Source organism: Mustela erminea, chromosome 2 (genome assembly GCF_009829155.1).
Source record: "Mustela erminea isolate mMusErm1 chromosome 2, mMusErm1.Pri, whole genome shotgun sequence".
Taxonomy (NCBI): Eukaryota; Metazoa; Chordata; class Mammalia; order Carnivora; family Mustelidae; genus Mustela; species Mustela erminea.
The window spans coordinates 4,349,390-4,472,217 of record NC_045615.1 but is presented as its reverse complement, the minus strand read 5'-3'; the positions used below and the strand labels follow the sequence as shown (position 1 = coordinate 4,472,217).

General features: G+C 36.5%; 1 protein-coding gene across 3 annotated transcripts; it reads right to left on the bottom strand.

Annotated features, from left to right (window-relative positions):
- Positions 1-30,680: 30,680 nt before the first annotated feature.
- ADAM28 (ADAM metallopeptidase domain 28) lies at positions 30,681-107,613 on the bottom strand. 3 transcript variants are annotated; one of them, XM_032332187.1, is made up of 24 exons: positions 107,407-107,613; positions 100,237-100,340; positions 93,570-93,646; positions 91,955-92,033; positions 90,223-90,299; positions 88,426-88,615; positions 85,351-85,422; positions 78,502-78,573; positions 73,736-73,905; positions 70,886-70,970; positions 63,569-63,699; positions 62,393-62,570; positions 60,756-60,845; positions 58,064-58,259; positions 52,246-52,348; positions 50,068-50,227; positions 49,289-49,369; positions 48,905-48,983; positions 35,688-35,796; positions 34,657-34,735; positions 33,803-33,868; positions 32,757-32,819; positions 31,847-31,909; positions 30,681-31,367 (listed from the first exon to the last, which is right to left on the bottom strand). In XM_032332187.1, exons 1-24 carry the CDS (start codon positions 107,456-107,458, stop codon positions 31,347-31,349), a joined length of 2,397 nt encoding a protein of 798 aa, XP_032188078.1. In that variant the 5' UTR covers positions 107,459-107,613; the 3' UTR covers positions 30,681-31,346. The 3 variants fall into 3 exon arrangements, with proteins under 3 accessions (XP_032188078.1, XP_032188077.1, XP_032188079.1); XM_032332186.1 differs by lacking the exon at positions 30,681-31,367 and having other exon boundaries at positions 31,396-31,909; XM_032332188.1 differs by lacking the exons at positions 30,681-31,367; positions 31,847-31,909 and having other exon boundaries at positions 48,901-48,983.
- Positions 107,614-122,828: the final 15,215 nt, after the last annotated feature.

Below are 122,828 nucleotides of genomic sequence, written 5' to 3'. Positions count from 1 at the left end.
TCAATTGCCACTTCTAGTTACCTCTTATGGATAAATTACTAGGTGTTAGAAACGGTATTAACTTAGTTTAAAATGGTAAATTGATGTGAGATTCTTCATATACATTGACACAATACTTCTCTGAGAGTTATCACCAAGTTACATTTCACTTTATAGTTCTCCCAATCTAGAATCTATGCTCTTGAACTGCTGAGGCTACTTTTCCCAATATATTTGGGGACTTACTGGGACATCATTGTACGTTTTATAGTTACTTCTCTATGTCTAGCCTGTTTTCTGTCCTCCTAGATTCTTTTAAATCATTTAAGTTTTCTTTGTAATTTTATATTTATTTTGCTGATCCAGAAAGTCAACATTCTATAGGGGCTGCCATTAAAATTTAACAGAATATAATATTAATAAACATCTCTAGTATCAAATAATAAAGGCTTTGGCACAGTTTAACTTTTACCATAACCCACTCCTTGCCACCTTACATGTTGTTGTCAGATATTTTTTTCTATCATGATTCTTATGACCAAGTTAGTCATTATCATTTGTTGTGTGTTTTATACAGATGAGGCTAATTGAAATCACTACATATATACCACCTTCCTTGCTCACAGGTTCTTTTAACATCAGTTCTTTTTAAAAAAACAAATTCCTAGTGAATTTTTAAAAAACTAGAAATTCCTAGTGAAGCATATAGTTGACTCTTGAACAATGTGGTGATTAGGGTGCTGACCCTCTGTGCAGTTGAAAATCTGGGTAAAACTTTTGAATTTAGTCTACTGTTGACCAGAAACCTACCAATAGCATAGTCAATTAACGCTTATACATATAGATATGATATACATATACACATGATATTTTGTATATTATGTAGTATGTACTGTATACTTAAAGTAAGACAAAGAAAAGAAAGTGTTAAGAAAATCATAAGGAAGAGAAAATAGATCTACAGTATTATACTATGTTATTCTCCAAAAAAAAAAAAATAATCTAGTTATAAGTGGAATTTATACCTGTGCAATTTAAACCTGTGTCATTCTGGGTTAACTGTGTTCTTTGATAAACACTTCATTAAAATTTTCTTAGATAAGCACTTTTATGTTTTTTTTTTTAATTTTTGCTGATAGTATTTTACCTTATTCTTTAGTGGTAGTTTAGCTAGAAATAGTTTCAGAATTATAAGTTATGTCTTTCAGTATTTGGGAGCTGTTTTATTACATTTTGGCAACTATTGTTGCAGTTGAAAATTCTACTTTCACTCTATTAAGTGGAATTTCATTTTGCTTATTAATTATCCAACAGTATTGCAAGGTAAGTTATCTTAACTTTGAGTTTATACTAAGTTAATACTACATTTCTGGGCATTCCAAGATGACCCTGATACTATCCTTACTATTGAGGTATTCCTGCAACAAGATCTAATTAAGGTAAATCTATAAACAGATAAAATTTATATAAATGCTACACATGACAATTGAAGTTTGTACATTGTGTTGGAGTAGATTTTAGAAGCCCATCATTTGGTGAGTAGAGAGAACTAGATAATATTAGATGAAATCAAATAGGAAGGAGGAGTTAAGATGGTGGAGTAAGGGGACCCAAAGCTTGCCTCATCCCTTGAACACAGCCAGATAACTATCAAAGAGAGAGAGAAGGAGGGAGAGAAAACACATGGAAGGAATTGCATAAGAGAAACTTTTACAAAACCATTGACTGGGAAAAGGGGAGGAGCCAATAACCACAAGTTTTTTGGTTTTGTTTTTAAATTTTATTGAATTATTTTAGAGTGAAGGAGAGCATGAATGGGGAAGGGCAGAGGGAGAGGGTGAGAATCCCACGTAGGCTCCCTACAGAACATGGAGCCTAAGTCAGGGCTTGTTCCCATGATCCTGAGATAATGACCTGATTTGAAATCAAGAGTCAGATGCCTAATGAAGGAGACACCCAGGCACCCCTAAATACTATAAGTTTTATAAACAGAGCACAGAGTCTGAAGTTTTGGAGGTCTGCATAATGGCCAGGGTTGTGCCTGGCTGAATCAGTGGTACACCAGTGGGGAAGGAGAGTGGAGACCCAGGAGTGGGCAGTGTGGTCTGAGGATCCCCTGGGTCACAGGGAAGCTCCTTGGAGTATATTTGGGAGTGGTGGCACAGGCTCTCCATGGGCAAAAGAACCAGTAGCACCAGCATGCTTCCCTATGCCCTTACATAGGAACAAAGACACCACCTGAGGGCAGCAGACTTTCATGTCAGCTTTTAGCTGCACTTTATCATAAATTCTGAATTGCTTCATGGTTGTACAACTGATTTCTGAGACAAGAAGCCACTGGTAACAGTACAATAAGACCCTTCCCCCAAATGATCAACATAGGTCCAGACCATTTGGGTCTCTAATATTTGGAGTTTTGAAACCTATCCACTTGTGCCTGAAATAAAACAAATAGTATGCCTCCTGGCAGGTAGATAGCTCAGAAACAGGCAAGGTGAAGGCAGGAATGTGGCAGAAGCCCAGGACACAAGAGAGCTAATTGTTTGCTCTTCTGAGAGGGCTTCCTGAAGAGCAGTGGGAATGAGGTCCCTGCTCTAGGGATGAGAAAGTGTGGCAATGCCATTCTCTACACCCATCAGCACCGATTGACTTAGGGAGCAAAACAGCATCACACAGTTGAGGCCAGATCTGTTTTCATGAAGTCCTACATGCTCTCCCCTCCCCATGCCCTGCAGGTGCATCCTCATTAGGGCAAATTCATCTGAGAATCAGAGCAGCAGTTCCCTTCCCCAGGAAGCTAGCACAAATTCCTTACACACACTGTCTACTGATCATAGAGTGCCACAAAGCTTCAACTCTAGGGGAAATAGGATCTAGCTCCCCCTTCTCTTTTTTTAATCTAACTTCTTTTAATGAATAGACCAACACACACCTAGAATCTAGCATACTTTTTGAAAGAATTTCTTTTTAGTATTTTAAAATTTATTATTTCCTCCCCCCTCCGCCCTGTGTCTATCTTCTTTTAACAAGCAAGCCAAAACACACCTAGGATCTAGCTTCTTTTTTGTTTGTTTGTTTTTGCCTTGTTTTGTTTTGGACCTCTTCATAACATAGTCATTACTCTCAGGAGCAGGAATAAAACAGGCTTTCCTAACAATTCCACACACCCAAAAACAGTGACCCAGACAAGGTGATAAGATGGGGGAATTCTCCCAAAAGAAAGAATAGGAAGAAGTCTTGGCCAGGAATTTAATCACTACAAATACAAGTAAGATGTGCGAACCAGAATTTTAAAAAATAATTATAAGTGTACTAGCTTTGCTTGAGAAAAGCATAGAAGACACTAGAGAATCCCTTACTGCAGCGATAAAAGAACAAAAAACTAGTCACGCTGAAATTAAAAATGCTATAACCAAGATGCAAAAGCAAATGGATGCAAAGACAAAGAGGATGGATGAAGCAAAGAAACAAATCAGTGGTATAGAAGACACAATTATGGAAAATAATGAAGCTGAAAAAACGAGGTCAAGAAAGGTATTGGATCCCAAAATGTAGACTTGGGGAAATCAGCAACTCAATAAAGCATAATAACATTTGTAAGAAAGGAATCCCAGAAGAAGATAAAGAAAAAGGAGCAGAAGGATTATTTGAGCAAATTATACTGGAAAACTTCCCTTATCTGGGGGAGGATACAGGTATTGAAAAGAATGTTTATTCTACTACTATAAGATGAAATCTTCTGAATATACCTGTTAAGTCCATCTAGTCTAGTGTGTCATTCAAAACCATTGTTTCTTTGTTGATTTTCTGCTTAGATGATCTGAGCATTGCTGTAAGTGGTGTTAAATTCCCCTACTATTGTAAAGTCCCCTATTATTGTATTATTATCAATGTGCATTTTATGCTTATTATTAATTGATTTATATATTTAGGTGCTCCCAAGTTTGGGGCATAAATATTTATATAGAAGCAAATGAAAATGAAAACACAACAGTCCAAAATCTTTGGGCTACAGCAAATGTGGTCCTAAGAGGAAAGCATATTGCAATACAGGCCTACCTGAAGAAGCAAGAAAAGTTTCAAATACACAACCTAACCTTACACCATAAGTACCTAGAAAAGTAATAGGAAATAAAGCCTAAAGCCTGCACAAGAAGAGAAATAATAAAGATTAGAGCAGAAATAAATCATATAGAAACAAACAAAAAAGAACCAATAGAACAGATCAACAAAACAAGGAGTTGGTTCTTTGAAAGAATTAAAAAAATTGATAAACCCTTAGCCAGACTTACCAAAAAGAAAAGAGAAAGGACCCAAATAAGTAAAATTACAAATGAAAGGGGAGCAATCACTACCTACACCACAGAAATACAATTATAAGAGAATATTACGAAAAATTACGTCAACAAACTGGGCAATCTGGAAGAAATGGATAAATTCCTAAAAACATGCAAGCTACCAAAACTGAAACAAGAAGAAATAGAAAATTGAACAGACCTATAATCAGCAAAGCAATTGAATCAGTAATCAAAAATCTCTCAACAAACTGAAGTCCAGGATGAGACGGCGTCCCAGGGAAGTTCTATCAGACATTTAAAGAAGAGCTAATACCTATTCTTCTCAAACTGTTCCAAAAACTGTAAGTGGAAGGAAAACTACCAGACTCACTCTACGGGCTTGCATTACTTTATTCCAAAACCAGACAAAACCACACTAAAAAGAATTAGAAGTCATTATCTCTGGTGAACATGAATGCAGAAATTCTCAAGAAGATGCTAGAAAATCAAATACAACAGTACTTTAAAGGAATTATTTATCATTATCAAGTGGGATTTATTCCTGGGATGCAGGGTGGTTCAACATTCACAAAGCAATCAACATGATACACCACATTAATAAAAGAAAGGATAAGAACCTTATAGTCCCCTCAATAGATACAGAAAAATTACTTGAAAAAATACAGCATCCATTCTTTTTTTTTTTTTTTAAGAATTTATTTATTTATTTGAGAGAGAGAGATCACAAGTAGGCAGAGAGAGAGAGGAGGAAGCAGACTCCCTGATGCGCAGAGAACCTGATGTGGGACTGGATCCCAGGATCCTGGGATCATGACCTGAGCTGAAGGTGGAGGCTTAACCCGCTGAGCCACCCAGGAATGCCTACAGCGTCCATTCTTGATAAAAACCCTCAACGAAGTAGGGATAGATGGAAGATATTTCAACCTCATAAATGCCACGAATGAAAAACGCACAGCTAGTATCATTCATTCTCAGTAGAAAAAAACTGAGAACATTTCCCCTATGGTGAGAAACAAGATAGGGATGTTCATTATCACCACTGTTTTTTTAATATAGTATGGGAAGTCCTAGCCTCAGCAATCAGGCAAAGAAAAGAAGTAGGAAACATTGAAACTGATAAGGAAAAAATCATCCTTTCTCTATTCTCAGATGACATGATACTCTATGTAGAAATCCCAAAAGACTCCACCAAAAAATTACTAAGTACTCATACATGAATTTAGCAAAGCTTCAGAATATAGAACTAGTGTAAGGAAATCTGTTACATTTCTATTCACCAATAATGAAGCAGCAGAAAGAGAAATCAAGGAATCAATCCCATTTACAATTGTACCAAAAGCCATAAGATACCTAGGAGTAAACCTAACAGAGAGGTAAAAGATCCGTACTCTGAAAACTACAGAAAACTTATGAAAGAAATTGAAGAGGATGCAAAGAAATGGGAAAAAATTCTATGTTCATGTATTGGAAGAACAAATATTTTGAAATGTTTATACTACCCAACACAGCCTACACATTTTATGCAATCCCTATCAAAATAGCAACAGCATTTTTTGCAGAGTTGGAACAAAAAGTCCCGAAATTTTTGTGGAACCACAAAATACCCCAAATAATGAAAGCAATCCCAAAATAGAAAAGCAAAGTGGGTGGCATCACAATTCCGGACTTCAAAATACATTATAAAGCTGTAGTCATCAAGACAATATGGTAATACCACAAAAACAGACACATAGATCAATGGAACAGAATACAAAACCCAGAAATGGGTGTGCAACACTATGGTCAACTAATCTTCAACAAAGCAGGAAAGAATATCCAATGAGAAAAAACACAGTCCCTTCAAAACATGGTGTTGGGAAAACTGGACAACATGCAGAAAAATGACACTGGACCACTTTCTTATACTGTACACAAAAATAAACTCAAAATGGATGAAAGACCTAAATGTGAGACCGGAAACTATCAAAATCCTAGAGGAGAACATAGGCTGAAACCTCTTTGACCTTGGCCATATCAAATTCTTACTAGACACATCACTGGAGGAAACAGAAACAAACACAAAAATGAACTATTAGGGCTTCATTAAGATAAAAAGATTCTGTACAGGAAAGGAAACAATCAACAAAACTAAAAGGCAGCTTACAGAATGGGAGAAGACATTTGCAAATGACATATCTGATGAAGGATTAGTATTCACAATCTATAAAGAACTTAACAAACTCGACACTCAAAAAACAAATAATCTAGTTAAGAAATGGACAGAAGACATGAATAGACATTTTTCCAGAGAAGAGATCCAGATGGCTGACAGATGTATGAAAAGATGCTCAACGTCGCTAATCACCAAAGAAATACAAATCAAAACCATGATGAGATAACAAGACACACCTGCCTGAATGGCTGAAATTAACAACACAAGAAACAACTAATTTTGGCAAGGGTGCAGAGAAAGGGGAACCCTCTTGCGCAGTTGATTGAATGCAAACTGGTTCAGCCATCATGAAAAACAGTACAGAGTTTCCTCAAAAAGTTAAAAATAGAAATACCCTATGATCCAGCAATTGCACTACTAGGTATTTACACAAATAATACAAAAATACATATTTAAAAGGGTCCATGCACCTTAATGTCATAGCATCATCATAAACAATTGCCAATCTATGGAGAGAGCCCAGGTGTCTATCAACTGATGCATGGATAAAGAAGAAGTGGTATAGATGTACCATATAGGAATATTATTAAGCCATCAAAAACAACGAAATCTTTTGATTTGTAATGATGTGGATGGAGCTAGAGTGTATTATGCTAAGTGAAATTAGTCAGGCAATCAGTCGGTCGATATGATTTCATGAATATGTGGGATTTAGGAAACAAAACAGATGTGGGAAGGGGAAAAAAGAGAGAAGGAGTGAGAGGGAAGCCAAGAGACACTTAATGATAGGGAACAAACTGGGGGTTATAGGAGGGAGGTGGGTGGGGGGTGGGGGAGAAGAGATGGGCATTCAGGAGGGCAGTTGTTATCATGAGCACTGGTTGTTATATGTAAGTGATGAATTACTTAGTTCTACTCCTGAAACCAATATTACACTATATATCAATAACTAAAATTTAAACAAAAAGTTGGAAGGAAAAAAAAAAAGAAAAACAAGAGAATGGGCATTCTGGTGAGAGAAAACCATGTGAGTACCACCATGGAAATGTAGAAAATCATAATACATTTGTAGAACTATAACATGTTCTCCATGACTTTAATATAATGTTAAAAGTCATGGTTAAATGACATAAAACTTATGATATATGCAGGGTCAAGTTATGTAAAGACAAATGCTAGAGACCTTAAAGAAGAAGGCACACCTCTGAGAAATATTTATCTCATGAAATTGTCAGAGTTGCTAACTGATTGGATGTAGCAGCTGAGGGAGATAGAGAAATCTGGAATGAGTTCTAAGGTGCAGCTGGAGAAACTGTATGAATCTTATAGATGGCATCTTCCAATTTGGTCAGTTGATGGGAGTTGCATTTTAGTTAATCCTCCTAAAATCAGGAGATATATTTAGGAGATATATCTCCTGATATATCCTTCAGAGGGACAGCTCCTTGAAGATAATAGATATTCAAACACGTTCATTGAACATACACACTATGAAAGAAGTTGTCAACTGAATTATCTGGTAGGGTTATAAATGATATTTATTAGATAGTTTAATTTCAGCCTATAAATTAAAACTGTGGAAATAACACTGAAGAAATTGTTTATTTGCTGCATCTGGAGGCAATGAGGAAGGACATATATGTGTACCCTTATGAACACAATATCCAAGGAATGACTAAACATAGGACTTAATTTATGATGATAAAACTAAGAAATAATGACCAACATCCTGACCACAGAGAATTTTGTTCCCATAAAACTTACAACTTAACATTTTGGAATTTTACATAATAAACCATATTTGATGATTGGGGATGTGTGTTTAAACAGTGCCTAACTAGAAATGGGAAAATAGTACAGCATCATGGATAAAAATTGCAATAATCCCTTAAAAAGTAAAGATTGTGTTATATATATATATATATATATATATATATATATATATATATATACATACTTTATTTGGCCATCATAATAGATCTAAGTAGTCAGTTCAAAGACTTTAATTCCCATTTTACAGATAAAGAGTTTAAATGACTTAAGTCAAATGATCTTCAGGTTCTGCAATGTATTCCCTAAGTCACTGAGGTAGAAGAGGGTTTGGTATGAGAAATAAAATAATTCAAATATTTTATTGTGGGAGAAATCTATGATGGCTTCAACTGTCTCAAAGAAGAAGCCTATTCTAAAAATATGAGAGGATAGGAATTAGGTCCCAGGCAAGGGATGCTTCCAGTTTTGGTGGATGAGCATGTAGCAGACCACTCCTCCACTAGTGATATCTTAATAAGCTAAAGAGGGAAAAATAAAAAAACCCACAAAACAAAGCAAACAAACAAACAAACAAAAAAATCTATACTAAAAATATGAGAGGAAAAGTCTGAGGTGAGAGGAGAGGACTCAGAATAATTATGGAAAACAATAGAAGGAGAGTTAAGGACAGGTTAAAAGATTGGTTGGAGGGCACATATTGCTTGAAGCACTGGGTGTGGTGCATAAACAATGAATTTTGGAACACTGAAAAAAATAAAATTAAAAAAATTAATAAAAATAGCTAAGGTTACAAATTATAGAAATAATTAGATGTACAACAGCTTCATATTACAGAATGTGTTAGGTTTTCTAGTTTTCTGAAATGGAAGTAAAGTTTATTACCATTACCATGCTATCTCATGATAAAGTCCAAGAACTATGATACTAGTATACTTTTTGGTCTTAAAGTCCTAAAATTTCTAGAATTATAGCAGAATTTATCAATATGGAGATGTAGCATGGTGCTTTACCAAAGGTAATTCTAAGGGTAGTAACATGTCAATTTCAAATCTCAGAGGTTACAAACATATTGTAGTTTATTTGAAATCCAATCAGCAACAAGGGGCTCTGCTCCACACAGCCATTCAGAGACACAAGATGAAGGGGGGGGGGTCTGCCATTTTCTATATTAAGTTGCAGTGTTACTACGGAAACCAACATCCTGCTGGAAGAGGGAGGAAGAGAAACAGTGGAGAATTTATGGGGCCAAACTGGAAATGATAACATCACATCCTTGGAACTCCATTGGCCAAATTCAGTCACATGGACCCATGTAGCAGTAAGGGGGGCTGGGACAAGAATCTAGCTATAAGACCCAGACAAAAGGAAAATGGGTTTGAGGAAGATCTATGCTATGCAGCTTTAACGTGTTTGTTAGATCAAAAGTCATTAGATATCAAAGATGAGTAAGACCAAAAGGTGATAGCTGAGCAGCAATGAAGTCAAAAGAAATAGAAGTGAAAAAAGCAATAGTTTTAAAACCATCTTTGGTGAACTAGCAGTTTTCTCACTTATGAAATACATGGAGTATATGAAACATATCCTTGAAATAGGTGGAAGGTAACAAGGTCATTTCATAGAGAGTGAGATTTCAGGTACTATAGATGGTTAAGAGATTGAAGATGCCCGGTGAGTGCAGTGAACAAAGGTTTCTTGATATTTCAGTAAAAGGAGTGAGAGAGGGTTCAGGAGAATTTGCCCGTTTATTCAACAAATATTTAGAATCGTTTGTGCTCCAGGCTTTGTACAACTTCTCGGGGGATGGGAAATTGACTAGTAGAATTGTGGAGAAAATTACTCTGAACATTAAGTGGAACAACGCAAAAGGGGAGAATATAGAGTTAGGTATTATATGTATATATACACATGGAAATAATATACACATATAGTATATACACATAATGTATACACAAATAGCATGCACACATACATATATACGTATATAATAGATGCTATTCTATTTTCATCATATATGTCTATTTAAATATGATCTCCCTGATATGAGGAAGTGGAGATGCAACATGCGGAGTTAAGGGGTAGGAGAAGAATAAATGAAACAAGATGGAATTGGGAGGGAGACAAACCATAAGTGACTCTTAATCTCACAAAACAAACTGAGGGTTACTGGAGGGAGGGGGTGGGGTTATGGACATTGGGGAGGGTATATGCTATGGTGAGTGCTATGAAGTGTATAAATCTGGCGATTCACAGACCTGTACCCCTAGGGATAAAAATATATTATATGTTTATAAAAAATAAAAAAAACTTTTTTTAAAGTAAAAAAGAATATGATCTATTAAAGGGTTTTGAGAATAGCTGAAGCAACAAGAACTAGAGTAGAGGTCCAGCATCCCAGAGAGAAAGGGATGACACAGAGGGGAGCTTGGCATTTCCCTCAACATTCTCCTCCAGGCACTTGGCAATTCTTAGGTTTCAACGGACTTTAAGAAGCTGAGCAGAGGTCTCAGTAGTTTCACAAGTACTAAAGGCAAAAATTGGAATTAAGTGTCCCCCAAGAAGGAGGGGAGTCTAATAAACTCCCAAGTATTATTTGGGACCTGTGTAAGAATGCCCTGTGTTAGGAGAAGCAAACAAAAAATACTTCAGCCTTTACAGAGATTGAAAACTAGCTTCTGATCGACTTAGTCCCAGATTGTTCAAAGATGATCTACTTTGATACTAACTACCTGCCAGAAGAAAAGGTGCAGTTTGATATGTCCACTCAGTGAAATACTAGACAGCAATGAAAGGGTACCATCCGCCACATGCAGATTCATGCAAAAGTATCACCAACATATTTTGAAAAAAAGTCAGGCTCTATGATTCTACTGAAATGCATTCCCAAACATGCAAAACTCAGCTATGCTTTTAGATATCATATAATGGTTTCCTTTGGGAAGGAAGAAATTTGTAAGGACCTATGACTGAGTCTTCCAGAGTAATGTTAGTGTTACATTTCTTAATGGAGATGGTATTGTAAGGCATATATGCCTTGAGTATGTGTATTGGGGATAGTATTCTGTGGGATATATGCTTATGCATATTATACTGCTATAAAATTTTAAAGTATGTATTTAAAAATACACAAAAATATCAACAATTTAAAACGGTTTGTTGGAAGCTTTCTTAAGTTTTTTTTTTAAAACTGTTACTGCTACAGTCTTATTTATACAATAAAAGCTGCATTTGAAAAATAGGCTGTTATGAAATCTACATTCTTTAAAAAAAAAACATTTCTAGGAACCACTACACAATTTAGTCTGTTATGATAAAGGTTTTCACTAAAGTAAATTATTATAAGTATATGTCACTGGAAATTTGTGTACTTCATCTGGATTTATTCCTGGAAGGAACTTAATGATTTAACCTGTCCTTAAGATTAACATCTCTATAAAACAAATAATAACTACAAGAAAGAGTTATATTAAATTCTGTCAACATTTTCCATCTGTTGAAATTCCTATAAATCATTTTGCAACTGCAGTATAAGGAAATTAAATGTGTATTTTATTTTTCTTGGAAAAGCACTTTTAACCCTGAAGCAAGGTAATAAAAGACAAGAGAAAGAGTAAGAAAAAAAAAGACTAAAAATTCTAGCAGCTCATAATAATATTTGAGATTTGAAATTTTATAAAATGTACTATACTATTTCCATAGATAGTAATTTTTTTATTGGATACCATGGGATGAAAACTGGAATAATTACAATAATTGGTTTATAACACATTCTTATTAGCCCACACATAACACAATTAAAATAAATGAAGGTTAAGATTTAGTTAGTTAATTATTCACTTTTAATAATTTGTCAGTACTTGAAAAACCACTACCCAAAACAAAATCTACAACCTTTAATAATAATTTGTATCTCACTAGTATCCAACTAATGGGCACATCTGCCATGCTGCCCAATCTAAATTGAGCTTTGTCTTGAATTCTGTGTTCGTCATTACTTACCTTTTCTTTTTGTAATAATCCTACTGTATTTTCATATGTTTCTATGTACATATTGTTATATAACAAACTACCCTAAAACCTTAATGATTTAAAACAGCAATAATAATAATAATAGTGGTGCCTGAGTGGCTCAGTGGATTAAAGCCTCTGCTTCCGGCTCGGGTCATGATCCCAGGATTCTGGGATCAAGCCCCACATTAGGCTCTCTCCTCCACGGGCAGCCTGCTTCCTCCTCTCTCTCTCTGCCTGCCTCTCTGCCTACTTGTGATCACTGTCAAATAAATAAATAAAATCTTTAAAAATAATAATAATAACAATAACTATTAATAATAATAATAACAACTATTATTATTATTATTGATTATTTCTCACCACTCTGTAGGTTAAAAATTTAGACAGGGTACAGTTGGCCTCTATCCCTTGATGTCTCTGGAGTTTCTGCTGAACTAACTCAAATGGTTAGGGGCTGACCAGAAGTAATCGAGTAATATCTGCCTGTCTGCCTCTCTCTCTCTCTCTCATTAGTTTCGCCTTCTTCACAGCATGGGAGACTTAGCGTGCGCAGACTTCTATCATGGTGGCTCTGAATTCCAGGGGGCCAGCCCAAATGCTCTGAGTTCTCTTAAAGGCTAGGCCTACAAACTGCTTAACATCAGTCCATTGGCCAGGCCACCAAAATACAAGAGAAAGGGAAATAGGTCTCCCTCTTGATCGAAAGAGTGTATACAATTTTGTATCACTCTTACTGTGCTGCACATTTCCACACATATTCTAGAATCATTTCAAAATTACAAAAGAACTCTAGGGATTTTATTGAAACTTTACAGATCAATTTTTGGATAACTGATATGTTTAAAATATTGTTTTCCTACCTAAGGTTTCATCTATCTCTTAATTTGTTTAGTAATTATTTTATTATATCTAAAAAATATACTTTTTTCTGTAGACATTTCCCATATCTTTTGGATTCATTGCTAATTTCTTGGCACTGTTGTAAATTACCCTATTTTAAGTATTTTAGTTACTTTTTTCATTATTTCTTGCCTTTTCTAAATGTTTATGCAGTTGTTTCAGCAACATTATTATTTTTCTTTAATTTTATTTTGTTATGTTAGTCACCATAAAACACATCATTAGTTTTTGACAGCATTAAATATACTTTTAAAATCTGGCTTTGAATGATATTGTAATGAATTTTTTTTTCATTTTCTCTTTGTTAATTTTTCATATCTGCCCTCTCTCTCCTCACTTTCCGGAATGCCAATGAAGTGGATGTTACTATTTTTCTCTTTTTGTTATACTCCCACAGGGGCTGAGGTTCTACGTGTTAGTGTATTTTCTTAGGATTATTTTGCCTGAATAATTTCAATGATCTGTCTTCAAATGTATGGGCTCTTTCCTCTGTTTTCTTCATTCCACTCTTCCAAAGAGCTTCTGCTCTTCATCTTTTAGGTTTTTTTTTCTTTTTTAATTTCAGTTACCATATTTTTCAGTTCTAAAATTGCCATTTGTTACTTCTTTGTGTCTTCTATTTCTTTACTGGGACTTGCTTCTATTGCTGCGAATCTATTTTTGTTTGTTTGTTGATTTGTTTCCGGCTTGTTAATAATTGCTTGTTTATGCATTTTTTTAAGATGTTATTTATTTATTTGACAGACAGAGATCTCAAGTAGGCAGAGAGGCAGGCAGAGAGAGAGGAGGAAGCAGGCTTCCTGCCGAGCAGAGAGCCGGATGTGGGGCTCGATCCCAGGACCCTGGGATCACGACCCGAACACTAGGCAGAGGCCCCTAACCCACTGAGCCACCCAGGTGCCCCTGTTTATACATCTTTATAATGACTGTTTTAAAAAATTTGTCAGATAATTCTATAATCCCTGTCATCTTAATGCTGTCATCAATACTGTGGTTTGTTTTTATATGTTTGTTTTTTGGCTTGGGGGGTTTTGTTTTGTTTTGTTTATTCAGCTCAAGATATCCCTCATTCTTGGTATGATAGGTGATTTCTTATTAAAACTTGGGCTTTGGGATATTTTTTTGTTTGTTTGTTTGCTTCTTTTTTTTTTATTGTGTTATGTTAGTCACCATAAAATACATCATTAGTTTTTGATGCAGTGTTCCAAGATTCATTGTTTATGTACCAGACCCAGTGCTCCATGCAATAGGCGCCCTCCATAATACCCACCACCAGGCTCACATAACCCCCAACTCTCCTCTCCTCGAAAACCCTGATTGTTTTTCAGAGTCCACAGTCTCTCATGGTTCACCTTATTCTCCAATTTGCCCCAATTCACTTTTCCTTTCCTTCTCCTTATGTCTTCCCTGTTATTCCTCATGTTGCACAATTGAGTGAAATCATATAATTGACTTTCTCTGCTTGACTTATTTTGAAGCAACATATTACTTAAGCTTTCTGTTTTAGCTGGCTTCTTCTGATACCACCCAGACAGTGGAAGGGGGACATTACCTCATTACCTCTTAGCGCAGGCAGAAATCTACATTCTCTACTCAGTCTTCACTGACTCCTAAAAGTCAGCCTGTTTCACTGACACCTAAAGGTCCTAGAAGTTGTGTTTTCTTTCCATCATTCAGACTTTTATTGTATTTATTACATATATTCCATATAGAGTTTTTAGTTGTATTTCATGAGGGGAATTGGGGAAAGTACATCCATTCCATTTTCCTGATTAAATTGCTTTTAAAAGTTTTTTTTTTCTATTTTATCTAAGCTATTGATTTTTTTAAAAAGATTTTGTTTATTTATTTGACACAGAGAGAAAGCACAAGCAGGGGAAGCAGTGGGCAGAGGGAGAAGCAGGTTCCCTTGCTCAGCAGGGAGCTCCATGCTGGGCTCCATCTCAGGACTCTGGGAAGGCCTGTTGAATATTTTGAAATAATGTTTTTCTACTACTTTACTATTATCCTTTTAATAGTCCAATGATCTGCTGTGATGTCATTTCTCTCATTTCTAATATTGGCAATTTCTACTTTCTTGTTACACTTGATGTATTTTGGTGAACTTTTATCATTTTAATTTTTCCTTTCAAATAATCAAATTATGGCTTTGTTAATTCCTTCATTGGTTTTCTATGTGTCACTTTATTTTTCCTTATATTTACAAATTTAAATTTAATTTATTTTTTAAATTTAAATCATTAATTTTTCATTAGTCAAATAAATCATTGATTTCAAACTTCTAACATAAACATTGGGAAGCTGTATATTTCCTAGTCCTGTCCAACAAATTTTTATCTCTTGTATTTATTTATCCTTCAGTTAAAAATATCTCCAAATTTCAAGGCTGCTTTCATTAATTCATGAGATTTTGAATTTTGCTCCTTAATTTCCAAATATTTCAAGCTTTCCAAGATATTAAATTTTTTAAAGATTTTATTTATTTATTTAAGAAAAAGAGTGAGAGCATGAGCAGAAGAGGCAGGCAGAGGGAGTGGGAGAAGCAGATTCCCTGCTGAGCATGGAGCTAGATGCAGGGTTAGATTCCAGGATCCTGAGATCATGCCCTAAGCTAAAGGCAGATGCTTAACTGAGCCATGCAGTTGCCCCAAGAGATCACATTTTTTTTTTTTTTAGTGGATTTATTTATTTATTTATTTATTTATTTTAAATTTTTTAATTTTTATAAACATATATTTTTATCCCCAGGGGTACAGGTCTGTGAGTCACCAGGTTTAAACACTTCACAGCACTCACCAAAGCACATACCCTCCCCAATGTCCATAATCCCACCCCCTTCTTCCAAACCCCCTCCCCCCAGCAACCCTCAGTTTGTTTTGTGAGATTAAGAGTCACTTATGGTTTGTCTCCCTCCCAATCCCATCTTGTTTCATTGATTCTTCTCCTACCCACTTATGCCCCCATGTTGCATCACCACTTCCTCATATCAGGGAGATCATATGATAGTTGTCTTTCTCTGCTTGACTTATTTCGCTAAGCATGATACGATCACATTTTAATGCAATTTTAATATCTTTCTGCTGTGTGCTGGGAAATATTTTGTAATATTTCAACCTTTTGAAATATATGAAACACATTGATTAGCATATTATCCACCTTGGTGAAAGATCCAAGTACTCTTAAAAATGATATCTTTTCTGTGGTTATGAACATAGTATTCTTTATCAATTAGGCCACACCAGCTGTCTTGTTGATAGTGTTGTTAAATCTTCTGTAACTATACTGTTAACCTTTTTCTTGGTTATTCTATCAATGACTGTGTATTTACCTATGTCTCCCTTAATGTATATCAGTCTCTGTTTCAAATTGTATTACTAGGTGTGTAACATTTGAGATGATTATGTCTTCAGGATGAATATCCCTCTTTATTTCCAGCTGTATATCCCACTGTAAAAAAATCAACTTTTCTCAGATATTTATACAGCCATGTTAACTTTTTTTTTATTGATCTTAAAACATTTTTTTTAATTTTTTAATTTTTATAAACATATATTTTTATCCCCAGGGGTACAGGTCTGTGAATCACCAGGTTTACACACTTCACAGCACTCACCAAAGCACATACCCTCCCCAATGTCCATAATCCCACCCCCTTCTTCCAAACCCCCTCCCCCCAGCAACCCTCAGTTTGTTTTGTGAGATTAAGAGTCACTTATGGTTTGTCTCCCTCCCAATCCCATCTTGTTTCATTGATTCTTCTCCTACCCACTTATGCCCCCATGTTGCATCACCACTTCCTCATATCAGGGAGATCATATGATAGTTGTCTTTCTCTGCTTGACTTATTTCGCTAAGCATGATATGCTCTAGTTCCATCCATGTTGTCGCAAATGGCAAGATTTCATTTCTTTTGATGGCTGCATAGTATTCCATTGTGTATATATACCACATCTTCTTGATCCATTCATCTGTTGATGGACATCTAGGTTCTTTCCATAGTTTGGCTATTGTGGACATTGCTGCTATAAACATTCGGGTGCACGTGCCCCTTTGGATCACTACGTTTGTATCTTTAGGGTAAATACCCAATAGTGCAATTGCTGGGTCATAGGGCAGTTCTATTTTCAACACTTTGAGGAACCTCCATGCTGTTTTCCAGAGTGGCTGCACCAGCTTGCATTCCCACCAACAGTGTAGGAGGGTTCCCCTTTCTCCGCATCCTCGCCAGCATCTGTCATTTCCTGACTTGTTTATTTTAGCCATTCTGACTGGTGTGAGGTGATATCTCATTGTGGTTTTGATTTGTATTTCCCTGATGCCGAGTGATATGGAGCACTTTTTCATGTGTCTGTTGGCCATCTGGATGTCTTCTTTGCAGAAATGTCTGTTCATGTCCTCTGCCCATGTTAACTTTTTAAATAAAGAACATTTATGTAGTGTGTCTTTTTACATTCATTTTTATCTTTAAAGTAACATTTAACATACATTTTGAAGGATATAAACTGGATTTTTCAGAATCCTTCTGGAAAGTTTTCTCTATTTGATCTTTGCAATTTATGGATTTGCTTTTCAATTCATTCCTCATGGGGCACCTGGTTGGCTCAGCTGGGTCCTGGGATCAAGCCCCGCATAGGGATCCCTGTTCAGGGATGGTTGCTTCTCCCTCACCCTCAATTGCCACTCCCCATGCTTGTGTTATTTCTTTTTCTCTGTCAAATAAATAAATAAATTAAATCTTAAAAAAAAATGTTTTGTTCCTTAATACTATTCACCATATTTTATTTTATATTTCAACTATCATATTTTTTAATACTTAGTATTTTCTTGGTTCCTATTTTTTTTTAATTCTATTTATTTATTTGACAGACAGAGATCACAAGTAGGCAGAGAGGCAGGCGGGGTGGGGGGGAACAGGCTCCCCGATGAGCAGAGAGCCCGATGTAGGGCCAGATCTCAGGACCCTGAGATCATGACCTGAGCTGAAGGCAGAGGCTTTAACCCAATGAGCCACCCAGGTGCCCGGCTTGGTTCCTATTTTTAAACATTTCCTTGTTCTGGTTTCATATTTGGAATATCTTCCCTTATACCATGAGTTTATTTGTAACTATTAATATTATTATGTTTAGCCCCTCTTTTCTAATATTTCTGCCTAGGTTGGAAACTGTAATCCAGTATATTGGTTTTATTTGGAAATATTTGTGTTCCCTAATGTGCTGTTTTTGGTCTCATTTTTACATAACACAATGGTTTACACTATTAAATAATGCATATGGAGAAGGGCAGCGCTATGTTGTCAGCTGGAAAAAGTTAGGGGGTGGGGAGTTGATGAATATTCCACCAGGTGAGAAATGGAAGATACCAGAAAACCAGTCAGTTAGTCCCACCCACAGACAGCTCTCGGGTCACATCTTCACCTTTTGCCCCCAGAAAAGCTATATTAGAAAGATAAACTTCTTAGATGCTGCTTCCTTTGTGGGTTTCAAGGGGAGAGCATGAAATAGCCACAGCCAGAGAGTAGTCATATTGATATGAATACATTAATAGTAGGAGATCTTAACATGTCTCTCTCAGAAATAGACAAATCACCCAAGCAGAAAATCAATAAAAGAAAACAAGAGCATTGAATGACACATTGGACCAGATGGACCTCATAGAAATATACAGAACATTCCACCCTAAAACAACAGAATACTCATTCTTCTCAAGTACACATGGAACCTTCTCCAGAATAGACCACATACTGGGTCACAACCGATCAGGGCGCAACCGATACCAAAAGGCTGAGATTATTCCCTGCATCTTCTCAGATCTTTATCTTGATTAATAGTTTTCTTATATAATTGGCTGCTCCCATATTGGGGGCCTAGATATTTACAATTGTTAGGTCATCTTGGTGGATAGTACCTTTAAGAATTATGTAGTGTCCTTCTGTATCTCTGACTACAGTCTTTAGTTTAAAATCTATCTGATATGATAGATTTTATCTGATATGAGAATCGCTACCCTGGTCTTCTTTTGAGGCCCATTGGCATGAAAGATGCTTCTCCATCCCTTCACTTTCAGTCTGGGTGTATCCTCAGGTTCAAAATGGGTCTCTTGTAGACAACATATGGATGAGTCCTGTTGTTTTACAAAATAAATAAATAAATAAATAAAAATCACTGATCTCCAGGGAAATGCAAATCAAAATGACAATGAGACAAAACCTTACAGCTGTCACAATGGTTATTATCAAAAACAAGAAACAACAAGGGTCTGCAAGGGTGTGGAGAAGAGTGCACTGGTTCTGGGAATGCGAACCAGTGCAGCCACTGTGGAAACAGTATGAAGCTTCTTCAAAAAGTTAAAGAGAGAACTAACAAACTGAGGGTTTTGGAGGGGTCAGGGGTGAGGGGTTGGTTGAGACTGGTGGTGGGTAGTGTGAAGGTCATGTATTGCATGGAGCGCTGGGTGTGGTGCATAAACCATGAATGCTGATTTCATTCATCGAAAATAAATAAAATAAATTGGAAAAAAAAGAGAGAGAGAGAGAGAGAGAAAGAGAACTATCCTACAACCCAGCAATTCCACTTTAAGATATTTATCTGAGAAATGAAAACACAAATTTGAAAAGATATGTGTATCCCTGTATTCATTACAGCGTTCTTTACCACTGCCAAGATATGGAAGCAACCTAAATGTTCACCAGTAGATGGATAGATACAGATGTGATATACATCAGTGCTACTCAACCATTCAAAGAAAGAAGAATGCCGTCTAACATTTGTGTCAACATGGGTGACCTGAAGGGTATATGCCAAGAAATGTAAGTCAGACAAAAACAAATACTGAATGATTTCACTTATGTCTAGAGTAAAACACACAACAAATGAACAAACAAAACAAAACAAAAACAGATTCATAGACACAGAGAACAAACTGGTACTTGCCACAGGGAAGAGGAGGTTGGGGAGGGGTGAAATAATTAAGTAAAGGGGATTAAAAGGGACAAACTCCTACTTATAAAATAAATAAGTCATGGGGATTGATGGACAGCATAGGGAATATAGTCAACAATAATCACTTTGGATTGTGACAGGTGGTATAAAAATTTTGAGTCATATGTTGTAGCCCTAAAACTAATATAACATGCCAATTATAATTCAATAAAAATTACATATGAAAAATGCTCTCATTATTGAGTTTTAGGAAATGAAAAAAAATTATTCTATATAACTTTATTGTTATTTATTTCACTCCAAGCAGAACTGATTACAAATAAAATCATTATAGGGGTAAGAGAGCAAATATTGTGATAATTTATATGTACCATAGTGAACATAAAAGATCACTTCAGTGAGCCTAGGAGTGATTCTATTGGGAAAAAAATAGGTTCAGATTCTCAAATAATCAATTGAGATAGAAACATTTATAACTAATGGCTCTGCAGTGATATAAAATGTAAGCAATGCCAGTTAGTGTAAAAGCTTTGTTGCTTTCAGATTTAAATTCCCTCAGTAGAAAATTTAAATGTTATGATGTACATTTAAAAATCCTTTAGGTAATGTTAAAACAGATGAAAATACCTATTTTATTTGTTCAGTGTTGATATAAGGTCTTAGCTTGAGAAGGAGCTATTACTTGGTTTCTCAATTCATGATGCACAGCTCACTTAAAAATAACTACTCCATTACCGTGACACATGATAAAGTTAGGGGGAAAAAAAGTGGGGCAGATGCCCTGATTTGAACATATGCATTGTTCCCTGCTGGGGTTTGTTTCTTACTGGGTGTGACCAGAGCATGGATTAGGCCAAGGAGCCAAGGGTCTATGTATGTGAGATACCTTGGGCGTAGCAGCGTGAGAGCCCAGGAGAAAGGCAGAGACATATCCCAGATTTAATCTGAGAGCAATACCGGCATGAAAATTTCTTTCAAGATTTCAGAGGCAGAAGAGCTGTACTCCTTCTGAGCCACTGACTTTTATTTATTTGGTTGGTTGGCTTTGCTCTGTTTACATGGTTTTATTATCCTTCTAGACAGTAAATGTGTGCTTATTTTATGAACACTATAAATCTAGAATCAATCCTGTTTACTTCTCATTTATTTACTTTTTTGGTTGTTTGTAGTTTGGAACGAAGCTTGGAGCTCATACTTACCATAGTTTTATATCTCCCTGGCCTCATCTAACCAATGGCTTTACAACTTCTAGAACTTTCTTGCTTTTCTGTTTTCTGGTCTTTACTGTTTCTTTTTCTTTTGTTATATGTTTCTAAATCTCTTCAATTTGTATATGCATACATGTGTGTATATTTAATGAAAGGTGGTACATATAAACATATAAGGGGGCTCATTAAAAAAAAAAAAAAAAAACGCTTTACTTCAGTCTAGCCTCAATAAACCTGAGAATCATGACTTCATACATGCTATTGTTGAACCTCATGTCTCCCTACAATGCCTTTGTCCCCTTTTTCTTTTTTTTTCTTCTTCTTTTTTTTTTTTTTAAGATTCTATTTACTTATTTGACTGAAAGAGAGATCAGAAGTAGGCATAGAGGCAGGCAGAGAGAGAGGGAAGCAGGCTCCCCACTGAGCAGAGAGCCTGATGCTGGTCTCGATCCCAGGACACTGAGATCATGACCTGAACTGAAGGCAGAGGCTTAACCCACTGAGCCAACCAGGAGTCCCTCTTTTATAGTCTTGATAAACCACCTATAGTTTAAGATTCGAATGGCACCTCTTTGAGAAACTTCTTGTACCCTCCCTTGATAAGCATTTCCTCTGCTCCCTCGTGCTGGTGTTTTAGCAACACACCTCTATTTTGGCAATTACTTTATATTGGTATTTATTGATTTTAGTCTTTAAAAACTGTGAGTCGTTGGAGAGCAGGGAGTTTAATCTTTTCATTCCCAGTGGCAACACAGTAAATGAGGGGTTTGTGTATGTTTGAATTAAAGAACAAAAGAAAGCAACCAGGTAAGTGTAGACAGTACAATGAATAAATCCAGAATTTTGGTGGAAGAACTTTGTTAAACAAAGACTTTTTGAGGACTTTCATTTTCTAGGCTCTATGGCAATGACTAGTCACAGGAACGGGGATAAAAATCCAAAGTGATTTTCAGAAGGAGTGGGCAGTCAGGGGGCCTATTTTTCTGACTATAACATTAGATAAATTTCCATTGGAAATACTGTATAAAAGAAATTGTCAACTATGCTCAAATAAATTATGATAAAAATAAATAGTAAACTAAAAACAAACAAAAATAAATTGTAGTTGGAAATAAAATGGAATTTCTATACTTATACTGTGATATTTAATGTGCCTTTTTGTGCAAAATAGTTTTTCTGCAAGCAGTGTGGTTTTGTAGAAGGAATTAAAAATTTGGATTCAGAATAGTTGGGTTGGAGTCCCTATTCCAACACTTACCAGATGTGTGAGGCAGAGAAAAATCACTTCTTTTCATTTTTGTCTTGGTTTCTCATCTGTGAAATGAGGATGATGATTCTTCCCATGGATTTGTTATAAGGACTAAGTGAAAGTGAAGTCATGTATACACACTCACACACACACACACACACGTATAAATCATATCGTGTACTACAAATGTAAACTTTTATTATTATTCTATGATATTCTCATTTTAAAAAATCATCAAATGGCCAATCAGCTGTAATTCATAGTTTCTAATAAGTTTGTGGATTCAGTGCATATTGATTTCCCCAAATCATCAATTCAGGATCATTGCACAGGGCAGCCTCAGATCGAAGACAGTGTTTGATTCAACCCAGAAGTTCTGCTTGAGATTCAGACTTAATGTAACAGGAGAAATCTAATAGAAATATGGAGCCAAGTTCTGAAACCACTTGTGGAGGCTGAGGGAATACCACCCCAAAATGCGCCACCTTAGCATGAAGTTTATTCTGTGCGGAGGGCAACTGACAATTCTATGAGGCTCAAGAGAAAGTTGTGCTTCTCCCTTAACTACAGAGAAAAATTTTAATTGAGGGGGGGCTCTTTCCCAGAATAAGAGTTATTAGCAGAGATAAATTTATTTGAGTGGCCCATTTGTGTGGCAGAGCAAACATCTAGCTACCAAATACCTGCTCTTTTTCTTAACACCCTGTGAAGTGCATTCTTTTCTCTGATGTCTCACATCCTTTTCTCCTTGTTTCAGACTGAAATTTATACCTCATTTTGCCTGACTGTCTTTGCAATTTCCTGTGTTGGATTCCATGTACATATGCTATTAAATCTGATTTTCTCATGTTAATCTGTCTCACGTCAATTTGACCCTTAGTCCAGCTGGAAGGACCCTTGAAGGGTATTGGAATTCTTGATCCCTGACACATTTCAGAGGAAAAATGAAAAAATACAAGAAAAACACAAGAAAAATGCAGTCTCATCAATGAAATATGTACAAATAATTTGTAATTTTTCTCAGGTTCCTACTCAAAGCTGTATGAAGCAGTGGTCCACACAGAGAGGGCCTTACCTCTGACAAATCCAAGGACAGAGTCATCCTTTTAGACAATGGGTATCTCTTTTGGTTGTTGTTTTTGTTTTATATTTTCATACTGCCTTTACGTGTTTCCTAGAAAACCCTCTTTGGAAACCGGCAAGTCAAGAATTGTTAATTCCATTGCATGGATGAGGAAATTTAAAGATGTCCAAAGAGTTGAAATTACTTGCTAAGTCTAAAAAGCCAGCTATTGGTAGAGTTAGGGGTCTGTCTCTGCTTTTATCCCTTTATATTTTCTACTTTCCTCATATAATACTATTTTAGAAAAAATTTCTTATTTTCTCCTGTACATTTCTATTGAATTTTCTCTTGATTTCCCAGGTTTCCCATCTGATACTTCAGCTCTCCACTGGATCTGCTCAGTTCCACCATTAGCAAGTGGAGCTAAAGGAGTCTCTGCCTAGAATTGACTTCTGTAGACTCCATTCCAATTATAGCTACATGTCCCAAGAGACACACAAATCTCTGTGAGCTATTTCACAGAATTTAGAAAGCCAAATTGGTGACACACATTGACTTACAGGGGAAAAATGCTATGTGCTGAGTCACAACAGTTGGCCTGTAATTCAGGAGTTTTTGCTATGAAAAATACAATAATCTTTGCAATTCAGAGGCTGAGACTATTTTTCCTCAAGAGTTACTAGGACATCAGGAGACCATTATCTACAGTCAGAGTGTCACCACTACATTTTTCACTTAGATATATTCCTGAACTTCCTTGCTACTTTCCCCAACAGGATTGAACACCATGGATTTCAACACTGAACTGATGCAGAGGGTTGATAAGGCTAAGAAAGCAACTTCAGATACGGTTCTTTGCTAAACTGAAGATAGAAATAACTCTAATTTAAAACAAGGTTCTAAAATGCTAGGAATAAAGTAGATAAAATTATCAGCTTAAAAATATTTTCACCATCAAAGAAGTACAGTGAAACAAAGGGTCAAAAGCATTATTTGTCTGGAGAATGAGCAAGGATAAAAGCAATCTTAATGTGAATGAGTATGTGGAGCCGCAGGTATTATCTGCAACTGTTTCAAACAGAAAATAAACATAGTAAAATGGTAATAGGCTATTCAACCCTAAAAAAAGTGAAATTCTGATCCATTCTACAACATCATGAACCTTGGAAACAATATGTTATATGAAATAAGCCAGTTACATAACAGAAAAGATATTATATGATCTCATTTACATCAAGTACCCAGAATAGGCAAGTGTATATGGACAGAAGGTTAAATAGAGGTTGTCAGGGGCTGGGGCAAGACATAATGAAAAGATATTTAATGGGGACAAAATTTCTGGTTAGGGTGATAAACAAGTTCTGAAAATGCATAGTAATGATGGTTGTATAGCATTATGATCGTACTTAATGCCACTGAACTTTAAACTTGAAAATGGTTAAGATGGTAGTTTTTTGTTATGTATATTTCCCAAAAAAACACACCACATTCACAAATAACCAGATTTTTTTTAAATTTTTATTGTGTTATGTTGATCACCAGAAAATACATCATTATTTTTTTAAATTAACATATAATGTATTATTTGCCCCAGGGTGCAGGTCTGTGAATCATCAGGCTTACACACTTCACAGCACTCACCATAGCACATACCTTTCCCAGTGTCCATAACCCAGCCACTTTATCCCCACTCCCCAGCAACCCTCAGTTTGTTTTGTGAGATTTAAGAATCTCTTATGGTTTGTCTCCCTGATCCCATCTTGTAAATAACCAGATTTTTTAAAAAAGATATTTATTTATTTATTTTTCAGAGACAGAGAGCACGCACAGGCATGGGGGAATGGCAGGCAGAGGGAGAGGCAAGGAATCTGCAGAGCAAGGAGCTTAGCCTGGGACTCGATCCCAGGACCCTGCGATCATAATTTGAGCCAAAGGCAGATGCTTAACTGACTGAGCCACCCAGAAGTCCCAACCAAATTTTAAAAATAAGTAAAGGATCTCAATAGACATATTTTTCAAAGAAGACATTTAAACGCCTATATCTGTTGGTATATGAAAAAGTGCTCAACTTCACTAATCATCAGAGAAACACAAATCAAAACCACAATGAAATAGCACTTCACACCTGTTAGGATGGTTATTATAAAAAAAGACCAGAGATGACAAGAGTTTAGGGACAGTGTTGAGAAAGGGAACACTTGTGCTCTGTTGGTGGGAATTTAAAGTGATACAGTCACTACGGAAAATGGCTTGGAAATCCTTCAAAAATTAAAAATTGAATTACCATCTGACCCAGCAATTCTACTTCTGGGTATTTATTCAAAATAATTGAAATTAGAGTCTGGTCTACGGCCATACCACCCTGAACGCGCCCGATCTCGTCTGAAATCAGAGTCTGGAAGAATTATCTGTAATCATATACATTGTAGCACTATTCACAATCCCCAAAATGTAGAAACAATGTAAATGTCATTTACATTTGACAGATTTTTTTAATAAGATTATTTACTTTGGAGAGAGAGAGAGAAAGTGTGTGTGTGTGTATGTGTGTGTGTGTGTGCACCATGGGGATTGGGGACAGAGGGAAAGAATCTTCAAGCAGGCTCTCCTCTCAGTGCGGAGCCCCATGTGGGGCTGATCTCAAGACATTTGGATGGTGACCTGAACTGAAATCAAGGGTCAGATGCTTAAACTGACTGAATCATCCAGGCACCCTTGGATGATGGATTTTTAAAAATGTGATGTATATCCATATAATGAAGTGTTACTCAATCTTAAAGAAGGAGGAATATCCTGTCATACATAACAACTTGTGTGAACTTGCAAGACATTGTGCTAAATGAAATAAGCCAGTCAGAAGGACAAATATTGCATGAATCCATCTATATGAAGTATCTGAAGTAAGCAAACTCACAGAAGCAAAGCACAGAATTAGAACCGGTTTCCAGGGGCTAGGAAGGAGAAGGGCGGTGTTGCTAATCAATGGACATAAAATTTCAGTTATGCAAGATAAACAAACTCTGGAGATCTGCTATACAACATTGTGTTTATAGGTAACAATGTTGCATTTATACACTAAAACCTGTTAGGAGGTACATTTCAAGTCAGTGTTCTCACCATAATAGTTTTTTTTTTAATTTATAAAAAAAAGTTTGGATTTCAACATTAGGTATGAGAAAGAAAAGAGTTAAATTTCATCAAGAAGATGCCTTCACAATAAATAACATACCATAATTTTCTTCTGCTTGGGGATTTAGCTCCTATTACAGTCTTACTTAATTAGCATGATAATAATAGTAATATTTTACTACTGATGAGCCACAAAGCAGACGGCCTGGGGCTAGTTGCTAAGCAGTGTCTAAAGTTGTCATTGGCAAGGGAAGATCTTTTTCTGGAAGCAGCAGAAAAGACAAGGCAAATTCAGGAGCAGATATGCCAAGACGGTTGCAGGTTTTGTTGGTGGAGGCCATCGCATGATGAATCAGGAAGGCCTGAAGAGGTAGATCTCAGTATCACCAACAAGGTATTCCACTCCTGATGTGACCTTGGTAGACAATTTTAGCTTAAAAGAAAAGAGAATCTTGGGCAGAGAAGAATATGCAAGGCTTACTCATGGCACAAGCTATTTGCAAATTACACTCGGAATGCTAGTTGTACTGAAGCTCTTTAGCTGAAGAGATAGATTCTGTCATCAAAGATAAAAAATGTAAGAATATCACAGGTCAGGATACAACTTTTTTTTTTTAAGATTTTATTTATTTGATAGAGAGAGATCGAAGTAGGCAAAGAGACAGATGGGGGTGGTAAGCAGGTTCCCCATTGAGCAGAGAGTCCGATGTGGGGCTTGATCCCAGGACCCTGAGATCATGACCTAAGCTGAAGGCAGAGGCTCAACCCACTGAGCCACCCAGGCACCCCAGGATACAACTTTTAAAACACAAGGGTGAGTCACCTAGAAAATAGCAACGCATCACCTATGAAAATAATTGTGTCTGTGAAAAACGGGAAGCATAATGTTCAAGCGGCTGAGGAAGGATGCACTTTTGAAAAATAGTTACTTTGAGAAGCACTGGTGAAGTTTAGACAGAAGTTGCTTTGCTAATTAAATTTTAAAAGTAAAATTCTGGAAACAAAAGGCAAAAATAGTTCATTAGCTGGCCTTTATAAAACAGAAGTGAGATAAGAAAGAAGAGATTCTTATTAAGCAAATATGAGGAATAATTATAAAATTCCTTAAAATTAGCAAAAAGGAGCATTTGAAGTATAAAAGATAAAATAAGTCTAAAAGATACACTTCAGGAATTCTTCAAAAAGACCAAGGAAACAGGCAAATGGGTGTGAGAGAAACCACGATATATGAGAAGACTGGATATCAGAAATCTCAAGCAGATAACTGATACTTTTAGAAAAAGAAAGGATGCATGAAAGAATACAAAGAGAGAAAAAGGAAAAAAGTTTTGAAATGATGGAATTCCTGTTAAAGATAGTGGTTAATTCTACCTAACCCTATCTGGAATATTCAAAACATTTGATCTCTACTCCTTTATAGTGGTTATCTATTACTGCATAACAAATTTCCCCAAATCATAGCAGCTTAAAAGAACATGTATTTAATTTCTCAGTTTTTGTAGAATCTGGGCAAATCTTAGCTGAGTCTTCTGCTTCAGTTTCCCTCATGAAGTAGCAATCGAAGCCCAAGTGTGTTGGAAGCTGCTTCCCAGGTCATTCAGTGGTTGTTGGCAGAAATAGTCCCTTGAGTGTTGTCGGGCTGAGAGGCTCAGGTCTTTGCGGTTGTCACCCAGAGGCCACCCTCGATTCCTTACCATATCGGTGTCATTATTACTCACATAAATCATATAGCCCCACCCTTTCCACAATTTCTGATTACAGATAAAACTTGCTTTCTTTTCCAGTCAGACTTCACACAACTTTGTCATTTCATGCAAAGTTAAAAGCATTTTCAAATGTCATAAAAAGCAGTAACATGGTGAGGTGTCAAGGAATATGTACAGAAATCGTATGGCATACCACTCATAGAGTACCTGAATAAGACCATAAGTTAATCTATTATTCTAAAGCAGAGAAGGTAAAAATAACTAATTTTTAGAGCCGGCTTGGTGGCATATCTGAGGTACTTAAATATCATATTGTGCAATTCCTACAAAGTGGGTAAGTGGCGGATCTAATTTGGAAACAGGACTGTGAAATCAACGTCTTTGCTTTAAATTGTCCAAATTGTTCTACAGTTCAACTCAGTAGGAGACTCTGTAGGGTTTGAGTTCAAAGTCTTAGGATAAGAGAATCATTTCCCCATCATTGTCCTCCAGTTGTCTGCCCTTATAAGGAGCTGTGCAGCCTCCACATCAGACACCTAGTGCCATCATTTCAAAATTTACAGAAACATTCTTCTTAATAGCCTATGTTTTATTTCTAGCTCGGGTCGTGTGGCTAGTTAAGATTCATAGGTTAAAGATTTCCATTTTACCAATATTAAAAATGAGACAGAGACAGAAATTAAAACAAAAACCATGAAACAAAGGAAGAAGACAACACAGGAAAGATCTATAGGTTTGTCATAAGAAAAATCGTGGTCTCATGGGAAATAGGGATTTATTTCTGGGTTAGTGCAAGGTCGTCCAAAACCTAACCTCATAGATAAAGCTAGAGTTTTTAATGTGCTCTTGAGTAAACTCCCACGTGGAAGAAAGACTGCTACAACAGGAGAGATTTGGCAGATGGACCCTGGGTGTGCTGGGGATTGAGCTTATACAGAAATTCACACTGAAAGGGGAAAAGAACTCCTTGTGGATAAAATTTCCCTAAGGAGGAGTGCCTAGGTGGCTCAGTGGGTTAAAGCATCTGCCTTCTGCTCAGGTCATGATCTCAGGGTCCTGGGATCAAGTCCCAGATCAGGCTCTCTATTCAGCAGGGAGCCTGCTTCCCTTCCTCTCTCTGCCTGCCTCTCTGCCTACTTGTGATCTCTGTCTGTCAAATAAATAAATTAAATCTAAAAAAAAAAATTTTTTTTTCCCCCCAAGGAAAGGAAGGGGTATGGGCCAGGTCCATGGTGTAAACGGGTAAAGCAGGCCAAGTATAAAAAACAAACCTAAATCATGGTGCTGATGAAGTGGCCTTATAATTGCACACAAGGAAATCACATGCCCTAATCATGGAAGCAGCAACTTTATTAGTTGAGATGATTTCTGTAGCAAATAAGAAAATCCAACTCGAAATGGCTTGAACAATAAGGAAATTTTATTGACCAAATAATAGGAAATCCCAGCAAAAAGTAGGGTAACACCCACAGTTATTAATCTATCAATTCAATGACATCATTAAGAGATCAGGTTTTATTCTTTTTATCTCTTTGATCTATTTTATTCAGTATATCAGCCTTGACCTCAAAATCACAACATGGTTGCAACACTACCAGAGAGGTTATTCAGATCCCAACATCCAGAAGAAGGGGCAGGATATCTTTTGTGAAAATTTCTCAATATATCTCTTCTCTTGCCTCATTGGCAAAAAAAAAAAAAAAAAGAAGAAAAAGAAAAAGAAAGAAGGGAAGGAAGGAAGAAAGAAAGAAATGCGGGGTTGGGGAAGTAAGGAAAATAAGATTATTACAATTGACTTAAAATGATAGAGATTTATCCTGGAGATGAAATCAGGATCACCTTTTCTAAAATATCTACAACTGAATAAAACTGGGGTTCTGAAAACACGGAGGAAGAAGGTTATTTGGAAGGCAAACAACAATGTTTATTCCAACATCAGTCAACTAAGTTAATGGTTGCTATGGGCGATGTGATTCCAGGGCTGCCAGATCATTTGATTACTTTTACAAAGCTGGATGTTTATGCAAGATCTCCCAATTTTAAAATATTGGCAATCAACAAACATTTAAATTCAAAACATTTAAAAATACTTTATGACCAAAATCATCTCTGCCAAATAAAATCAATCTGTAGTCCAGATATGTCCTGCAAGCTATCAGTTGTCAACATCTGCTTTATGCTATTAGTTTATGTAATTAGAACTTTCTCTACTTAGAAAGTGAAGTTCACTTTAAGCTTGCCAGTAACTGAATTATACAAATTTTTATTTGTATTTATTAATTAAAATTAAAATTTTAGTTAATAAAGTTTTATTCACTTGTAGCAAACTTCAAATAACTCAGCTAATAAAGATTGCAAAAGATAATGTAGGAAAAAGATGTTATATAAATCAGAGGTTGTTTATGTAATTTTGTTCTTACAGTTCTAATTTGACAGGTTTATGGTTAAAACAGTCAAGATGCTGCTAGTCATCTAATGATGAATGTAAAATTTTCTTCCATCCCTCCCAGGTTCCTGTGATTTCCTGGGGACTTTTTCATTTGCTTGCTTTAATTAGAGGGTAAATTATTTCTTACTAAATGAGAAAATCAAGATGTTCAAAATACCTGAGAAAATATTAGTCAACATCACAATAAGAAAAGGGGGGTGGTTAAGAAAGTCACCTAATTAGAGATTTTAGATGTACAGCTGTTTGTTTAGAGTCCTCTCCTCTCCCATGAGTATGGAAGAGAGAAATGGTGAATCCACACAAAGATTCTCAAGACCATGTCTCTCTTGCAAATGTTTGTTGAGTCGCCTCAAAGCACAACATGTATCAAGAAATGTTAACATCCTTGAGTAATCAAGAGCTAATAATAAGGAGAAAGCATCTTTCTCTTCCACCCGCATTATCCAGTCTTCCAGGTTGATCATCACCCCACCCCTCCCTGCTTAGCTGCTGCTTCAGACGTTTGGATTGGAACCCTGAAAAAGACAAAGTTCTTAAGCCATCTATGTAATTCTAAAATGTTAGATATTCTATAACTTGGAACTATTAGGAAATTAAAATAAATTCTTTGTAGTCACACTTCCTATTTCACAGATCATTGGATATACCACAGTGAAGGAGTGCAAACAGGGGAAGGCAGAGAAAGAACTGGAGAAAAATCGCATTAGGATCCAAATATCCATCTGAAAAATGGACGTAATATGGAGAAAGTGAGGGATCAGGAGAAGAGTGGTGAGACACTGGGCCATCATCTGATGGGATATGTCCTCTATCTAGCTAAAAACTTTCCATCTTCTTCCTCTTGGTTTTGACAATACTAGGAAGGTAGACATGTCTTAGCTCCCATCCTATGATGATATAGATACTCTTCTTAGTGAACATCTTCTAGGAAGACGAACTTCTCTCCTTGTCAGTAGGAGTGTGACAAGATTACATTTTCCTGCAGATCTCTTACCTTAGGTGTTGACATTATTTTGTCTTTAAAAACAGTAGAGGGAAGTACCTTCGTGGCATTATGCTATATGAGAGACAAAAATAATACTAAGTCATTAGAAATGTTATTCTTTCCCAATCCTAGGCATATTTATTTCCTTATTTAAGTTATCTCTTACCTCCCCATCACTCTAGTTCCAATTTCGACCACTTAGCCAGTGGATCTTTCTCTTACTTTAACTACTATGAGTCCATTCATTTTCCCCTTTACCACATTCTTTTCATTAGTTATCACTTGCTTTGGCACAAAAAAATATGTGAAAGATTAAGCTCTCTATACACATATGACTGGTTTTCACCCTAAAAATGTAAACATTCTTGAAAAAATGACTTTAATTTTAGTTCTTTCTCATCTATCGGTAATAGAGTACCAAGTAGGAACATGTTCAGTAATTACTTGAGTGAATGAATTTTACCTTTTACTTCTTAAGTGCCTAACTTTTCTTCCAGGTTTGCCTACATATGGTCTGTTTTTTGTACCCCAACTTCTATACAAAACTGTAGCTAATATAGGCCTTATATAATAAAGTCCCCTTTCTAGATACTTACTTTGGAGAATATAATAATAAAATTTTATATTCTCCAAAGTAAGTATCTAGAAAGGAGACTGTTTACCTCCTAGAGCAAAACTATTTATCATTTTTTGATGAGGAGATAATGGTAGAACTATTTTTAATAATAAAAAATTAATATCCATATTAATTTATAGATAGAAAGTAGGCCTTGCTTTCTCAGATATACTTGTGTGCTACAGTAGCTCAGGTTGACCTAGAGAGTGTGTCTCCTGAGAAGGAATCTGTAGATTTAGAGACACTACCCACATGGGGCCCAAAAGACATTTAAAAAATCATCAGTGACTTCCTGGTACTTACAAGGAAAGAAGTTGACACAGATGTAGGAATCGGTGGTGGTGGAAAATCTGGCTTTGTAATTAGCTAATGAAAAGGTAAAATAAAATTAATTCAAAGATGGGTCCTTGAAAATAGATGTGCTTAATGGAAAGGCTTAAATCATTTTCAAAAAGGAAGAACTCATGCTCTTACCCATGAAAATAGTTTAAATCTATAAGTTCAAGTGTTTTCATTTAGGTGTGTGTATGTATGTATATGTGTATATATATATGTATATATTTTTTTTCTTTTTTCCCCCCAGAAATTCAAGAAGTAAGGCCATTCAGAAATAAGCCAGTGCCAACAGATGGATGATGAAGATGCCACTCTAGGGAGCAGATTGGTTCTCTTCTTATAACAAGTTACCAGCACACTGGGGAGGGTATGTGCTATGGCAAGAGCTGTGAAGTGTGTAAACCTGGCGATTCACAGACCTGTACCCCTGGGGCTAATAATACATTATATGTTTATAAAAAAATTTAAAAATTATTAAAAAAATAAAATAGCAAAAAAAAAAAAAAAAGAAAGAAAAAAGAAAAATTACCAGCATTGCGGACCCAGTAATTCAGATTAAGGGGTTAAATGTAGGAATATAATCTTCTCACATTTTGCATTTCAAAAAGTTTTGTGGGAAAATCTATATTTTATATTAATACTCACAAAAATTTTAACATTCTTCTAAGGAAATAATTGGGCATCATGGGTCATGTCTCTCTTTTTTTTTTAATGGTTTTTTTTTTTTAAATTTTATTTTATTTTTTTTTTTTTTATTTCCAGCATAACAGTATTCATTATTTTTGCACCACACCCCGTGCTCCATGCAATCCGTGCCCTCTATAATACCCACCACCTGGTACCCCAACCTCCCACCCCCCGTCCCTTCAAAACCCTCAGATTGTTTTTCAGAGTCATGTCTCTTAATAGTATTTCCTTGAGATTAGTTTGGAAGTGATACTTTTTTTTTGTTTTTTTTTTTTAACTCTGACCTTCTAATTGGAAGGAATACTTAAGAGAAAGTGTTAACTCACAAAAGAAGCTGGAGGCTCATTGCCCTCTACTGGCAGATCAGGTGATTGGAGCTTCATCTGACTCATCTAATAAACAAACAAAAAACAGACAGACAGACAAAATTTTTAAACGAAATGATAAGTTCCCTAAGTTTAACTTCCAAATAACCAGTCCTTTCATGGGAGATCAGAACTGAGATCATACCAAGAGATGGGATGGGAAATCATAGCGGTCCAGCTCTTGCATTCTGCTATACCCAGAGCTGTCAGAGACAGGTACATTTCCATCAAAAATACCATTGCCGTTGCCAATGACATTAGCAATAACCGACCTCTGCTAAAATTTCTAAACTTCCAGGACATAGCCAGGGCCTTGAGGGTTATACATATTACATGTTTTGTCATACAAACAAACACATGATTATCTTTATTGGGACATTTGCAAAAGGAAAAAGAAATCCACTTAGAGTCAGAAAGAAAGAGAGAGAGAACAGAGAAGAGACAGGAGGGAGGGAGGGGGACAGAGAGGGGAAAGAGATGCTGGAGGAGCTGGGGAGGGAGGGAGAGAAAGAGAGAGAGAGAAAGACAGCTGGGGTCTGCTCTCCTGTTCTCTTTATTTTCTCTGCGGTTCTGAACCTCAACAAAGCAGCCTCTGAATTTTAGGAAGACTCTTTCGCACTTAAAAAAAAAAGGCAAAGGAGAATTTTCTAAATGTGTAGTTAGAGAGCCCCCAATTCTTGCTACATACTAACTAGCGGACTGGATTTGTAAAACACTGCTGAGTAGGAGTGACAGATAAGTAGGTGGTCAGGACAAGATGATGAAAGAATCACAAACTGGGGCACGAGGCAAGCACACGACAAACTATGGTTCACCTCTTGGGGCTGAACATCCTTCACCGTCTGTGGGTTCCTCTTCTGTCTGCGAGGCCTGTTGCGAGTAGTCGACAGTGGCCTGTGTGTGAAAGCATACCATTTAAATGGACTTAACAGTTTCTTCACCATGGGGAGGACACTCAAAAGAAGTTTGCCAATTTTCTTTGCCCATTGAGTCATCTTTGGACATTGACTGGGCTTTCTTCTGCTCTCTAGGACATTCTTAAGGCCTCCTTGTCCTGGAATTCATAATCACCACCACTAATTTTTTTCTAGATTCTCTACAGAGCATTATTATTATTATTATTAATTATTATTCCTAATAATGATGGTGTTGAATCAGTGTTTATCTAAACTATTATGTCATTTAATTAATGATTTACTTTATTCATTCAATATTTAGGAAACTCATTATATATGAATAAGGCAGTCTTTATAAAAGGTTAGAAAGATACTGTAGTGTCAAGACCATGTTTGAAAGACTAACCAATGTAGGTGCAAATCAAGATTCCATCAGTTTAGGTGTAAGACTTGGAACATATTTGTTAACCTCTCTGAGCCTTTGTTTTCACTTAAGAAAAAGTGTGAAGTGCTTGATTTTATAAGACTGTTCTAAGGATTAATATACAATACCTTTTATGTATAAAATGGAAATAATAGTTACTACCTCACAACATTCTTGTGAAGATTAGAGATAATGAATGTAAAAAGACTCGGCATAGCCCTTGTCATAAAGATAATGACCAATAAATGCTACATAGTGTATTCTTATAATGGGTATAAAACCTTTATTGAGAGTTATTATAATTTGTATTATTTATAAATACAGTGATTAACATAAAAACAATACATGTATTGCTGTGAAGGATTTCTCAGTAAAACTGATACCAAGCCTCTGGTCCAAGAAAAATATATCTGTACTTATTTTTGAGTATTTGAAGTAAACCACTTAAATTTGAGAATTTGGGCCCTATCCTTGAATTTAAATAAATTAGAGGTCCAAAAGTTCCCAAAGCAAGATAGAAGGCTACCTCTGGACTTCCTTCTGCTTTCTTCTGGTACTTTGGTGCCAGATTACTATAGCAACCACCACCGATATGACAGCCATAGGAAACAGCACCCCAACCACAATGGAGAAGTCTGCAACAAAGAGAACCCAGACCTGATAAGGGTATGAGAAATTCACAAATATGCATCTCTCTGGTCCTTATTTCTTCATTTATCACAAACTCCATCTAACCTTTCCTCCACAGAACAGATTCCCTGGAAAATCTGTCAGAGTCGGTAAAATGAAACTGCATTTTGATCATGAATGTTGTAGTATTATGTAGATAGGGGAAGCAAAGGGGAAATCCATATAAAATATTGGCTATGAAGTAGGTAAAGCAGCATGCTACTGAGAATCCTTAGAAGGGAGGATGTTTGTTGTTATGCCCCAATAATGGGTCCGTGATTAAAGGAGTGAGACTGATATAAAGCGAAGGTCAAGCAAAGCTTTATTTCGCGCCAAGCATCAAGAATCTAACTGAAGTTCTGGCCGCACCTCTTACAAGAGAGGGCGACCCTTCTCTGTTTCACAGACTAGCTTTTAAGGACAAAGGCCATGCGGTCGGGCCTGGCCACGCACAGGTGGCCAGTGAGATTGTAACACACACAGGAAACTGCACAATGATACTAGGTGACCAACTGAATTACAATTTACCCTAGTAGACATTTGAACCAGCCTATTACACCCTGATTGGGATTGGAGCCAAAAAGGCTCCCAAAGGGCGGGGGCCCATACTCCTTGGTAGCCAGGGAGATAGTATGCATCACCCCCACTGATCGGATGTCTCCACCTGGCCTGACCTACCCTTGTATCTGGGCTTTGTTACCTGGAGCTGGTGTCTGGGACTTGTTTTTAAGTAAATCCCCTGGGGGAACGGGAGCAGGGACAGTTTGACTTTAATGAAAGCTTCTTGCTAAGTAGGTCCTCACATTTGTAACAACTGGAAAGTGTTGGGGCTGGGAGATTAGAGAGAATAGGAAGTGAGGGGGATGGAAGAAAAGGATTGAAACATTTTTAAAATTCAGCATTGGCATCAAACAAAGTAAAAGAAACTGAAGACTTGAGATCATATCCCTGTCAGCAGCAAATGAGGAGTGGAGACCTGAAGAAGAGAAGTGATCGAGGCACAGGTGAATGTCTTACTCATGTTTGCTCTGTCTCGGAATTATTGCAGACAGAAAAGAAATTACATCACCCTGTGAACTGCAGAGCAGATCGAACATATTTCCTGGATGTATATGGCATTTTCCCTTCTAACTGCTAATTGAAGTAATGACTGTAACTTCCATCGTTTGCTATGTCAAATATTAATTTCTCTTACAAAATCTGAAACTTTAGAGACAAGGAGGTTTACGTTTGAAGAGCAATGAGAACGACCACTTTCTTAGTAGAGATCAGCAAGGCAATAATAAGATTAATTTTGGTAATTTATAAGAGATGCAGTTATAGTGTAATAGAAAGTATATAAGTTTGAGGGCAGATTACAGAGTCATGTGAAATCCTACCAAAAGAAAAAAAAAGATTAATTTGGTATAAATGCAAGAAAAGCTCCCAAGTGGGAACATGCATACATGCAGATAGAGGCAGATATGTCAGAAGTAGAATTCTAAGATGATGGCAAATATCTAAACTTTCCACCCCTCCATAACAATTCCTATCTAAAAGCCAAAAAAAAGAAAATTCTGAGGTATTTCGGTTGAATATAGCATAGATAGATTCAGAGTGGAAAAAAAATGTACTGGCGATAACCTCAGAACTGTAACTATTTTCAGAGGAGCAACATGGTATCAGAGGAAATGAAAAGGAAATTGACTGGATTTCACAAACTCCCCTACTTTGAAAGTACAAGGTCTGCAGAGAAAGGTGGAGTGTAAGACAGATGGGAAATATTACGATAGGAAGAAGGTATGCACTTGGACATGGAAATAATTGAAGAGAAAGTAATGCTTTTCTGTTTCTGGTATGGGAAATTCGGATCAACTCTCCCACTAAAAGAAACTAAGACATTTTTGTTCCACCCTCCCCACCCCTCCCCCCACCCCTCCCCCCCACAAAAAGACAAGGAGAAACTAATTTGGAAAGATTAGTGAGAGGACAGGAATGCAGAAAGACAGAAAGGAAAATGATCCTGGATGCAAGTTCAGAAATGCAGGAAGGAATGAAAAATAAATAAACCAAGTATGAACCCTAATGTAAACTGTGGCCTTTGGGTGACAATCATGTGTCAATGCAGGTTCATTTGTGACAATGCACCACCCTGGTGGGAGATGTTGATAGTGAGGGAGGCTCTCTGTACTGGGGAGGAGAGGACAGAAGACATGTGGAGATTCTCTGTACTTTCTGCTCAGTTTTGCTGTGAACCCAAAACTCCTCTAAAAACAAATATCTATTAAAATAAATAAATAAATAAATAAAATGAACATTTTTATGATGACCACTTAAATAATGTAAAATAAATGTATAATTTCCAAATTAATAAAAAGAAAAATGGAATGATTAAAATCCTCCTTAAGTCCATAAGAAAGGAAGGAAGAAGAGAAAGGAGAACATAGAATAAGTTCCTCGGGCTCCTGGGTGACTCAGTCAGTTAAGCGCCTTCAGCTCAGGTCATGATCTCAAGGTCCTGGGATTGAGCCCCGCATTGGGCTCCTTGCTCAGCAGGAAGCCTACTTCTCCCTTTCCCTCTGTCTCTCCTCCTGCTTAAGCTTTCTGTCAAATAAATAAATAAAATCTTAAAAAAAAAACTGGGCAGAATAAATAAAAACAATAGGATATGATTGTAGATTACACCCAAGAATATCTGTAATTACCTTTAATTTAAACGGCGTAAACACCCTGGTTTTTTAAAAAAAAAAAGATTGTACGACTAAAATTTAAAAAATATATGTATGCCATATATATATATATATATATATATATATATATATATATCCTTGCTTTTAAAAAATAAGATATATACAAAACATTGAGCTTCAGAAAGAATGAAAATAGAAGTATGGGGAAATATTATAATGATGCAAAGGAGACCAACAGAAATTTGGTACAGATATTTTCGTCTCCAGGAACGAAAGACTTTAAAAAACAAGAAGACTGGAGCTATACACAAGCATGGTGTTGTCATTAGAGTGCTGAGTCAAAGACATAACAATTCTAAACTTTTATGTAATAATAGCGTGGTCATAAAGTATATAAGCACGGTAGAACCAGAAGTAATAGCCAAATTCATAGTTATAGTGAGGGATTTTAATGCTCCTGGCTCAGCACAAACAAAATACCAGTAGGGTTTAATAGATGTACACATAGTGAACAAACTTGGCATAACAAATATAGAAAACACTTCACATAACAACTGTAGAATACATATTTCTGTGTACACAGACAATATTTACAAATACAGGTATATGCTGAACCATAAAGCAAGTTTCAACAAATTTCAACATATTCTTAACACAGTAGTTTCTCTGATCTTTATGTAATCATATTAAGTATTAATTTAACAATGACTGGAAAATCTGCATATGCCTGTATGTTAAAAAATATACATCTAGGCATGCCTGAGTGGCTCAGCCAGCTAATCATCTGCCTTCAGCTCAGGTCATGATCCTAGGGTCCTGGGATTAAGCCCCATGTAGGGCTCCATGCTCAGCAGGGAATTTGTTTTTCTCTCTGCTCCTTCCCTCTGCTTGCTGCTCTCTCTCTCTCTCAAATAAGTAAATCTTTAAAAAAATATATACATCTAGGGGTGCCTGTGTGGCTCAGTGGGTTAAGCATCTGCCTTTAGCTCACGTTGTGACCTCAGAGTCCTGGGGTGGAGCCCTGCATCTGGCTCTCTGCTCAGCAGGGAGCCTGCTTCCTCCTCTCTCTGCCTGTCTCTGCCTACTTGTGAGCTCTTTCTCTGTCAAATAAATAAATAAAATCTTTAAAATATATATGTGTGTGTATATATATGTATACATCTAAACATTTAAAAGGCCAAAGAAGGAAGCAAATGGAAAATAGAATATATTTTGAATCAAATGATAATGAAAATATCATTTACCAAATGGGTTACAAACAAGAGTTCTTAGAGGAAAATGTATAAATTTATAATCCTAAAAAATATTATTATAATATTAAAAAAGTATTTAAAAAGAAGGCTGAAAATTAATGAGCCAAATAGCCCTTTCAAAAATTGTTTTAAGATAAAATAAACTTAAGAAAAAGGAATTGAATAGCATAAATTAAAGTATAAATGAAATAGCAAACAAATGTAAAAAAAGAAAGCCAAGCAAATCATCAAAAAATACAAATTTAAAAATTCTGTTTGGAAGATATAAAAAGAGAAAAAACAATTCTACATATCCTATTGATAAAAACATAAGTGAATATTATGAATAATTTTAGAAAAAAAATTAAATTTAGATGAAGCAGAAAAATGTCTAAGAAACCATAATATACCAAAACTTATATAAGAAGAAATTAAACAGCTGAAAGTTCTTATAACTACTGAAGAAATGGAATCTTCCATTTTTATACAAACTCTTCCAGAGAATATAAACAAGTAAACACACTCCGATTTATTTTCTATGATTAACATAACCCTAATACTCAAATTGAGGAAGAAATTACAGGCCAATATCACTCATGGACATACAATAAGAGCAAACTGCATCCATCAGTGTATGGAAGAGATACTGTTTCCACATTGAGTTTATCCAAAGATTGCAAAGTTAAATAAATACTCAATTTTTTTTAATTTTGCAATATTAACAAAGTAAAGAGTTAAAAACCTTAACCAATAAAAAGAAAAGGTATTTGATTTAATTCTTAACAAACCAGGTTTAGAAGTGAACTTCCTTAATCTCATGAAGAATATCTAAATATGTACAGAATACCTTCACATATCAGGGCAAAACACAGTCTTTGAGATTGAGAAAGAAACAAAGAAGCTAGTTATTACCATTTCTATTCTGCATTGTGGGTGGGGGAGTACTATTTAGTGAAGGAAAACAAGTACAAGAAATTAAAATCATGAAAATTAGAATGAAATTAAACAATCATTTTCTGAAACAATATGACTGAATATGTAGGAAATCTAAAGGATTGATAGATAAATTACAAGATTTTTTTTTTTAAAGATTTTATTTATTTGTTTGACAGAGAGAGAGATGGCGAGAGCAGGAATATAAGCAGGGGGAGTGGGAGAGGGAAAGCAGGCTTCCTGCCGAGCACAGAGTCCAATGTGGGGTTCAATCCCAGGGGATCATGGCCTGAGCCAAAGGCAGAACCTTAACGACTGAGTAACCCAGGCACCCCAGTTACTAGAATTATTAAGAGAGGTTAGCATATGTGCTAGACATAAAAATAAATATACAAAATTGGTTGAATTTCTATAGTCTACTAAGAGTTGAAAATAATTTTTCAAAAGACATCACTTAAAATATACAATGAAATTTAAATTCCTATAAACAAATTTAACAAAATAAATGCAAAATTTCTATGGTGAAAACCACTAAGCATTAGTTGCCAAAATTAAGAAAGACTAAATAAATGGATAGATATTTCATGTCAATGATTAGGAAATCAATATTTATCTTATTTTATTTATTTATTTTTAAGCTTTTATCTATTTGTCAGAGAGAGAGAGCACAAGCAGGGGGAACAGCAGGCAGGGGGAGAAGCAATCTCTTGGCTGAGCAAGGAGCCTGATGTGGGGCTCAATCCCAGGACCCTGAGATCATGACTTGAGCGGAAGGCAGAGGCTTAACCAACTGAGCCACCAAGGCATCCTTTTTTTTTTTTTTTTAAAGATTTTATCTTAAAAAGATAAAACATATCTATAAAAGATAAAAAGATTTTTTATCTACAAAAGATAAAAAGAGAGAGGGAAATCAATATTTTTTAAAAAAGATTTATTTATTTGACAAAGAGAGCAGGCAGGGGGAGGAGCAGAGGGAAAGACAGAGAGAGAGAGAATCTCAAGCAGACTCTGTGAATAGAGCAGAGCCCAACACAGGACTCCATCTCACAACCCTGAGATCATGACCTGAGCTGAAATCAAGTTAGATGCTTCACTACCTAAGACACCCAGATGCCCCAGGAATTCAAATTTTTTTATATATATATGTTCATTCTCACAAGTAAATCATAGATGTGATTTATGTTAAAATGTCAGTCCCCACAAGAATTATGTGTATAAGTTGAGAATCTAATTATAAGATAAACATAAAAGTACAAAAAACTAATAACCAAGTCATTCTGAAAGAAGAACAAAATTAAAGGACAGCCTATATCAAAACTGTTTTAAAGACACAGTTAAAACAAGTGTCATACTGGCACAAAGGACAGTCAAATAGGACCACCAGAAAAGAACAGATATCCCAAAAAGACACATGTGCCAACATTTGCTGTATCAGGTAAGTGGCCCTGGAGAGCATTTGGGAAGGATGATCTATTGTATGAATGATGATGTGACAACCGGACATCTATCTGGGATGAAAATGAAATTAAACATTTGCGTCATAGACAAAAGACTTTCAGATAGATTATAGACTTAAATTTGAAAAAATAATATAATAATGCTTTTTAGAAGACAATATACAGATGTATATTCATAACTTCAGGGCAGGGAATATTTCCTTAGGAAAGGACACACAAAAGAAAAAAAAATCAAGAAAATGATTAAAAAATTGACTACATGGAATTTAGAATCTTCCATTAATCACGTGGCACCACAAAGAGAGTGAGAAAACACAGGAAGGAAGTTCTTTCAACATGTATAACTGAAAATAGCTTATATCAAAAATATATTAAAACATATATAAGTTAATAAAGGGGCGGGGGAAAACTCAATAGAAATACAAACAAAAGGGATTGAACAAATGCTTCACAGAAAAGAAAATCCAAGTGGCCCCCAAATAAGGAAAGATTCCTTTATTATATTTATAATTAGCAATATTAGATATAAAAAGTAAATTAAGGGACACCTGGGTGGTTCAGTGGGTTAAGCATCTGCCTTCAGCTCAGGTCATGATCCATGGTCCTGGGATCAAGACCCACATCAGGCTCCCTGCTCAGCGGGGAGCCTGCTCCTCTGCCTGCTGCTGCTCCTACCCCCTCTTGTGCTCTTGCTCTCTCTCTCTCTCTCTGTCTCTAGATCTCTCTCTGGTAAACAAATAAATAAAATCTTTTTTAAAAAGAATGCAAATTAAACTCCCAATGTGCTACCACTACTGACCTACCAGAAGGAATAAAATTTGCTGTCTCCCAGTGTCAAATGGCTGAAAGGTTGTATAGCCATAGGAACTGGTATTCACTGCTGCTAGGAGTGTGAATTTGTACAGCCAGTCTGGAAACAGTTTGTTTCCAATAACATATATTCCATAACATATTCCATAACAGTATGATCTAGTTAAATTAGAGTTGAATGACAATATCTATAGAAACTTTTTCTCAAAATTGCCCTGAAAAATCTATAAAAGCAGTTAAAAAAGGAAAATGTCATATATATAATACAAAACCGTAATAAAATATTACACCAAAACATGACAAAATTGTGATATTATGCACAATAGCAAAAATAAACTAATTCTAGCTATAAATAGGAATATGGATAATCTTGAAAACATGATATGGAGGAAAGAAGACTATGAGTACCAATAATTTATATATTTTATATGTAATATATATGCTATACACATACACACATATACATACACACACATATAGTTTAAAGACAGAGCATACTGCTTAAGAATGTTTATTTGGAAAGGAAGACCATGAAGAAAAGTAACAAAATGTTTATAATAAAAGACACATTAATGATTAACCCTTAGAGAGAGAGAGGACATTAGGACACGAGTGGAGCCAAGGGATAAGATGCCTGAGCTGCTAGCTATGCTCTGTTTTTTGGCCCAGACTGTAGTGTATGAATGCTTATATGCTCATTTTATAACTATAACTATAACTATAACTATAACTATAACTATAACTATAACTATAACTATATATATATATAGTATATGCATATATACTACACACACATATATGTATATATATTATAAATGTAAACAAATAATACATGTAATATATCTATTTATATGTTTTTCTGTATAAATTTTACAAAAAAGATGGTTTTAATCAAGGAAACTTGCAAGCCCATGGTTATGTATGGCATACTAAAGAGCAGGGAACTTAACCTTATATGTGCCACAGATCATTTTGGAAATCTGAGAAAGCCTATAAACCCTTTCTCTGAATGTTTTTAAATTCATTAATAAATGATTAGGACTAAAAAAAAAGCCAATTATGTTAAGATATAGTTGTCAAATATTATAAATTTATTGATGATATAGATACATATATGCTTCTTTTTTAAACCCTACATTACAAGACCCAACAATGGATTAATAGCCACCAAAATCTCAAACTAGAAACATATATATATAGGATATTGAGGGATTTATGTAGCAACTGCAATGTGATGTAAAGATGTGTAATTTCTATTGGTGACACAGCCATGATAACTAATATCACTGTGGTTTGTTTTCTTACATCTCTGTTAATTGTAGAACATTCTAAATTTTAGATAGAGTTTAATGAAAATAGAAATGTAATTTTTCTCATCCAGGTTTTGATTAGAAGCCTGGATTTCATGAAGACTATGCATTGCAATCTGTCTTTTTGGTGACAGGACACCTTCCTACATTAGAGGATTTTTCCCAGCCTGGTGGAGGCTTTCCTGGATGACTGGGTCAGAAGTAGTGACAGAAATGGAATCACACTACCCACAGTGTTCCACAACCAAAATAAATCCTGATGGATGAAGTTGAATTTGACACAGTATTTTAATGACTAGAATAAGTGATTAAGAAGAAAAGCGTCCCCTATCTGTATCTTGAACAACTCCAATCACCTCCTTGATTCCCTCGAGATATAAATCTGATGTCACATAGTGCATATTTCCATCACCAGTCCTTTGATTTAAAGTTTACAATAAATACTTTAACAATTTGCAATGGAATCGATTCTTCTTTATTGGATGATAAGTAATTAAGGGAGAAAAAGCATAAAAAATATTAAAAGATTAGATTAGGTTTAAAGTACTATGTGGATATAGAATAGATATAGAATATATGCTTTCAAAAAAGGTTATAAGGAACACAGAAAAGAAATTTTAAAAAAATGTTATAAAGAATCAAAGTAAATTTAGGGTGGCATCTGCTTAGTACTCTCAATAAAATGAAAATAAATCTATTTAAAGAAGATGCAAAATAAGAGAAGACAACAGAGTGGTATGGAAGATGTTTAAAGAAACACAAAAATGCCATTTACCATTTTAGAATGTCATTATAACTAATAAATAGGAGTGTTGACATTGTGAACAATTCACTCTATGATACACAAAATAAGTTTGAAAGACTTTCCCCAAAATAACAGGGGATAGAGAATGACAAAAAAGGATAACAGGAAGGCCACACAGTTAAGATGTTTGATACAGATAATTTATATTTCTGAATTAGAAAACAGGGAAGTGTTGAGTTGAGACAGTACAGACAAAAGGTTGATATCCAGGATCTATAAAGAACTCAAATTCAACACACACAAAACAGATAATCATATCAAAAAATGGACACTTCTCCAATGAAGACATACAAATGGCTATCAGACACATGAAAAAATGTTCATCATCACGAGCCATCAGGGAGAGTCAAATTAAAACCATAAGTGACTCTTCATCTCACAAAACAAACTGAGGGTTACTGGGGGGAGGGGGTTTGGGAGAAGGGGGTGGGATTATGGACATTGGGGAGGGTATGTGCTTTGGTGAGTGCTGTGAAGTGTGTAAACCTGGTGATTCACAGACCTGTACCCCTGGGGATAAAAATATATGTTTATAAAAAATAAAAAATTAAAAAAAAAAAAAAACCACATTGAGATACCACCTTACACCAGTTAGAATGGCCAAAATTAGCAAGACAGGAAACAACGTGTGTTGGAGAGGATGTGGAGAAAGGGGAACCCTCTTACACTGTTGATGGGAATGGAATGCAAGTTGGTGCAGGCACTTTGGAGAACAGTGTAGAGATTCCTCAAGAAATTAAAAATAGAGCTTCCCTATGACCCTGCCATTGCACTACTGGGTATTTACCCCAAAGACACAGATGCAGTGAAAAGAAGGGCCATCTGTACCCCAATGTTTATAGCAGCAATGGCCACGGTCACCAGACTGTGGAAAGAACCAAGATGCCCTTCAATGGATGAATGGATAAGGAAGATGTGGTCCGTATACACTATGGAGTATTATGCCTCCATCAGAAAGGATGAATACCCAACTTTTGTAGCAACATGGATGGAACTGGAAGAGATTATGCTGAGTGAAATAAGTCAAGCAGAGAGAGTCAATTATCATATGGTTTCACTTATTTGTGGAGCATAACAAATAACATGGAGGACATGGGGAGATGGAAAGGAGAAGGGAGTTGAGGGAAATTGGAAGGGGAGATGAACCATGAAAGACTATGGACTCTGAAAAACAACCTGAGGGTTTTGAAGGGGCGGGGGGGTGGGAGGTTGGGGAAGCCAGGTGGTGGGTATTAAGGAGGGCATGAATTGCATGGAGCACTGAGTGTGGTGCAAAAGCAATGAATTCTCTTATGCTGAAAAGAAATTTTAAAAAGATTTAAAAATAAATAAATACCTGAAAAGAAAAAATAAAAGAAAAAAAAGAAACCAGGGAAATGGAACAGAATCCGTTTTCAAATCTGTAATAACAGAAACATTCCTTGTACTGAATACAGAATCAAGCCCTCAATTTGAAAGCCTTCACTGGGTAACAATCAAAATAATTAAAAGCAAACAACACCCAGGCATGGCAAAATGGTATTTTCATTAAGTAGCAATTCTAAAAACATTTAAGGGAAAACAAACTAATGATTTTTAAAGGGTTATTTCACAACAACAAGAAGCAAAATCAGGGTAGCCTCAGTTTTTGAACATTAAATATCAGGACCCACTTCTCGAAAGAGTCATGAAATTAAAACTCTGAGTCAAAAAAATCTAGTCCAATCCAACCTATTCATGTTTTCTATTTAGCAAAGGAAATAAATTCTTGTAAATGCAACATAGAAAGTTTCATGCAAGAAGAAAGAAGAAATGACTAATGGAAGTGATTTACCAAATCAAGAGATAAATAAAATAGAATTTACGAAGAGGTAAGCCATAGTTTAAAAGGATTTTTAGTGAGTGTTGAAACCATTAAAGAATTTTCTAATTAAAGATTGATGTTTCTGTGTCTATTACCCTACCATATCCAAATATCAGAGGACACATCCTAAATAGAATATGTGCATATATGTGCCTGTCTATATACATGTAATAACATATTTGATATTTAAATATATACATATTAAATCATAGAGCACTAGAAAAAACTCATAAAGAATTTTCAGAAATTTCAGAAAGAAAGTAAAGGGATATAGGCAGACAGAAACATTAAATTATAATCCAATGTCAGAAGTAAATGCTATTCTTTCTTGGGAAGTCTAGCAAAGAACCAAGAATTTTTTATTATTATTAGCATATAATGTAATATTCGTTTCAGGGGTACATGTCTGTAATTCACCAGTCTTACATAATACACAACGTTCACCACAACACATACCCTCCCACAAGTCCATCACATTTAAAAAAAAAAAAAAAAAAGGTGTTGTATTGAAGTGTTGAATCACCATACTATACACCTGAAATCAATATTATGCTATATATTATCTAACTGGAATTAAAATAAAATCTTAAAAACAAAAACCAAACAAACAAAAAATAGCCCAGGGGAGCCTGAGTTGCTCAGTCAGTTAAGCATCTGACTCTTGATTTTGGCTTTGGTCATGATCTCAGGATTATAAAACTGAGCCCTGCCTCAAGCCCGCATTCAGCATAGAGTCTGATTGAAATTCTCTACATTTCCCTCTGCCCCTCCCCATCTAAAAAAATAAATAAATAATATATATTTTTAAAAATAGTCCAAACATCAGAAGCAAGTACTATTGTTTCTTGGGAAGCCAACAGAGAATCTGAACTGGAGACAGATGGTTTGGTCAGGTGTGTCCCCATCTACATTCCCATCCACATCCCTTGTGTACATGGAACAAGACCGAGGACAAAGACCCAAGAACTGCTCTCTAGAAGCAATGGGGGATGCAAGGGCCTGAGAAGCAGAACAGAGGCTAACTGCAGATACCCACAGGAGATGAAACAGAAGAGAGGATCAAGGAAAGAGTGCGGAGAGAAAGTAGTTCTCTCAGGATATAAATGCTATGAGGAGCTCTTGTCTGGTCAAAGTACTCCTCACCATAGTGACTGGAGATGAGAATCCCCACCCTGGCTGCTTTCCGCCCTGAGGGCCTGGAGGGAGGTCTTTCTACTGATAGAGCTCACTGCTGGATCTCCCATCTGGAGAAGTATTGGTTGGTATAACAAGCACACAAACATGCAAAAAAAAAACCCTTGAAAACCGATTGAAGTCAACCTATCTCACCTTCAACTAAGGTCCCATACCCTGAAGAGAAAAAGCAAATAAGAGACAGGGTGAAAAAGAAATCAAACTCAAAAGACATAGAGATGAGGGGCGCCTGGGTGGTTCAGTGGGTTAAGCCTCTGCCTTTGGCTCAGGTCATGATCTCAGGGTCTTGGGATTGAGCCCCGCATCCGGCTCTCTGCTCAGCAGGGAGCCTGCTTCCTCCTCTCTCTCCCTCTGCTTGCCTCTCTGCCTACTTGCGATCTCTGTCTGTCAAATAAATAAAATCTTTAAAAAATAAAAAAAAGAAATAGAGATGATTCAAAGAACAGAACCGAACCTACAAAAATAATCTAAGCTGTGCTCTTAGAGAGTTATATGAGGATATTATATCTATACATTAAGTCAAAGTTGCTACAAAAATAGAACAATCATAAAAGAAGAAAATTTGTGAAATTCAAATAAAGATTGCAAATATAAAATTTGAAGAAATTTTTTGTATGTATAGTAAAAGCATAAGGATGTGGAAAATATGCTTCAAAAACAAAAAACTATTAGAGAACTTGAAGATTAATATTGCAGATTCAATATTTATGGAATGAACAAGAATTCCAAGAGGATAGAGAAAAGGCAATGAAATCTAATGTAATATGCAATAAAAGCTTAGAAGAGCAATTTTTTTAGGCTAGACATGTAATGTTACCTACGGAAGACCACTGAAGAGTCATCACAATCAGGAGGGGCCCATCCTTCTTTACACTGACACTGGAGATCATGGTCACACACCTGGAGAAGACAAGATCTTATTAGTTTCCACACTGGGCTGACTGACCACCAACCCAGGGGCCCTATTCATCAGAAGCTAACCCTTACTCTGTAGCCTTTCAGCTATCTACATAATGTATGAATCCATCGTAGGGATGTCAATACCAAGTTCTTAGAAGAAATTCTTTTCACTGAACCAAACTACTGAGCATTAAGGCAAACTTAATAATTTTAATTTAATGCTGAAACATTACTTCAGCATCATCGAGACTGATCTAAAATTACAAAAGATTCAGCAAGATTGGGGAAGCATTGTCAAAACTTACAGCATGTCCTTTGCACTTGGAGGAGCAATTGGTGGATTTGTAGGCTCTTTCAATATCTACACATTCTGCATTAATGCAAACCTGAAAGTGATGTGAAAAGCATCAAGCTGACATCAATACCTAATGGCTTCAGCTCTGCAAATTGCTGACTCTTTGGAATTTAGTCTTCTATTATTAGCCATGATTGTTGCCCTTTTATTAGGGAAATCACAACCTTCTTTTGGAAATAAGAAGATGAAGCTAGATAATTTGTGTTAAAAAATTTTTGGAAAGTCCTCTAAAGAATATTTCCTTACTTCACTTTATTCCTCCTGAGTCATTCCCTTAATCCACCTCTTCAGTCCATGCCTGAGACTGATACTTAGCACTGAGCTAAGCATTGCATATGATACAAAGCACCCATTCCAAACAAAAATATTATGGAGAACATGTTAATATCACATCATCTTCAATATTGCAGTACCTATCATTTATGTAAAAATAAATAGTATTCTTATTATTCTCTTAATTATTGTTATCAAGGGGGTTATCATTTATTGAGAACCTACTGATTTGGGGCAATACAATTTACCAAGTTTTAATAACCCAGTACTTAAGCACATAATAGTTACCTATAAAACAGTATTGAAGGGATGAGTGGTGCTAAGTATTGCTTTGAAAACTGTGCCCCATAAAACATAAAGAGTCCTTGAGAAGCAAGCAAACAAAACAAACAAAACAAACAAAACAAAAAACAAGACAAAAGAACACTTTGATTAAAAGCTACATTTTCAACTTACCTTCTTGTTTCCACACTTGGTTCCATTGGCTACCATGGCTACTTCTTGACTGCTGTCTTCAGGTTCAAATGTTTTACATGTCAGGAAAGTTATAATATGTCCTCTCCAAGGCAAAGTATCTGACCCACCTTGACAGAACAACTTCCCACACATGGCATCACTGAGGAAAAGTCAAATTTGTTGCAGTTGAAATACCAGGATCCTAACTGCAGTTCTCTGCAGTTCTAAATCCCCTCCCAGGCCATCAAAATTTAACTCATCATATTCTCTCTTTATGTCAAATTTCCCCTTATTCTTCTGTAATAGAGCCACCAAACATTAACAAGGCACATTGTTGCTTAAAAGCAAAACCCACATTTCTCAGATTCCTACGCAGCTAATTTTGGTCAATTGCCTAAGTTCTGGCCAATGGGGAGGAAGCAGAATCTTATGTGTAAATTCTTGAAGGGGGTATTACATGAAGGAGTATGTCCTGCTCCTTACTTTTTTCTCTTTTTGTCTCATTGGAATGCAATGGCTGCCACTGCAGAAGCCATGACAGACCAAGAGAAACACCTGGAAATGAAGGTCATGTTTGAGCTATAAAGAGGAAAGACTTTTAACATCATGGAGGACACGTGGATATTTCTATTTTGTTTCAACTAAAGTTACTTTATTTTCATGAATTGCAGCATATTAAGTCTCCCAACTATAGCTGTGTCTACATAAGGCTGAGCCTTGGGTGACACTCGAAGACATCATTTGGGGTTCCTGAAAGAACTGTCTCTTTGCAAATAATGATGAAACAGCTCAGCACTTAGTAAAGCCATTCATTCACTGCCAAGGTGAAAAAAGTCAGATCCAATAAAATTGGAGTCAATCACTTTATGCAGAATTCTGAGGAAGTCTGTGAAAAACTACTCTGAGAGGGACAGAATAAGATTCTCCTGATGTTTCTGGCAACTGTTAGCAAATATGACAGAGGAGTAGAGAAAGGCACACATTCTCTCCAAACTTGAAGAGGCATTTTTCTTGAGTCACTTAGGTAGAGCTTTTATAAAGAGGGCCTAGAGCACAGAGAATTTCAGGTCCTCTCTCCACTACAACCAATGACTATTCAGAAGTGACTAGGAGGTCAGCCTGTGGAAAGAATGATATGTTTGTGCCTCTAGTTGGAGGAATGATCCAGGGATCATACAGTCATTCAGGACAATGTGTGCACCTGCTACAGAGAGAAGGGGAACCACCTTACTCTCTTTCCTGCTCGCTTCCACTCGAACTACATATTGGTTCCCAGAAAACATATGCATTGCTTTTTACAAAATTATTTTCCCTTTTGAATCTTCCCTGATTTCTTATAAAGGAGAGACCATGGAATATTTTTATCTTTTAGGCTCAGACTCGCCAAAGGAAGACTCTCTGTCTGAAATATAGCTTGGTAATATTTATCATCTGGAAAAATCACTGTCTAACAGAAAAACTTTGAGAAACATTAATCTTGTTCAGTTTCTTATTCCACATTATTTAGTATGTGTGAAATTTGGAGAAGATACTCAGTTTAATCCATTATAATTTGAATTTTACAAGTCATCTTGAAATTATAGAATCAAAAAAAAACCTTATCCAAAGATCTCAAGTCCATTGCTTATGATATTGAAGAAATTTATTTTACAGAATATCAATACAAAAAGTAAAACAAATTCTCCAGATGAATTGTCCATCTTTTCTCTTACTGTGTTTTTTCTTAGATAATGCCATGGCAACCTTAAATAAAACCAAATGAGCATTGTATTGGTTTTTCCTCAGAGTAGATAAATATTTACACTCCTAGAACCATAATGAAACACCTAGATGGAAAAGCTCCTAAGTTATATTGGAAAATCCATGTATAGACTTCCAGACATGCCCATTCACTGCTGCACGTTCCATCCACATATTCCCTTTATTTCAAAATGACTGTACGTGTCATCCAAAGCACCCACCATGAGGCACTGGAAAAAAGAATTCTTTCTTATTTGTATTTTAACTTAGTGCCTAGTCTAAAACACAGCACGTAATCATCACCCAGTGAATGCTTATCAAATGAATGATGTCCAAATTAACTTTTGCTTTAACCGGAATAAATCAGAACATGTGTCTTGAAGTGAATGATTTCTCTAGTCTATGGGGCAGGAAGGTACGAACAACAAGGCCACTTACGTTGATTTGCAGGGAATTGGTGTGTCATCCACTTTGCGACAGTACCCATACTTTGACCCACCTTCATTCCTGCTGTAACACGATTTGTCTGCAACCTTGGTCCCTTGAACCAGGCATGGTCAGTAGGGACATATTAGAAAAGAAAAGAGATAAGATATTCAATGCTACAAATGATTAATGAAATATATAGCATGAGAATTACTTTTCTGGCATAATCCCATTGACCATTGTCAGAAATATAGGTTGGAATAGTTTTGTTATTAAGAAAGCTAGCTAGAATTTAAAATACTCTTTTAGGGGCATCTGGGTGGCTCAGTTTGTTAAGCATCAGACTCTTGATTTCAGTTCAGGTCATAATCTCAGGATTGGGAGATCGAGCCCTGGGACAGGCTCCCCCCCTCAGCTTGGAGTCTGCTTAAGATTCTCTCCCTCTCCCTCTTCATTTTCCTCCTCCCCCTCACACACACTCTCTCTCTAAATAAATAAAATATTTAAAAAATAATAAAATAAGCCTTCAAAATTTTAACTTTTGAATAATGACTATCTAAATATTTAGAAATGTGGTTGATTTGCTGAAGATTAAAAAAAATCTAAATATGAAGACTGAGCTAGGAGAGCCACAATCATTATATTAACAGCCCACAAGCAGACATTGGGAAGCTCTTTTGATAATACTTGCTACTGTCACAATTACTTGCTATGCTTAGTCAAATTTCTGCTTTGTGCAGGCACAGCAATAGGCATCACATACTTAATTGCTCATGCAATCTTCTTTATATCCCTATCAGATGAGCAGTACAATACAGTGGTTAAGAGCTCAGAAGCTAAATCACAGCTATGTGACTCTGGCCGGCTGCCTTAACCTCTCGGTTTATCTATAAGCTGGAATCATTTTAAATAAATTTCACGTTCCAAATTCCAAGATGATAAAAAAAGTTTCATTATCATATTTTCTACATGAAAAATGTGAATAGTTAGGCATGAATGATAAGGAAAAAGCATGCTCCTAATCCCAAACTTCAGAGTTATTGCTGCTAATATTGTGGAAAGCATCATTCATACACCCAGTACCACACTGCTTCCTAAATAACAAGTATACTTGTCCTTTCCCCTGGCACTAAATATTGAGCAGTATCGTGGCTATAAAAATTGCATTGCGTAAATACTCTATCATTTATTTGACTAATGCTTATTCTTTGACTTTGAGATGTTTCACAATTATCCATTATCAATTTTAAAAGTGTTGGGTGATGGTGGTTCACAGACCTGTACCCCTAGGGCTAATAATACATTATATGTTAATTAAAATAAAATACTTAGGGGAAGGCAAAAAAAAAAAGTGTTGGGTGAAAATCCTTTGTGAAAAAATATTCCTAAAAACACTTGCTGGGGAAAGCAGTGCATTTTCTTTTTAGGTTTTACATACATTTTTCCAATTCATCCTGGAAAGACTGTGTTAATTCATGTTTTTACTGAAGTGTGTAAAAGTAGGTGCTTTGCCACATCTTCACTGACACTGAGCATTAACTATAATAATGTTTCACCATAAAAAAGTTTCACCAAACTGACAGGTGTTGAAGGAATCAACTTTTCAATTGTATTTCTTACTATATTTGCATTTCCTGACACATCAATGTTTCAGTACTTCATACTTCTTGCTAGTGATTTAAAATGATTTAAATGTTTTTTAGACATTTGTATTTCTTTATGATAAATTACCTGTTAATGCCTTGTTCACATTTCCAATATTTGGAACTACAAAGGGTTTATAGAAATGATTTGAAATTGAAGAGGGTGATCTCCTTCCTTATATATGTTATTAGACTTTCAAAACCTTGAAGATTAATTTGAAATAAATTTGTGATCCCTTATAGGTCACAAAATTTGAAACTTATTTATTTGTTTGTTTGTTTGTTTATTTATTTTTCAGCATAAGAGAATGCATTGTTTATGCACCACACCCAGTCTCCATGCAATACGTGCCCTCCATAATACCCACCACCTGGTTCCCCCAACCTCCCACACCCCCCCCCCCGCCCCTTCAAAACCCTCAGGTTGTTTTTCAGAGTCCATAGTCTTTCATGGTTCATCTCCCCTTCCAATTTCCCTCAACTCCCTTCTCCTTTTCATCTCCCCATGCCTTCCATGTTATTTGTTATGCTCCACAAATAAGTGAAACCATATGATAATTGACTCTCTCTGCTTAACTTATTTCACTCAGCATAATCTCTTCCAGTTCCATCTATGTTGATACAAAAGTTGGATATTCATTCTTTCTCATAGAGGCATAATACTCCATAGTGTATACGGACCCCATCTTCCTTATCCATTCATCCATTGAAGGGCATCTTGGTTCTTTCCATAGTCTGGTGACCGTGGCCATTGCTGCTATAAACATTGGGGTACAGATGGCCCCTCTTTTCACTGCATCTGTGTCTTTGGGGTAAATACCAGTAGTGCAATGGCAGGGTCATAGGGAAGCTCTATTTTTAATTTCTTGAGGAATCTCCACACTGTTCTCCAAAGTGCCTGCATCAACTTGCATTCCCATCAACAGTGTAAGAGGGTTCCCCTTTCTCCACATCCTCTCCAACACACGTTCTTTCCTGTCTTGCTAATTTTGGCCATTCTAACTAAGGTGGTATCTCAATGTGGTTTTAATTTGAATCTCCCTGATGGCTCGTGATGATGAACATTTTTTCATGTGTCTGATAGCCATTTGTATGTCTTCATTGGAGAAGTGTCCATTTTTTGATATGATTATCTGTTTTGTGTGTGTTGAATTTGAGTTCTTTATAGATCCTGGATATCAACCTTTTGTCTGTACTGTCATTTGCAAATATCTTCTCCCATTCCGTGGGTTGACTCTTTGTTTTGCTGACTGTTTCCTTTGCTGTGCAGAAGCTTTTGATCTTGATGAAGTCCCAAAAGTTCATTTTCGCTTTTGTTTCCTTTACCTTTGGAACTTTTTTAAAGCTAATTTGAATCTCTGATCTTTTATATGGGCAACCTTTAAATGTGTGATTTAAAAGATCTTCCCTATTCCAGTATCAGATGAATATGTTCAACATTAATTCAATAATTTTGAACATTTATGAAAGTCAGACAATGTGCTGGAACACACTGGGAAGGCCGTAATGAACAAAATACATAGTGTCTAGGTACTGGGAAATCTACAGATTTGCAGGGGTGACAGACGGTGAAGGGTCAGGCAAGAGGAGAAGGCAATTGTATTTACTGCAGTGATTTATTACTTGATAATAAAGGAAAGCTCAGAACTTCAACTCTGTGCAGAGAATTTTTTCTTTCCATAGATTTCTGCTGTATACCAAAGTCAGTCAAGGAAGCACAAAATCTTTCTTTAACCCACAAAGCCATCTCTGTTTCCAGCTGTAACTTAGCATGTGAGGCTGCATGATCCGTAAGTGGGAGGGTTGCTGAGGCCAGACTTCTGCTCACTGGTGCACCTGCCCACACACAAATGGTATCAAGCTTTGCTCCTCAGATTGTGTCTCAGCCCACCCTTGCCTGATACAAAGGATTTATTTTTATTCAGAAATTTTTCTAAATTCTAATCCATGATTTTTTCTCAGGTTTCTTTTTTACTGGGTATATTGTGAAACAGTGTTTTGTTATTTCCTTTATCTTGCTTTATGTATATTTTCTAGAATTGTGGAAGGTTCCTGGTATGTGCTAACCCTCTTTAAGAACTTTTAGGAATATGTATTTTCCCCTATTAAAACGTCCCTTCAGTCATTTAAGGACAAATCTGAAAGTGTAGCTGAAGAGGGTACAAATATTACAGATACGTGCACCATGGACATCATGTCCAGGAAGTCCAAAGAACTGGTAGTTCTTAAATTGCCTTTCTGATCAAGCTTGTTCAGTACAATTTGTTTTAGTTTACAGTTTGGGAGATTGTTAAGTTTTATTTTAAATTCCTTTTTTATGGTATAATCAGAGATTATGGTTTCTAAAACTCTAGTAATATGGGCAAAATAAGCATTTAAGAGATTACACTTTTCCAAATTGCTCATCTGCATACCCACAGTCCTTTTTTCCTCCCCCGTCCCTTACGCTCTGCTCATCTCCCAACGCTCCTGCCATCCCGACACACACACAGACACATGGACACACACACAGAGACATACACAGACACACACACAGACACACACAGAGACTTCTAAGGTTGTACTTACCTGAGAAGGATTTTGATTAGGGTTGCCAGATAAAGTACATGATACCCAGTTAAATTTCAGGGTTTTTTGGTTAAGTTTTTATTTAAATTTCAGTAGTTAACATACAGTGTAGTACTAGTTTCAGGTGTATAATACTCAACATTCCATAATAAAGAGTCTGTTTTTTTGGTTTGCCTTTCTCTTCCCTTCATTGGTTTTGTTTCTTAAATTCCACATAGAAGTGAAATCATGTGGTAGGTCTTTCTCTGACTGACTTATTCTCCTTAACATATTACACTCTAGCTCCATCCATATCATTGCAGATGACAAGATATATTCTTTTTATGGCTGAATAATAATCACATATATATACATACACACATATATGCATATACACAAGTATTTATGTATATATAATATAAACATACATATATACATTTATATATAGATATTAATATGTCACAACCATATTGTTGCTATTATAGATAATACCACTATAAACACCAGAGTTCATGTATTCTTTTGAATTAGTATTTTTGTATTCTTAGGGTATATACCTAGTAGTGCAATTGTTGGGTCGTCGGGTAGCTCTATTTGTTACTTTATGAGGAACCTCCATACTGTTTTCCAGAGTGGCCACACAAGTTTGCATTCCCACCAACAGTGCAAGAGAGTTCCTCTTTTTCTACATCCTCACCAGCACTTGTCCTTTCTTGTGTTGCTAATTTTAGCAATCCTGATAGGTGTGAGGTGGTATCTCATTGTACTTTTGATTTATATTTCCCTGGTAATGAGTGATGTTGAGCATCATTTCATGTGTTTGCTGGCTATCTGGGTGTCTTCTTTGGAAAATGTCTGTTCATGTCTTCTGCCCATTTTATAACTGGATGATTTGTTTTGGAGATGTTAAATTTTATAAATTCTTTATATATTTTGAAAACTAACTCTTTATCAGATATGTCATTTGCAAATACCTTCTCCCATTCCATAGATCTCCTTTTAGTTTTCTTTATTGTTTCCTTCACTGTATGGAAACTTTTTATTTTGATGAAGCTCCAATAGTTTATTTTTCTTTTGTTTCCCTTGCCTCAGGAGACATGTCTAGAAAGAAATTGCTCTGGCCAGTGTCAAAGAGGTTACTGCCTGTGTTCTCCTCTGGGATTTTTATGGTTTCAAGTCTCACATATAGGTCTTTCATCCATTTTTAATTTATTTTTGTGTATGTGTTAGAAAGTGGTCCATCTTCATTCTTCTGCATGTTGCTCTCCAGTTTTCCCAACACCATTTGTTGGAGACCTTCTCCCATTGGATATTCTTTCCTGCTTTACCCAGTTAAATTTGAATTTCAGATAGAGTTTTCTTAGTATAAGCTTACCTCAAATATTTCATGAGACATACTGATACTAAAAAAAAAATTGTTAATCTGGAATTCAAAGTCAAATTAACTGGCCCATCCTTATTTGTATTTCTTCAAATGCACTTATCCAGGATTTTGAGCTCTAACGCAGTTTCTAAGAAAGGAGATTGAGACAGAATACTACTTTGGCCATGATTAAACACTGTCACCTGTTACAACATCATTTTTCTTTTCATGTGCATAGAGGCAGGAATGCCCGCAACACTGGGACTTGTCCTCTTACCTGGTCCCCACAGCTCAGTGCACTGCTCCTGCAGCGTGGGGCATATCCCCATCAAGCAGTAGCCCTCCCCATTTTGGCAGGGGAAGCCATTGACTCGGAATCTATCATCAGGGCAAAAACCAGATTTACCATCACACATTTCTGGCAGATCACACTCATCTTTTGCTGGTCGGCACACTGCCCCAGGCTTCTTAAACTGCAGGGAAATAAAAATGAAGAAAAGGCTTTGTTTTCTCACACGACTTACTTGAATATCTTAAGCTAACGTAAATAATATTTTTCCTTTGGCCTTTTTTTGGCAAGGTAGTTAGAGGCATCCTTCTATTTTAGCTTACATCTGCATTGCATAAACTAAAGACATCTCCTATTATATCATTTCTATTGACTTCTGCCAATGGCCCGAGTCTTTAAGTAATCAATATTTCTGAATTTATAGTGCAAGCACTACACAAATATCAAGGAGAAAGGTACAGAAGAAAACCAAACCTCATCTTAGTTGCAAAGAAGGGATTTATTTTTTCCTTTGTTGAATACATTTTTGTCAAGATTTTCAAGGAGGTTTATATCTGCAACTTAAGAGATTTATTGGCCAAGTGAATCTTCTGTATTAAGGCAGGTAAGTTTATAAGCACCAGATCAGTGTGCCCTGAGACTTTCCCAGGCATCATGTTTCCTAATCCTTAACTCCTTTTGTTGTATGCGCAAATATGTCTTTTCAACTCACTTCTTCCTATGAAATGATTTCTTATGGGAGAGAAACAACTGAATGTGAATTTGAATTATTTTTTATTTGATGTATTTTTGTTTGATGTATTAATTCCACTGCAAATCTTGCTCTTACTGCCTAAGGAAAAACTTAGTCAAACAAATTCTGCCATTTATGCAGATCTGAAGATTCCTGTGTGGACACTGGGAAGCATATCTTTCCCTAGATGAGGTGAACAAACATGCTCCTCTATCATCAGAGAACTTTCAGTATCTTTACATAATGACAGAGTGGAATCCAAAATTTAATTAGATCATACACAACCCTCCAAACTCAAATCTTGCTGCCCGGCCAGATGAGCTTTCTTACCAGCTCTCACATGAGCATGCTTATACTTCCTGTTCCATCTTTATTCTTTCCCTCAGTCTCATCATTTAGGAATTTTTCCTCCTTCTGTTTACTTATTTAAAATCTGCGCTTGGGGCACCTGGATGGCTTAGTGGGTTAAAGCCTCTGCCTTCAGCTCAGGTCATGATCTCAAGGTCCTGGGATGGAGCCCCGCTTCAGGCTCTCTGCTCAGCAGGGAGCCTACCTCCTTCTCTCTCTCTGCCTGCCTCTCTGCCTACTTGTGATCTCTGTCTGTCAAATAAATAAATAAAATCTTAAAATAAAATATGCGCTTGACTTTAAGACTAGTGACAGCCTCATCTTCCATGAAGCCTCCTCTGACATCTTCAGGGCACATGGTTGCTTTTCCTTCCTACTCATGATGGGAAGATCCCTAAATTTAGATTTGGAAGATACAGATTTGAATCTTGGCTCTATCAGAGGCTAGCTTTATGACTTAGAAAAGGGACTTTATCTCTGAAAATCCATTTCCCCATCTAATATTTCCTTTACAGAGTCATTATGAAACTTAGGTGAAAATATAAGTGGAAAACATTACACAAAGGGCAAATATCCTTATAATGTCTACCTGGGCATTTGATCCTTACTATATTTTCATCTGTTTCAGGTATGTATATCATTACCCTAAAGAAATAGCATGTTCTTTGAAGTCAAAGACTATCTCTTTTTTTTTTTTTTGATCTCCCACAATCTCCAACAAATAGCACTTAATCAACACTTGCTGAATAAGACTTAAATTCCCAATTTTTCTTCCTTTTGGACTTTTTTATTTCTTTTCTCTCCTTCTGACATCAAAAAGAAAAAAAATCCTAAATCCTTTCTATAATCTGGTATGTCATCTGTCCACACATTCCTTCTGCAAACAGGTCTTGAACATTTAAAATGTATGAAACTTTGTGCTAGGTGAGAATGAATCAGTCCCTTGCCCTCAGAAGTCAGTCTAACTAAGAAAATAGACACATAAACAAATAATCATAATAGAGAAATCTATGCAATGACAGAATGTGAAATTCTACATTTGAACTGGAAAGGAAAGTCAACAAGCCTCACAGAGAAAATGACACAGAATGCTCCCTTTATATTTAAGAAATTCACCCTGAAGTGACGTCAAAGTCTGAAGATAGGGAAGACCCCACATTATTAAAACAAAACAAAACAAAACAAAACAAAAAAAAAACTTTTCCACTTAACCCATTATTAAAGGAATATGCAACCAGTTATGAGGTTTGGTGCAAGAAGGCTCTGTGACATCAGAAGCAGCGGCAGGTAGGAGTCCCAGCACTGGGTTTGGAAGAGGTCATATTTGGAGTTTGCCTTTCAGTGGCTCTCTTATTTCACACATTTTCTATTCTGAGCTTTTGTTCCTTCAAGAGCAAAATGAGATAATAATATCTAATTCAAAAGGTTCTTGGGGGATCAATTAGCCCATGTTTGTAAACACTCATACGTAGGCAGCATTATTTTATGGACAGAAAGCTAGTGCTTTGCTATTTTATTTAACATAATCACTGAGATTTTTAATGTAGAAAAATAAACAGTAATTATAATTATTAAAATAGAATAAAATAATAATCTTACCTGGCATTTTTCACAGCATTCTCCTAATGCACATTGAAAACTTGCTTTGATTTTACAAGTTTTAGCGTCACAACAAATGTTGGTACATTCCTAAGAAATACCAGAGACAAAGGCAAATGCCAGATTGGGTCTCAATTTTTTGCTCTTGTTTCACCACAATTCATAGTATAATTTTTTCATCACACAGACCCTACTGTGATATGGTCTAAAGATAATTTCCAGGCAAATAAAATATTGAACAAAGTTCAACATTAGAAAAACAGATTTTAAAACCACTGGTGACTTGTCACATATCTGAATTCTACTGACACCTTTTTAAATTTGAGTATCTCCTCTAGATCACTCAGCCTCCCATAGGATACTGAAAATGATCTATTTTTGGTAAACTATGAAAGAAAACAAAAGGAAAATGTTAGTTTTTAAAAATAAAACTTATCTAAATAGTTAAAAACAAAATTAGTTGAGCTCATCGGTTTTGTACCTACTCAGCAGTAGATTTAATCTCTAAGATGTACTAAAAACCTAAATGTATAGTTCTTTATGCAACTTTGACATTTAATTCAACTCTGCATTAAGCAATGGACTTTGTCTTGCTCTCCTCACCTTGTTTCTGAGAAATCAGGCATCTGCATGAGACTTTGGGGAAGCTCTCCCCTCAGAAACTTCCTCTTATAGTTGTTTATGTTACCTAAGAGAGTTACAACTTTTTAGGAGTAAAACTCTTGCCATTTTTTCAAATAGGAACATCCTCTTGGAAAGATTCCTCTTTTCTCATAGAATGAATGCATTTGTGGTCAAATTTTGAAATTACAGAAGAGCCGACCCCTTGAGTCCTTCACAGGTCACTCATATTAAATATTAATAAAATGGGGGCAAAGGTCCCATTTGGAAGCCTGGTGGCCCTACAAATAGGGTAGGATCAGGCGAGGACTCCTAATGGTAAAAACTCTTAAGTCACAAAGAGAAAAACTAAATCTCAGTGCAAGATAGCGACTGCCAAATCAGACACCTGAGTCTACATCTTGGCCTCTCTCTCTACCATCTCTGTGACCTTGGGTGAGCTATTTACACTCTCCAAGGGCTATTGAGGTGCCACGCCTAAAGTAACTGCTCAGTAGGTCATAGCCACATAAGAAAAGTGAAGTTATTTCTGCCAGAAAGAGAGGAACGAGGATACAAATCCCAGTTGTTGAGTGGTTCTTTTTTTTTTTTTTTTAAAGATTTTATTTATTTATTTGATAGACAGAGATACAAGTAGGCAGAGAGGCAGGCAGAGAGACAGGGGGAAGCAGGCTCCCCGCTGAGCAGGGAGCGGGATGTGGGGCTCGATCCCAGGACCCCGAGATCATGACCCGAGCCGAAGGCAGAGGTTTTAACTGAGCCACGCAGGTGCCCCTGTTGAGTGGTTCTTAAAAATCAGGAAATGGAGACAGAACCCCAAGAAAGAAATTAAGAAGGTCTGTTAAGCAATGCAGTAGTCATTGTTAGAAAGGCTGGCCTGACAAATGTCTAACAGATGAACATATGCAAAGTTATTAAAAAATGTACAACTTCAGAGTAATAATATAGTTTTATAGTTTATAGTCTTAGCAATTGAAAAACAAATTAGACCATCTTAGGAAGTTCTTCGGTGGTACCTCAGGAGTCCCACAATCACAGTCCTCTCCCATTTCTACCAGCTGATTCCCACAGATTGGGATGGATATAACATCTGTAGGCAATGGAGCATTGAAAAGGCAATTTGATAATTTATCTTCAAAGAACTTGTCATAGCTGACACGGCTGCAGGAACTGAAGTCTGTAGGTATATAGAAGCTATGAAGATAAGGAAAGAGAAAATGGAACACAGTCATGCTGAACATGAAGGGAGCAATATCACACATTGGGGATGATGCACCCAAAACTTCCCCTAAAAGATTAAACCCAATCCACCACCCAACTGCTAAATCATGAGCTCTTTTGTGTGCCTGAATTAGCCCTCCAGGATGGACACAAACACCTCGAGCTTAATGAAAAAAAATATATCAATTCTTAAAGTGTAGCACCCAGGCTGCTGTTTTAAAAAACAAAGATGCTCTGACTATTCCAGAGAATCTTAATCAACCTTAGGTCATTTTGGCTGCAAAGTCCTTCAGGTAGTAAAGTCATACTTATTTATGTGTCTAAGAATTTACTTTCCTTCAGAGGAATTACTTTTGGCAGAATTTCTTCATTTCACAAACAAAGATGAGGTTTAAAAATGCAATAGTATCTGGGAGGGATAACAAATATATGTGACTGGCATTCCACCTTTTGGAGAAGGGTCTGGAAGACTAACCCTAGGTTGAGTGAGCTGGAACAGGGAAATAGAAGAGAGGAAATACATATATAAAAGGGATTTGGGGATTTTTAAAGATAAAATTCCCTGGAAACTTTGCTTAGGCAAGACAGGGATGTATAATGTCTTTATCCTCCTGCAAGGATGCTCTTCTTTAATTAAGTTTTTGTCCTAGAACCACCCAGTCTGAATTCAATGAAAATTTGATATATACTAATGATTTTCTGAAACCAAGTCTTGTGTAGGTAAGATGAAGTTAAAAATGTCAATCATGCCAACAGCAAAGACATAATATGTTTAAATGATGTCTTAGTTAATGAAAAATATTGCATATAGAAGGATAAAGTGGTTTGGTATAGATATGCATTCATGATTATACTATTCAATATTTAAAAGCTTGAATGTGTGGCTGAAGATGACATGAAAGTTATAGCACAGATACAGCCCAGAGTGAACCAAAACCAGGGACAGAATGCATCTTCCCAGAGAGCCTCACCTTAGTGCTCTGTCCATCACACATATTGTAGAAGGGCACTTGCAAACATAGGAGTCATGAAACATTCCAAAGTTATGACCCATTTCATGGGCCATGGTCCCTGCTACTCTAAGCATGTTGTCACTGTGGTCCTAAGGGCAAGAATAGGGAAACAGATCCTCTGGTTTTCAAACTAAATTACCACTCGGGGTATAATTAGTTTTACTAACTGGGGCAGAGAGAGTGACTTTACCTTCAGCTTTTCACTACTCACCATCTCTCTTCCTCCCCTCCCCTTCTCCTTCTCTCCTTTATTTTCCTCCTGCCTCTGTCTGTCTCTCTCTCTCACCCTCCCTCACTCTCCCTCTCGCTCTCTCTCTCTCACACACACACACACACACACACACACACACACACGCAACTTTGGTACTGAATGCACAACACAGGGCTCATTGTTTGCTCTTTATTCTTTTAAATGCGGAATATTTATAATGAGAAACGTTTCTGTGGTTTCCTGCCATGAAAGATAGTGGCAAAACGTCTTCAACGATGATAAGGAATCAGAATTTTTAAAAAACTAATCTATCTGCCACTCCCACTGGCTTGTTTTTAATACCTTCTAATTTGATTGAAGGCCTTTGATATGTTTGGCTAATGGGCATCTGAAAATGTTAACCCAGGACTTTAGTACCATTGGTATCTTTTTTCAGTTCTGGTACCACCAAGACATCAGTCCCTTCTACACGTGTCCCATTGCATGAAGTCCAGCTAGTCACCAACTTCATTCCCAGAGTATTTTTGATTAGAAGTGTCACACTGGGGGCTCCAGGTTTTTCCAGGAGCAATAAAACAGCACTACAGAATCACCACAGGCAGTAATTTCCCAGAGGGGAGACAAGAATCTGCCAGTTACACCCACCCACAGAAACCTGATTTCCTTATCTACTTCAATCTGAAGAAGCAAATAAAGAGATCCATACAGTACAGTGCAAGACTGGTAAAAAGGAACAACTGTGTAAGATAGGAAGTGAATACTTACAATTCATAATATTGAGTCATTTTGTCAAGATGAACCTGGTAAACCTTTCTATTTAGTAAGATGGAGTTACTCAAGGAGGAACAAAAACAAACCAAAAAAATTAAGAAAAATGGAAATAGGCTTAGACTTTCCACATTGCCTTATGAGGTCCTTAAATTTATGGTATCTTCCTTTAAAAAATTATTTTCATAACTTCAATGTTTCTTTCCTTTGGAATGAACACCAAAAGGCTGATTTCTTTTCCAATTTTATGGTAAGCTCTTTCAATTTATAAAATATGTATTTTACTTCTTCTATTCACCTTATAAAGCTTATCACAAACTCAGACTCATAGGATATATTGGAGATATATATATCTATATCTATATATCTATATATCTATATATATATATATCACCTTTCCACCTCAGATGTGCAGAGCTGGGAAGAACATTATTCTTGCACTAAACAAAAGGACTAGACAGAAAAACTTAATTATAATTTTCCTTGATTCTATCAGTCAATTCTGGTTGCAGGACATCCACAGATCTGAAAACTAAGAAGAGACAAGCCCTCCCAAGTACAGATTTGACATGAGAACTGGATTATCTCCAGCAAGGCAAAGAGGAGGACATGTCAGGTACCTGCAACTGGGGATGCAATTCATCTGAGTTCTTAAATGAATTGCTAAAGGCCTAGTATGGGCCACTGTAAGAGTATAGAATCAGCAGGACCTCAGAAACAAGGGTGCTTTGCACATACTTACAGACATTTCTCGAGAGACCTCCTCTCTATAGCTCATGATAAACATTGGGAGCTAGGTAGTAGAACAGAAAGAACTTTTTTTGGTGGAATGGGCCATGAGGAGTGAAGTAGCAGTTGCTGCAGGAAAAGAGCATAAGCCATATCCAGATCTTTCTCCTTTAAGGAACAGAAGCCTGAAGCCACTGGGAAGAGAAATAGCAATCTCTGACAACCTAGGGTAGAACTGAAGACTCAATATGGCTAGAGAATGGGTTTAATCTCTCTCTCAAACACACACACACACACACACACACACACACACACACCCTCTACTCCTGAAACAGGAAGACAAAAATCTTGAGCCCAGAAGCCCATATTGATATTAATTGAGATTTTCTCCCACTGAAGGTGATTCAGGAAACTCTTCCTCAAAAGACCTGCAAAAGATAGAGAGTTTTGCTGCCATGGGAAGGATAGGCAGGTCCCTAAGAAAGTTTTTCCTCTGAGACCCATGACCTGCCTAAGACTAAAACCGGAAAAAATCGAAAGAGAAACCCTTACCCCTGTTCCTCACCACCAGATTATAGCAGGCTGAAAAGAGTGTCACTCCCCAACTTACAATAAATAAAACATTTGGCAAAGTAAGATTCATAACTTATAGAACTCATCCACAGCTCAGGGCACAAGGCAACAAACAAACCTGAAATCCAAGGAAAGGTAGGCTAACATCTGCAGCGAAAGTCAGGGCATGAATATTTGTTTACACTACCAGATACCGGATACTACCAGATGCCAGTAATAACTCATATTAAAATCTAAAACAAAAACAAAAAAAACAAAACACAACACAAAAAACCCTTAAAACTGATAAAGGCAGAGTGTGTACAGTACAGAAAGAAAATATACAAAATGGGGAGCTTCAGACATAGGGGAATTCCATCCTACTCACTGTCTTTTCTCCACATGGACCTCATCAAGTGAAACTATGGGAAAGTTTACCCAACAGTGTAGGCCTGTAGGAGGGGAACAGCAGCAGAAAAGGCAGGAAACCCCTCCAGGATCATTCTCCTCTATCTCTGCCACAGAACAAACATGACCGTTTAGGGTGAAAGGAGGGTCTCCCTTGCCTTACTCTAGTCCTACCTCTAAACCTAGTTAAAGGGCCTTAAGCTTCTGAGAGAAATGGCGGAAAATCTTGTCCCACCTAGAGCACTGGTGAAGTCTCAAAGCAACTCTAAAAAAGGAACAGGAAGGGAAACACACACACACACACACACACACACACACACACACACACACGGCCTCTACCCCTGGAAGGAAGGGGAAGGAAGGGCATGAATACATGTTAGGCAGTGTCATGAGAGGTCTCCACCACCTGGCAATGGAACAGGAGCACTGTAAGGACTACCCCAGACACTGAGGGACATGAGACTGAGATTTAATAAGAACAAAGGAGAATGCCCTCTTCCCACCAGAAGTCTAATGATCATCTAGTAACAAGTAACAACAACCTACTAAGGGCTTAAAGAAACTTTGGGGAATCCAGTAAAGACCTAAAGATGAATGTGAAACACACACTCAGAAAAACCCTCTGGAAAACCAGCCCTCACTCTAAACACAAAATAATGTGAGAATAACTCAAAGCCTATGATGTACTGAGAGTAGTCACAGCAAAAACAACAAAATCCCAAACCCAACTCAATTCCTGCTAGATTGATTCAAATCCTCATGCAAGAGACCTAGCAGAAGGAAAGAAATGATCATTTCCAAGCCAAAATACACACACACACACACACACACCTTGGACTAATGTCTTTCTCAGGGTGTCTGACTTTCAACAAAAAATAGTAAGGTTTCTAAGAAAACAAAAAATAAAAACAGAAAGAAAAGCAATACCTTGCCAATCAACAGATACAGATTCATATCTGACCCAGGTGTTAGAATGACTACACAATACTTTAAAATAACTATGATTAATTGGTTAAAAGGTCCAGGGGAAAAGATGAATAGAACACAAGTCTGGGTAAGTAATTTCGGCAGAGCTGAACACCATAAGAAAGACTGAAATGGAAATGCTAGAAATAAAAAAGACAATAACAGAAATGAATGATGTCTTCAACAGGCTCAACAGTAGATTTGGAATAGCTGAGGAAATAATCACTGGTTTTAATAGTTCAACAAAAATTACTCAAATGGAAACACAAAGTGCAAAAAGAATAAAAAAGAAAATAAACAAACAGCAGAACAGAGCATAGAAGTTTTGAGGGGCAATATAGAATGGCCACAGATATATATAACTGGTATCCCTAGAAAAAAAAAGGGACAGAATGAAATAGAAGAAATATGTGAATAAGTAATGGCCCAGAATTTTCCAAAATTTATCGCAATACAAGCCCCAGGCCCAAGAAATTCAGAGAACACTAAGTGGGATAAATTACCCATTTCTGCCCAAACGCCCACTTAGTTATATCACAATTATAATCAAATTGAAGAAAATTAAAAAGAAAGGAGAAATATTAAAGTAGAAAAAAAAGGCACATTTTAGAGCAACAAAGATAGAGTTTACAGCACACTTCTCATCAGGAACCCTGCAATCCAGCAGACAGTGAAATGAAATCATTAGAAGTGCTAAAGTAAAACATTATTAACTCAAAATTACAAACCCAGTGAAAATACATGCAAAAGTGAAAGAGAAAGAGAATTATCTGAAGCAACTAAAAGAATTCATTGAAAGTAGACCTGTATTACAGGAAATATTTTTTAAAAATCTCTTGGAAGAGAAAAATATATATGAATACCAGATAGAAACTTGTAACTATACAAAGAAATGGAGAGCACTGGGAATGTGATAAAGGTGAATGTAGGTAGAGATAAGATAAGCATACTAATTTTTTTTCTTATTTTAAATTGCATTGAGAGATGACTAAGAAAAATTAGTAACAATATATTGTGTATTTTTAACATATGTAAAGTAAAGCACATGATAAAAATAGCATAAGAAATGGAAAGGAGTATTTAGAGGTATACTCCTATAATATTCTTATACTACATGTGAAGCAGCTGAAGAATATTCCTTTTTTTAAAAGATTTTATTTAATTTTTTAGAGAGAGAGAGAGTGTGTGTGCAGGGAGGAGGGGCAGGGAAGAGGGAGAGAGAGTCTTAAGCAGACGACTCTACACTGAGCATGGAGCCCAATGTGGGGCTCAATCTCACAACACTTAGATCATGACCTGAGCTGAAACAAAGTGTCTGATGCTTAACTGCCAGCACCACCCAGGCATCCTGAGGACAAGAGTAAAATTGTAAATGTAAATGTAAAAACAGACAAGCAGAGGTGTATAATAAACCAGAGCAACCATTAAATAAAAAAGAGAGATAACAGTTAAAAGCTAATAATGGAAATAAATAAAATTATTTTAAAAAATCTTCAATCCCTAAAGAGGGCAGAAAAAAATAGAAAAGATGGAAGAGCAAAGATCTAGCAAGATGGAAGCTTTTAGTTCAACAATATCAATAATTATATTAATATAAATGATTTAAACACACTAAATAAAAGACAGAGATTGTCAGATTAGATAAAAAGTAAAACATGAGTTTATACTGTCTACCAGAAACCTTTAAACATAGAGAAAAATATATGCTAAAAATAAAAGTAAGGAAAAGGTTGTATCAAGCAAACTTTAGCCACAAATGTCAGAGTAACTATAATCATATCAGACAAGGTAGACTTCAGAACAGGAATATTTCAGGAAAAAAGAGGAACATGAAATAATAAATGGATTAATTCTCCAAAAGATTTGACAACTCTATTTGTGTATTTACTTAGCAACAGAGCTTCAAAATACATGAAGTGAAAACTTATAGATTTGAAAGAATAGACAAATCTACAATTATACTTGGATATTAACCAGTCTCTCTACATAAATGATTCAAAAGAACTGAACAACACTGTAAGTTAACTTGACATAATTGATAATTAAAGAACGCTCTATCCAATAACAGCAGAAGACATTCTTTTTCAAGTTCATATGCAGTATTGACCAAGAACAAACCTCAAAAAGCTTAAAAATACCAAAATTCTACAAAGTATGTTCCTAGACTATCTTGGATTGAATTGTGGCACCCCAACACACACACTCCAATTCATATATTGAAGCCTTAACCACCAATGTGACTGTCTTTGGAGATAGGATTTCTAAGGAGATAATTAAGGTTAAATGAGACTATACTCCTGGGGCCTTAATCCAACAGGAGTAAAAAGGAAGGGATGTGTGCCAGAAGAAAAGCCACATGAGGACACAGCAAGAAGGTGGGCATCTGCAAGCCAATGGGGAAGACCTCAAAAGAAACTAAACCTAACCTACCAACATCTGGATCTTGGGTTTTTAGCCTCCAAAATTCTGAGGAAACACATTTGTATTGTTTAAGCCATACACTCTGGGGTATTTTTTTATAACAGCCTTAGCAAATGGATACACAGATCAGAACCAAATTAAACTAAATATATACTTCTAAATAATACATGAATCAAAAAGGAGGTCAGAATAAATTAGTGAACATTTTTAACAATGAAAATGAAAACACTCATATCTAAATATGATGGGTTCAGCTAAAGCAGTGCATGGCAGGAAATTTATGCATTAAATGTTTATATTTGAAAAGAAGAAGTCTCGAATGATGGAAAATTCTTCCTTATGTAATAGAAAAAAAAAGGACAAATTAAATGCAGAGAAAGCAAAAGAAATTCTATAATCAGGGCAAGAGCATAAATCAATGAAATTGAATGCAGGAAAGCCCAGAGCATCAATAAAGCAAAAGCAGTTTTTTAGGAATGAATAAAATTAATAAACTCAGTGAGACTGACCGTGAGAAAAAGATGTAAATTACTAATATCGTGAACAAGAGAGGACATCACTACAGATATAAAAATTATACAGATTTTTAAAAAACAATATTATAGGAATATCATCAACAAATTTATGCCAACTTAAATAAAATGGACACTTTTCTTAAAGACACAAATTACCAAGTCTCACTCAAGAAAAGGTAAATAACTTGTATTAGTAGTAGTCCTGTATCTACAGGACTTCTCTACCTACAGAAGAAATTATACTTGTAGTTAAAAACCTTTCCATAAGGAAAATACCAGACCCATATGGTTTTACTGATGAATTTTACCAAATATTTTAGGAAGGAATGATGCCAATTTTACTAAGACATTCTAAAAAATTGAGGGGTTGGGAATATATTATTTTATGTGGCCATATATGCCCTAATAACAAAACCTGAAAAACACATAACAGGAAAAGACAACTACAGACTAATATCCCTCATGATTATATAGAATATAGAAATCCTCGAGGTATGTTAGCTTGTTGAATCCAGGAAGATACAAAAAAGATAATGCATTATGACCTTGCTGGGTTTATACTGGATACGCAAGACTATTTCAACATTTGAATTTCAGTCCATGTTAGTTACCATATCAACAACAACAACAAAAACTACATGATCCAGAAAAAAGAGCAATTGTCACACTTGAACTGTAGAACCAACAATTTATCTTCAAACAAACCTGAACGATGCCAACAGAATGATAAGGAGAGCACATTGTAGACATGAAAGCAAGGCCCACAGTTGTTCCAGAAAGTTTTGTTGCTCTGCAAGAAAGAAAAAAAAAATTATATAACAACCTATGATTCTCAACTATATGTTCTATAGACAATCCAGAACTCTAAATTGTTAACAGAGAAACTCACATTGTGAATAATAACTTAAATATTTCCTTCAGGTTTTGACTTTGCATTAGGTTTTTTTCCTGTATGCGATGGTTGTCATATCACCTAACTACAAGCACCTGGATATAATAATTTTTAATATTTTATATATGTATATCTTATTTTTATATTATTATTATCACATATGCTTTGTTTTAATTTATATTTTTCTCTCATATATTTTTATACCCATTTACTTTTGTTCTCTTTAAGCACTGTTTTAGCTATAGTGGGATTTGGAATTTGGACCCATTCTGAACATACTTGTGTTACTGAAGCATTTATGTTATTGAAATATTTGTTACTGAAAAGGAATTTGAACCACTTGCATTTATTTGCATAGACAATTGGTTTTGTCTTTCATACTTTTATTTTTATTTTTTAGTGTCATTTTGTTTTTCTTACAATTCATAATAATTCCATGTGCTGCCTTTGTTATTATCCTGCTATCTGTTCAACATCCTAGCCCTGATTTGTCTGTAATAATTTGCAAAGAATGCAATTATTTAAAAAATTCCCGGGGCGCCTGGGTGGCTCAGTGGGTTAAAGCCTCTGCCTTCGGCTCAGGTCATGATCCCAGGGTCCTGGGATTGAGTCCCGCATCGGGAGCCTGCTTCCCCTTCTCTCTCTGCTTGCCTCTCTGCCTATTTGTGATCTCTCTGTCAAGTAAATAAATAAAATCTTTAAAAAATTCCCTTAGTAGAGGCATTTAAATTAAAAGTTGAACTTATATTTTCCCAGTTATCATCCTCAAGAATGGGGACTATTGATTTTGCCATGCAAAATAAGGAAAATTAGAGAACTTTTTCCCACTTTACATTTCCTCTGGAAAATTTTCAGATATGTTATTTTGAAATGGTATTTTGCATCGTACATGATATTTTAAAGATTCGTGACATTTATATCCTCTTTAAAAATTATATTATAAAATTATTGATACTTAAGTCTGCATTTATGTGGGTTTAATACTCAGTACCAGCTCATTTAGAATAAGTAAAATCTTCTCCCGTTTTGGAGTTAGCTATTTTGGTTCCTGTTTTCAGTGGTTCTTATCTGGTTATGCCTAGGTATAGACATATACCTTTTGTTAGTTTATCATGTAAAGGCTAGAATTTTCAATTTAAGAACTTTCAGTGAAAGGACAGTTATTTCCTTCCATCATAACTTTTTAGTGCCTTTATTTTGTTTATTCTAGTCTAATCAGGAAATCTACTCTTGATATTGGATTGCCACTTAATGCCCTCTTTAATGTCCATTATCCAGTTACCCCATGTCCTACCTAACTACCCTCTAGTAACCCCCAATTTGTTCCCTATACATAAGAGCCTCTTATGATATGCCTCCCTCTGTTTTCATCTTATTTTACTTTTCTTCCCTTTCCCCTATGTTCATCTATTTTGTTTCTTAAATTCCACATATGAGTGAAATCATATGGTATTTGTCTTTCTCTGACTGACTTATTTTGCTTAGCATAACACTCTCTAGTTTTATCCACATCATTGCAAATGGCAAGGTTTCATTCTTTCTGATGCCTGAGTAATATTCTACTATGTGTGTATACCACATCTTCGTTATCCATTCACCTGTCAATGGACATATGGGCTCTTTCCATATTTTGGCTATTATGGATATTGTTGTTAAAAACATTCAGGTGCAGGTGCCCCATTGAATCGCTATTTTTTATCCTTTGGATAAATACCAGGTAGACACTGTGATTTCTAAATTTCAATCATGGAAGTCTTGAAGCTTTCTCTTGGTCCTCTTAGAATGCTTCTTCTGGGGAAAAATTAGTCCCCTTGCAAGATACCCAGAACCCTGAGCCTGCCATGCTGGAGGCAGTCAAAGGAAGCCACATGAAAGCGGTAGAAGCAGAGATGACCAACCAGGCCCTGTGCCCCAACTATACCAGGAAGGAAACAACACACTCAAGAACATAAGAAGACTTATTTTAAGTCAGGAAGTTGTAGGCTGATATGTGTAGTAGATAATCAACACAGAGTATTAATTAATTCTTATTTCCTTTAACAACTCCTGTTTTGTTAGGAAGTAAAACTTGAATACTTTTAAGTCACTTCTTGCTGCTTCCTTCTATCTGATTCCAGCTGCAAATTATCCAGCAGAATTTTTTCCAGTTCTTTTGAGGCATACCCTCAGCAGTCTTGTCTAAATTATAGTCACCAGATTTACTTCCTGTTTTTTTTTTTTAATTAGTCATTTCAGCAGGAGGGTAGAGGTATGGGATTAGAATATAATATGCCATTTTCTTTCAATCCTAGAAGTTTGTCCTGACTAGTGCTTAAAGCTAATCAGGTCTTTTAAAACATTGAATCGAAATTTCTCTTGTCATTATCTAAACCTATCTTTCCTTTCTGTATACCTAATCAAAACAGACAAAATTCTAATGAATCATTGCCAAATTGTTAGCTTTTCTTTAAAGATGGAAAAAAAAGAAATACTTGTAACAAAGGTAAGAGCGTATTCACCATCAGAGTCAAATGAGTATTTTAAAACTTTTAATTCCCTTTCCCTAAGGAGGAAGCCACTTCCTCTTACCCTGCCTCCTGAGATACCACTTGCTTTGCCAAGTCTTTGGAAAGTTTCTATGCTAAATACCATTTAACATACAAAGGAGGAAAATCTATACATACGTGATTAATTGTGCAATATCATGACGCTTTCTTCTTTGGAGGACACTTCCCCTCCATTTAGAAAAATTTTCCAAGGTGAAGCTTGCATTTGGACTTATCTTTATTTTATCCCCCTCATTCCAGATTTCCATACCGACTAAGGCCACGTGAGTATCGAGCTTTTTATAAAGCTGTTCAAAGAGAGTAGATGTCAAAGGAATTTGTAATGGTGATAATATCTTCCAATATTTTCAGTGTACTTTAGATTTTTGAATGTATTAACAGCAACACTGTAAACACTTTCTTTCCAAACATACTTGTATAATGGAAGTTACCACCTCTTTTATTAAGGCAGACACCCTTAGATATTTCAGGTCTGAAAACTCCTCTCTCTCTTTTTTTTTTTGGAGGAAAGTTCCTAGAGAAACAAAGTTCTCTTGCTTGCAATCTCAAGAAACATATAATTTTCTGTTAGTAGTTTATTACTATGACTTCAACTTAAGTGTATCTACTCAAATGCTTTTCGATGTTCTCAGAGTGATAACATTTCAAAATTAGCAAGGTTGACCCAGTGCTGGTTTGGACACTGATTTAAAAAAAAAAAAAAAAAGATGTTATGAAAAAGTCCTTCACCTATAAGTCACAAATAAGTAAGTGATCCTCTAATTCTTAAACCTAGACTGAACCAAATAATCTATAATGCACATGGATAATCTCCAGAAATAATGAATTAATCTTATAAGTCAATATGTTTACTTTAAAAACAAAAGTTTAAATTCCTACTATAGTTTACAAAACTGCACAATGTTGGTCAGATGAACTTCCAGTCATTAGATGAATGAGTTCTGGGGATCTAATATACAGCTTACTGGTGATAGTTAATAATATCATCTTAATTATTTTAACATTGGTGAGAATAATTTTCAAACGTTCTCATCACAAAAAAACAATGGCAACTATGTGATGTGATGGAGGTGTTAGCTAACCCATGGTGGAAATTATTTTGCAAGTAAATATATCAAATCAATATACTGGACCCCTTAAATTCACACAATTTATAGCCCAATTATATCCCAATAAACCTAGAAAAAAAGCTGCACAGTGACAGGTTTTCTCATGGGCCAACTTCCTGCTGAGAAACACAGACATGGCTTTAAGTAGTTTGGAAAACAATAAAAGCATTGAGGAATGCAATTATCATCAAAAGGAAAGTCAGAATCTAACTAGAATAAAACCCTCCCTTTGATGATTCCCTCCACTTCCCTCTTCTGTTCTTGCTTTATTTGACCAACCTGACAAAATTCCAACCCTGGTTAAAACAATTCCTTCCTCGGTCTCTCCTCATCATGCCCTGGAACACAGGAGAAAGCACACTATGCTGACCACTTTCACTTGGAAGCCATGACTACTAACCTCAAGTGGTGGTTACCAGTCTCGGCAAACCTGCTGCATTTCCAAAATCCACTTATTACCAGAGGCTTCTGCACATTTTTTTCCATGCTCACTCTTCTCTTTTAGAAATTGTGACACTTTCTAGTAAAACCTCACTTCAAGTAGCTGCCCCTGCTTCCAAATTCACTCAGAGTATAGAAGCAACCAAAAGAGAACATCCACAAGCTCCCACCACTGTCTGCCTACTATTTATTTATTTATTTATTTATTTATTACATGAATGAATGCTGTGAGCCCAAGGCCACCTTCTCCACTCATGCACTAGATCTCCAGTCTATTCCCAGGTCAAGGAGATTATTCCAGCAATTCTTCCATCTTCCTTGCAGTTCTATGCTTAACCTTCCATAGAATCGTTCCCATCAGCATGGGAATGACCAGATGAGATGACCTATCAGGGTGGGGGGGACAATTTTTATGACCCCCATCCCTATCACTTATTCCCCATTTCTCTGATCCCACTTATAGCAAGAGTTCTGAAGGGAATTTTCTGTGTTGTCTCTAATTCTACTTCTTATTCTCACTGGACTCACTCTAATCACACTTGTACTCTTACAGTCTTACAGAAACTTGCATCATCCAAGTGACCAAAAACTTCTATCTTGTTAAATTCCATGGCCAATCCTCAGTCCTCAGAAGCACCTAACATCATTGATTGTTCTCTGTCAGTTTCTCCTACCTCTGATATTTCCTCAAAGAAGCACTTCAAGGACCTATTCTCAGTCTCTGTCCTACTTATTTAGACCTACTCCTTCAGTTATCTTATAACAGGATTGGAAAGCTTCTTCCGTAAAGGTCCACAGAAAATGCTTCAGACTTTGAGTCTGTGTGGTCTCTGTCCTATCTACTCACCACCACTGGCACTGTAACTTTAAAACAGCCATAGACAATGTATAAATGAATGGGTGTGGCTATGTTTCATTAAAACTGCTTTTAAAAAGGCAGCAAGCCAGATCTGGCCACAAGCTACACTTTGCTGATCCATGTCGTATGCCATCTGTATGTGTTAAACACTTACGGATTTATATCTCCACCCAGACATTGCCCCTGAACCCCATCAATCTTGTATATCTAGCATTTTCACCTGGAAATCTTTTTTTTTTTTTTTTGCATCCATGAATCTTCTCCTCTATTTTAATGATCCAAAATTTTATAATGTCATAGCCCGACACATGTTACTAGGTGCTGGACATGAAGAGGGCATTGTCAGTATGTCTACCACTCATCTTAGGAAAACTTCCTAGTATTGTTTCTCTGATTTTTGAAATGTAAAGTCTCTAATATTTTCATTTCTTAAATATAAAAATGTAACATGAAACATGTACACATTTAAAAAAATTAGTCATAGAAAACTTTTAATAAAAATCAACAATCCACTGTCATTGTCACCCCCACTAAGAAACAATAATATTTTCATTGAGATATAATTGACATATAACATTATATTAGTTTTAAGTATACAACATAATGAAATATTTATACAAAAAGAAATGTCAAAGTGAATGTGTTGAAAGTGGAAATCCTCATTTTCCATCTGAGTCACTATCCCCCACCATGTTACCCATTCTTAATGTTGCTCAGGTCCAACTCCTTGATGTCATTTGTTCTCCTTTCCTTATACTTTTCTTCTCTCATCTACCTCCTCTACCCTGATGACTCAATCCAGAGATCAGCTATCCTCAATAGATCCACTACCACTGCTTTTTCTCAAGCCACCATCATCTCCTGCCCTGAATTAGGGAATAACTCCCCTATCTGGTCTTATTTCTGCCAGTGGCTTTCCTTCAGTTTGTTTCCAACACAATCGCCAAGACGATATTTTAAGAATACACATCCGAACATGTTATACCTCAGCTCAGGCTCTCCAATGTCGTCCTTGCCTGTGAAGAATAATAAAGTCCTTACACAGTCTTACCAGGACTACAGGTTCTGGCCACTACTCCCTGTCTGATGTCATCAACTTCCACTCTCCCACCCTTACTACATGCCAGCCACAATAGCCAACCCACTGTTCCTCAAATATGACAATCGAGGTTCTGTCCTTAGAACCTCACTCTGCCTTGCACACCCTCTCTTAGAGTCAGACTCTTACCTACATTCCTTTCCCTACTCAGATGTCACCTTGGACACCTTGGACTTGAGCTTTCCTATTTAACATACCACCCAAGATGAACCTCTCTCTCTTTTTTTTTTTTTTAATACCACTTTATTTTTTTTTTTAGCACTTATAATCCCCATCCTACATACTCTTTATGTGGGGTGTTTATGTTCATCTTGAACAAGAATGTAAACTCCTTGAAGGGACATTTGTCAGTTTTTTGTCTCACTCTATTTCTGTCACCTAGAAAAGTTCCTGTCACAAAGGTGTTCAATAAATATTGCCAGTTCTTGGGGTTCTTTAAGAAGAGTCAGAATGATCTTTGTGGTGAGAAGACAAGATACAGATGATGCTGGTCATTGAATCCACCTTCATTTTCTCTCTATCCTTAGAGAACTTGCAGGCTACCACAAAGTGACTCACCCATGTAAGTAGGCAGACTAACAGCATATTCAACTAACAAGGCACTAACAATTAAGATTTAAACAGAAGAGATACAGAAATCAATTTTAAAAGATTTTGTTAATTAGATGACAAAATCATGTTTACAGACCAAAATCAACATCTTTCCAATTGAAATGGACTTTGAAATCCAAAAAATCCAAGTTCAAATCTTACCTCTACCATTTCCTAACTTTGTAATTTTAGGCAAATTACTTTGCTTCCCAGAATCTAATTATTTAATTATAAATTAGGTTTTAGAAATATATAAATTATATATATAATATATAAATATATATAATATATAATAATATATAAATTATATATATAATATATATAATATATAAATTAAGTTTAGTACATCATCTCACTGAATCTTCAAAACAGCTCTCTCAGAGTTGTTTTGAAGATTCAGTGAGATGATGTACTGAAAGATACTACTGTGCCAGAGTTTGGTTGATTTTGTTCATTTTCCCATGTTCTCCCATAGATTGGCTTTCTGTTGGGAATTGCTGGTCTGTGATGTCTCCCCAGGCTTTAAAAAAACCAAAAAAGCAATTCAAACAAAACGACCTCTTTCTTATATCTTCATCAACCTGAGAATAGTGTGGCAGGTAAAGGAGAAACATCTCTATCATGTAATATTAATATTTAATTAAACAGCAAAATTTCAAGAGCCAATCAGCAGTATTATTAATCTGGGAGTATTGACTTTCTTTCCCTGCTTCACAAGCATTCATAGATCCACCCAATGACACCGCCTCACAAATTATTAAATTCCACTTGAAGTATACCATACCATGTTGACATAATTGGCCATTTCAAACACCCTCTTTCTTATTTCCTCTGGATCTTGGTTGTACTTTTTAAACTGAAAAAACAAAAACAAAAACAAAAACACAAAAAAGCCAACTATGACAAAATATGGGCACTGTCAGAAATGAATATAATTGGAAGGTAAAAAAAAAAGGCAACTTCAGTTTATTTTACTTCTCAGTGGTTATAATTAACAATCAGTTATAAAAATTAACAATTAAAAGATAGAAGCAAAATGCTACCTTTGACTAAATTAACATACTTTCAGAGTAGAGATGATGTTTTACCCCTGAAATAGTAGCTCAGTAAAGCTCTAAGGAATTATTAAATATATTTCCATTTAAATGCCATGGTTTCATAAGCTGTGCAGAATTGGTGCAAGCAACAGCTTATTCATATATATACATATATATATATGAATGACAAATGGTAAGTGCATGTAGTATAATGAGAGGCCAAGCTTTAGGGCCTGAACAAATTAACTTATTCATATTATCACAAAGCAAAGTTTTCCCTTTTGAGGTCATACATGTGAACCTTAGATTTCCAAAATTTGAAAATGCATTCTTGTAAAATAATATAAACAACAAATATTATTCCCAAAAAATATTTTTTCAGAAGATTCCGTTCATCAGTCTTATACATTTACCATTTCCTGATGAAGATAAATTCTAACTTTCCAATGATTTAGCTGCTTAATAAAAGACAAAATGAGGTGGGGAGGAGTCAAGATGGCGGAGAAGTAGCAGGCTGAGACTGCTTCAGCTAGCCGGAGATCAGCTAGATAGCTTATCTAAAGATTGCAAACACCTGAAAATCCATCGGCAGATCGAAGAGAAGAAGAACAGCAATTCTGGAAACAGAAAAACAACCACTTTCTGAAAGGTGTTTTCCTTTTTTTTTTTTTTAATTCTTTTCTTTTCTTTTTTCTTTTCTTTTTTTCTTTTTTCTTTTCTTTTCTTTCTTCCTTTTTGAACCTCTTTTTATCCCCTTTCTCCCCCCTCACGATTTTGGATCTCTTCTAATTTGGTTAAAGCATTTTTTCCTGGGGTTGTTGCCACCCTTTTAGTATTTTACTTGCCCCTTCATATACTCTTATCTGGACAAAATGACAAGAAGGAAAAATTCAACACAAAAAAAAGAACAAGAGGCAGTACCGAAGGCTAGGGACCTAATCAATACAGACATTGGTAATGTGTCAGATCTAGAGTTCAGAATGACAATTCTCAAGGTTCTAGCCGGGCTCGAAAAAGGCATGGAAGATATTAGAGAAACCCTCTCGAGAGATATAAAAGCCCTTTCTGGAGAAATAAAAGAACTAAAATCTAACCAAGTTGAAATAAAAAAAGCTATTAATGAAGTGCAATCAAAAATGGAGGCTCTCACTGCTAGGATAAGTGAGGCAGAAGAAAGAATTAGTGATATAGAAGACCAAATGACAGAGAATAAAGAAGCTGAGCAAAAGAGGGACAAACAGCTACTGGACCACGAGGGGAGAATTCGAGAGATAAGTGACACCATAAGACGAAACAACATTAGAATAATTGGGATTCCAGAAGAAGAAGAAAGAGAGAGGGGAGCAGAAGGTATACTGGAGAGAATTATTGGGGAGAATTTCCCCAATATGGCAAAGGGAACGAGCATCAAAATTCAGGAGGTTCAGAGAACGCCCCTCAAAATCAATAGGAATAGGCCCACACCCCGTCACCTACTAGTAAAATTAACAAGCCTCAGTGACAAAGAGAAAATCCTGAAAGCAGCCCGGGAAAAGAAGTCTGTAACATACAATGGTAAAAATATTAGATTGGCAGCTGACTTATCCACAGAGACCTGGCAGGCCAGAAAGAGCTGGCATGATATTTTCAGAGCACTAAACGAGAAAAACATGCAGCCAAGAATACTATATCCAGCTAGGCTATCATTGAAAATAGAAGGAGAGATTAAAAGCTTCCAGGACAAACAAAAACTGAAAGAATTTGCAAACACCAAACCAGCTCTACAGGAAATCTTGAAAGGGGTCCTCTAAGCAAAGAGAGAGCCTACAAGTGGTAGATCAGAAAGGAACAGAGACCATATACAGTAACAGTCAACTTACAGGCAATACAATGGCACTAAATTCATATCTCTCAATAGTTACCCTGAATGTTAATGGGCTAAATGCCCCTGTCAAAAGACACAGGGTATCAGAATGGATAAAAAAACAAAACCCATCTATATGTTGCCTCCAAGAAACTCATTTTAAGCCCGTAGACACCTCCAGATTTAAAGTGAGGGGGTGGAAAAGAATTTACCATGCTAATGGACATCAGAAGAAACGCAATCCTTATATCAGATCAATTAGATTTTAAGCCAAAGACTATAATAAGAGATGAGGAAGGACACTATATCATACTCAAAGGGTCTGTCCAACAAGAAGATTTAACAATTTTAAATATCTATGCCCCCAACGTGGGAGCAGCCAACTATATAAACCAATTAATAACAAAATCAAAGAAACACATCAACAATAATACAATAATAGTAGGGGACTTTAACACTCCCCTCACTGAAATGGACAGATCATCCAAGCAAAAGATCAGCAAGGAAATAAAGGCCTTAAACGACACACTGGACCAGATGGACATCACAGATATATTCAGAATATTTCATCCCAAAGCAACAGAATACACATTCTTCTCTAGTGCACATGGAACATTCTCCAGAATAGATCACATCCTCGGTCCTAAATCAGGACTCAACCGGTATCAAAAGATTGGGATCATTCCCTGCTTATTTTCAGACCACAATGCTCTAAAGCTAGAACTCAACCACAAAAGGAAGTTTGGAAAGAACCCAAATACATGGAGACTAAACAGCATCCTTCTAAAGAATGAATGGGTCAACCAGGAAATTAAAGAAGAATTGAAAAAAATCATGGAAACAAATGATAATGAAAATACAACGGTTCAAAATCTGTGGGACACAACAAAGGCAGTCCTGAGAGGAAAATATATAGCGGTACAAGCCTTTCTCAAGAAACAAGAAAGGTCTCAGGTACACAACCTAACCCTACACCTAAAGGAGCTGGAGAAAGAACAAGAAAGAAACCCTAAGCCCAGCAGGAGAAGAGAAATCATAAAGATCAGAGCAGAAATCAATGAAATAGAAACCAAAAAAACAATAGAACAAATCAACGAAACTAGGAGCTGGTTCTTTGAAAGAATTAATAAAATTGATAAACCCCTGGCCCGACTTATCAAAAAGAAAAGAGAAAGGACCCAAATAAATAAAATCATGAATGAAAGAGGAGAGATCACAACTAACACCAAAGAAATACAAACTATTATAAGAACATACTATGAGCAACTCTACGCCAATAAATTTGACAATCTGGAAGAAATGGATGCATTCCTAGAAACATATAAACTACCACAACTGAACCAGGAAGAAATAGAAAGCCTGAACAGACCCATAACCAGTAAGGAGATTGAAACAGTCATTAAAAATCTCCAAACAAACAAAAGTCCAGGGCCAGACGGCTTCCCGGGGGAATTCTACCAAACATTTAAAGAAGAACTAATTCCTATTCTCCTGAAACTGTTCCAAAAAATAGAAATGGAAGGAAAACTTCCAAACTCATTTTATGAGGCCAGCATCACCTTGATCCTAAAACCAGACAAGGATCCCACCAAAAAAGAGAGCTACAGACCGATATCCTTGATGAACACAGATGCGAAAATACTCAACAAAATACTAGCCAATAGGATTCAACAGTACATTAAAAAGATTATTCACCACGACCAAGTGGGATTTATTCCAGGGCTGCAAGGTTGGTTCAACATCCGCAAATCAGTCAATGTGATACAACACATCAATAAAAGAAAGAACAAGAACCATATGATACTCTCAATAGATGCTGAAAAAGCATTTGACAAAGTACAGCATCCCTTCCTGATCAAAACTCTTCAAAGTGTAGGGATAGAGGGCACATACCTCAATATCATCAAAGCCATCTATGAAAAACCCACCGCAAATATCATTCTCAATGGAGAAAAACTGAAAGCTTTTCCGCTAAGGTCAGGAACACGGCAGGGATGTCCATTATCACCACTGCTATTCAACATAGTACTAGAGGTCCTAGCCTCAGCAATCAGACAACAAAAGGAAATTAAAGGCATCCAAATCAGCAAAGAAGAAGTCAAATTATCACTCTTCGCAGATGATATGATACTATATGTGGAAAACCCAAAAGACTCCACTCCAAAACTGCTAGAACTTATACAGGAATTCAGTAAAGTGTCAGGATATAAAATCAATGCACAGAAATCAGTTGCATTTCTCTACACCAACAGCAAGACAGAAGAAAGAGAAATTAAGGAGTCAATCCCATTTACAATTGCACCCAAAACCATAAGATACCTAGGAATAAACCTAACCAAAGAGACACAGAATCTATACTCAGAAAACTATAAAGTACTCATGAAAGAAATTGAGGAAGACACAAAGAAATGGAAAAATGTTCCATGCTCCTGGATTGGAAGAATAAATATTGTGAAAATGTCTATGCTACCTAAAGCAATCTACACATTTAATGCAATTCCTATCAAAGTACCATCCATCTTTTTCAAAGAAATGGAACAAATAATGCTAAAATTTATATGGAACCAGAAAAGACCTCGAATAGCCAAAGGGATATTGAAAAAGAAAGCCAATGTTGGTGGCATCACAATTCCGGACTTCAAGCTCTATTACAAAGCTGTCGTCATCAAGACAGCATGGTACTGGCACAAAAACAGACACATAGATCAATGGAACAGAATAGAGAGCCCAGAAATAGACCCTCAACTCTATGGTCAACTAATCTTCGACAAAGCAGGAAAGAATGTCCAATGGCAAAAAGACTGCCTCTTCAATAAATGGTGCTGGGAAAATTGGACAGCCACATGCAGAAAAATGAAATTGGACCATTTCCTTACACCACACACAAAAATAGACTCAAAATGGATGAAGGACCTCAATGTGCGAAAGGAATCCATCAAAATCCTTGAGGAGAACACAGGCAGCAACCTCTTTGACCTCAACCGCAGCAACATCTTCCTAGGAACAACGCAAAAGGCAAGGGAAGCAAGGGCAAAAATGAACTATTGGGATTTCATCAAGATCAAAAGCTTTTGCACAGCAAAGGAAACAGTTAACAAAATCAAAAGACAACTGACAGAATGGGAGAAGATATTTGCAAATGACATATCAGATAAAGGACTAGTGTCCAGAATCTATAAAGAACTTAGCAAACTCAACACCCAAAGAACAAATAATCCAATCAAGAAATGGGCAGAGGACATGAACAGACATTTCTGCAAAGAAGACATCCAGATGGCCAACAGGCACATGAAAAAGTGCTCCATATCACTCGGCATCAGGGAAATACAAATCAAAACCACAATGAGATATCACCTCACACCAGTCAGAATGGCTAAAATAAACAAGTCAGGAAATGACAGATGCTGGCGAGGATGCGGAGAAAGGGGAACCCTCCTACACTGTTGGTGGGAATGCAAGCTGGTGCAGCCACTCTGGAAAACAGCATGGAGGTTCCTCAAAATGTTGAAAATAGAACTGCCCTATGACCCAGCAATTGCACTATTGGGTATTTACCCTAAGGATACAAACGTAGTGATCCAAAGGGGCACATGCACCCGAATGTTTATAGCAGCAATGTCCACAATAGCCAAACTATGGAAAGAACCTAGATGTCCATCAACAGATGAATGGATCAAGAAGATGTGGTATATATACACAATGGAATACTATGCAGCCATCAAAAGAAATGAAATCTTGCCATTTGCGACAACATGGATGGAACTAGAGCGTATCATGCTTAGCGAAATAAGTCAAGCAGAGAAAGACAACTATCATATGATCTCCCTGATATGAGGAAGTGGTGATGCAACATGGGGGCTTAAGTGGGTAGGAGAAGAATAAATGAAACAAGATGGGATTGGGAGGGAGACAAACCATAAGTGACTTTTAATCTCACAAAACAAACTGAGGGTTGCTGGGGGGAGGGGGTTTGGGAGAAGGGGGTGGGATTATGGACATTGGGGAGGGTATGTGCTTTGGTGAGTGCTGTGAAGTGTGTAAACCTGGTGATTCACAGACCTGTACCCCTGGGGATAGAGTATTATGCCTCCATCAGAAAGGATGAATACCCAACTTTTGTAGCAACATGGACGGGACTGGAAGAGATTATGCTGAGTGAAATAAGTCAAGCAGAGAGAGTCAATTATCATATGGTTTCACTTATTTGTGGAGCATAACAAATAGCATGGAGGACATGGGGACTTAGAGTGGAGAAGGGAATTGGGGGAAATTGGAAGGGGAGGTGAACCATGAGAGACTGTGGACTCTGAAAAACAATCTGAGGGTTTTGAAGGGACGGGGGGTGGGAGGTTGGGGTACCAGGTGGTGGGTATTATAGAGGACACGGATTGCATGGAGCACGGGGTGTGGTGCAAAAATAATGAATACTGTTATGCTGGAAATAAAAAAATAAAAAAAAAATTATAAAAAAAAAAAAGACAAAATGAGAAAGGAATTTAACTGGAAACTAAATTTGGAGACAATAATTGAAGATAAAATGTGAAAAATTCACTTTATGCATAGGTATACATTTCTGAGAAAAAAAAATCCTATCTGTCTAATTATATGTCAAATTTCCTAGGATCAGAACAATTAATAAAGAAGAAAAGCTCATATTCATGATTTTTCAAAACTGATCCGTATATTTAATATTTCCCATAATAAATACACGTAGAAGGGGATTTTGAAAGACACATTTATCTGTTATAATTACCTCACTATTATCCAGGACCAAATAATACTCTACGTATTTCTTATGTTCCAGACCCTTCTGGTCTTTTGATTTCTGTAATAAATACAAAAAAGAAAATCACTAAAACAGCATCATTCTCCTTGAGAGTCATTCTTTTATTTGAAAAGTGTAATTTTGGAAAAGATTGGTTGATATCTGGCAATAAAAGAAAACATTACCATTTTAACTCTTAACAAGCAGAATTAACTATAGACAAGGCTCAGTGTATCAGAGCTAGAGGGACATGAGCAACATTCTAGTCTGACTCTTTTATTTTGGCAGAACTTACACTAATAGGTGTGCTTGAACTAAAACCAAAAGCTTTCAGGATGCCTGAATGTTTCATGGGTTAAGCCTCTGCCTTCAGCTCAGGTCATGATCTCAGGGTCCTGGGATGGAGCCCTGCAACCACCTCTCTGCTCAGCAGGGATCCCCTCTCTCTCTGGCTGCCTCTCTGCCTACTTGTGATCTCTCGCTGTCTGTTGAATGAATAAAATATTTAAAAAAAAAAAAAAAAAAAGCTTTCAGATTTTTTGAACAATGGGTTTTCTCCGCTATGCTGCTCTGAAATAGAAAAACTCTGACTTCGGCAACCTCTTAGTGTTTTCTTGTTGTAGTTGTTGGTAGTGGTGGTGGTGGGTTTAAGCAGCCTTTATCCCTCTCCTAGTGAGCACCCCCTTCCTCAGCAATGGTGCAATGCCCAGACCCATCATGGCACCCAGTCTGCTCTTTTCTCCTCAGGCAGAGCTGGATCTCTTTCCCACATTCCAAGCTTCCCTATTTTCTGTTCCTTTTTCTCCACAAAACAAAACAAGACAACAACAACAAGAAGAAAAGATATATTTCTTAGTGGATTATTCCATTGAAAAGTAGCAGATACATTATTCATACTAAATAATAAACTATCAAAGTTTATTATGTTGCATATCTGGAAGGGCTTGTCTTTTTTTTTTTTTTTAATTTTATTTACTTATTTGCAAGACAGAGAAAGATAGCATGAGTGGTGGGAGGGGTAGAGGGAAAGGAAAAGAAAGAATCTCAAGTTGACTCCATGCTGGGCATGGAGCCTGACTCAGGGCTCAATCCCACGACCCTGAGAAACCAAGTCTGATGCTTACCAGACTGAGCCACCCAGGTACACAGAAGGGGTTGTCTTTTAACAGAGCAGTAAGCTTCCATAAGCAAGAACACATTACTGAAAGTAGACTTTAGGTGTAGTCCTCTAGCTAAACACTTTCCTCCCAGCCTCTACTGGAGCAGTGTATTCACTAGCACTTACTGGACACCAGGGGTGCTAAGAATAAGGCAATGAAACATTCTTGGTCCGTGGCCTTAAGGAGCTCCCACTAGGCAAATAAGCATGAGTAAATCAGGTGGTGATTAGTGCTGTGAAGAGGAGTAAATGGAGTCACGTGATACTGAGTGCCGAGGTAGTTTTATAAGAATAGGTGGTCAGGGAAAGCTATAAGGGTTTGGTCATGCAGCAGACATATTAATGAGAATATTCTCATTAATGTTCTCATCAGGCAAGAGAAGATAAATTGGAAGATAACTCCAGCAGAGAAAAGAAATGAACAAAAAGATTGTGAAGTGAATTGATATTGGCATGTTTAAAGCACAGAAAAATTGTCTGTGTTTGTCAGAACATAATGGGGGAAGTTGTCCGTAGGAAAGGAGTTGAAGGAAAGGAGATTACAGAGGGAAGTGGGGCCCTAAACCTACAGGGATTTGCAATTCACTGTCATCCCTCCTCTGTTTGACCTCCATATATTAGAGGCCCTCATAAAATCTCAGCCATGGGTCCCATTCTTTATCTACACATTCTTCCTCAGTAATCTCATCCTGTGTTATGCCTTCTTTAAATAGGAACTCTGCACTAATTGCTATCAAATGAGTATCTCCAGCCTTGGCCTCTCTTCTTTTTTTTTTTAAGATTTTATTTATTTATTTGACAGAGAGAGATCACAAGCAGGCAGAGAGGCAGGCAGAGAGAGAGAGAAGGAAGCAGGCTCCCTGCAGAGCAGAAAGCCCGATGCGGGGCTCGATCCCAGAACCCTGGGATCATGACCTGAGCTGAAGGCAGAGGCTTAACCCACTGAGCCACCCAGGCGCCCTGGCCTCTCTTCTAAAGGCCAGACTGTTACAATTAATACCTATTTCATGCATCCATTTGAATGTCTAATACCATAAACCTAATGTGGTCAAAATAAAACTACTGATTCCCAAACCTCAAACAAAACCAGCTTCTCCCTCATTCTCCCCAGCTCAGTTAACAGCACTACCATTCATCATTTTCTCAGGCCCAAATCTAGAATTTATCCTTGATTATTTTATCCTTCATCTCTAAGAGTGAGTTCTTAGTGGGATCCTGGTATCATATCACTGGTGGAATTTAAATCCACAGCAAACTGAACCCAAAAGAGATATTCTTTTGTTAAGACAAATTCTGCCCAGTGCTTTTGGATGGTGAAAACATTTAGAAGAGATGACTGGATATAAAGCATCCCGTGAAGAAAATGAAAGCAATTATGGCAATGACTCCCTATGGTTTCAAACAAGCCATATTCATTTTTCTTCTGTGACTGGAAGCTGAACTCATATATCTAAGAATATCCTCAGTGCCTCTGCACATATCCTGCCTTTATTTTTGCTCACTGTTACATCCCAAGCACCTATGGAAGTACTTCAAGAAAGAAAACTATTGAATGGGTTCATTCATAAAGACAGCAGGATATTTTATGTGAAAGTAATAATACTTCATACCTTTGTTGTATGTTATGGTATTGTCAAATTGCCTGTTCCCAGAGGGTAAGCATTATATTTATATTTCTTTTTAACCTTGGCACATTGTTGTTAATAATAGTTAATCCACAAATACTTATTAAATAAATCATCAATGTACCACAAGGTTTTAGTGTCTCTATGGCCTACTATAATACTAGTAATTCAACCAAGACTATAAAGTTTCTGTTAATTGTAACTACTAAGACTGGAACCCAGGACAGCCAGGACAGGATACATGAAAGCACTGCAAATAAAATATGAAAGTATGCATACCACCAGACTGGTGGCAGGTAGAACCATACTCTGCCGAGATCCGTGTGCCCGTAGTATGTCATCTGTCCCACAGGTGCTGTTAGTCTTTTCCTCTGGATCATAACTGTAGAGTGCATGTTTCTGTCCATCCTGATTTGTAGGGCTTAAAGGTTCAATGAAGTATTTTTGATCTCCCTGACTGAAGTAGCCCCTGAAAAACATGAAAATCCTGACTGACTTCTTAAAAAATATTCCTGCTTTTGGGTGCTATAGACTTACAGACTTTAAAGAATTTCCAATACCAAATAATTTCAAGTTCATGGCAGTAGAATATAGTGTAACTTTGCAGCTAACTATACACTTAGAGATGATCTAAACTTAGTTTTTCTATGAGAAATCAGATTTCTTGGGGAGAAGTGACTACTATAATGTTACATAGCTAACTTATGTCAGTGCTGATGCTAGAATGGAAATTTCTTCATTCTCACCCAGTGTTCTTCCAATCTAATACCTCATCCACTCTAAAGGTGCACTGAAAATGAAGACCTTGGGGTCTTATAAATAAGACTTAAGATTCTGGGTCTATAACTTCTTAGATGTGATACCATGGGAAAAATACATAAACCCACACTGCCATAGTTTCTGGAGACCTCTATAACATGAGAATAATACCTACCTAATAGAATGGTTATAAAGATTGAAGGACATAATATGTAAAGCACATGATCAACAAATATTACCAGCTTCTTCTCAGTTATCTCTGCTGAAACTCCAAATTAAGATACATTTAACCAACAGTTAGGGGGCACCCATTATTCATTAGTCCTTGGATTAAGGGCAGAAAATCAGAGAAAAAAGTCATGGTTTCTCCTTTTACGGAGCTTATAGTAAAATGAGGAAGATGGATGTGGATCAAATAGTCACATTTGACCCCAAAACAATATAATTAGATGACATATATGAAGTATTCATAATTATAGATAACTGCTAGGATAAAAAAGCATAAAAGTATATAATCAGAGACTGGTTAAGTGTATACAGAGCTAGAAGACAAGGATGCATATGAGATCCTTCATGGTCTGCATAAAGGATCATGGTAGTTTGGACTAGGAAGTGGCAGTAGAGAAAGAATAGAGTGAATAATCCCAGTGAATATTTAGGACATCTCATCAGTAGGGCTTGAAAATGGATCAAAAATGGATAGCTGAGAGGCAAGATCTCATCAAGGAATCTAGGTTTCCGAATTGGGCATGTGGTTAGTTGATTATATCCTTCACTGAAATAACAAACACTGGAAAGACATGAAATTTGGGAGAAAAACATTATTGATGTGGGGTTTATTAAGATTGAGATTTCATTAATCTATCCAAATATGGAAGAGATATGGATATATGGAAGACAAAATTAGATGGTCAAGTCTGGGCATCAGAAGAAATATCTCACTGTAGACAGATGCCTGGGGAGTTATTAATATACAGAAGAAAAGCTGGGCATGGATAGCACAAGCTGAAGAGAGAGTTTAAAGAGGAAAGGTGGAGAAGAGCACCCATTCCTTTAAGAGTTGGACTCAAAAAACTGTATTTTGAAAATAAGCAGACAAACAAACAAACACACTTCTACAAGCAATTCAGATGTGTGGATTTAGAAACCACTATCAAGAGAAACTCTGTTTCCTTTAAATTTCAAAATCTTTGAACCCTTAGGATTTATATTTAACTACAGGATAATTCATTCTATTTGAGATTCCTCAGGTTTATTAAAAACACACACACTCACCCCATTACCACAGGTATACACGAACCATTTATGAAGCCTTACCTTAGTCCCCTACATGTGCTGATGCTAGCATCTGAAACTTTTTCATTAATGATGTGTCCTTGGTAATAACAGTCATCCTAAAGAAAATAAAAAGGGAGATTTGTAAGAGAATGTACATGTTTCTTAGAGACACTGCTAAATTTGAATTTGAAAGCTTGAAACAAGATCTATGTTTTCAAATAATTTTATGCTGAACAATAGTCAACTTAGAGATGTAAATAAAAGGTTAAGAAGTTTTTTATGGTTAAAATCTTTAATATTTGGTTAATTAATCCAATGCTTAAAGGACATTTACTAAATAAATATTGGTATTGCAGAAAAAGGATAATGGGTGAATGCAGTCTGAAAGAAACAAACTTGTAGATAGAAGTTTAAAATATGAGCCTCCAAAATATCGGACATTCATTCTTTCCCTTGGCTGATTACTCATTGTTTTCTTCTTTCTTTATTTCTTTCTTTTTATTATCTTCATGGAAGTCATCCCTTTCTTCCTTTTCTTTAGCCACTGTATAGTTAGCCACCATAAAGTGCATCATTAGTTTTTGATGTAGTGTTCAACGATTCATTAGTTGCTTGTAACACCCAGTGCTCATCACATGTGCCCTCCTTAATACCCATCATCCAGTTACCCCATCTCTCCAACCCCCCCTTTCTGTAACCCTCAGTTTGGTTCCTGGAGTCCAGAGTCTCTCATGGTTTTTCTCCCTCTCTGATTCCTTCCCATTCAGTGTTCCCTCCCTTCCCTGTGGTCCTCCCCACTATTCCTTATGTTGCACATATGAGTAAAATTATATGATATGAGTCGATAAAGAAGATTTGGTCCATATATACAATGGAGTATTACTCAGCCATCAGAAAAGATGAATACCCACCATTTGCATCAATATGAATGGAGCTGGAGAAGATGATGCTAAGTGAACTTAGTCGAGTAGAGAAAGACAATTATCATATGATTTCACTCATCTGTGGATCATTATTTTTTTCTAACACCTACAAACTCTTTCAAATGAATGAGTTATCAGGATTATATTTTATGATTTTATGTCTTAATTTATTCAAAGAGTTTCAGCAGAATAGTGTGACATCCCCTTCTCCATCTGGAGAAAAATGTCCAATCCCAGAACTTTTCCATGTGGATGTACTTTAATCAAGCACACCTTTCCGCTTTGAGACAGATGAGGTATTGACATAAATACCGGTGCCATCACTATGAAGAGAATGCCTGAAGGCCTGCCAATAGAAAAATGGAGCTCAGAAAGACGGCAATGATAAAATACTCCTCACATGACTTCACACAGCCACCTTCTAAATAAGAGTCAAGAGTAAAAAATATTTAAGGAAAACAGAATTCTATAATTCTGTTATTGAGGAAATAGTCTTGAGTTGGAGACACTATATAATCTAGAGATTATATAGTGCTAACTAAGAACACTAGAAGTATTCAATTCTTCACTCTTCTAATGAAAATGAAAAGCTCCTCCCACTCTTTTATAGGGAGCTCCTGAAGGGAAGCCCACATAACCAAGGGGTTACCATGGTTGTCAAGGAATGACTTTGTTCTTGTCAAAATGTATAAATATTAAGGGGTGTATTAAGAAATTACTACTTCTGGAAAAAGCACCAACATTGTAAATGCTGTTTCATTTTCACTATTTGTCTGGCAATGACACTCACTGCCCTTGGGAGTACCGGTCACACCCCAAATGACAGTGATTCTAGGATACTCTTTTACCATTATTTGTGGGCTTGTGGTGACCTCCTCTCCAGTGGAATTATAATGTGTTTCCATGTAACCTGGTGCAAGGAGATCCCTGGAGGAAAAAAAAAGAAAAAATTTCATGGTTACTCATGCTAATTGAAAAGTGCCTTGGTCAAAGTGAAAGCTTCCACTGGTAGTCTAGGAAAGTTTTTAACTCCTGAGCTCCTACTAAGCCCTCAAGCAGAGTCCAAGCACGAAGAGGATGTTTACAATGCAAAGACTGAGGGAGCTGAGTCTTTGGCATTCCTGAGTAGTGTGGACATTCCTAAGTAGTGTGGAACAGTGTCTGCTAGAAAGCAGACACTTTGATACTTCTCTGAGGGGTGACTTGAGGAAGGAATGGGACTGAGAAGGGTAGAGTTGATTTAAAAAAATGACTGAAAAAAGAGCATTGCTCATCAGTTTGTGATAACTACATTTACACCCAGTCCTTTTCAGTTCCCAGGGACTGCTAACAACTGTAACAGTGGCAAGTTTCGTGATCAATGACTTGCCTTTGGTAGGTAGGGCCCTTCTGGCATTTTCACTGAGCTTCTCAGAATTCTTTCAATTACCTGACAGCACATAGGAATCTGGATATGCCTTTTAAAGAGGCAGGGCAAGGAGAAAAGGAAGTAACTAGGGTATGTTAAATATTGTCTCTGTGCCAGCCACTGAGTTAGACACCTTACATGGATCATTTGTTTAATCATTTCTGCAGTCTGATAAGGTAAATATGACTTGCTTCATTTTTCAGATAAGATGACACAGTTCGAGGGGCAAAAGATCATATCTAAGTCTGCCTAAAGTCCACACCTGTACTATTTCTATTCTACCACACCATTTCCAAAGTCCAGGCAGTTGTGATTTTTGCAAATGGCAATAGTTTATTTGAGGAAAAAAAATCTTGCTGTACTATATAGAATGGTTTAGGGATTGAAAGAGCTTGAAAGCACAGAATTAGGGGAGAAAACTACTTTTGAAGTCGTCGAGATATAGGATCATCAAGATCTGAGTCAGAATCGAGGCAGTGAAACTTGAAAGAAATGTTGAATGTAACTGACCTGAATGCGGACAATGAAAGAACAAGAGGACGATATAATGCATGAGAAAATGGGAGGGTCAGTATGTAGCTGGATGGGAGGAGCACTGGTGCGGGCATCAGGAGAGCCCAGTCTGGCTTTACCACTGACTTGTTCTTTAGTCCTTGAATTTATTTAATTATACATTTTTTTCCCTGATGGAAATAGTTGCAAATTGTTTTAAATCTTAATCTTTGAGTATTAGAATAATAAACTACAATAATGTAGGGTAAGATTTAAAAATCTGTCTGCTTTTTCACAGAATTTGATACAATTGTATCTCATGCATTATATTTTATTACTAGAAGGGTCCAAACACTAGTAAACTGTTATTTTACTCAATGTATTTCCCCTACTTTGGTAGAAACAAATATTCACCAACACCCGCCCCCCAGGCCAGTTGAGAGAAAAAAAAACTTATTAGCAGAGGTTTTCGAGAGCCTTAAGCAGAAAATGCCTCAATTAGCACATTTTCCACATACTAACTTGCTGTCGGTAAGGATAATATCAGAAATAAAAACACTTACTTGTTTTTTTTCAAGTAAAGCACTGCAATTTTCCCATTAACTGTAATTTTATACTTCAATTCAGTTTCAAATTTTTCCTGCAAAAATGCACAAACATTTACTGGTCATTATAAACACACACAAATATTCATTCAGTTGTGTTCATCTTTTTAATCATTGGCAAACAATGCCTACTTTCTTTTTTTAAATTTTATATTATAAAATTATATATATATAATATATATTATATAAACATTATATAAACATATATATAAATTATATATAAACATATATAAATTATATATAAATATATAAAAACATTATATAAACATATATATTATATAAACATATAATGTATTATTAGTCCCAGGGTACAGGTCTGTGAATCACCAGGTTTACACACTTCACAACACTCACCATAGCACATACCTTCCCCAATGTCCATAACCCCACCACCCTCTCCCTACCCCCCTACCCCCGGCAACCCTCAGTTTGTTTTGTGACATTAAGAGTCTTTTATGGTTTGTCTCCCTCCAAATCCCATCTTGTTTCATTTATTCTTTTCCTATCCCCCAAACCCCTCACGTTGCCTCTCTACTTCTTCATATCAGAGAGATCATATGATATTTGTCTTTCTCCGATTGACTTATTTTGCTAAGCATAATACTCTCTAGTTCCATCCATGTCGTCGCAAATGGCAAGATTTCATTTCTTTTCATAGTATTCCATTGTATATATATATACCACATCTTCTTTATCCATTCATCTTTTTCTTTAATGGTAGTCTATATAGTTTATATACCAAATGTCTGCTTCTACCTCTTTTAACAAATCAAACAACTCTGCAACCAGAATAGACAAATTATCTGAGACCTTTCTATCCATCCATCCATCCATCCACCCATCTATTTTATAAATATTATCTGAGTGTTAGTGATATGCATGACTCTACTCAGTTCTGGAAATTCAACTCTAAGCAAGAAAAATTGACCCCTACTGTCAGAAAGCTTATAATCCTGTGGAAAGACAGACAATAAAAGTGATTTATGTTGTACGATAAGGGATATAAATATGAGTGCAATGCAAGCTGTCTAACATCTTAAGGTCTGGAAAGGCTTTCTTGAGGAAGTACCATGCAATCTGAGTTATGAATTAGCCAGGTGAAGCAGGGTGGGAACTTATTTGAGAAAAAGGAAGAGTATGTCCACAGACCCAAAGACCTCAAAGACTCCTACTGATGATTTTTGGTCTGATGGTATTCTCATGGCTAACTGGAGGTCAGAATGTGGGCAAAACAACAGGTGTATGTATTCAAAAATCAGAGAGAAATTAATATCTCAAGACTTCAGAAAGAGAAAATATCACCTCAAGAAAACCTCATGTGGAAAAGGAGAACCATTTCAAGATTTAGATATACAAAAAGAGATACAGAAGACTGTATGTTAGGGAAGATGCTATTGAGTACTAAATTCTAATTTTGTTCTATAAAACAGAGTTATTAACCATGGTTACACTAAAAATCTAAAAATTCACTGGGGAGTGCCACAACATTGTTATTAAAGAGATCTAAGTATGGCTGACCAAATATGATGGAGTGCTATTTCCTCTGCTGGGCTGCCCCTAAGGCCAAGCTTCTCCTCTCTTCTCCCTCTCCTAGCCAGAGCAGCACCTGAGCTCAGCAAGGGACAATAGTGCATTAGACACTTCAGGTCAGGAGGATTGTGCAGGGATGCACCATCTCCAAGGTCAGTTGGAATGGCCCCCATTCCCTTTAAATGGTTAGTTATTAGAGTCCTCTCTGATGTCAAAAGCTCCTGGGTATAAGTGTCCTATACTGCAGATCTAGATGAGGAGAGGCTGCTGTAACTCACCTTACTGAAGAATAACAGCAGCTGGAGGGAAAAAAAGGCCTGAGGTTTGAAAATCAGTTATGGGGAATCATTGTAACCATTTATCACTTAGATTTAAGAAAGGCCAGATGGAATTAAAATATTAGGAGGATAGCAGATATAATTTTCTTCCCAGAAAAGCCTTCCTGATAACTATTTTCTGTTAGCAATGGATTTTAGTGGATTTTCACCTAAAATGTTATTTGGAGATTATTTTAGAAAAGATTATTGCTTTTGGACTGGAAGTTTTAGCCAACACTGGCATAGATTATAGATGAAAGGAAACAACAAGGAAGAAAACAAGTCTTTATGAAAGAGGTTGCACTGGGTGATGTGATAACCTCATGTCCCTAGCAGAAGTCCGTGGTAGAGAGAAATGCCTGCTAAAACAAAAACAAAACAAAACAAAAAACTATCCTCCTTGTGTGCAACCTGAGTCCTGAACTATGAATGAGGAGAGGAAAGATGCACTTTGATTTGGAGAGTACCCACTAGAAGGCAATGATTTGGAGCCCAAAGAGTAAGGGTAGCTGGTCACAGGGACATAAAAATAAACGTCCTCCAGGAAAAATGCCATGGATAAGGTTGAATGGGTGGACAGGGAAGGCCACTATCTGGGATGTTCCCAGGATGGAAGAGAGAGTGTAAAGTCAAGATGATGCCCATAGGCACACAACAAATAGTAAATCACACCCTAGAAGTCCCAGGAAGGCTTAATGCCAATAGTACAACTGTTGTCATAACATATAGTAAGCTGAGGCCTCCAGGAACCCTGGCAGACCTAGCTTAGGCCTGAAATTGTTCCCAGTGTAAGGGAGGCATTGTGTTGCCAGATACTCTATTTGGGGCACTGGCCAACAGCATGGCAGTTTTGGCCTCTAAGGAGGTGTGTGTGCTCTGGAGGCAGAATCCTGGGAAAATAGGGATTACCTCTGAAGTTAAGTTCCCAACATCAGGGACCTTGATTAAGTACTTGGCAAATATATGGACCACGTAGTCCAGTATTATCTATGCAGTTATGGACAATGTACTAATTCATTCATTTAACCATTTGTCCATTTACTTATTTATGCAACAAATACTTAGTTTTCCTTGTGCCATGCATATAAAATATAATTAAAAATACGATAATGAATATGGCATTCACGTTTCTACTCTGGCCTTGAATGTCCACTCCAGAAAATGTTTCAAAGGATCATTTCATCCTAGCTCAAATCTTAAGTAATCGGGCCAGGTGCGATGAAGTCAGAAGGATGAGGCCAGGCTCTTGGAATAGCAGACAAGTAAAGCCAGTGCTTCTGTTCTCTGGACCAGTAGAGGGCACAGTTGCTTAATAATAAGTACACATGTCCTCCACATCTCCACTGCCTTGAAGAGTGAATAATCTAGACTAACTAGATCTATGTTACATCTATGGGATGCAGAGATCCCTTCAGTCACATGCAATCCAAAGTCTAGATGTTTCAAGAAATTGCTAATCAATTCCTTGCACAAGGAAGACCAATAGTCTCAACTGAAAAGCCTCGAGGATAACTTCTAAGAACTTGGCTTCTATCTAATAGGACAGTGTTCTTATTGGTTATAAGCTGTACCTGAAAAAAAGAGAAGATTCTATGTCAAAAGAATGTGCCTTCTGTGTGGCAGATAAGGATTACCTGGCTTCTCTAACCTATGTTTATGAGACAAGTGTGATGTGATACAATTCAGTCACCCTGACAGAGCAGAACTGAAATATCAGACATGAAGCAACATGGGACTTTACATGCATAACCAAAATGGTGGCTGGAATCAGAGACTACAAAGGCTTAGCCCTAGATGATCAGAGGGAAGTGACAAAAGACACATGGTGTGACTGTCGCATAAAATACAGGACATCAGTTAAATCTGAGTTCCACACAAAGTGAATAATTTTCTAAATATAAGCATGTCCCATACAATATTTGAGATTACTTACACTAAAAAAAAAAAAAAAAAAGCATTCATTGTTTATCTGACATTCAAATTTAACTGAATATCCTGTATTTTTACTTGCTAAATCTGGTTGTTCTACACACAGTAGAATCTATAGCAGGAGCTATAAGAATGGAAACTAAACATCTGTGACCAGGGTAAGGAGGTGAAATTCTGAAATACCAGAACATGGAAACCACTGCCTGGGAAAAGCAGATCGATGCTTTTGGAATGTTTCTTTAGTCAGGAATTACTTTTAATGGTTTGATCACATTCTTGCTGTGGGGTACTTCAAAGGCATCAAGTAGCCCCTGAGAACATCAATGCCGTTTGAATGCTAAAAGGCAAACACGTCTGAGTTACACATATTTGTGAGATGGCTGAAATCACTCAGTGCTTCCCCCTCTCCATTCTTCATGGCTAATATGTTACCTTCTACTGTCTACAACTGAAGGCAGCAAGGAGAAGTTTGCAAATATATTACACAAAACTCTAAAAATAAAAATGGAATTAAAGCATGCAAGTCATTTAGGCATATTTTCCTACCAATCTCTATGGAATTTGGTGTAATGGTTTTATTTCTTTCAAAAGATAAAATTGACACGTTCTGTAGGATTTTTTTGAACCAAAAGGCATTTGTGGAAGACTTTTCATAGGACAGGGGTGAAAGATGAGGGTGAAGGGGGGGAAGAGGCATGTTAAAGACGCAGAAAATACTTTTTTCTTTTTCTTTTTTTTAAATTGCGCTTGGCCATTTTAAATCAGAAGAGAAGATTAAACTTACACTCACAGACATGCAGAACATGCACACACACACACACACTCACACACACACACACACACACACACACACACATACACACACACTATAATAAAATCAATATTAAAAGAAAATCAAGAGCCAAATGGTGTAACACTGACCTTTCCTGAAGCATGGACTATTCTGTGTTGACTTCACAAAGAATGTAAGATGGACTGGGCATTACATAAACGGAGAACAAGTCATGTAGGGGAAAAAATCTTAAAGGGCAGATAGGTAGCAATAAGTATATTCTTAAGAAAGGTCTTGAGAATACCAAAGCTGACTAAAAAGGAGGTTGTATCAAGAAGCAGAAAGAAGACAAAATGGTTAAGTAAACCATAGCATCAAGCAAAAGAGCCAAGATTGTGAGTCCTAAGAAGTGAAGTTTGGTGAGTTACGTAGGTAGTGCCATAATATAATTTTGAGCAGGGACTTAATAATTGTATTCTGCTTTGATTTTCAGTAAGTTTTCTCAGAATAGCCATATAAGATAAGCATGGCTATTATTATCTCAGTTTAAAGACACAGAATTTGAAGTTCACTTACATCTAAATTTATACAGAGAAAATTAACAATGTTAAGATGTTGAGCATAAACAAGGCTTTTCAAGTCAGGTCCTTTACCCTTCCACTATGGATTGGGAAAACCTAAAGCTCATACAACCAGTTAATCGAGTTGTGCACTAGACAAATAATGTGTTTGGGATAAATATCAAGCACAATGCATCAACTACATCTATGAGATACCAGTACTACTATGTAGAATAGTAGAGTAAAGTAGAGTAACTATTCTACTATATAGAATAGTAACTACCAGTACTAAAGGGGGATGAAAAACTACTCTAGTTTTTCATCAAATTAAGTTGTTCAAAAGCTTAAATTTGTTTTAGAAGGAAATCTCTTTATACCTATGATAAAAACACTACATGTGTATTCAAATTTTCCTCAAAATATTCAGTGACAAAATGTATCTGGCATTTAAAAATTTTTTTTATTTACTTATTTGTTAGAGAGAGAGCGCGTACAAGCAGAGGGAATGGCAGGCAGAGGAAGAGGGAGAAAGAAGCAGGCTCCCCACTGAGCAGAGAGCCCAACACCGGGCTTGATCCCAGGTCCTGGGACCTAAGCCAAAGATGGACGGTTAACCAACTGAGCCACCTAGGAGTTCTGATATTGATATTTTTAAGAGAATGCTGGAAAACATTTAAAGGGACCATACTGATAAGGAATCCAATGCATAAAGATCCCATTCAAATTTAACAGAAACATTTTGTTGGAAGAAATGTTTTGATAAATAGGGTCTACTATGGGTTCTGCTATTATAAATGTTTGCTTTAGAAGAAATCATCTTTTAGGAACCTTACTCAGTGGTGGGGGGTATGTACTCCCAGGGGGTGGCATCTCAAAATATTTCTGCAAGTTATTATCTATGTCTCATTTATCTATATTTTTCCTGGCTCTCAGCAGAAAACTTCTGGGTGCAGGTATTTAGAAAATTGCTGAATGAATCACTGTGTTTTAGCTTTTATCATTTGACTAAGAATGTGTTTTTTCATTAGGTAATAAGAACCATACAAATTTTAATAAATTTCTCTTTAGAAAAGACAAAGGTAAATTTTATGTTTAACCATAGTAATTCATTCTAGCTTAATTTTCATCTACAATATTTTGTTTTCTACTTTAATATTTATGGTTTTGTTTGTATGTGTGTACATAGACACATAGATGATCAATCACTAATAGATAAAATAAGTTGTATCTAATCTCTTTGGAAGAATCACAAATTACCATAAAAGTATTAAAGTTTACTTTTTGTGTGACCATGGGCAGTTTATTTCAATTGTCAGAATCCTAATCTTCAAAATGAGACTGATAATAGAATACTGTGTTATTGTGAAGATTAATAAAAATAAGGTCAAACAACAAATGCAAATAAATGTATATAATTAAATATATATATATGTTATAGTTATATATCTATGTGTATAGCATATGTAAAATATGTATGTATGTTTTTTCAAGATTCTTCATTAAGTCAAAAGCTGTACCTGTTGCTCTGCCTCCTTGACTTCTCTTTTTTGTACTGGATGGAGTCTTCTGGGATAAACTACTTCATAGTTCTTTACTCCAGGGAGTTCTTTGATAGCATTTACTGAGGGGGGAAAAAAGTAAGAGAAGATTTAGCAGAGCAGAACAAATAAACAAGATGGTTGGAAATAATCAGCCTTATTGCATTTCTGATGAATAATGTTATATACAGAGGTTTAACTGAGTTACGTCAGAGAATTATTTAAGTTTAGAGATCGACAAAATCAGAAGTCCACACTACCTTTCAAATCTTGAACCTATTTCCCAGCTAAAAGTGTTTCTCTATTTCGTAAAAATATTTCTTTGGGATTTTTTTCATCTCTCTTTGCTACCTTGAATCCTCTATACAGGAATATAGCAAAGAGTACAGGCAAAAAGCTAGTACAGCAAGGCAAAAACCAAACTAATCTTCTAAGATACTAATCAATGTTGGCATAATTGTGTAGAAGTACTCTGAAAACTACATTGTTACAAAAATGAAATAACTAATGCATGCCATTTCTGACTCTCATACTTTTCTTATATTTTCCAATTGTAATGAATGAAACTAAGACAGTAAGAAAAGCTACAATATAAGCTCCATAGAAGGCTTGGCTTTTGTAATACAGATAAACTTTCATTTTTGCATACAAAGCATGAAAAAATGAAAATTAAATAAGTAAAATTTAAAACACTTTTACTGGTCTGGAAGGAAAATTTTTGAGCCTGCAGTCATATTGAAAGAGAACTGAATAGATATCTCATCCAACCTTCTATCTATATTTTGAATTGTTGTTACAAGTTATTTTTTTTAATTTTATTTTTTGAGAGAGAGAGAGAGAGAGAGCATGCAGGCACACATGAGCAAGCAAGGAGGGGCAGAGGAAGAGGAGGAGAGAGAATCCCAAGCAGATTCAATGCTCAGCACAAGCCCAACTCGGGGCTCCATCTCAAGACCCTGAGATCATGTTCTGAGCCAAAATAAAAAATCAGATGCTTAACCAACTGAGCCACATAGGCGCCCCTCCACAAGCTATTTTTCAGAGGAATTCAGAGTTTTCCCAATGCTAACACTTAATTTTCTCTTTTCTCTTTTATTTGTTCACTTGATCAGTCCTTGCTCTGGGTAGAGTAATGGATAAGGAAATGTCAATAAACCAGTTCTTTGGTTTTTCAAGGGGCTACTCGTCTACCCAGAATATAGATGCAGTAGGAACTAAACTGTGGCCCCAGTCTCGCAATTGACTAACACTATGGACTGGAAAGGCTTTAGTTCTCAGTCTTTTGACTAGCGTGCTCTCTAAAGATAATCCCAGCTCATTAAATTACTCAACCCTAAATTCTATAGTAATATAAATTTTCTATTATTGTTGATCTTTTCACAAATACAAGTGAGTATTTCTTTTGTTAGTCATCTTGGATGACTTGTACATTTATCCCAATGATGCTCCAGAGACTATTTATTTTAAAAACTAAAGCAGAATCTTTTAAAAAAAAATGTAGTTATGTCAATTTTTTTCTTATCATTTTAGGATGGCTAAATGCACTTGACCTCTCAAGAGCTATTTACTTCTAACTTCGAAGAACAGGAAAAGTAATGAACTAAAAACTCATTGGGTCAAAAATGAACAATTAAAGGGATGGAATAATTTCTCTTTCACTGGCTCAAGATCTACTTTTTTAACATTTAAATTCAATTTAATTAACATACAATGTATTATTAGTTTCAGAGATAGAATTTAGTGATTCATCTGTTGCATACAATACCCAGTGCTCATTCCATCAAGTATCCTCCTTAATGGCCATCACCCTCTACCCCATCCCACCACCCACCTGCCCTTCTGCAACCCTCAGTTTGTTTCCTATAATAAGAATTTTCTGTGGTAATGATGCCTGGTTGGCACAGCCGGTTAGGCATCTGACTTCTGACTCACGTCATGATCTCAGGGTCCTGGGATTGAGCCCCACATCAGGATCCCTGCTTGGTGGGCACCTGCTTCTTCTCTATCTGCCATTCCCCTCGCTTGTGCTCTCTCTCTCAAATAAATAAGTTTTTTATCGTTTGTCTCCCTCTCTGTTTTCATCTTATTTTTCCTTTCCTTCCCCTATGTTCATGTTTTGTTTCTTAAATTTCACATATGAGTGCAATCATATATTTTTCTTTCTCTGATTGACTTATTTCACTTAGCATAATGCCCTCTAGTTCCATCTATATGGTTGCAAAGGGCAAGATTTCATTCTTTTTGATGACTGAGTAATATTCTTGTGTGTGTGTGTGTGTGTGTTTGTGTGTGTGTGTATGCATGTGTCTCAAGATTTACTCTTAAAAACATTTCAAAACACCTTAAAACCATGGATTCAACCCTAGAATACTTAAAACTTGGCTTTGGTTCTAATTTATTAACTGTTTGAACAGACACAGCAGATTAAATGATCTTTAAGGATAGTTCAAGCAGTCTATGATTTTATGCAAATAAATACAGAATTCCTCATAATCTTTTTGAGGAAGTGATGATCATTTGGATAAATTTTTAAGTGGGTGTGATAAAATAAGTCTTATTACATAGTCAAGACTTCAAAAAGTACATAAGTTACCTCAATGACTTCTTGTTGTTACAGAGATAATCACTGGGCATTTTTCTTTCTATTTAATTAGTTTTTGGTAAAGGAAAATAATAACATTGTTTTATAAAAAATTATAACAAATTCAAAAATCTAGAGGGAGATTATCAATCATTTTATTAACAACGAGTTGAAATGTTTATAATTATTATACTTATTTCAAAATAATAAGATTTCACAAGGTAAGAAAATTACTCTTGCCAGAAATGAACTGATGGTGTTGACACAATTCCCTGGAGCTTCTTGTAAACCCATAGTACCAAACAAGCATACCATAAGGCAACCACATGCTGTCTAGTGTATTGTGTCCAATCAATGCAATTAGTCCCATTAATATAGAGTTCATAAAGCCATATATTCACCAATGTTGCGACGAGAGTAACTCTTCTAAAAGTCCTGTATAAAAAGTGGTTTCATCCAATACACACACTATTCTGAGAGTAAATATTAGTCCAAGTTACCCTGAGGTCATAAAATAATAGCTAATCATAATTGATTCTTTTATAAAAGCAAAAAATGATAGCCCACACAATTTTCCCATTCAGAAGTGGTGAGGGAAAGAGGCCAATCCAACCACTGCAGGTTTTCTTTTTTTTTATTAAATTTATTTATTTATTTTCAGAAAAACAGTATTCATTATTTTTTCACCACACCCAGTGCTCCACGCAATCCGTGCCCTCTAGAATACCCACCATCTGGTACCCCAACCTCCCACCCCCCCGCCACTTCAAACCTCTCAGATTGTTTTTCAGAGTCCATAGTCTCTCATGATTCACCTCCCCTTCCAATTTACCCCAACTCCCTTCTCCTCTCTAACCCCCCTTGTCCTCCATGATATTTGTTACGCTCCACAGATAAGTGAAACCGTATGATAATTGACTCTCTCTGCTTGACTTATTTCCTCAGCATAATCTCTTCCAGTCCCGTCCATGTTGCTATAAAAGTTGGGTATTCATCCTTTCTGATGGAGGCATAATACTCCATAATGTATATGGACCACATCTTCCTTATCCATTCATCCGTTGAAGGGCATCTTGGTTCTTCCCACAGTTTGGCGACCATGGCCATTGCTGCTATAAACATTGGGGTACAGATGGCCCTTCTTTTCACGACATCTGTATCTTTGGGGTAAATACCCAGGAGTGCAATGGCAGGGTCATAGGGAAGTTCTATTTTTAATTTCTTGAGGAATCTCCACACTGTTCTCCAATGCCTGTTTTGTTAATTTTGGCCATTCTAACTGGTGTAAGGTGATATCTCAATGTGGTTTTAATTTGAATCTCCCCACTGCAGGTTTTCTTAATATGCAACTCATCTAATGAGGTACTGTATTGACTAACATAACATAACATAATAATAATTATATATATACACACTCATCTCCATGATTCTAGTTAGTATCTAAATCTTAATGTTTTATGAAATCAGAAATTACCAATTGATTTAAATAAGGAGCCAAGTATGTAAATTAGTGGAGAAATTTATTCCCAACTCTTTGATGCTGAGCACTTCCCAATGACAAACAAAACTAATCAACAAATGAACCAGAGTATTTCTTTTAAAAGCCTCTGGGAACCTCTCCTTTTCTTCAGTTGAAACCAACAGACTTTCAGCTCTTCTCAAACTCTTGCAACAGAGTACATTGTCTAAGAGAAACAGATAGAATTTCTTTTAATAGCTCCGATTTTTATGAAACCAAGAAAGCCCATGAAAGAACGAGACTTGAATTATAACAAATTAGACAGCCGTTAGAAAAATGGACAGACCTAAATATTGTTTGGCTCATTCATCCTTAAGGTTGATGGAAATGAGACAGCCTCTTCCCAGCTGAATAACATCAGGCTAATTATTTTGAAGCCTGTGGAATAAACACAACTAACTGCCATCCAGGGATTAAACAAATCTGAGATGTAACACAATATGTTTCTACTAATTCATGTTAATACTTGCTTTCTCTCTCCCACAGAACTCACATGTTGGATTACTTCTGACAAGAAAAACTAGATCAAGAAAAATAAAACTATTATTTTGGCTTGGGTTAGATAATTATTTTACTGTTTATTAGTTTTTAAAAAGTTAAAATGCATTGACAAGATTAATACAACAGGCCCTGGTGTGGGTTTCTACTTTATTTTTTAATAACTTTGGGGCAGTTTTGAAGTTTAGCTATAATGCATAATATTGGCATTTTCATTTTTGTTCAAATCTGTTCCAAACTCTTTAGAGAGTGTCTTTCCAGACTAAACACATGACATTCAGACCTGGATCAGAGTTTATTCAATATTGACCTCAGATCTGGGCATCTCTGTAGCCCCCTCAAACTATCTGGTACTTTTAAATTTAGTGTTGTAAAAGTGAGTGCAAACATTGAGGGAAAACACATCCTGATTAAGTCTATCATTTTGGCTAATAAGATTAAATTATAAATACTTCTAAGGGTCATCTAGTCACCTTATAAAGACAAGAAAGGATGGCTCATTGGAAACAAAATAATTTCAAAAAGTACTATAGCCCCTAGATATCCTGCTGGAATATCTTGAAGACCTTTCTCTCTTGTCATTTCCCTTATATTCTCCCTTAAACAACTGTCACTTCCCTTTAACTATTTGGGGTTTTTTTTCCTATGATGAAATCCTATTAATTATTTCTCTCAGGGAATTGTGAAGGACATACAAACAGCTGACCTACTTATGTTTCACTCTTTCATTTCATGTATACAGAAACTGAGCACAAGTCATGATCTGAGTTGCATATTTTTTTCTTTGCATGATGGGGGCAGATAAACAAAAAGGAAGAGAAATGCAAATTCCTTTATTTTTTTACATTCTGACTGGGAAATAAATCCATGTGGTAATAATATCAACGAGAATAATACCAAGAAGATAGTTGAAAATACAAGATGGAAGGTAGAGAGTGGGGTGACTCTCTGTTCAAGGTGGAAGATAAGGGATAATTGCCTATATGAACCCCTATTCTCACAAAAGACACTGCAGAACCTCTGTTTCCACCACTAAGCCCTTGAAGATCTACAGCTTGAGGCATGATTTCTAAGGAAGATGCCTCTTGGTGCCATGTTGTGAATGCAAGAGAGGGGAAAATCAGCTCATATACTCTTTTTTTCCCAAGATTTTATTTATTTATTTGACAGAGAGAGAGAGCACAAAAGAGCACAAGCAAGGGGAGGGGGAAAAGGAGGAATAGTCTCCCCACCAAGCAAGGAGCCCCATGCAGAATGCTGGGATCATGATCTGAGCCAAAGGCAGACACTTAACAGACTGAGCCACCCAGGTGCCCCCTTAAAGCCTAATAAAAAAGCTGTCACGTGGGTGGACTCCAGGGTTATCTATGTGATTTTGTTAATAGAGCCTGCTTGATCTTTATGCTGTTGGATAAAGCAGGTCCCAAACAACTCTTATATTCCAACTAAGTAAAGGATCCCAAAGAATTTTTAGGGATAACACTTTTGGAGAATGTAAGGAAAGAAGATTTCTATTAAGTTTGACTCACAAAGCGGAAATTTTGAGTCAATAACTTAAATGCCTAGTACAGTTCTATATTTAATTGATATTAAGTAAAAATTTCATAAGTCTGGAAAACCGATCAGGAACCAGGAGTGGGGAAAATCACTTTTACCCACAAAGTGTTGAGTGAGTGCAAGGGTGAGGAGAATCTTTCCCTCCCTAGCCTTGTACTTGTTGATAGTCTGCTCCCATTACTAAGTCCCAGCAAGCATTCTAAAACCAAAGAGAAGGTTTGTTATTCTCAGGCACTGAAGCTGATGAGGTGACTTAACTAAGCTCTAGAAATAGAAATAAACTAAGGAAATGTTGCCCAATCTAATCTAACCAAAATCTAATTGGTAGATTTTTCAGAAATGGAGAGATATGCTAGAATTGATTTATTATTGAAAAGTAAAATTCCTCTAGTTTGAATTCTTAAATTCAAAATGGAAGTAAATTATCAGCTTAAGCTTAGCAGCAAAATTGTTTTAACCAAGTAATAGCACAATGCTTTATAATTATCGAATCAGTCAATTATTTATTTCTAACTGACATATTTATTATCACCAGTTATGGAAGGACAAAACACAAAAATGTACACCCAGAAGGAATAAGACCAGCCAAATTGGTCTGGATAATAACAGCAGATACTTCTGAGAGCCTTCTGCAACAATAGCTAGTCAAATCCACTGCATCTCTACTGCTTTAAAAATGATAAGGTGGGATTTGAGGAATTTCACGTTTTGACTCGAAGATCATATTTACTATTTAAATTAAATTATATGAAGTTTCCCCTCTGATTTCTATGTATTCTCAGATCAGACATATCGATTCAAGGCGTCTCCTTGCCTCTCCTTTACGTGGAGAGTTTATATCAGTCACACTCCCCCCAAAACAACAGATCCAAACCAGCCCAACTGGTTAGTAAAATTGGCTTAAAAATAAATAAATAAAACTAATGAGAGATGATGAAAAGCAAGCAGTTCACTGACATATTTACCAGAACCTGAAAAGGAATCAGACACTTACCTGGAACTGGAGAAAGGAGGAAAGTGGTGGCCAGAAGAAGCCCCAGCCACATACTGGGGGAGCTCAGGGGCGCAGCACCTGTCCTTCACGCTCCGAGAGCACTGCTCGGTCTCTCCCAGCCTCCGCTCAAGTGAGACAGAATGAAACTCCTGGGTTCATTCTAGTCTGCTTCCAGGAAGTGTTTACTAAAGGTGTTGCACAACCTTGGAGCTGTGGTCCTGTGACAATGGCACCCGTGGGCAAAAATTCTGGCCGCCTCCAGGCTTTAGGACTCCTCCTCCTGTTTCTCTTTCCGGCTTCCCCATATTCCCCACTCAGAGGTAGTATGTTTCCAGTATATTACTATAGCCCAATAAGCTACCTTGATTGACATAACTGACTTTGATGAACCTTGGTAAATGTGTGTATTTATTATGTACATTATAAATATATGTAAATATTTATATATGTGTTTGCAATGTTAGCAACAAGTTGTTACAAATGTTCTTCTTCCCTCACATACATATGCTGTCAATAAAACAATTTCTAATCCAATCCAGTTATTACATAAAATTCTTTTCGGTTATCTCGTATTCTATTCTCACACACTGGTGCACCAGGGAGCTTGAACTATCCTGAAATAAGAATGTGTGACAATACAAGCTCAAGGCTTATCAGATCCCCAAGGGCATTTGTATCATTACTAACAACCAGGAGTTAGGGAAAGCCTTCAAGTCTCAAAGGATGTAATTTCCAGAAAAGCTGTAGGAGCTGTCATTTGTCATAGTGAGGCTAAGCCGACATGTCCAAATATCACACTGTGTAACAAGTTAAATAGCTTTACTAAGTTCCAGATCCTTTATACTTATTATCATATTAATTGTTATGATACTTCTGTATGATAAATGCCATTTTACTCCTATTTTGTAGGTTAAAATACTAGGATTTTAAAAGATAAAGGATTCAAAAGATTAAGACTCAGTTATCCTTCCTTTATATAGTAAATAAGATTAAGCAGATTGCCCAAGCTCATATATCTTGTAAGTGGCAGGAGTGGAATTTGAGTTCAATATTGTGTGAGCTCTTAGTCACACATTCTAATAGCTGACTTATAAATCCAGTCTTACTTCTACTGAGAAATCATCATATATATACACACACACATACACACGTGTGTGTATATATGAAATACAAGTACTATTCCTATGAAATACAAGTTCTTGAGATTATGACTAACACCAATTCTTGGTCCACTAAAATTAATACTAAATACTAAAATTATTAGTTATTCTATGGATTCCAAAGGATATTTTTGTAATACAGTGATTTTGATGAAAAAGGATTTTTCAAAATATCATACAGCATCAACTAACAACCACAAGGCAAAGTTTAAATCTAGTTACTGAGCCTTTCAGCCAAAAGATTAGGAATATCACACATTTCTTTTAATCTTCTTCAGAGAACAAAAAGCTTATACCTACTTTTTGATTGTCACATGATTTCCCCCATTAATTCTATGCACATTCAGTAGTACATATTACATGTAAGACCCTGAAATCACAGTTGAAAATAGTCATTCTCTTTGAGATGCTTATAATCTGGTGAGGGAGATAGGCAAGGACAGTTACCATGAAGACATGCAAAGTGAGTGCTACCTGTATATCACGAGACACTACCCATAGGGCTAGGAAAGATTTAGGCATGAAAGTCAGAGGCTACCCCTAGCCAGGTAAGGAAAGCTTTCCGGAGACAGTAACAATAAGGTCAATGAAAAATTAACTATGAGAAAAAGTGAGGACATTATGTCATAGCATACTAGTTTATGGTAAATACTTTAGTATTGTTGGAGCAAAGAGAGCCTGAAGTAATGGGAAAAGATCTTATGTCTGGTTTTGTCACTGTGCAAGTGCTCACAATATTGACTCCATATTTGGCCCTCCATCTTGTTCATGTTCATGGGATGACCTCCCTTGGTGCTACATGTTCTAGATCCCTTGGAGGTTAATGTGTGCCCTGATTGAAAATGCAGGGAGGCTTGTTCTGGTCTTCCCTAAAGTTGTTTACATAAGTGGTAGAGATAATTTTGATTCCCCCTTACTCCTTTGCCTAATGACACCACAAGCTCCATTAAGTGTTAGCGATCAAGTAACTGGATACAGATTCTTTGACCTCACTGCATGCCTTCTGCATATCTTCTCACTTTATAAAATCTGTAGACAAAGGTTTGGACTTTATGGGGAACAGCTAGGTCACTGTCTGGATTGCTCACCACAGATTCCCCCATCAGTAAGTTACTCTGTGTAAACTGTATGGAGTATCCTGGTTTGTTTTTTGGTCTTGAAGTGTGTTATTGGCTTGGATGATACTCTAGTGTCCCTCCTCCATCTTCTCACAATTGGCAAGCCAGTCAGGAGATTTAAAAAAAAAAAAATCAAGCTTGGGTTAAGGGGCCCTGCCCCAGGGAAAACCCATTGTCTGTCGGGGAAATCCCAAGCTGGACAGCCACCTTCATGTGGGGAGACTTGGGGAGGTTTTTTGAGCACTTTACACCAGTACATGAGTACAAGGATGCCCTGAAAATGCCCAATGTATTATTAGACATCCTATCAGAAATGGTGGGGGAAAGGAAATGGAAGAGGGAAAGTGAACAAATTATTTCGGCAGTTGTTCGGCCATTGTTCTGTGCATTACAAGACACCAGAGAGATGGAATCATAAGAGATAGCACTCTGAGCACTACCACCCTTTCTCTTTGCTTATAACAAGTAGTAAAAGTTTCTTTGCTTTCAATACTCCCTTGGGAAGTGTTTGATTTAATGCACTCCAAGCAATTAATCGTTTGAGTTCAGTTACAAATTTGGAGACTCAGATGGGACCTCTGACCTAACCCCTTTAAATTCCCCCAGCTCCCAGCAAGTAATGTAGTGTGCAGCAGCCACTCACCTGATCCAGCTCATCTGTGTTGCTGGAGAACCTATGGGAGGGGTGCATAAGAGAATCCCTCTTGACTCCTTGTCGGGTCAGTGCACCTCAACTAGCTGAACAAGCTCAGTGGCCTCTCCAGACATTTTAAGCAGAGAGTCCTTTCAGAGAAGTGAGTGGCTATTACCCTACAAATCAGCTTTAGGGCTCTGCCTCTATCTCAAGCAGCAGGAAAACGGAACTGTCTGGGGAAGTATTTTAAGAGATAACCCCCTCTGAAAAAAAATCGAGAGAGAGAAAGCTCCCTTTGATAAATGCACTGGTAGATTGAATATATCTGTTCAAGTAGAGCCTAGTAATTCCCAGATGAAGGAAGTCAAAATAAAATTTTAAGATTACACCGAGGATGATTTTAACACTCAGAAGGCCTAAATGAGGTACTTTTAAAAAATACCTAATAAATGTATATATATAGATAACCAACTTGAGAAAGCTAGCTAGTAGACTAAACAACCTGAGTGGGATGCAAACTCTGATTGTGTCTAAAAACACTTTTAGAAGTATCTAAAAACATGACAGGATAAAATAGAGCCAGATGCGTAGGTCAACCTATAATGTCATTTGGGTTGCAACCCAATTCCTTGAGGGATTGAAAGCAACTGTCCTTACCTTGCAAATCTTTGCAAAAACTAGAAATTGAGGCCCCAGAAACAAGCCAAGTATTTTCAACATTTCTGGGAACTCTTATTTAGTTCATTCCCATTCCTAAGATTGAAATTTTTTTTTTCAAATAAAGTTTTTTTTTTAATTTTTTATTTTTTATAAACATATATTTTTATCCCCAGGGGTACAGGTCTGTGAATCACCAGGTTTACACACTTCACAGCACTCACCAAAGCACATACCCTCCCCAATGTCCATAATCCCACCCCCTTCTCCCAAACCCCCTCCCCCCAGCAACCCTCAGTTTGTTTTGTGAGATTAAGAGTCACTTATGGTTTGTCTCCTCCCAATCCCATCTTGTTTCATTGATTCTTCTCCTACCCACTTAAGCCCCCATGTTGCATCACCACTTCCTCATATCAGGGAGATCATATGATAGTTGTCTTTCTCTGCTTTACTTATTTCACTAAGCATGATACGCTCTAGTTCCATCCATGTTGTCCCAAATGGCAAGATTTCATTTCTTTTGATGGCTGCATAGTATTCCATTGTGTATATATACCACATCTTCTTGATCCATTCATCTGTTGATGGACATCTAGGTTCTTTCCATAGTTTGGCTATTGTGGACATTGCTGCTATAAACATTCGGGTGCACGTGCCCCTTTGGATTACTACGTTTGTATCTTTAGGGTAAATACCCAATAGTGCAATTGCTGGGTCATAGGGTAGTTCTATTTTCAACATTTTGAGGAACCTCCATGCTGTTTTCCAGAGTGGCTGCACCAGCTTGCATTCCCACCAACAGTGTAGGAGGGTTCCCCTTTCTCCGCATCCTCGCCAGCATCTGTCATTTCCTGACTTGTTGATTTTAGCCATTCTGACTGGTGTGAGGTGATAAAGAAGTCTTTTAAGAAAAGGACCTCAAAATCGAGCCTCAGCTTCCATGAGGTTACTTATCAAGGATAAATACAAATCTTCACTATAAGGTTTTTTATTTTATTATGTCTGTCTGTATGTGATATTTTCTCCCTCCTTTCTGCCTTAATTAATTTGTAAAAGAGCTCTATTTCAATGGTTAAAAGGCAAGCAATTGTCAGAGTTGAGCATCCTAAAACTAAAAACAAACAAACAAACAAACCCAGAAATTAAGCCAAATGTTTTTCATATGCATGTGATCATGTGAGAAATATTCAGTATTAAAGCTAGTTTAAGTTTGTTGGTTTAGTTAAAATAAGCATGCCTTTTAGAGTTACAAACATCAAATACAATACAGATAATCAACTTTTGTTCTACATGAATTTATTAGTTAAATTCCTGCTGTATCTATTGCAATTTGTCAGCAAAAATGACTTAACATTATAGTTGATTTTGTCTGTTTCATGAAGCTTTCATGAGTAATCAGTAGGAACAGTAGGTTGAATAGATAAAAATGGTTTGTAGGTAAGTTTCCAAATAGCTTTCAAAATTTCTGGTAACCTAAATCTTTAAAGTTTGTCTAGGTTAAAAATTTAGTTGAGGGGCACCTGGGCGGCTCAGTGGGTTAAAGCCTCTGCCTTTGGCTCAGGTCATGATCACAGGGTCCTGGGATCGAGCCCCGCATTGGGCTCTCTGCTCGGCAGGGAGCCTGCTTCCTCCTCTCTGTCTCTCTCTGCCTGCCTCTCTGCCTACTTGTGATCTCTATCTATAAAATAAAATAAATAAAATCTTTAAAAAAAACCTTTCTATTAAAAAAAATAAATTGGCTTAATTGTCTTTAAAAAAAAATTTAGTTGAATTCATTGGATATCTAAGTCTTTTCCAAATAAGATAAAATACTGAAACATTGATTACTAAACATACATTTATCTACTTATGTCTGATTAAAGATAAAGTAAATTTGAGCCTTTTAGTAAACATATTTTATGCTTTATTGAAAAATGGTACCATGGAAAAACACATTTCTAGAGATTATGACATATATTCATAAATTTGCCAATCCAGAGAATTCAGGTGAAATAGAAAGTTCACACTTGCTTACTAACTTAGTTTTCACTGAAATGTGAGTTTTTTAAACATGAAGAATTCTAATAAATGTCATTAAGACTACTAGAAACAATAAGAGAAACAACTCTATATATAAGGAAAGGAAGGTATGTGTTTTTATAAGAAATGTATAAAGAATGAGAATACATTTTTGTTGAAGGAAAAGAAAAATAAATTTGTCCTAAAATGAACTTGTTTGCTTGAGAGGGAAGACAGAACAAAATCTGAATGAAAGAGAAAGCTGTAGAAAGTTTATTAGAAAAGACTCTTTGGAAGAGAATTTTTATGCATAATGAAGAATGACTAAGATTGGAATGAATGAGTTTTAATATCAGAAGTATGGCATAAGATTGAAATTTATTTTTTCTCTCTGTTAAGATGACAAAGATTTTTTTTGGTTTTATTTTTGTTTCTTGTTTTATTGTTGGTCTGCACTTGATAGAAAATTGTAAACAAAAATGTTTTTTATCTCCCCATAAAAAAACAAAGTTTCATTTGTTTGTCTTTACTGGCTCTTTAATTACTTAGGAAACCTAAATCTTTTCAATATTAAGACAGTCAAGTTTTGCTGACAACTATGTAAACTTCTGTATTTTCCTTTAGAATCTCTTATTGCCACCTTGGTTAAACAGATAATTAAGTTTTAAGTTTTGTAATGACCTGTAATCCTATTTAGGCATATGCTTTAAAAACCTCCTGATAATTTTAACAAAATTCCAGTTCTAAATGAAGTTGTTTTGACTAATTAGGGTTGTTTATTTGATATGTTAAGTTATATTGGAAGTACTGTCAGAAAGGGGAGGATAAATCTTTTTAGGTTATATTGCATGAGTGAATGGAGCAACTCTTCTAGAAATTAATGAAATTCCTGAAGTTTCGGGTGCCTGGGTGGCTCAGTTGGTTAGGTGGCTGCCTTCAGCTCAGGTCATGATCTCAGGGTCCTGGAATCGAGACCCACATGGGGCTCTTTGCTCAGCAGGGAGCTTGCTTGTCCCCTGCCCCACCTGCCTCTCTGCCTACTTGTGATCTCTGTCTGTCAAATAAATAAAAATAAAATCTTTAAAAAAAAAAGAAAGAAATTCCTGAAGTTTCATATGTCATGCTATAACTTCATTATATGTAATTTTAATTATTGATACTGAACTCTCATCAGATCTTTAACCATGGTCATTTTTGAGTCTTGTTTACAGTTATTGTTCTGCTGTTCTAACAAATGTGTTTTATCTTCAAAGAGATTTATGGGGAGGACTTTTGATGAATGACTCTTTCTTATACACTTAAGATCACAAAACTAAGTTGAGTGAGAATTTCCAAAACTAAAGGAAAAACTTCATTCAAACAGATCAAGAATTAGTAACATGGGACTGAATTAATCAAAAAAGATAATTATAGTTTTCCTGACTCCTATGTAAAACATTGTTGACTCTTATACATGCTCTAGTAGATTAAAAAACAATAACAACAACAAAAATTTATCATTTTCTCCCTACCTGATCCTTCCAGAATTCAGAAACTCTTAGTATTCTTTTCTCAGGGCAATTACAGTTATTGCATAAGTTCAACAAGAATCTGTTCTCCTTATAATACCATGGGACACCATGGGACACACTGGTTATATTATCAAGGCTTTGCCTGGAATGTCATATTTGAGAAAGACATATAGACTGAGATATGAGTAGACAGTTTTGAGAAACTAAAGTTGACTTCATGCAGACAATGAAGCCCCTTGGAAAAACTGGCCTGGTACCTCTTTAATAGCATTCCTAGGGGACTTCACAACCAACTACTGAAGGTCACTTTGTGACAGGCTCAGGAACCTCAAGATATTTTGGGGATCTCAAGGAAAGATAAAGTAATCCAAATCTATAGGTACTGCAGCCAAGTCTGATGGCAAATATTTGACTTATACCTTAGCCTTGAAGTAATGACATTTGTGTTATGGGAGACTCAGAAGAAGAAGAGAGAGAAAAGGAAGAAGATTTATTTGAGTAAATCATAGATGAACACTTCTCTTATCTGTGGAAGGAAATAGACATTGAAATCCAAGAGTCAAAGAGAACTCCCATCAAAATCAACAAAAGTCCACAAACACCAAACATATCATAGTAAAACTTGTAAAATACACAGATAAGGAAAGAATCCTGAAAGCAGAAAGGGGAAAAAAAAGTCTTTAGACTACAAGGGAAGATAAACAAGATTCACAGCAGATCTGCTACAGAAACTTGGCAGGTCAGAAGAAAGTGGCATGATAAATTCAGTGTGCTGGATGGGAAAAATATGCAGCCAAGAATACTTTATCCAGCAAATCTGTCATTCAGAATAGGAGAGAGAGAGTTTCTCAGAAAAAAAAAAAAGAAAAAAAAAAAAAAAAACAAAAGGAGTCCTGACCACTAAACCAGCCCTACAAGAAATATTATAGGACTCTTTGAGTGGGAAGGAAAGACCAAAAGCAACAAAAATTAGAAAGGAACAGAGAAAATCTCCAGAAACACCAATTTTATAGGTAACACAATGGCACTAAATTCGATCTATCAATAATCACTCTGAATTGAAATGAACTAAATGATCCAATCAAAAGACATAAAGTATTACAATGTATATTAAAAAAAAGACCCATGTATATGCTGCCTACAAAAGACTCATTTTACACCTCAAGTCACCTGCAGACTAAAAGTAAGGGAATACAGGGTCACCTGGTTGGTCCAGTGGGTTAAAGCCTCTGCCTTCAGCTCAGGTCATGATCCCAGGGTCCTGGGATTGAACCCTGCACTGGGCTCTCTGGTCAGTAGGGAGCCTGCTCCCTACCCCCCCCCCCCCGACTACTTGTGATCTCTGTCTGTCAAATAAATATTTTTTTTAAAGTAAGGGAATACAGAACCATTTCTCATGTCAATAGAAGTCAAAATAAAGCTGGAACAGCCATACTTATATCAGACAGCTTGATTTTAAACCTACTATAATGTAACAAGAAATGAAGAAGGGCATTATATCATAATTAAGGGGTCTATCCAAGAAGAAGTTCTAACAATTATAAATGTTTATGTCCCCAACTTGGGAGTACCCAAATATATAAAGCAATTAATAACCAAAATAAAGAAACTCATTGATAATAATACAGTAATAGTAGGTGACTTTAACACCGCACTTACAGTACTGGATGGATGTTTCTATACCCATCCACAAAGCTTCCAAAATAATGGGTCTACAAAGGATGAGGGCTCAACCTAGTGCTAGACACTATAATTAGTTGCAAGGCAGTTTCACTATTCCAATCCCAATCCAGATGTCCCCAGCTTTGCACAACTGATGTCCCTGTCTGTTGCCTCAGGAAGCCTCTCCCTGTCATGGCCCACTATTTGTGCTGAAATTCACAATCACTCCACTGCTGCATCCTCATACACAGAAACTTATTAATAACATAAAAAAGATATCTTTTGTTGATGCCTTCACTAGGTAGCTCATCTCTTAACCAGGTCTCTGGGGGAACTCCAGTCCTAAGTTTTTTTTCTCTTATATGTATAATAACCTTATATTGATGTTTATATTGCTGCTATGGCATAAGGATGCAAGTCACCTCCCAGTAACTGTCTGTAGGGTCATCATGGAAGAATGGCACAAAATCCACCCAATCCCGCCCATCAGTAAGTTACATGAATAGAATTCTCTGTCAACTGAATGACGTCTCCTGATTCTTTTTTTTTTTTTTATCTCAAAGAGCTTTCTCAGTTTGAAGGATGCTTTACTGTCCCTCCTTTCCAACATATCTGTAAAATGTCTACTTTGTTTTCTATTCTACACAAACTTCTTTAGTTAAATATTGCCTAAGAAAGAGGATGATAGCAAGGTGATCCATTTTTTTAATTAATTAATTAATTAATTTATTTATTTATTTATAGCATGCACGATGTGGGGGAGGAGCAGAAGGAGAACAGACTCCCAGCTGAGTGTGCAGCCCACTCAGGTCTGGATCTCATGACCCTGCAATCACAACCTGAGCTGAAACCAAAAGTTTTTAAAACCAAAACCAAAACACAACCTACTGAGCCACCCAGACATCCCTATAAGATGACCTATTTTTAACCATCTCACTAAAAATAATGGGCTATGAAATCTGATTAGATGCAGTAAAAGTGCTGCACTAGTACTGCTTTGTACCAGTGTTCCAAGCTGTGTAGTTCTCATATATTATAATTTATGGGAACTCAGGAAAACCTCTTTCCTTTAATATATGTCTGATACCATTTGAAGTGCATTGTACTTAGTGTCACTGATTCTTTTTTTTTTTTTTTTAATTTTTTTTTTTTAAAGATTTTATTTATTTATTTGTCAGAGAGAGAGCGAGTGGGAGCGAGCACAGGCAGACAGAGTGGCAGGCAGAGTCAGAGGGAGAAGCAGGCTCCCTGCGGAGCAAGGAGCCCGATGTGGGACTCGATCCCAGGACGCTGGGATCATGACCTGAGCCGAAGGCAGCTGCTTAACCAACTGAGCCACCCAGGCGTCCCAGTGTCACTGATTCTTATAAAAACTTTTCAGTGTAGATATCATCAACTCCAAGTTCCATCTGAGGAAACTGAGGCCCAGAGGTGTTTAGGCAGTTGTCTCAGGGATGCCAGTGGTGTATAGCTTCTGATCATTGTTTGGTGGTGCCAGTTACATACAGGGTTTGCCCAGATCCTAGCTCCATCCCACAGGGGACACAGCTCACTGGGTAATAATTGTTAGAAAGAGAAAAACCTTCAGGGGTGCTAACTGGGGAGAGATTGACAGTAAAAGACTTCTCTAGTACCAAGCAGAAAATATAATGAGGATTACTATCTCAAGGAGGAACTGGTCTTGAGCACTGCCTTTTTACTTGTAATTTGTCTTTGTGAGGTGTTTCTTAGAGCAGAGAATCTATATCAAATTATGATCCCTTCTATTCCTTTCTAGTGCACATCTCAAGAAAGTGTTGGATAAAAACAGATACAGAAAAATGGAGAGGGGAGGTATTCAAAGCTTAAAGTACTTTATTTTTATGGTAGATGGCCTCTTCCTCTTAGGAGTGGATAGTTCTAAAACTTTGGAGAAGGGGGATGAGAAAAAAAGACCAAATTATGGATAGTTTCCTAAGACTCATACAATGGATCTGATTAAATAAATAAACATAATTATTTTGCTCTGTTCTCTGTAAACATATTTCATCAAGGGCTTCAAAATATCCTCAGAAATAATTCCTTAGAACCACCAAATTCTATGGATGAGAGATCATTCTATGTGAGGCAGGTTATTACTGAAGCACCAGGAAGACCTCATTGTAACTGTTTCACCCCCAGGACCATAATGACTCCAATAGCACTTATTCTATTACCTAAGGGCAGAAAATGAATTGCACATGTGGAAGATTATGTCTTTTCTCACTTCATCCCACTCTTCTCAGTATCCTTTCTGCTTTCCAATTTAATTGTTTCAAAGACAGTCATGTAGAAAGAAGAACGAATGGTGTCAGTACTGGAACTGAGAGAAAAAGATAATTCAGTCACCGCCAATGTGGCCCCACTTAGGCCAAGGAGGCAAGGTCCTCTTAAGGGGAAGAGAGAAGCCTTACTGGGTGATTAGAACATGCCGGGCTCTTTACGTGAGCATGAACCCGTCTTTACCACCACCTTGAGAAAGAAATAGCATTGAAATATCAAAGATAGTTGAACTTTTCTAAGCATGTGTGAAAAATCTTGGTACCGTTGGAAATAGGATCATTAATATAAGTTTTTATTCAATTAAAAGTGTTTATTCAATTAAAACCTTTTTAAACTGCTGTGCTATTACAATTGCTTCTGGAACAGACACAGGCATACCATCCTTCAGACCAAAGATAAACTATAAGGTGACTGAATTCTGAGGCACTGCCTCCACTGTTTACCCTGTACCCAGAAATGAACTGCATAGAGTTGACACTGAGTCAATGGCTTCCAGTGATGCCAATAAAGGGTGTGTGGAAGGGCCTGAGAAGCTCAGGGTTTGACATGCTGGATACATTCTTCTCTCTGCTCTATATACACATTGTACACATGTTGATATTTTATCTAATCACATCTTTTACCTCTACTTGGGGTAACAGAGCAAACAAATAATACAGAGTTTGAAAGTAATCTGCAAGAGAAGAGAGACTTGTCAAATTCAACATTTTCACATATTTTCTTATATATTTTAAACAAAGAATTCCTCCACTGAGAATCACTCTATGAAAATTGTCTAAAATATAAAATGGGTTTTATACATTAAGAAATTAATCACATTATTTATAAAGGAAAAAGTTAAAACAAAAATATCTCCCAAATAAGGAGATGGCTCTTCAATCTACTACATACCTATTGAGTGAAATATTAAACCATTATTTAAAATTATCTGTGCAGGGAATTTTAATATTAGGGGCAATCTCTACATTATAATATTAGAGCAAAGGGAAAGCAATAGACTTACAAGCAAAATGGTCAAAATTTTTTTAAAAAGTTTACAAACCTATTCAGAAGGAAACACAAAAACAGAAAAAAAAAATCAAAATATTTGGAGAAGCCCTTCTGTATTTGCTGGAAAGTTGAGGGTTTTTACCTCTTTTCTTTCTGTATTTCTTGATTTTTAAGTAGTGGTCAGTATTTTTTTGTAATTTAAAAATTATATAATGAATACCAAAAAATCAAAATATTATCCAAAATTTTTGATGGGTCTTAAATTGAGCTCTCCTTTAGGATATATTCAGTCACCATTGTATCCCCAAAACCCCAATATAGTGCTTTAAAAATAGTAGCTACTAAATATGGGTTTGCATGCTGAATTAATGGTTGGAGGAGGATCACGCTTAAAAAAACAAAACAAAACAAAACAAAAAACAAGCATATCTCTGAACCACAAACCATGAACAGCTGAGATTTAGAATAAAGGGGCAAGAAATAGCTAGCAGTCTTTTAAAACCAAAACCACCTCAAAGCCTTCGGGCTCCCTATTCTAACCTATCATATTCCTACCTGTGGTAAGTAGATAGTGTGACACAAATGAAAGAAAGCTATTTGATTTCAAGCTTAGTAAATACATTTTTACATAAGAAAGCCAAGAGATTTTGTTATCACTTTTCAGGTACTATATTTACCTAAGAGTCTAGTTTCTTGCTTAGGTCTTAATATTATAATCAGCCTATAACCTGCTGGCACTGAATTATTAGCTCTGTGTTTAAGGCCTGCTACATTCCATTAGGTTCTTTGTACAGATATATCTCCTGTTGCAGATATGTTTATTTACATTTATTGCACTTTACACATGAAGGTCTGTGCCAACCTTGCGTCCACCAAACCTACTAGTGCCATTTTTCCAACAGCACTTGCTTACTTCCTGCCTCTTCGTTATGGTTCAGTAATTTTTACAGTATTTCAAAATATCTCACTACTACATTTGTGATGGTGATCTGTGATCTGTGATTATGACTGGCTGAAAGCTCAAATGATGGTTAGCATTTTTTAACAGTAAAATATTTTTTAGTGAAGGTCTTTACATCATTTTTTCTAGACATACCACCATTATACACTTTATAGACTAGAGTACAGTGTAAAACGTCATTGTCATATTCACTGAAAAACCAGCAAATTTGTTTGACTCACTTTACTGCAATATTCCCTTCATGACAGTATTCTGAACTCAACCCTCAGTATCTTCAAGGTACGCCTACAATGAGAAGTGTTTTCCTCTGCATCATGCCAGATCTAAATCAAAAGGCAGTAGATAATCAGCAGAGATTTATCGGATCCAATCAAACTGATTCACAGTTTGCATAATCTAATGTACTTAATAAGCAGACAAGGGCTTATGAATACAAAGGACAAGGAGAGCACTTTATCCTCTAGAGAACGAGGATAGATAATGTCCATCTTTGTAACTGATCCTTGAATTTCTGTGTCCCATTGCTGACCCACACTCTCCCCAGCCCTGCATCTGGCATAAGAATGGAAATTAAGATCTAGCATTATGTGTTGACATCTGGGGAAAAACAAGGGGGTCTGGATTGGTCTAAACATGAGTTTCCCTTTCTACCCTATTTCCATGGGTCAGGGCCCCTAGTTAAGGGGCCTAGTTACAGGACCAGGCCGAGTTCCTGCTTATCTCCTGAATCACAGGCTTCAGTTCCTTGACAACTTAAAGAAGAACGACTCAAGCCAATGATATACTTCCATGGAAACTGGGGGAGCATATCATCTTCTTGATACTACCAAGCCTATATCTCATAGACCTTGGTTCACTCTGTTCCAAAGTGCAACTTTTGGGTGTTTGGGTGTAGCATTCACGGCATGGGGAACCTCCAACCCTGGGCTGTGAGTATATGTGACATAAGCTGTTGTTGATCTCATCTGTCCAGTATAGGGGGTTGCATGTTGAGCCATCCCTGTAACTAGGGCAGGCATCATTCCTTCATCAGTGTGGTAAATAGTAGGCATTAAGCACCCCAACACAGACACCTCCAGGAACAGTTACATGTCTTTGGCCATGAGAAGTATTCTGTTTATATCTGCTTTGATTCATTAGTTTTTATTTCACAGTTAAACTCCCTCAGAGAAATCTTATTAATTCCTCTTCTTTATAATAGGGATAGAGAGAGTTTTCTTATGTTTACTCCTGGTCTGCCTACATATGAAAATCCAGTGTTATTAAAAAATCTTCACCATCTCTATTAAACTCAATTCCATCCATTGCAGACTTTCAGGCTGAGCAGGACCTGGCGTCTTATACTCTGCATTCACTCCTCTGTCCCTTCTGATTTCTGATCTCGTCTTCTTGTTTGCTCTAACCTAGCCACACTGGGTTATTTCATATTCCTTGACTATGTCAGACATACGCCTGCCTCAGCACTTGCTTTGACTGTCACCTCTTCCTGAAATGAGCTTCCCTCAGATAACTACCTGAATGATAACCTAGTTCAAATATTTTGTCTAACATCACCCTCTCCATGAAAGGTAACTCGATTGTAATTTCCATTTTTCTCTTCTTTACCACAACCTATCCTCTTGCTATTTTATTTTTTTTTTCCATTGCAATTATCAAACACTAGCACTCTACAGAATGCATTTGTATTTTTACAGTCTGTCTTTTGCCCAGTTGGTCCTTAAGTTCCATAAAGGCATGCATTTGTTCTATAAGGTAGCCCCTGCACTTATAAGTATGTATGTTTCAGAGTAAGAGCCCAGTAAATATTTGTGAATATTTGTTAAATGAGTATATTTATTTATTTATTTATTTTTAATTAATTTTTTATTTTTTATAAACATATGTTTTTATCCCCAGGGGTACAGGTCTGTGAATCACCAGGTTTACACACTTCACAGCACTCACCAAAGCACATACCCTCCCCAGTGTCCATAATCCCACCCCCTTCTCCCAAACCCCCTCCCCCCAGCAACCCTCAGTTTGTTTTGTGAGATTAAGAGTCACTTATAGTTTGTCTCCCTCCCAATCCCATCTTGTTTCATTTATTCTTCTCCTACCCACTTAAGCCCCCATGTTGCATCACCACTTCCTCATATCAGGGAGATCATATGATAGTTGTCTTTCTCTGCTTGACTTATTTTGCTAAGCATGATACGCTCTAGTTCCATCCACGTTGTCGCAAATGGCAAGATTTCATTTCTTTTGATGGCTACATAGTATTCCATTGTGTATATATACCACATCTTCTTGATCCATTCATCTGTTGATGGACATCTAGGTTCTTTCCATAGTTTGGCTATTGTGGACATTGCTGCTATAAACATTCGGGTGCACGTGCCCCTTTGGATCACTACGTTTGTATCTTTAGGGTAAATACCCAATAGTGCAATT

What these genes read in the sequence shown, in the direction of transcription:
- ADAM28 (XM_032332186.1), bottom strand. Translation starts at nt 107,458, where the DNA reads ATGTGGCTGGGGCTTCTTCTGGCCACCACTTTCCTCCTTTCTCCAGTT. An exon ending in CACTGAGCTGTGGGGACCAG is followed by an intron (nt 52,349 to 58,063) that starts GTAAGAGGACAA and finishes GCCTGGTTCAAG; the next exon opens with GGACCAAGGTTGCAGACAAA. An exon ending in CCAAGTGCAAAGGACATGCT is followed by an intron (nt 48,984 to 49,288) that starts GTAAGTTTTGAC and finishes TGTCTTCTCCAG; the next exon opens with GTGTGTGACCATGATCTCCA.